At 36.7% G+C, this 111,396-nt stretch overlaps 6 protein-coding genes across 7 annotated transcripts in view; 2 read left to right on the top strand and 4 right to left on the bottom strand.

Moving 5' to 3' along the window:
* The window catches only part of LOC137388906 (elongation factor-like GTPase 1), a 57,803-nt gene extending 25,268 nt beyond the window's left edge, over positions 1-32,535 (bottom strand). Inside the window, exons 1-10 of the mRNA XM_068075391.1 lie at positions 32,454-32,535; positions 11,596-11,701; positions 10,136-10,203; positions 9,799-9,883; positions 8,942-9,075; positions 7,912-8,115; positions 7,274-7,428; positions 6,986-7,109; positions 6,083-6,165; positions 1,211-1,347 (exon numbers count right to left, since the gene is read on the bottom strand). Of these exons, the coding sequence (XP_067931492.1) occupies positions 1,211-1,347; positions 6,083-6,165; positions 6,986-7,109; positions 7,274-7,428; positions 7,912-8,115; positions 8,942-9,075; positions 9,799-9,883; positions 10,136-10,203; positions 11,596-11,686 (1,081 nt within the window). The 5' untranslated portion in view covers positions 11,687-11,701; positions 32,454-32,535. The remainder of the gene's footprint in view (positions 1-1,210; positions 1,348-6,082; positions 6,166-6,985; positions 7,110-7,273; positions 7,429-7,911; positions 8,116-8,941; positions 9,076-9,798; positions 9,884-10,135; positions 10,204-11,595; positions 11,702-32,453) is intronic.
* A 1,952-nt stretch (positions 32,536-34,487) lies between these two features.
* On the bottom strand, positions 34,488-44,456 carry LOC137387192 (corrinoid adenosyltransferase MMAB-like). The gene is made up of 6 exons (XM_068073518.1): positions 44,216-44,456; positions 39,542-39,697; positions 39,180-39,310; positions 38,699-38,796; positions 38,284-38,408; positions 34,488-35,562 (listed from the first exon to the last, which is right to left on the bottom strand). The coding sequence occupies exons 1-6, from the start codon at positions 44,344-44,346 to the stop codon at positions 35,481-35,483; spliced, it is 723 nt and encodes a 240-aa protein (XP_067929619.1). The 5' UTR covers positions 44,347-44,456; the 3' UTR covers positions 34,488-35,480.
* A 13,924-nt stretch (positions 44,457-58,380) lies between these two features.
* On the bottom strand, positions 58,381-59,348 carry LOC137388191 (general transcription factor II-I repeat domain-containing protein 2A-like). The gene is made up of 3 exons (XM_068074696.1): positions 59,311-59,348; positions 58,677-59,051; positions 58,381-58,534 (listed from the first exon to the last, which is right to left on the bottom strand). Exons 1-3 carry the CDS (start codon positions 59,346-59,348, stop codon positions 58,381-58,383), a joined length of 567 nt encoding a protein of 188 aa, XP_067930797.1.
* Positions 59,349-72,494: 13,146 nt separating this feature from the next.
* On the top strand, positions 72,495-83,135 carry LOC137386898 (U6 snRNA-associated Sm-like protein LSm3). Its single transcript, XM_068073102.1, has 5 exons — positions 72,495-72,563; positions 77,726-77,818; positions 78,106-78,213; positions 81,498-81,593; positions 82,983-83,135. The coding sequence occupies exons 2-5, from the start codon at positions 77,798-77,800 to the stop codon at positions 83,067-83,069; spliced, it is 312 nt and encodes a 103-aa protein (XP_067929203.1). The 5' UTR covers positions 72,495-72,563; positions 77,726-77,797; the 3' UTR covers positions 83,070-83,135.
* A 150-nt stretch (positions 83,136-83,285) lies between these two features.
* Positions 83,286-92,206, bottom strand: LOC137386897 (uncharacterized). The gene is made up of 7 exons (XM_068073101.1): positions 92,045-92,206; positions 90,223-90,418; positions 89,553-89,759; positions 87,510-87,609; positions 84,839-85,030; positions 84,438-84,568; positions 83,286-83,877 (listed from the first exon to the last, which is right to left on the bottom strand). Exons 1-7 carry the CDS (start codon positions 92,121-92,123, stop codon positions 83,589-83,591), a joined length of 1,194 nt encoding a protein of 397 aa, XP_067929202.1. The 5' UTR covers positions 92,124-92,206; the 3' UTR covers positions 83,286-83,588.
* A 10,311-nt stretch (positions 92,207-102,517) lies between these two features.
* On the top strand, positions 102,518-110,999 carry LOC137387811 (synaptotagmin-7-like). Of its 2 annotated transcripts, none has more exons than XM_068074321.1 (7): positions 102,518-102,657; positions 103,715-103,989; positions 104,229-104,460; positions 107,408-107,583; positions 108,694-109,170; positions 109,380-109,482; positions 110,597-110,999. In XM_068074321.1, exons 1-7 carry the CDS (start codon positions 102,615-102,617, stop codon positions 110,911-110,913), a joined length of 1,623 nt encoding a protein of 540 aa, XP_067930422.1. In that variant the 5' UTR covers positions 102,518-102,614; the 3' UTR covers positions 110,914-110,999. The 2 variants fall into 2 exon arrangements, with proteins under 2 accessions (XP_067930422.1, XP_067930423.1); XM_068074322.1 differs by lacking the exon at positions 102,518-102,657 and adding an exon at positions 103,451-103,545.
* Positions 111,000-111,396: the final 397 nt, after the last annotated feature.

Below are 111,396 nucleotides of genomic sequence, written 5' to 3' on the forward strand. Positions count from 1 at the left end.
ATTGTTTGATTCATGACATATAGCCTCAGTATTTGATTCATGACATATAGCCTCACAGTATTTGATTCATGACATATAGCCTCAGTATTTGATTCATGACATATAGCCTCAGTATTTGATTCATGACATATAGCCTCAGTATTTGATTCATGACATATAGCCTCAGTATTTGATTCATGACATATAGCCTCAGTATTTGATTCATGACACATAGCCTCAGTATTTGATTCATGACATATAGCCTCAGTATTTGATTCATGACATATAGCCTCAGTATTTGATTCATGACATATAGCCACAGTATTTTTGTACTTGGCTGTTTCAGTGTAAAGGTAGAGTCGTTGAGTAATGAAAGCGGCACAAATGCTATTCGTATCACAAATTAGTAATAATAAATATATTGACTGCACTTCCAAAACATAAGTGAAAAATCCAGCAAAGACATCATGGCCTTCACACGATTGAGACCAATTCTCATTGGTTTATCTATATGTCATCCATATACGTGATACATCACTTAGTAGTGTCGGTTTATCTATATGTCATGGTGATACATCACTTAGTAGTGTCGGTTTATCTATATGTCATGGTGATACATCACTTAGTAGTGTCGGTTTATCTATGTCTATCTATACGTTACGCATCGGTTAAGCATTTCGTCGGTCTGTGTGGCCAGGCCTTAAAACTAATAGCAATCCTGGTTGTTCTGGAAATAGACAAATTTGACTCGCTGTTATTGACACAGTTGCTTCATCTCCTTCAGAAAGAGTGTTGAAGACAATCACTATATATATATATATCCGTGATGCGACTAATCCGAAGTTTGTGTCATCAATAATATTGAAACGGCAAAAACCCTCAAGTCCAGCCTGTCTTGTTACTGAGGAATGCTTATCAAGTGTTGCATGCTTGCCAAAGATGGAAACAGCACTCGCAAATGATGTGCAAGAAAATGCCTTGCAAGCTATTCCATTTTAAACATTATTCCACATTTCAGTAGTTCTTATTTTTTGATTTGAGCAGTTTCAAAATTGCTGCTATGACCTCAAATGGAGAAATTCTGGTCTTTGTTAACAAAGCGCCCACGTTAATTTACAACATCTGCATGTACATTGAAACACTTAACGCGCAGTAACTCAATGTGTGCACAACTCCAACTCTGCATCATCTGCATCGTCCACATAATGGAAACAGTGTTTGAAAGGCTTACCCAACGTAGCTTTGCTTACTGGCAGCCACTGAGACATAATGGCTTTAACAACATGCTTGCTGTCAGAGCTCTGCAAGTCTCTCCGTGAGACCTTAATGCTAAGAGCAGCTGTCACTTTCTCTAATTGAGCCAGGTCCCTGCAACAGAGATCCTTACCGGTGCCAAGAGAGGACAACTACACAAACTTTAATTGGCGAGAGTTGTTGGTTATGACATGACAGAGCTAAATCCGATGCATTAAAAATCTAACAAAATAAAAGATTGTTATAACGCAAGACCATAGATGTATATGATGAATCAATTTACATGGACTCCAAAGTGAGCAGTTGAAAAAGCTGTTTTTATAAACCAAAACAAGGAGTTCATTTAATATAATTAACTCTATGCATGTACCCTGGTAGTTGAGTGCACCATTATAATTAACTCTATGTATGTACCCTGGTAGTTAAGTGCACCATTATAATTAACTCTATGTATGTACCTTAGTAGTTGAGTGCACCATTATAATTAACTCTATGTATGTACTCTGGTAGTTGAGTGCACCATCATAATTAACTCTATGTATGTACTCTGGTAGTTGAGTGCACCATTATAATTAACTCTATATATGTACCATGGTAGTTGAGTGCACCATTATAATTAACTCTATGTATGTGCCCTGGTAGTTGAGTGCACCATTATAATTAACTCTATGTATGTACCCTGGTAGTTGAGTGCACCATTATAATTAACTCTATGTATGTACCCTGGTAGTTGAGTGCACCATTATAATTAACTCTATGTATGTACCTTAGTAGTTGAGTGCACCATTATAATTAACTCTATGTATGTACCCTGGTAGTTGAGTGTACCTTTATAATTAACTGAGTGCACCATTTTTATGTACCAAAAAAATAGGTGACTAGCTAGTGAGCTATGTGTACTCCTGTGCCTCATTGTTTACAAACACACAGATGAGTTGGTCACATGCCTGCCTTATGTTTACTGATAATACACAGATGAGTTGGTCACACACCTACCTTATGTTTACTGATAACACACAGATGAGTTGGTCACACACCTACCTTATGTTTACTAATAATACATAGATGAGTTGGTCACATACCTACCTTATTTTTACTGATAATACACAGATGAGTTGGTCACATACCTGCCTTATGTTTACTGATAATACACAGATGAGTTGATCACATACCTGCCTTATGTTTACTGATAATACACAGATGAGTTGGTCACATACCTACCTTATGTTTACTGATAATACACAGATGAGTTGGTCACACACCTGCCTCATGTTTACTGATAATACACATTTGAGTTGGTCACATGCCTGCCTTATGTTTACTGTTAACACACAGATGAGTTGGTCACACACCTACCTTATGTTTACTGATAATACACAGATGAGTTGGTCACATACCTGCCTCATGTTTACTGATAATACACATATGAGTTGGTCACATGCCTGCCTTATGTTTACTGTTAACACACAGATGAGTTGGTCACACACCTACCTTATGTTTACTGATAATACACAGATGAGTTGGTCACATACCTGCCTCATGTTTACTGATAATACACATATGAGTTGGTCACATGCCTGCCTTATGTTTACTGTTAACACACAGATGAGTTGGTCACACACCTACCTTATGTTTACTGATAATACATAGATGAGTTGGTCACACACCTACCTTATGTTTACTAACCACACACAGATGAGTTGGTCACATATCTGCCTTATGTTTACTGATAACACACAGATGAGTTGGTCACATACCTGCCTTATGTTTACTGATAACACACAGATGAGTTGGTCGCATGCCTGCCTTATGTTTACTGATAATACACAGATGAGTTGGTCACACACCTACCTTATGTTTAGTGATAATACACAGATGAGTTGGTCACACACCTACCTTATGTTTACGACATTCATATAAAACTGATGGCTGAATTGCTCAGCTATTCAATAAAGCTAGAGTGTATCAGGTGAAGGAGTCTGTGTGTGAGTTTAGGTAGTAGGGAGATTGGATGTTGGCACTTCTAGCGCACTTTGAATTATCAGCCTCTTTAGATGGGGTCAATGTCAAGGTAGAAAACAAAAAAGATCCCGAAAATTTGATGTCAATCAGAGTCCAAAAGAATAACTGAACATACAAGTAATAAATCTACCTGAATATATGTGTGATAAATCTATCTGAATATATGTGTGATAAATCTATCTGAATATATGTGTGATAAATCTATCTGAATATATGTGTGATAAATCTATCTGAATAAATGTGTGCTAAATCTATCTGAATATATGTGTGATATATCTATCTGAATATATGTGTGATAAATCTATCTGAATATATGTGTGATAAATCTATCTGAATATATGTGTGAAAGATCTATCTGAATATATGTGTGTTAAATCTATCTGAATATATGTGTGATAAATCTATCTGAATATATGTGTGATAAATCTATCTGAATATATGTGTGAGCATCCCTTGAAAATCTAGTGTGATGCCTGCTTAGCTTACTGCAAGCAGAGGTTGTGCATGTCTTTAAAGACATTGTTGTACGAACAATGGCCTTGTGATCTTGGCTGGACATATCTGAGTCCAGTGGCAAGAAAGCCTCGACAACAGGAGATATACCCAGTTGTAGAAAGCAATTGAAGGTTGAACGTCACTTCTGTTACCACCAGTTGCCTTTTCTGGAAATGGAAGCACGACCTGTTGTTTGTAGGTCAAGCATTCCAAACCACTAGGCCATGGCTGCTCTGAATATATATCTGAGCAAGTTAAGTGATGTCAGTGAGTTGGCAGACAACTCTTAAGAGAGTGAAAAATAAACCTTTATGGTAGCAAAAGACTTGGTTCACTCGAGAGAGAAAGAGAGGACAGACTGGCGATACCTGTGTGAGATGCAGATTTTACAATCATCGACATAGTGAACTTGATCATATACCAGGTGAATTGAGGTTGCGTTATCGAGAAGCAGGCAAACACTAAACTGAATTCACTCGATTCAGCCAACCTCTTTAGTTAGCTCTACTATCCAGCTTACGGATGAAAACATTGGTCATGTCTCTCGCTTGTTTCGCTATATCATTGCACGCAGTTGTTATTGACTGCTACAAGGCAATAATTAGTCCATAAATAGATTGTGATTAGTTAAAGGCAGGATCACACTGTAACGCCATTTGTTCATATGTCGGCATTCTCCTCTCAGCGATTATTTGTCAACTAAGTGCACCGTAAATCAATGGCATCGCTGAGGCAATACAGATATGCCGGGAATGATTACAGCACGTAAATCAATATTCCTTGCCACTATCGTAGCAAGATTTAGATTCCTGTTTATTAAAAAGAAATAAACTTCTTTTTATTTTAGTTGGCATGAACTCCAACAAATAAAGTTGGCATGGCTATGTTAGTCATAAGTGAAGCAGTTCATTCCTGAGAAATACTCTTAAAGAATAGAGAAAGCATAATATCATTATGCTTTATTAGTTATCTTGAGGTGTTGACTGATGTTCTAAAAAAAGAATCAAGGAGATTGACCCACTAGAAGCTGAGTTATAGCCAGCCAAACACAGGTCTACCTAATAAAGAATCAAAGGAAAACCCTTCGAAAATCCCGAGAACTGTGACGTATGAAATCGACTTAATGGTCATGTGCTGGAGTTGCGCACCCTTACCGCCGTTACGTATAATGATTGTTTTGGCTGCGAGATGTGAAACGCTTCTCGCGATAGTAATTAATTTACAGACTAGCTCTGGTTTCTCAGAAAAATGAACCAAGCATTGTGTGATAAAGGCATTTGCCCACAACCCCTCACCATGATTTTTCGAAGCAGAAGAGCAGATTTTGACTATTGTGCTTCAAATTTTAACTCGATCTCCACGGATATGCTCCAAGGATCATCTGTTCAACGAACGGCGCGTGTATAGTCTATATGCGACATGTGCGAGTTGCAGTTTGTTTAGAATAAGAAATGGGAATGTGACTTTTTGTTCATTCATCATTTTTCTACTGTGTATCTACTGCAGCATTCAGTTGATTTTCATGATTATTGTCACTATTAACAGACTGTAAGTTCACTACAGCCATAATCTTAATAAGACTAACTTGACCGTGCTGCTCTTGCTGTAAGAAAAGAAAACGATAACTTTTGATTTGATTTTTTTATTGATCTATTATCTTATCTATGATTATTTTTTTATGATTAATATAATAATCATAATGCATATTATACAAAATAATAATATAACTGCGTATAGAATAAATGATGTAACTAATATAATTTGTAGAAAATTCCAATTGATAACCGAGATTGATGATTGATTTAATTGATTCCATTTATTAGCTATAGTTAAAAAAATCTGAACAACGCTAAAGACGAGTCTGAATAGGGAAGCTAAGTAGGAGAACAACAAAACTGAGCTGAACTAGCAAGATAGCGAAATGTTGCAAAATAATAGATGCGTGTAATTATTTTATGCTAAAACTAATCTACACGTCAGAGGGACTGGTTCGGAATTCTCAGAGCAATGATTGTTAGGCCCAATTTGATTGTTCTATACTTCTAGAGATTACACAAATTAAAACGCCGTGATTGTTATAGGAAAGCGTATTAGTTGGCTTAATTGACCAATGGCACACAAGTCGATTTCATACGTCATATATTGATGATTACCAAAACACTTATGTTTTTTGGTAGACCTGTGTTTGGCTGGCTGTATCTCAGCTTCTGGTTGGTCAATCTCCTTGATTCTTTTTTTAGAACATCAGTCAACACCTCAAGATAAATAATAAAGCATAATAAAATTATGCTTTCTCTATTCTTTAACCACACTATTTCTTCAGCCAACAAACCTGGGAGTCTGCGTTGCCGCTTCGTACATCTTCCAAATGTTGTCTAAGACCATCTGTACAAACAATGGCTTCTTGCCGGCATTCTGAAAGAGCAGAAGTACGGCACTAAGTGTACGCAAGCGTAATGAACAATTCTGGAAGCTTCTCTACATTCTCTAAGTCTACTCGCTACATTCTCCAAGTTTACTCGCTACATTCTCCAAGTTTATCGTTACATTCTCCAAGTTTACTCGCTACATTCTCCAAGTTTACCCGCTACACTCTCCAAGTTTACCAGCTACATTCTCCAAGTTTACCCGCTACATTCTCCAAGTTTACCCGCTACATTCTCCAAGTTTACCAGCTACATTCTCCAAGTTTACCCGCTACATTCTCCAAGTTTACTCGCTACATTCTCCAAGTTTACCCGCTACATTCTCCAAGTTTACTCGCTACATTCTCCAAGTTTACCCGCTACATTCTCCAAGTTTACCCGCTACATTCTTCAAGTTTACTCGCTACATTCTCCAAGTTTACTCGCTACATTCTCCAAGTTTACCCGCTACATTCTTCAAGTTTACTCGCTACATTCTCCAAGTTTGTCCGCTACATTCTCCAAGTTTACCCGCTACACTCTCCAAGTTTACCAGCTACATTCTCCAAGTTTACCCGCTACATTCTCCAAGTTTACCCGCTACACTCTCCAAGTTTACCAGCTACATTCTCCAAGTTTACCCGCTACATTCTCCAAGTTTACCCGCAACATTCTCCAAGTTTACTCGCTACATTCTCCAAGTTTACTCGCTACATTCTCCAAGTTTGTCCGCTACATTCTCTAAGTTTAACCGGTACATTCTCCAAGTTTACCCGCTACACTCTCCAAGTTTAACTGGTACACTCTCGAGTCCTCAAGGTAATGCTTACTTGAGCTCCAATTAAAACTTTTTTGTTTTTGTTGCTAAAGTAATAATCTCCCCATAATGTCTTCGCAAGAACCTTCTTGTTGAGTCCAAGCTTCTGTGAATAAATCTTGGCAAAATCTTTTATTCTAAAATAATAAATGTGCTGAAATTATCTATCAAAACTTGAACCTGTGAAAGCTAACCTAAAACTCTTGCGAGAGACACAGCTGTGTCTTCGACTGTTTGAAACGAGCAGTAGTTATATCCGTGTAGTACAACTCTATAGACAGTAAGTATAAGCTATACATACCCAAAACCCCAGCCATCGATGGCACTACCAAAGACAACATTGCCCATCACAGGGGAGAAATACAGGTGAGAATCATCATTTTCATCTGCATGTAAGCCTGAGTCCCAATCGTATATATCTTCCACAGCTTCCCCTTTTCCTTCCTCCACATCCTTCTATGAGGAATTAAACTAATGCTGCAGTTTGACTGAACAGCAGTTTACAAAAACAAATTACAATTGGCAATGAAACACAGAACTCCGATGGTTGAATATTACACTGTTTACATACTGTCTACATACCGTTTACATACCGTTTACATATAGTTTACATACCGTTTACATACCATTTACATGCCGTTTACATACCGCTTACATACCGTTTACATATTGTCTATATAACATTTGCATACAGCATACACGTCATTTACATACCGAGTACCTACTGTTTTCATGACATTTACATATCGTTTACATACCACGCACATGCCATTTACATACTGTTTACGTCTTATTTGCGTACCCTGTTCGATGCACAAGATGGACAGAGAAGCTGCCATTACATGTCAGCAATAACCAAAACAACATGAGGCCGAGTGGATATTAGAGACCATAGAGCTAATGTAAGGCCGAGTGAATAGGAGAGACCATAGAGCTAACCTGAGTACGCCTCGCAGACTTCTTGAGGATGTCGCTGGATATGAGCTGAGCCATAATAGCATTGACTTGTTCGAGCAGCTGTTGCAAGTGGAGATAACATTCCTTTGAGGTCAGTTGCAGCTCAGTAATCAGTCTGTCCATCTTGTTAAAGAAGAGCACAGGCTGGAGGTTCTCTATCCATGCCTGCCTCAGCACAGCATGAGTCTGCCAATATATAAAAGGTATTTCTCACAGTAGAGATGGTATATAAACAGTTGGTTCGTATCACATTTGTAGAGCTATTTTTCAACAGATTCGTGGCATAAGAATTTTATAAACTACAAACATAATCAACTTTTTTAGAGGCTGATTTAAGAGCAAACTTAATAGCGAATTGACTCATGTTATGATCCTGCCTATGCAGCAGAACATAGAACAAATTGGACTGACTTCAACTATTTTTAGTGAAGCTAAAAACAAGAGATGGTGGAAGCTCTTTTACACTAGATAAGCCTACGAATAACCGAAATACTAAGTGGATCAGCATCAAAATATATGGATTTCCAAATTAATCCAACAGCACTGTAACATAGATCAAATAATCAGTGATACAAGATCCGACGCCAATGAGGAATTCCTAGCATAGAGACACTCTTAATCAAGAACAAATCGAGATGGACAGGTCACGTTATCTGGATGCAAGAACAGACTGAGATGGACAGGTCACGTGATCTGGATGAAAGACCATGGACTTTAGTATAGAGAAACAGAAAGGCCAGAAAACATTTCAAAGATAGCTTGATCCATACTATGAAACGATGTTCTTTGACCCCCAACAAATGGGAGTATCTTGCATAAGATATAGTTAGATGAGAACTCAAGTCCATCAGGATATGGGAAGGTTTGAAAATAAAATGCTGCGGCTTTTCGAAGAGCTGAGAACTGTTCAAAAATGGCAGCAGACTTGAAATACAGATGAAAGTCACAACAATAAGTGGTAATATGAGACAGGAATCATTAAAATATGAGAGAAAATGCAGAATATAGTGACCTGTGGTGAGATGCCTTCAACAGCATCTACTACAATGATAGCAGCATCACAGAGGCGTACAGCTGTGGAGACCTCACTCGCGAAGTCAATGTGTCCAGGTGAGTCAATCAGGTTGATCAAGTAATGCTCATTATCTGCAAGCAGTCCAAGGTGAGAATTGGATAAACGCTGATACATTATCAAAATACTGCAGAACAATTTGCTAAGCCTATCCTTTATAATAACGTGATACCCACCTGGTGATATAGAACGCATAAGCTAAAGTTTAAGGGTTGTTTGCTCGCACTATTCACAAGAAATATGCAATACAATCTGTACAAATCGTGGGTATAATATTATATTATTATTAATATTATATTCCTCACTTATATTTGATCCGTAACAAATTAAATATGACACATAAAGCTTGTTCAGTTGCTACGATATTACAATATGATAAAACTTGGTGTCTAGTTTACTAGAAAGGAACTTCCAAGCAGATTCATTTTAATCTTCAATACCTGGTGAAAATTTCAGGCATTGTTATGGTACTAAAACTAGTGGGGGGTTTAAAGGAAATACATCACCATGAGTTTCTGATTATTACAGTTTGTTCGCAAAAAATAAAAAAGACAAAATCAAAACTACGTGAATAATAATAGAAAGGAATGAAAACTGTGAAACGTTTGTCTATCAAACACTTGCGCATCAATGGTCCTTTTTGTCATGGACAACAAGCTTGAAAATGGGCAAATTTTAAGTTTAGCTGAGCAAACAGTCAAGAATAGATGCAGAGATTGCCTTAAGATCTAAACTTAAAGTTTGAACAAAAAAGTAGAAACTAAATAATTTTATAGTTGATCAATTATGTTACTAACCATCGGCAAAGCAGAGGGAAATCGCGCTCGATTTCATTGTAATACCACGCAACTGTTCCTCTTCGGAATCGTCCATATATCGCAGCTAAAATGAAACCGACAAGCATGATAGAATAAATATATTGAGAGAGCCAACTTGCCAAACAAAATTAATTTTAAGAAGATTATGGCAGAAAGGATGTTTTTAATTACCAAGCCAGACATTGAACTTCACTAACACCCGACACTAACACTGACGCTAACAAGCATCATACACTAACATATTATAGATAAATATCATACACTATTACTAACTAACTTGATACGCTACTCAGAAACATGCGCGGAATACCCTCACCTTTCCCGCCATTTTGTGAGAGATAATCCCGTTGCTAGCAACCAGATTATCAGCAAGAGTTGTTTTACCTGAAAAGACATAAGAGAAGATTATAAGTTAACTTAACAACTCTATGTTTCGTTAACTCAAGTTAAGATACGAGTTAACTTGACTTAACAACTCTGTTTCGTTAAGTCAAGTTAAGTTATGAGTTAACTTGACTTAACGAAACAGAATGGATGCATCTGAGTGTGCACATTTTAAGCTATAAACATACAATTGTACCTATTTCCTACCTACTAGCTGTTCAAGTGTAACAAAATTGGTGGCAAGAAGCTCTCTCTAAGCATTTCAAAACTTAGATGAAGAATATAATCACCAGACAGGAATGCACAACGGATGCACAATGTAATATGTCAACATGCGTTGAGATATGGCCATGTTGCTGAGCATAAAACACATTTTGCCTATAGTCACACCTCCACATACAAGTGTTCCAACATATGAGAAATTTGAAATACGAAGAAAACCACAAGCAAACTTTTGCCTTTACATACGAGACAATTTTGAGATGCGAGCATGAGACGGGTAGCGATGCGGTCGTATGGTGGCAGAACGGTGGCAGTGTACGAGAGAGGTCGTTTATGAAAACAGCATCATTCGGTCTTTTATGTCGAATGTGAAGGTGAAGTGAAAGTGAGTCAAAAAGGAAAAAAGGAAAAAGATAATAACAAAATTAAAATGAAAACGAAATTAAAATTAAGTTTAGTGTAAGACTAAAACTTATTTCTAAGTGTGTGAATAGTAAGTTAAATTCACGTAAGTTAAATTTAAAGTTTGTTGTGTCAAACGCATGCTACAAGCTGTTTGTAGCGCACCAAACGCAATGCTACAAGTCTCTCACATCGCTGTTAACCACTACCATCTGTCTCCCAGGTAAGAACTCCATACAGAATAATGTCACATTTTATTGCAGATCATAACGACCGTATATGTAGCTTTTAATTTGTAAGCGTAGGTAGTAGGTAGGTAAAAAGTAGCGTAAGTAGGAAAAACCCATTTTTTCATCATAAAACCCTGTTATAGGTGGTTTTTCAGAGGTTAAGAATGAATTAATTTGTATTTAGGTATTTTGTATAGAAAAAATGATTTGAGATACGAGAGAATTGACATATAAGCTCCATGACAGACTGCATTAAGCTCGTATGACGAGATCTGGCCGTACAAGAACACCCATTCTAAAAAGAATTTACGATTACTTCTGAAGAGCTTCAAAAAGCAGACAGAATGGTAAAATGAAACGTTCATAACTAAAGACTAACACCATCACCAACATAGCTGAGTCAATGAGATGTGAGGGGCTGCGTAGTACAGAACAGAATAGACATCTTTGGCATACAAAATACGGAATGCAAACACTACTACTTCCATAGGTTAGATTGGTCAGAAGGAATATTAAGTTGGGACTGCATAAATGATACCATGATCCACGTGGGCCAGGATACATATGTTCCTTATGTGTTGCCCTCTCTTCTGCAACTTGGTAAGCAAATCTGCTGGCACTGCCTTCATTCTTGTGAAAATGCTCTAAAATATATGACAGAAGATATGTTTAATATCAGTAATTCAGTTGAATATGATCTATGTAAATTGTCTTGCTGCCTGTGAACAGCCTTAAAATCAAAAAAATAGTGACAGATCATATTTATAAATAAAAAATAATTTGATTTCATTTTACGCACTGCACTTGACTGGCCATAATCAATGGATGCTAAAATAAAAATGTGTGAATGGGTTAGAAACTGTTACAAATGATATTATGTTAGACACAAACATCACTAATACTGATTTTCTGATCATGATTTTATGAAAGTTTGTGTAGTTAAGCGATGTTAATTATATTTGTAACTAGGTAAATGCCCGGTGTTGCACAAATAAAAAAAGGTTTTTGCACAGAAAATTTATTTTTAATCAACATATACAACTTTGAAATGAAGGTGTTAGTTTATTTCTGTGTGTGCTATAAGTTTAATTAAGTTTATGCTATATATACATGTACATAGTTATATTTATAGCATTTTGGGGAAGTCAGGCCATGAATTTTTCTCTTAGTAAAATTTTTGTTCTAGTAAATTAGGTTAGTTAGCTGAAGCATGAATGTTTTAACCAATCGCTAGTAAAGATTGGCAGGTGTAATAAGTATGTTGTATACAATTATTCCATTGTATAGCAATGTATGGCCTATGGGATAGCGCGCCTTTCTGCAGATGTGGAGGTTCCGAGTTCAAATCCAGTGCGAAGCAAGTTTTTTGATTCTATAACTTTATCTCTATAACCGGACATACGGTTGGCAAATGACAAACACTGAGGTTTATATATATATATGGAAAATAAGTTAGGTCAATGGTTGTGCATTATGGTTCGCAATGCTATCTTTACAACAACTAAAATTAAATGTATGTAATTATAAAGCAGTCTAGAGGAGGAGTTTGAAGAAGGCTACTGCAGGATGCTTGGTTTAAACTGCACGAAGAGCACCTCTTTCATGCAAGAGGTTTCTACCGACCAAATTTTAGCCTAATAGAGCTGTGCAAGTTTTCCTTTCACACTAATGCACATAAAAGTAACGGGGCACTGTGAGTCAGCCAAACACATGAGCAAATACAAAAGCGGTGCATACGACCACTACTATTAAATGAAGGATGTCAGCAATGGTTCTGGACAATATGGATTTACATGGACAAAGGTTCCTATCATGGTACAAAGGTTGCAGAGTAAATCATAAATTCTCTTCAGACACTTTAGTTTAGGCAGACCAGAGTTTATCCTAGTTAGTAGCAAATGTTGGCATAAAACTGCTCTACAATTTAAATCTTCTTTATTATTCATGTTACAGATTTGAGTCTTCAGCCCCTAGCGAGATGGGTTCACCAAAACCCTTTTTAATAAACAGCTTCGGCTTGTGTAAAGAGTCTTTTAGCTGAAATTGCGATAAACAGTTTCTAATACTATTGTGTACCTTTGCGAACAATGTTTCTATGCGTAAAAAGTCGTATACATAGGAAGCTTTCAAGACTTTTCATAAGCAAACTCTTTTCTTGTTACCATGAGCTGCGTAGTGAGGCTCGACAAAGCATTTGTGTATGGGCAAGAGCCGCATGGTGCAGCTTTAATAGGCTGCATAAAACATTTTTCTTGCTAGAGAGTAGTTAATTGATTGGCCTATCGTGTCTGTACATAAATGAAAGGAAACAAATGTCTGCATGCTTTGAGCAAATAGAAATTATGTTTACATCCCATCCTGAGCTTAGTTTCACTTTGTGAAAACTTTTATTTTTTATTACTGTTTCTTCTTAGCAATGGTCAGTCGTATCAGATGCATTACAGCTACAAAGGTTTCTCCAACTTTAGATCTATGGACTTTGGATGATTTGTATTGAACAATAGAACTAGAGAAAGTGATTATTTTTAGCAGTAGTAATAATTCTGTAGGCGCTAGTAATATTGATAAATCATCTGACTAGAACAGGCTCACAACTGTAGCAAAAATGGTCAAAAGTGTCCGAGCTCATTCTGCAAAACACCTGTGGCATTTTTATGGCATCAGCTGATGTAAAAGTTTACACTGATTAATTTGGTATCAAAACATTTTTTTATAGACCATGTAATCAAAAAGTTATGACAACTTATTTGTGCCCTAATCAGATATTATGTTTTGACGAATATGTAATTATGTCCCGGTAAAGAAATGAATTTGGTAGCAAAAGAGTTAGGGTTGTTCAGCGATAGTACCAATGATGCCGGTAATGATCATATGCTACAACATTAAGTCATGGAGACACAGCACATAAAAGGTGAATTTACATCATTGAAGTTATGCAAATGAAAAAATACAAAGCTAAGATACCAAGCTTCAAATTGATGTAATTTTTGTCTTTGTAGACCTACCCAGTCTAGAGATAAAATGATTTTAATGAGATCCTTTCTTGGATCACTCAGATTCAAGCAAATGTGCTATTATGACATTTATAGTTGCGCTTTGGCAGAGGCTGACAGAATAGAGACGCGTAATGCTGCAGCGTGAACAAGCAATAGCCAATCTTTATTATATTAAGCGCAGTGTTTGTTTGAAGCCACTGTAAGAGCGTTAAGAAAAAAATATTTCCTGACTTTGCAATCGAACCTGAGGCATCAGATTCATAAGCAAGCATGCTACCACAACACCACTCAGTCACCTTAACGCTTCATGCATTAACTCTTTACCTTTACGAGCCGCATAGCCTAAACAAAGCGTTTCTGTATGGTCACGAGCCATGATGCGGCTCTTGGCCATACAGAAACGCTTGTTATGCAAGCGTTAACAAGAGCCATATGATGCGGCTTTAACAGGCTTCGTACAAATCGTTTCTGATTAGTGAGTAGTTAATAAATTACTCTGTTGTATCTGTACTTAAACGGAAGGAAACAATTATTCGCATGCGTTTAGCCGATAGAAAATAGGTTTACAACTCATCAGCAGAGTAGTTTCACTTTGCAAAAACCTTTTATTTTTTATCGCAATTTATTGTTAGCAATGACCAGTCATGCTAGATGCATTACAGCTACGAACTTTTACCAATTTTAGATTGATGCACTTGGGTGATTTTTATTGAACAATAGTACTACTGAGAGTGATTATTTCTATTTTATCAGTAATAATAATGCCGTAAGCTACTAACTGTAAAAATATTGATAAATCGTCCGACTCAGACATGCTCACAGTATTTTAGAAAATGACCGAAAGAGTGTTCGTCCTCATTCTACAACGCATTTGTGGTATTTTTCATGGCATCAGCTGATGTAAAACTTCATCATTAAATTGGTACAAAATTATTTTTTATAGGTCGTGTAGTTCAAAAGTTATGATGATATATACGCGCCTCTGTAAAATATTAGGTTTTACCAAATACGTAATTATGTCCTGGTAAAGAATTGAATAGCGAAAAAAGTAATTTGGTAACAAAAAAGTTAATCACGCACATACTGATTACTCATGACAATCTCTCATGGTGCACGGGACTGCTGATTGTACTAGTTGCAATAACGATGGAGACAGGCAGCCGCGCAACTAGTGACATCATTTTGCAGGTGTTTCTATTTATTTCGAGTGTTTTAATCAGGATAAAGTTTTGTCGATTTTGATCTTGAAACATCCTAGCAGTCAGATCACCTCAAAGGCTCAAACATCCTAGCAGTCAGATCACCTCAAAGGCTCAAACATCCTGGCAGTCAGATCACCTCAAAGGCTCAAACCTCCTAGCAGTCAGATCAACTCAAAGGCTCAAACATCCTAGCAGTCAGATCACCTCTAAGGCTCAAACATCCTGGCAGTCAGATCACCTCAAAGGCTCAAACATCCTAGCAGTCAGATCACCTCAAAGGCTCAAACATCCTAGCAGTCAGATCACCTCAAAGGTTCAAACATCCTAGCAGTCAGATCACCTCAAAGGCTCAAACATCAAAAACAATCTCAAACGATAGTAAAATACTAAAACCTTGTTTAGCCACCTCAGCATACATTTCTTTGGTGCTGCAGCATAGTCAATTCTAAAGATAATCATCGTTCATTTTGGAGAATTGACCGATGTATCCTTCTATTGCTTCACTATACAAATATGTTCTTTCAGGGTGAAGTGCCCAATCTTGGTTTGATATGCTTAGATTACATTATTATGCTTTGGCTGTGCCATATTGAAGGGCACTTTAAAAGCTCATATAATGTTACATGTTAACTCTATAATTATATAAAGTTCAATCAGTTAATATATGATAGGCTTAAAATTTTCCAGTTGAGCTGCATTATTAATCTCAGGAATAAAGCTCAGCTTGCGGCTACTTGAAATAAATACAGTATTTTCAAGCAAGTGCAATTTTCTGTGCGTTCAATTTTGGTGGAAGTGATGGATGCTTTCTACTTAGCATTGCCTTTTTAGTTTCAAAGACTGATATAATGATAGCGGAGTTTGCAGATTTTTGACAAAATGAATTCCTAGCATCATTACTGAACCACATGAACTATTTCACTTCTGTGTATCAGAATCAGTATTTTCATTGCAAACCAACTTAACGAAAACCATGACATTTCCAGTCATGATTCTTACAAAAAAAAAAACTTCTATTTGAATGCAGCATAATTCAGTTAACGATCACCATCCTCACACTTCTACAAATCTAAAGAGATATGAATGCCATAAAAATAGACAATGTCCTGAACACTATCCTTAGAACATCACACTCAGAGATAAATTTAGAGTGATGGTACTTTAGCAATGACAAAGGAGACTGCAGACTTGACACCATTAGCGGCCCAACAGCGATCCCGAGTGGCAACAATTGAAGAATATTTATCATCACAAATTAAGAATTTTGAAAACCAGGCCTTAGTTATCTGCCAGAGCCAACCAACTATAATTATAGCAATAGAACAGCAGGAGGCCTACACAGAAGTGAACATACTAGAGGAAATGTCTATAAAAAATGTTATTTTTTCTTCTGATTTTTAATCATCCATAAAATTCAAAGCCCTGAAGACGTGCTGAACTTGAATGCTCTAATGCACAATTGGAGTAATTTTTATAGAAACAAGTCGATCTACAAGAGACCGTCAACTATATTTATTGTCAGTTTACTTACATTATTTTACTAACTTGTGGTACTGCTCAGCCAGAGTGCTTGACTTCATTTGCTTATACAGTAGTTTGAATAAAAGAAAGGCTGGCGCTGTTATATGGGATTAGGGAGAAGATATGTTTTACACAATTATTCCGCATCCATACATACTGTACATCAGTGTTGAATTTTCTTTGTCCTCTTGTTCTATTTTGACTGTTTAATTTGTGCGCTTTTGCTTAGGTTGTGGGGAGTAATTTGATTATTATTTGTTCAGACACTAGTGAAGGTGTCAAGCTTTATAAGCAATACCACTATTTACCAAAACAAGATACTGCTTTATTCTATAAGTTCAACAATAAAAATTCTAAAACAATAATACTAAGGACAAGGTAAAAATTGCCTTTGAACGTCACACCCTTACGCGTATGGTTGTCCATGTTCTCTCACTCAGAACTGTATGTCTACAAGTATCGACAGTCATGCAAGAGCCATGATAGTCCATATATATATATATATATATATATATATATATATATATATATATATATATATATATATATATATATATATATATATATATATATATAGAACTATATTTCCCAACTAGGAGGCTTCTATCAATATATAATCCATGTTAGGAGGCTCTGAAAAATTAGGAGGCGTCCAGGGAGCCTCCTAATTCTAGCAGTGTTTATAGTGCTTAACAACCCTATAGAAGTATTTTAAACATGATTCCCATAATCGCCTTATATATCTATATTCATATATATGGAAAAGAGGAGACAACTCCAACAAAAATGTGTAATTTTTTATCAATAAATTATAAACCCTAGGAGGCTCTGATATATGGAACTAGGAGGCATATATCAATTTTAAAACATTCTTACTTTTAACTGTTTTTGTATCGTTTCAGTTAATAGCACAATCTATTTAAAAACATATTGCAATAAGTTTATGACTAAGCATCAGCAAATACAAAGAATTAGCAGCTATGTCGGATACAGTCAGTTTTGCTAATATTCATGATAGCTTTATTAGATTTGAGAAATAAAGTTGTATATTAACAAACTACAATACATTACAATTTATTTGCTGACCCTCTTTATAGTTTTCAAGACTGCCATTTAAGCATTCCCTTTTTTTGCAAGGTTTCTCATTGATCTGCTCTTTTTTGTGAGAATTCACAATAATTGCACATTATGGTTTCAACTGATGTTTAAGCATGGCTGTAGTAAAAGTTTAAATAAGTCTATAATCAGTACAATTCATACTTTCGATGCCGTTGCATCCAGCCACAAAATAAATCTTTTTTTGAAACTTTGCATCCAAACGCAATACCTGAGAGATGGTTTTTTAGTCGAAGAATTGATTTTTTAAATTTATTGAAGTAAAGTGGCAAAAGTATAACCACAGTATAAAACAGCTAGAGAGATGTGGCTGTTATAATGTTGCTGTGGCTGTTAGGACTATTAGTTCTTCACCCATGTAGTCTACTAGAGCTTGGTAGCAGCAGAATAACTACATGTAAGGGAGCACGTCACATTTGGTAAGTTGTTCATGTTATTTTAGTCAATTTACAGTTTATTTACTTGAAACATACAGTTGTAGAAAAGCAGTATAAATTTTATTTAATATTGAAAAAGGACTAGCGTGAAAATAGTATGTTTCAATTATTATAATTTTTAAGGAATGTAGCACAGAACACGTTTGATATTTTTTTTACATCCGTTTATGTCATCCAACTGCTGATATTGTTCTGCATAGAAAAGTCAAGAAAGGTCAGCGTTATAATACCATAAAGGAAAAAATCAAAACTTTTTGTAAAGTCCTAATTTTTGACTTTATTATTGTTACACGAATGTTCAGTTTTGTAACATCAACACAGACACGCCAGCAGACAATTAATAGTTATTTTAGTGAATCAGTTAATTCTCCAACTTTAATCTATTTTCAGTTATTATTATTATAATTTTTGATGTTTTTTATAATGATAAGTAACGTTATTAATGTGGTTCTACCAACAGTCAAAACTGTTATTAGAATAACATGATCATAAAGTAATTGTATTATTGTTATCATGAATAGTGAGAGTTTGCGTATTTCAGTTATGATTTTGTAAGTAATAGTAGTACATGCATAGGCATAAGCAAGTAAGTGGGTATATGCAGCCTTTCAATTTTGAAACTTTTAGTATTTAGTTTGAATCTTGTGTAGTAATTGTGTAGTAATTAAGAGCTTAGCTGTTTTATAGAGCTTCAGTAGTAGGAGGCAGACATTCAAGTTTGCCAAAAAAAACCTAACCAGTGAACTAAAATGTGTATTTTGCATTTATTTTAGTTTGTATATCTGTTTATGCTACTTGAATTATCTTTTCATTTTTGTAGAAACTTGGTAAGCATTATTGCCAAGATGGCATATTTATCAGATGGCAGAGAGTATTAGACAAAGTTGGATGTTCTTTTCTAGAAAAGGTATGTTGCTAATTACACGTTGGTTTGCATAAAAAATATGTCAAAATAATCAAGGTTTCATCTACCGAAATTTATAATATTTTTTAACATATACATAATTATAGATTACAAACTATAAAACATTATATCAGTAAGGTTGTATTTTGAAATGTAGTAAAGTTTGACGTTTTGGCAAAGTCACTATGATAAGCAAAACTTTAAATTCACCAACACAAAATATACTGTACAAAGTTTTACTGTAACTAGCAAATGTATAACTGACATAAGAATGTAACAGCATGCCCAAAAGTAGTTTTTCTTTGTATAGTTGCAAATAATCAATGACGCTTTAGTTATAGATAACTGCTGGATGAGAAGCATTGATGGCCCACACCAAAGACTGATTTGCAGACATCAAATTAAAGGTATGCGATATTGCAATAAGTTGCTGTAAAATAGCACATTATACATGCGAGCCAAAAATTAGTGTAATAATTTGATATAGCCATAGCTTCAGTAAGAAAAGTTGTTAATTTTTACAGGCATTGTATTATTTAAACGCTTACATAAACCATTATGCCACTTTTGTGTTCTATTCATCTATTATTGGCAGATTACATAATATAAATAGCGCAAACCAATCAAAGGAATGTAGCATAGCAAAGAGATTTAGTATTGCTCTTCTTAGTCTTTATGAGTCATGGTTGCAATTGCTGAGCAATTGCATAATTATATAAAATGAATAGTTTTCCATGGTTACTCATTACCACTTTTAGTTACTCAGTCAACACTGAGAGTAATTATCAGATTTGAGATATCATGTTTAGAGGCAGGAGATTGACAAATATTTTGTTGGTTTTTACTCTTACCCTACCATATGCGAATTTATGCTAAATCTATCAGCAACTGCCGTATGCACATTTTTGCGAATTTTCCAACAATTGCGTGGTCACCTAATTTTATTATCCATTAAAAACATAACGGATAATTTTAAAACTTTGATGGTATTGTCAGTGTGGTTCGAATATTTCTCTAATAGATTAGTCTAAGATAACCAAGCAGTTTCAAATTTTTTTTTGAGAATTTCCAAAATAAAAATGGACATTTTTTGTGTAAGTTTTGTTAAGTATCGCGCAAGTCAGAAAACATATAATTACTTACATGTATGTTGATGACACTATAGTCAATTCAAATTCAGATTTTTGTGATTACACAGATAATTAAATTAGCAGCAGTGACTCTGATGATAGTGAAAATAATAGTTTTTTAAGTGTAAGGGACATTGTAGAGCATCGTTTTAGCTTCGTAGCGATTGTAGCTTCACATAGCTTTAGCAATGCACAAAGTGAAGGTACATTGATTTTTGCATAGCACTATATGTTAACATTTTAGCAAAATAAAATATATTACAAAAAGTTTATAGATAAACTTTGAAGTTGAAACAAAATTGTATACATGCTTCATGTACATATCATAAAGCTAAATTGGCAATTTTCGGTGAAATGGCTGGCGGTAGGCCGGTAGCTTAATTTGTACATGGGTGGCAGTAAAAGGGTAAAGCTATAAAAGAATTAGAGATACAAGTGTATGTATTTCCTTTTGAATGATTTAGTGAACTTTGATGATTCAAGACAATGAGTTTGGCGAATGATATATATATAAGATGCTGCTGAAGTTGCGCAATTCAACTCATGGCTTTTAATTATTACCTCAAAATGTTGAAAACACGCGATAGGAAGGGCCAGAACACTACTAAAACTCATAGTTACTCAAACCTGAAATACAGTAGGTTTCATACAAATTGCTATACAATAACAAAACTGCAAAACTATTGGTTAAAATATAAATAGCAATATATATTATTATTTTTGGCCTTTGGTATCGGGCAGCATGTATGCAGTTTGTTTGCTGATTTTAACAAAAGTTTTACTAATAAGCTACATAATTTGCTCAATTATTTGTGTCAACTTTAAAATTTAAAACAAATGTAGTGTTAGCACTTTTAGAATATACTACAAACAATGCAGAGGAACTTTTTGTGGCATATGACTTGAATTTAAAAGTTCTCTGAAAATGCAACTTGTATTTGCCCATTTTAATACTTTAAAATGTCAAAGGGAGCTCATAATGAAAGCAACTTTAATATAATTTCAAGATGCTCAAAGCGGTACGGATGTTATGTTGACAAACATTAAAAGGTCACTCTGTACTATGGCTAGTAAGTATTTACATGTATTTAGATTTTGCATTGATGCTTTCAATTAGGTAGTGTAGGAAATCTATTTACATTAGCTAAACTACCAGCATGTGCAATACCCAGCTTTGTTTCCTATCCATCCCAAACATTTTGCCAATGCTTATAATAATTCATTGCTCTTTTCAAATCTCATTTCTGAACCAAAGGTAGTTTTAGCAGTATAAGAACATATACTTCTCTTCCTATGGGTCTACTCACTTTTCTGTAGCAGCAAAGGCCATTGTTTTTAAAAGGTCTGTAAGAATTGTATTACTTATTTTGACATCCATTGGTGCTCGTAGCAAATATAATTTCAGTACAATTTGCATCAATAAAGTTATTATTACTTGTTTGTAAAGTATTTGGAGCAAAACAATATTTTATGTGCGCAGCAAACATTTTTGCTGCAAGCTTACCAAAACAAAATAAAACGTTTATTTTTATGTTACATTTTAATTAAACATCATGTTCTATGCAGTTATTGCTGTCAGTACTATGCAGTTATTGCTGTCAATGTTCTTTGTGCATTCTTGGCACACTTTTATGTTAAACTTCCAATGCATTAAACACTTTAGAAATAAAGTGTCCAAACAAGGATGCATAACATGAGATTTGTCACTGGCTTGTTTTGACCTATATCTAGCACTCTTTAGCCAAAGGTGTCTAGCTTTACTAAAATTTTTGGTAGTGAAATTTTACATAAATTCATTGCCTGCATACACATCAATCATGATGCCTATGCTCTTATTATGTGTGTTCTACTATTGCCTGCTTAGCTAATTCACTTTCTACTTCTCAATAGCCTCAGCCTCCGAATGAAAGCTATTGTTGTTATTCCTATTCTTTGTAACTTTATAATGAAGGAGGTTGTGGTCGGGCAGCTCATTTGCTTTTCACTCTATTAGAAGTATTGCAGCACAAGTATAACTGCAGTAATAAAATTTGCACAGAATTGCATAATGTGGTCTTATTCTCCAAGGTCTTCTCACTAGCAGAAATGACCTATGTACTTATGCAATTGTGGTTTGTGCTTAAAGTGACTCATTCTCCTAATGTGGCATGGCTTGCTATCTTCTTGCATGCTAGTCAATTGATTAACTAGATTGTAAGAAACAAGCCAACCTCTCATTCCTACACAACCTAAAGACTTATCACATAAGTTCAACCTTCTAGCGAGATTGTAGCCGCTAAACCTTTTGCTTTTTTCACGCGTCTAGCCATTTAGGGTTTTACAGCAGCAGAAGAACAGACTAATCATGTCACAATTGGTATATTTGTTTGTCACAATTGTTTTATATTACTTTTGCCAATTTTGTCATTGAATTAATTGTACCATATTATGGTGAAAAGGCATCATGAAAAAGTATTTTACTTCGCCTCAATACCAATGCAAAAGGTTAGACCGGTAGTGGCCATTTTTGACCTTTAGGGCGAGCCACTTTAAATACTATATCTAAGCAACTTACTCATGTCATCAAATTGCGACGGCAAACAACAATGCATAGGTTTTCGCAGCTAATTTGGATTTGGATTTTACTGCCTTAATTGCAAGATCGTAATATTGTCAAGTTAAAAAGGTCAAGAAACCCCAACTTTATAATGCTAAAAGAATGAAATTATTACTAATTTTCATAAAATGATAACTTTGTAATTATACACAAGGGTAGCTTTGTGAGATTAACCGACACGCATTAAAATAGTTATGGTAACATATAGCACAGTAGCCAGCAATTGATGAATATCTGTGACTCTGTCGATGCTCCTAACTTTTGTAACTTTTTAAAAAGCATTAAAATAATTATGGATGCTTTTTATTCTGATTAGTAGTGTTAGCTGATTGATAGCACCAAACAGGCAGAATTATTAGTAGCCTATACTATACTGCCCTGAGCAAGCAAAACGCTGTATCTTGATATTTGTAAATTGTTCAGCACAAGCACAAACGCGTTTTGGTCAAGCCTGGCATCAGTATTAGCAGTATTTTAATTGTTTTTTTTTATTTATTATGGTGAGATATCCAACAATCTTTACTGAATTTTTTTTTCGTGAAACTTTAAAATCAAAGGAGTTATTTCACTTAGGGCATTTTGTTTGCTTAAATTGACAATTTACTAAGCTGGCACTAGGCAATCAAAACGCCCTATCACTGCAGATAGGGCCTTTTGATTGCTTAATTGGACTGGTTTCTCATTGTTAGTTTGCCACAAGACCATTTGCCATGACTGGATTATCAAAGGATTACAAGTTTAAATTCTGATATTAACCCGCAATTAGTCAACAAAATGATATAATATGTTGCAATTCCTATTACTCATCCAGTCAACACATGGATTAAAACCCTGTAATAGCCATATTTAGCTCAAAAGTTAAGAGATGATCAAAGATCTAGGTATCCTTCAAACCAGATGTCATGAAATGAAAGGAATAAGTAAAATAGTAGTTTAAAAAAGATCAAACGCTTTTATTAAAAATAATTTAAAGCAAACAACTGAGTGCAATAATGTCAGTATTTTAAAAAAGCAAAACCTTCCAATGAACATGTAATTAAAACAAATTTTTCATCAAATCTCTGAGTCGGATCTTTAAATCGAGACTTCTGTCACTTAGATATCGTCTTGTCATAATAAATATATTATGATAAAAAATATAGCAATAAGATTGAGCACTTAGAAGTGCACTAGCTTGTATGAGCTGCCTTGAAACAACCAAATATATATGCTTCAGTTTCGCTTCCCTTTGTTTATATACTCTTTGATTACATAATGCTGCTCATAATGTCCAACTTTCTGTATGTTCAGGCCAATCAAAACGCTGTATCTGCAGATAGAGCGCTTTGATTGCCACTTTATGTGTGGTAAATGTGGATAGGGCGTTTTGCACATTGTGAAAAGTGCTATTTCTGGTGGTCTCAGATATATGAAATTTCGAGACATGTTAGATCTCAACCTAAATTACATATAAGCACAAAAAAGTGAATTTTGAAAAACTTTTCAGATAGGGCGTTTTGCTTGCTTAGGGCAGTATAAAGTTATGATAATGTATTATTTTCATTGTAATTAACAAGTTGATGCATTTTAGTCGTAATTTGATACGGATTTAAACTAGAGGCTGAGTCATAAGTAAGTGACTGGAGTAAATGAAATCCTTTAAATTGTTGAAGCTTTAAAATCTATGTTTCAATTTTGTAGAAGAATATCGCATGAGATAAAATATTACTGCTTCATAGAATTTTAGTAATGGGAGGTAGGGACACGGGTTTGCTGAAAAACCTAAAAACATCAGGCATCTTTTGCATCAATTTTTAATCTGCATAACATCTGTTTGGGCTATTAAAATTGTTTTGCTTATTTTGGTAGAAACCTGGTCACCGCATCCAAGCACTATATCCACCAGATGGAAAATGGTACGAAGCACAGCTGGACGCTTTCTTGAAGGGGGTATGTTGCTGATTAACGGTTAGTTTCCACAAGAGCGTGCCACATTAATAAAAGTTTTATTTCAAAAAATTTATAAGAAATAATATTACTATAAAATCTATGTTTGAATGCCATGGCACTGCATTTTTTAACCCTTCCAATTATAGTGGCAAAAATTGTTGATTGTGCTTCATAATATATGTTCAATCTTTATTAGCTTCAACTCTATCTAAAACCTTTTTGTCATAGATTTTATTTTTCCAACACGTTAAAAAATAGTACTATTCAAAAAACTTAATGCATTCCTACTTCGTGCATTGCTAATGCTATGTGAAGCTACGATCCCTTCGAATCTCAAAAAACAATGCTCTACCATGTTCCTTACTCTTACAAAAACTATTACTTTGACCACCATTGGAGTCACTATTGGAGCTGCTACTTTAATTATATGTGTAATCACTAAAATCTTAATCCTTCAGTCATCAACAATCATCAATAATGTAATCAACATAAGTAATTATCTGTTTTCAATTCTGGATGTACTTGCGAAAGCTATAATAGCACTAAATATTTCGAAAATCAGAAAGAACAAATGTTTCTTTTTATGTTGAAAAGTCCTAAACAAAAATTTTAAATTGCTTCGTGAGTTTAGGGTAATTTTACAGGGAAACTTTTGGACAACACTGTCAATACCATAAAAAGTCTTAAAGACTGTTAGTTATGTTGTCAACGAATAATAAAATTAAGTTACTACGCAATTGCCAGGAAATTCACAACATGCACATATGCCGGTCGTCCATTGATTTCGCCTAAATGCGCATGCAGCGGTGAAAGGGTTAATAAAATATTATGTAATCTCTAATTGAATCCCCATTCATTTAAACGCCCCTCTACTAGACCTGTACTATAATAGATGACGGTTAAAGATAGAACGCCGCCGTTCAAGTGAACGTTACTTCTTTTGAAAAAAAACACATAAAAAACTATATAACACACAAACTAAGCTGTGATTCAGTGATAACATATACACTGGGCGCTGAGCTTGCAAAATGCCATTGTTAACTGCTTATTCTAATGCTGTAGCATGTGCAAGAAATTTTAGCCTCAAATAGTAGTACAGATTTCATCATATTTGCTAAACCGTTTTTTCATATATGTCAAACTATCAAGGCCGCTTAAACAATAAAATTATTATCAGCCTGATAGAGTTATTAATTATTTCCACGGTGCTGCTTTCAAAGCTTTAACGAAAACACTGTAAAGCTTAGAAGTTAGAAAACTCGCTTCAATATGCATTGACAAAAGTATTAATTGCTATTGTTGTAACTGAGTCATTGTTAGTAAAAATTTGTCAACATTTTTCTATCCATCCTGTCCAAAATCGGATCCAAAGATCAAAGAATGTTGAAGTCGCAGTCAGCTGGATGTGGTTGTCAATTAAAGGGTGACACTCTAGTTTTCAACACTTCTAGAATAGCACTCGAATGAACATGGCCTTCAAATTAAGATTCTACCTTATGTCAATTTAGCTGTATTTCAGAATGTTATAATATTGGAGTTTTGGGTCAAGGTTAAAATAGCAAGCATAACTGCAAATATTGACGCAACAAGATTTTAGTTTTAAATAAGGCTCTGCTTTCATATATTTGCAAATCACTAATGCATGAATTTAAAAAAAGAACCCAAGGGTATATTTCTCTTTGTGTAGTAGCATCTAATCAAAAATGCATTGATTTTAAATAAGTGCAGAGTGACATACATGGATTATCAACACCGAAGAGAGATTTTCAGACATCAGATTAAATGTGGGTGTTGCTATGATAAGTGGCTTTAAACTAACACAATGTACTAGGGAACCAAGCGTGATTATTTTGCTGTAGCTCAAATGCAGTAGAAAAAATAAAGGTGTCTAACTTTTCAAGTATTTCAGTCAAATTCGTTGCCTACATAAATGCTGACACTAGTCTTTGTGTTCTGCTGCTGTCAGGTTACAAAACAGAGCTCTCCTAGTCAGAGGCATTTAGGTATCTAGAGCAATCTAGGCATTAGTGGTTTCAATGAACACCTGAACAATGGTGTTTAACCACATTGCTTGACCCCATAGGTCAAGTATTAGCCTAATTAATGACTCAATAAATAGCTACCCAGTCAGGTCACACTAAGCTTAGCAGCAATCGTTCTGAACACTGGCCATTGAGACTGCTCAATGAATGTTAATCCTGATCATTTCTCTAATAATTTGAAGCAAATAGAAATCCAAACTGCTCTATCGCATGCATGCAAGTGGCACACCACTTAGTTTCATAATTAGCTACTAAAGTAGTATATAGAAGTGGTCATCAAAGTACCTTCTACAGTATATGTGTGTCTTGAATAACAATACATTGGTTAAGTATTATCTTACTAAATGAGAAATGACACTAACGAGCATTAATGTCCTTATTGTTCACTTGTATCTTAGAAACCATCAATTCTGTTTTGACTTGCAGCACGTAAACCAGCTTATTTAACTTTTGAATGGAGCTGAGCAATGATATGTGATTCATCAAAGCCATAGCTTATCAGATTTTTATAAATGATAAGTCACATTATTTACTATTTCAGTCAGCAGAAAACGGTAAAGTGCAGAGGAAATAGCAGAATTTGACAAGTACTGGACTGAAAAATCAGGCAAACTGCCAACAAGATCAGTGTTGGATGCTATACACTCAACGCTGCCTAACAGAAGTGTTATAGTGATTCGGGCTCGAGCCAACAACTTGCTAAAGAAGGCTGCGAGAAAAAATGCCAGCTGAATTTTTTATGTTGTTGAACCTTCTTATTATCATTGCGTTGTATTTGTCAATAAATGTGCTCTTTTTGAAGACTAAAAGAGACCAACTCCGCAGTAATGCACTTGTATAGTTATTTTGTATCAAGCAGTCTTAGCTATTATTTTATGTACAGAAAATGTGCATAAAACAATGACTATGATAGATAATACAATACCGACAATAGATATTATCTGTTGTACTGCACTGTACACTATGATGTATTATTCAAGAAACAAGCTCTAAGATAAATTATAATAATTCTTTTAAAGAAAAACTAAATATAAGGAAATATGCCACAGCAGCCAGTTTACTGACAACTTACTGTCAAACCGACAAGCCCAAAAAATTACTTAGAACGCTGTGCTTGACTAAAAACAATCAGAAATTCACTACACAATGAGAAATATATCTTTTTGGGTCATTTTCCAAATTTAAGTGAATGTGTCTGAGTAGAATGTTCTATCAATTTCTTGACAGTTCAGGGCATTATTATTACTGGTAAAACGTGAATAATAGCACTCAGTATTACTATTGATCAATAAAACCACCCAAAGTCAAGAGATCTAAAGTTAGAAAAAATTTGGTACTGTGCTGGGTCCAGCCCGACTGATCATTGCTAACAATAAATTGCAGTAAGAAAGAAGTTTTGAAAAGCGAAAATGCCCTCAAGATAGAATGTTATTGTATTTTTATTGGCTCTCTACGTGACATTAAGTTTTTCCCTGGGTTCTACATAGGCACAATGGGCTTGTTTGGAATCTACCAAATTTATGGTGGTGTGGTATTGCGCAGGTTTTGCAACCTGACACTCCATTCCCGAGTGGGGAAATGTTTTTACTTAACGTTCTAAGAGTGGCTTAAGATGAATAGAAAGACATTCCTGTTATTGTATGTTAGATTGAGTAACTAAGTATGTTGTGCAAGTAATTCATATTATTACTGTAGATAATATGCACAGCAAGCAAAAATGTGTGTGTTTCATTTTAGCAATCACAGTAACTGAGTTGCGTCCATGCATTGTTACCAACTAATTTTTTTTAAGTTTTTGTATGCAGTGCAGCAGCGATATGTGACTGAATAAGAAACTATAACATAGACCATATTTACAAATATTGAGTTACATTATTCGTTTATATTAGTGAGCAGAAAGTTATGCAGCCTAAAAGAAAATTGAGAGTTCAAAAAGCCATGATCGGAAGATTGAGGCAAACTACCAAAAATGCCAGAGCTGTATACTGTTAAAAGAAATTGGTGTTTGAAAATTATAATGATGACTTATGCCCGAGCCCACAACTTACTCAAGAAGCTGCAAAATTAAACTGGCAGCAGGGTCTTCTTGTTGTTGAGGCTTTTGTAATATCGCATTAAACTTGACGTCTGAATAAATTTACTCCGTTTGGTGACTAAGCAACGACCATTCTATGGTACTTGACTAGTTGAATTTTTTAGTATCAAGCATGGTGGCTGTTGTTGTTTTAAATACAAATTTATTGATTCCTACGTTAAAGTTTAACATACTATACAATATGTAGGTTCTAACAACAATTATTGTTGTTTTATACAGATTGTTGTTTTATTGTACAGATTATAGCAGACTCTTAGTTGATCTATAAGTGATAGCAACATCCCAAATTATGTGTAAGCCATGGCACCTCTGCATTGATATGTAATTTATAGCAACCTCCTAAATGATATATAAATAACAGCAGCTTCCTAATTACTATATAATTCATTGCAGCCTCCTAACTCATATATAAATAGTAGCTACCAACTATATGAAATTCAAATTATAGTAAACTCTTTTGTGATCTATAAGTCATAGCAGCATCCTAAATTATATGTAACTCATAGCCGCCTCTGCAGTGATATGTAAGTTATAGCAACCTCCTAAATGATATATAAATATCAGCAGCCTCCTAATTAATATATAATCCATAGCAGCCTCCTAACTGATATATAAATAATAGCTATCAACTATGGAAAATTCAAATTATAGCAAGGTCTTAGGTGATCTATAAGTGATAGCAACATCCTAAATTATATGTAACTCATAGCAGCCTCTGCAATGATATGTAAGTTATAGCAACCTCCTAAATGATATATAAATATCAGCTGCCTCCTAATTAATATATAATCCATAGCAGCCTCCTAACTGATATATAGATAATTGCTACCAACTATGTGAAATTCAAATTATATCAATTTCTCAAACGATCTATAAGTTATAGCAACATACTTTATTATATGTAAATCAGAGCAGCTTCTAAAAGAAACAAGTTATAGCAAACTCCTAAATGATATAAGTTACGGCATCTTACTAAAGGGTATGTAAGCTATGCCATGCTATGTAATGTTTCCATTGTAACTATTACATAAGTTACAATGGTAACATTCTAATATGTGTAATTTGTAGCAATCTGCTAACTGGTAATCATTATTTTTGCTTACTCATTGAGGTATGAATTATTTTACCTTCAAATTGATATGTAATTTACAACAACCATCTAGACATTCTCCAAGTTTTGACAGTTTTTCTAGTATGCATATATACAAAGTATGATAAGGCGATGACTATATATTGTATGATACCATATTCTCCTAAAATTTCCATAAAAATATATAATAATTAGGAGGTGAATAAATATATATATATCTACAATGTAGATAAATTAGACCATATAGGAGGCTTACCCATATATATTTGCGTTAACTCCTAATCCCTTATATTCCGCAACCTCCTAACTGGTATATATTTATTCAACTCCTAACTCGGAAATATGGGTATATATATATATATATATATATAAAGGCTCAACAGTTGAAATAGAGAGAGCCTCAGCAGTTAAAAGAGCCTCAGCAGACGGAAGAGAAAGTAGCTCAACAGATAAAGGATAAGGAGTTAGAGTCATTGACGCTGTTCTCTTTTATAGGTGTCGCGGTTAGCCTGTGACAAGGTGTTTGGGTGCTCAGGTTCTGTTCTTTACATTGTAGAGGGTTGGTATTTGAGTAGACCTATCTTGAGTACGGCAGTGGAATGTACTGACTGGAAATGATGACTAACTCCAGTTATTTTGGTCATTTCTGATAGAAGTTAGAAGTACTGTGTGCATGTCATCGCCTCAAATTTCTTTTGGCTGTTTTCTGACAGGCCTATCAATGCATTTTCTCTGATGGATTCATTCCACTTGGAAGTTTTCAATTTTCTTCTTAATCTTTTTACCATTGTTATTTTTTCTATGGTTTTTTGATGCATCAGGTGTTTTGTTCGTTGCTGTATTGCGTATTATATCTTTTGTAGTTTAGTCGTTGCTCCCTTCTGGTATCTGCTTTTGCTAATAGGTATCTTCATAAAATAGCGCAATCAACTTGCTGCTTCTGTTGTATGGAAATATCAGCAAAACAAGATATCAAGAAGCAAACCTCAACAATTAGTACAATTGGTTTAATCATCAAAACATCTATGATATATAAATAAGATTCAACCAGAAGACGCACATTACTCAGAAAATTAGAGAGCCACAAATCAGAGAACCGCAAATCAGAGAACCACAAATCAGAAAACCACAAATCAGAAAGCCACCTCTAATGTCATTACATTAGAGACGATTATACGTATACAGATCTGCTACCCTAACATGCTAAACATGACCTAGATACCAGGAGGTAGTCACGAGTTCCACCATTCATGTTTTCATTACTTAAATCAGATAGAGATTTTCGCAAACAAAATATCTTCACACATCTCAGTACACTCTAATGACATACTTAAAACAAGCACATCTATATACTAACCCTCTGCAACATATAGAACAGAACCTGAGCACCTAAACACCTGCTCACAGGCTAACAGAGAGATTTATAGAAAAGAACAGGTCCAATGACTCAGCCTCTTTCCCCTTTGCCTGCTGAAGCTCTTTACCCTGCCTGTAGAGCCTCTTTCTCCATCATCAGCTGATCTCCATCACTATCTCAACTGCTGAACCTCTCTATCTGTAGACTGTCATGGCTTTCATTTGCCTGTTGAAACTTGCAGCAAAGGTATAACTTTTATTGGTTAATTTAACCTTTTTTGTCATTGATATTAATGTTTTAGAACTTTTGTTAGCTATGCATTGTAATTGTTTGATTTATAGATTAATTAAGTATATTTTACTGGTAAATCTCAATATTGCTTATAATAGCTTGAACCAGTAAAAACCAAATTAGTTCAAACAAGCTAAGCCAAAGCGCACAAACTAAGCATGGTCAGAATAAAATAAGATGACAAAGCACATTCAACACTGATGTATGTGTGGATTCGGATTAATTATGGATAACATAATTCCTCCCTAAACATAGGCTACACAACAACACCGTCGATGCGAACTGTTGCGTAATCAAAACTTAGAAAAATGTGCGCAGCATTGCAACAAACAGGAAGGGACATCTAAAAGTCTACATGGCGCAGTTTAGAGAGTTAATGTGTGTTGTACTCATCAACTATCATTATTGACCTTCTCTATGAATGGTGATTTTTTTAAACTTGGCTCTGCTTCAAATTTTTTTGCGTAGCGACGATAATTGTAAACATAATTATTGGTTATATATTCATGTCTATTTGTCATGTATTGCGAAGACATTGGCTCTTGTGTTATTCTTTGAGAAGTATTCTTTTTACTGCCTTACGATGTATGAAAACCTGCCTCAGCTTTCTCCAGGTTAGTTGACATAAACGTGATACTTGAAAATGGGAAAACTGTTTAATGACATGCTGGTCCAGCAAAGGCTACGTACCGTAATTTATATAATCCTCAGAAACCTTTCTTTCCCATCGTCATTAATGTTAATGTGGCACATGCATGGACTTTTTTGTTTTGTCGCAACGGAACACTACCTACGTAAATAGCGTCTACGTCCCGAACGCCCTATGTTCCCCAGAAAGGATTTGTTTACAACACGCGCATATTTTTTGTCGATGCACTACTGACGAAAAAGCTAGTGATGATTCGCCAATGCGCATTGAGCATTCTGATGCTACAAACATAGATGAAGACCCATGTTTTTCATTTGATGATATAAATGTACTCATGCTAACCTAGGTGTCTCATGATTTGAAAATAAAATTATGAAGGCCTAGGTTTTACTCAAAAATATAATTCATGCTTTCTATCATAATAATCACGCAGTGACGCAGCCCTATTATCTTGATTTTATGAGATTATAAATATGGCCATGCAGGCCTGTGTTTTTCACTGCATGTATACAATGATATACAGCTCCCCATGCGGGGGCTGTATATCATCGATGTATCATACAATGTATATGTAAATATGTATTACTATTTCGTGATTATCTTATTGAGTGATTATCATGGACCAGCATGACTCTATTCGTAATTAATGTTTATAATGTAATATTAGATGTTTACATCTCATGGACACCAGTGAATAAGCTCACATAAAACAAGGAAACCATCTTTGAGAATGAAGTTTTTCAAAAACCAATATAAGTAATATGTTTTGCATCTGAGCATGGATTTATCAGTTTTAAATGTGTTCACATTGTAGTTGCCAGTCATCCAATGCAGAAGAACTACAATAGCTATCATCATTGACGCCTTGTCAAAAATGTAGCCTGAAGTGCTGAACAATGTTTAATATTTATAAATTGAGCTAACTTAAGGAAAGTGTCTTATGAAATTACTTTTAGGCCTTTGATGAGTAATTATTGCGGAGAATGTGCAACAGCCAGCTAATCACAGTTTTGTGATATGTTTATTGCTTGGAAATCGATTGCCAAAGATAATCAGAAATTATAGCAAGTGTCATATGGTAACTCCCTTATGCATTTTCTGTTATAAATGCATGCTACCTAAATTGGAGCTTCTGACATGGAACATCGCTGTCCAAAATACTTTTATGTTCCAATTCAGGCTTATTGAAGTATATAATAATTACTTACATGTAAAAGTAAGTTATAAAATGCTGACCATGAATTTTTAAACATCATTAAGACGCATTCCTCTATTTGCCACTACTAGCATGTATAGACGTCGAATGTATAGTCTTTGTGACTACACTATAGACCAGGGTTTCCCGATTAGAAGTGCACACCCTGAGTGGTGTGCACTGTTGTTTACTGTGGGAAACAACAGTGCACACCCTGAGTGGTGTGCACTGTTGTTTACTGTGGGAAACAAAAAAATTGTAAATATGTTCAAACAAATATGTTCTGCTAATAATGTTTTGCAGAACATATTGAATCTTCAATGTTACTATTTTATTATATTGTTTTACAAGCCATGAAATTTTCATCTCAGCAAAATGTTTTCATTAAAAATATCTATCCAAGTTGTGGCCACTAACATAGTTCCAGCTCGTATAATAGGGCATCATATATCATATCTGAATATTTCTCTTCATATTTAGTCCTAAGATATGTAGCTCTCACTATGCTGTATACACAGGTTGGTAGTGATCACAAGCATTGTTAAAATTGTGTCGTTCGCAATAAAACGAGTTGTCGTATCATGTGCGATCTAATAATTCAGTAAATTTGCTAACGACGAGAATCTTTGAAATCACGGACAATGCGTTTTACTAGCGATAAAATTTATTACGACCTATATAAAAATCTCGTGCTGATGATTGGCTTGAGAAGAGATAGCATATTTATCACTCATCGACTCATTCATACACACTCACTATACGCATCACGAATAAACCATCCGCTTGAATCTGAGCATTTCAAAAAAATAACTTATTCAAACGCGTATATGTCTAGACAGGGCGTCTACAAAGACAAAAATGACATCAAATTGTAGCTGATGTTTTAGCCTTATATTGCTTCAAGTGAAATAAACTTGATAAATTGTTTTGTTTTCCTGTTCACAGTGCATGCTAACCACTTTGGCAAGTTATAATTTGTATTTAGGTGATTTATGCTCAAGAAACACCTCATATATAAAGCTTTTTGTACATAATATCACTTGTACACAAGTAGCTGATACATAAAATTACTGGTGGCTAGAGCCTTTCATACCCTAGAGTCAGTTGGTCAAAGATTCACCAAGTCAAAGAGTCACTCAGTCATGGAGTCACTCTTATGTATAGTCATTGTTCAATAGAGGTGCTGGTATGCATAGTCACTTAGACATGGAATTACATGTATATAGAGACAGTTTTATGAAGAGAGAAACTCGTATGTCGAGTTATTGGCATATAAAGTAACTCATACAAAAGGTACATACACATATAGAGACACGCTCATACTGTATATCGAGTCACTCCTATGTTGTGTTATTCATATGTAGAGTCACTCGTATGTCGTGTCATCCATATGTCAAGTCACTCCTATGTTGTTCATCCATATGTCAAGTCACTCCTATGTTGCGTTATTCATATGTCAAGTCACTCCTATGTTGTGTCATCCATATGTCAAGTCACTCCTATGCTGTGTCATCCATATGTCAAGTCACTTCTATATTCTGTCATCCATATGTCAAGTCACTCCTATGTTGTGTCATATATAAAGAGATTTGTACATACATGTAGAGTAACTCCTGTGTAACGATATGGCGCCATTCCATACTATAAGTGTGTGAACAGCCTGGAAAAGACAACATCATCACTCTGCCTAATCAGAGTTTGAGGACAAAGCCTTTGCACTTAAATATTAGTCTGATAGCATAAGCCGAGTAAAATGTGAAAAATAAGAAACAAGTGTTCCTAAAGAAACCAAAAACGGCAAAACCAAAATGTACGTAGACATGCGTTGTTAGAATGATTTTTAAGTTGGTGACGAAGCTTGTAAATTTAACCATCAATGTGGTCTGTATATATGCTCCTCACGCCCTTCTTGCATAGCCGAGTATCGAGCGAGCATGAAGAGGTAATCACTCAGCCTGCAAAAAGAACTCAGCAGGTAAAGCGCATGTTCCTCACATCCCGTAACGTCACTTAAAAATCATATCAAAATTCATACTAAAATTAAAAGACATATTAGCTAATAATATCAACGCCATAAAGCATTGTGGCCATATCTCGTATTTCGCAATGAAGCTTGCGCATATGGCAATTAGAGATATGCTAGAAGATGTTGACAGTACAGAAAATTTCCATACGACTGATAATGCTACTTTGTTATAAATTTATGCTAGTCTAAGAAATGTGTTCCTTAACCCATGATTGACCTTGAGAATGTTGGAAAATACTTCAAAATTTCAACTCATTAGAAACAATTAAAACAATTCAGTTGGACATATTTATAGTCACTCAGGGAGCATACAAAGATAGTAGTTGCTCATAGTCACTCAGGGAGCATACAAAGATAGGTGTTTATAGTCACTCAAGGAGCATACAAAGATAGGTGTTTATAGTCACTCAAGGAGCATACAAAGACAGTAGGTGTTTATAGTCACTCAAGGAGCATACAAAGATGCCCCTCGGTAGGTGTTTATAGAATAGACTAGCGTTAAATTTCTACATGTTTATCGCACTATTCAACACATTTTTATTTAAAAACGATTACTTGGGCATGTGCATTGAATAGCATGGAAAACCTGAGATCATCCACATTTGCTAGATAAAAAGAACATGGATCATTTCATATTAGACAAAGATTGAAAATAAAAAAACATTGTAAGACTAAATCTCTTTTAAACTTGATAGACTTTCATGACTAGTTAGTATGATACTGCTCATTGATTGGTCAATGTAAAACTGAAAAAAAACAAGAAAACAAAAATACACAGACTGAAAGAACATGAGATGCTAGTTTTTGTTTGCAGTCCTGGCATAAAGCAAGGGGCAGATAACTAGCAAGTCATGGCATAAGGCAAGGGGCAGATGACTAGCAAGTCATGGCATAAGACAAGGGGCAGATAACTAGCAAGTCATGGCATAAGGCAAGGGGCAGATAACTAGCAAGTCATGGCATAAGGCAAGGAGCAGATAACTAGCAAGTCATGGCATAAGGCAAGGGGCAGACAACTAGCAAGTCATGGCATAAGGCAAGGGACAGATAACTAGCAAGTCATGGCATAAGGCAAGGGGCAGATAACTAGCAAGTCATGGCATAAGACAAGGGGCAGATAACTAGCAAGTCATGGCATAAGGCAAGGGGCAGATAACTAGCAAGTCATGGCATAAGGCAAGGGGCAGACAACTAGCAAGTCATGGCATAAGGCAAGGGGCAGATAACTAGCAAGTCATGGCATAAGGCAAGAGGCAGATAACTGGCAAGTCATGGCATAAGGCAAGAGGCAGATAACTGGCAAGTCATGGCATAAGACAAGGGGCAGATAACTAGCAAGTCATGGCATAAGGCAAGAGGCAGATAACTAGCAAGTCATGGCATAAGACAAGAGGCAGATAACTGGCAAGTCATGGCATAAGACAAGGGGCAGATAACTAGCAAGTCATGGCATAAGGCAAGAGGCAGATAACTAGCAAGTCATGGCATAAGACAAGAGGCAGATAACTGGCAAGTCATGGCATAAGACAAGAGGCAGATAACTGGCAAGTCATGGCATAAGGCAAGGGGCAGATGACTGGCAAGTCATGGCATAAGGCAAGGGGCAGATAACTAGCAAGTCATGGCATAAGGCAAGAGGCAGATAACTGGCAAGTCATGGCATAAGGCAAGGGGCAGATGGCTGGCAAGTCATGGCATAAGAGAAGAGGCAGATAACTGGCAAGTCATGGCATAAGGCAAGGGGCAGATGACTGGCAAGTCATGGCATAAGGCAAGAGGCAGATGACTAGCAAGTCATGGCATGAGGCAAGGGGCAGATAACTAGCAAGTCGTGGCATAAGACAAGGGGCAGATAACTGGCAAGTCATGGCACAAGACAACAAGAGGCAGATAACTGGCAAGTCATGGCATAAGGCAAGGGGCAGATGACTAGCAAGTCATGGCATAAGGCAGATAACTAGCAAGTCATGGCATAAGACAAGGGGCAGATAACTTGGCAAGTCATGGCACAAGACAAGAGGCAGATAACTAGCAAGTCATGGCATAAGGCAAGGGGCAGATGACTAGCAAGTCATGGCATAAGACAAGAGGCAGATAACTAGCAAGTCGTGGCATAAGACAAGGGGCAGATAACTAGCAAGTCGTGGCATAAGGCAAGAGGCAGATAACTAGCAAGTCATGGCATAAGGCAAGAGGCAGATAACTAGCAAGTCATGGCATAAGGCAAGAGGCAGATAACTAGCAAGTCATGGCATAAGGCAAGAGGCAGATAACTAGCAAGGAAACCTTCAACCTGTTTGTTAGTTTAAAGACGTGTCATCATAATTTGTACTGGATTTTATTTTTACGTGAACGACCCGTACATGACAATCTTCTTCTGCGTGACAGAAAGTAAAACTGTGACCGTAATTGGAAAATCTCACAAATGAAACTGCCAACTTCAGTTTTCTGAGGAAGCTACATGAATCACAGCCATGGATAGGCTGAATCTTATCCTAAATCTTGAATATTCATTCTCAAGTTTCATGAAGTAAAGTATCTAGCAACAGCTGTCACTGCACTTCAAGAATCATCTAATGCTATCATTTAGTTACATGACACGCGGAGGGACAATAAGTAACAGAATAAATACAAAGTACATAAGCTCGACCTGTTGATGTAGCGAAATACATCTTCATTGAGCTCTTCTTCAAGCAACAGATCAGCGAGGTGACGCTCAGCTCGGCGGCACACAGCACGAGCTAAATGCAGAGATGAGCTAGTCTTTCCACCTGACTAAATGAAACGTATATAAAGAAACATTTGCACCTTGTAGCCATGAGCAATGTGTGATGTCATATCCTCACTATATATAGCTGCATTCTAATGGTTATGAGTATTTCGCATGATTTTTTATTCTCAGCATAAATAGCTGCTTTCTAACTGTATGAGCATTTTGTATGAAGACATCACAACTATAAATATCTTCCATTTTAATTGGCATTTCATCAGATTAAAAACACTAGGATTAGTTCGAGGTCGCACTTGGCACTTATCAATGCAGACAGGTTTTATTGGTCACTCACTGGTAAGATGAAGTTGGTAAGGGCTGGCAGCTGGGATGACATATAATCTATAGCCTTTTCTAACTCCTCAACTTCTTTAGGATTAAAATGTAGCTTACCTGTAGGGAATTCGCATACAAAAGTTTCAGAGAAGGGCATGCTTGCTCTTATCAAAATTATATTAGTTTTCTAACTCTCCAGCTGAAAAATAGGCTGTACAGATTTGTTAGTTCTTTAACTTTTGATTAATAACTCATTCTAAGACCGAATAGACCTAAATTCTTAAGTATAGTATAGCTACCGCTTCAACATAGAAATACTACTAGTATAAAGCAAGCCGCGCGTAAAACTTACAGCTTTACACACAACAAACACCTCTGCATAGTTCTGCTGTAAATAAATGTCTAATATTATCATCAGTAACGTGTCTTGAAATACATGTAGATCTGATTTTCCAAACAATGGTTAAAACAGAAATTATTTAAAAAGATGCGGTGCTTACTCGTATGCGCTTCACGAGCTGAAGAGAGAGGTGTAGCGACAAAGCTTCCAATATCTTGAAGAATGCATTGTATCTTCACCAAACTATCAGTGATTGAGTGCTTGGACTCTTCAGCGAATGCAATAGACATGCTAAAAGTTTTGAATGGGTTGAAGACAATAAGTAAACGGCTATTGCAAAATTAGCGCAATGGTAAGCAACTTGGAATATCTTGTGGAGATCACAAGGTGGAGAACACTAATGTTAAGCAATTCATGATTGTGGTATTGCCAGAACTCACTATAACTAAAGTTGCTGAATATACATAATGGCAAAAGATGATTAGATGATTTCACCGATAATGTTTGGCAATGATATCTTACCCGAGAGATGAAGAAAGCTCGTCAATTGTACCAAGAGCTTGGAATCTCATGTCTGATTTTTTTCGGCGCTCACCCGAAAACAACATCGATCCTCCTTTATCTCCCGTTTTTGTATAAATACTGACATGACGACGAGTAATCTTTTCATTATTTGATCTATAAAAACACAAATACATGCATCTGACATGATCATCTGACATGATCACCTGACATGATCACATCAGTCAAGCCTACAGACAGCAGTTTTTTACCTCATACACACATAATATACACATATAAAATGACTAGCAAAAAAACTGTCTTATCTTCTAGGATTTTAAGAAATGTGGAATTTTATTCTTTCTAATTTTTTTATGACCTAATGACAGTTGACACGATAGAATTATTTAATGCAGATAAGAAGTCTGAAATGCACTGGTTCATTTTTTAATTTAGCATTTTAAGCTTCCAAAAACTTTTTCGATTACTATTAACATAACATAGGCCTTTTAAAAAGTGGCTTAAAAATCACCAGAATACTTTTTATGAGAACCATTTGTGTACATGCAAGTTGATTTGTTTCATAAGCACTCAATAGACTCAATAGGAAAAAGTTGAATAGACCAAGTCAGCTGGATTGCTCATCACTTGCAATTTCCAACAATCTTGGAATATTCCTTAACACTGAAAAGGATGGAAATGGTAGTTTTACATTTTTACAATGACTGCGCATTTATGATCCAAAACAGAACTCATGTTGGTAACTTTGAAATGCCGGGCACTTTAGTAACCTTAAATGGATATGATAGAAATTTATGCTTAGATGATGGTTGAGGGAAGCAGTGACAAAATTGCAACAAGTAACTAGCTCAACTGATAGATAGCCATGCTATAGATGTAATCTTTGGCCGTTATGCTACGAGAGAGAGTTGTTATCTTTCACAATTTGAAGTTGTGAATAGATCTCCCAATAATTGGTCTAGGTGGTCTTAAAATTGTTCAAACACCACTCAGACCTGGAGACAGTCGCAAGAGGCAGACAACTCTAGAGCTGTGGTGATCTCCTGAGTGAATTCATGAAAGTAGCTGTAGTCAATTTCATAGAATCTTAGCTAGTTGCTCTTTAGGTAGCGAGTTTAAATCCAGTACAAGGTGTCATTTGCAACTGGCCTCTCATAACTCATGCTATTATCGATCATTTTTCACTAGCATAACTGTTAAGAAATTTGAGCGTTACAAAACGTTAAAAAACTAGCAAACTTGACAGATCTGTAAATTCTGCATCTTGCTTAATCATTAAAGAAGCCCAACTAACACATTATTATGATATGATTGTTTTTTTATGGGTGTAGCCATTTCCCAGAATTACTAATGTTGAAAAATTTATTGTCATTTTGCATCAAGTATTTTTTGATCAAATACTAATCTCAATGAGAAATCTCGATTTAATAATGGCATTGAATAGTAATACTTGTAATCCTAAGCAGTTCTAAGCCTGGTTTGAAACAAACCAGCTGATCTAATCTAATGTTTCATTTTATAAAACTACCACAACTGTCCAATGAGATTCAAATATAATCTATGAAATGAAAATCACACCAAGAAATCCAGAATTTCTACGAAAAAGTGCTATGAGCCAAAACAGCAAAATTGATTTGTAAAGAAGAATAATAGAAATTGTTTAGATACTTCAAAAGACCATCTGTTACTGCCAGTAAAAGACCATCTGTTACTGCCAGTAAAAGACCATCTGTTACTGCCAGTAAAAGACCATCTGTTACTGCCAGTAAAAGGCCATCTGTTACTGCCATTAAATAGCCATCTGTTTCTGCCAGTAAAACACCATCTGTTACTGCCAGTAAAAGGCCATATGTTACTGCCATTAAATGGCCATCTGTTTCTGCCAGTAAAACACTATCTGTTACTGCCAGTAAAAGACCATCTGATACTGCCAGTAAAAGACCATCTGTTACTGCCAGTAAAACACCATCTGTTACTGCCAGTAAAACACCATCTGTTACTGCCAGTAAAAGACCATCTGATACTGCCAGTAAAAGACCATCTGTTACTGCCAGTAAAAGACCATCTGTTACTGCCAGTAAAAAACCATCTGTTACTGCCAGTAAAAGATCATCTGTTACTGCCAGTAAAAGGCCATCTGTTACTGCCAGTAAAAGACTAACATATAACATCAATGAGTTTTAACAGTCTGAGTGTTATAAGGTATCTATTTTTTTCCTCTTTTAGATTTGTCAGGTGTTAGGCTTGTAAAATTGTCCTCTAGCAAAAAATAAGTACAATTATAAGGGTTTTTAGAGCTACTAAGCAGTATCTGGCTGTTGGCATTTTCTTAATGAATATTTGTTATAGCTTTGACAATTAGGGTTGAATCCTACTGACGTGTTCAATAGATTACCAGAGCAAAAATTATTTACCATAGTTGATTAGATAGTCGTCTAGTAACCCTTATAGCTAATATCTAATTTGTCTGCTAACACAAGGTCTGCTACTTTAAGAACATAGGAAAAACGAGAGCTTTAGTTGGAAATCCCATAAAGTAAATATTTGACATGCGGAGGTCTATCACTTCTCACATAATTTCAAATTTAGTCAGCAGTGGGCAATGATAGTTAGATTAAAAACTACATCGGAAAAAAATAAATTGTTTTCTATTTCATTAGTAACGCTTTTGTTTTCAATGTCGCACTGTCAAGGGAGAAATTTTAAATTTAAATATATTAATTATTAGTATTTATATAAGAATTGTTTTGTTTTTGTTATAATAATTATTTGATACTTCAATAATAATATAAAATGTATTGTTTTTTTGTGTGTTTCTTTTGAGTAAATACTACAATGGTTCTATGGTTCTATGTGTAATGGTTAGCCTCTGAACCTTGAGTTCAATTTCTCCCCAAGACAAATTGTGACCGCAGACAAAGTGGCACTTTTGCTCCTCAAAATCAGACAGTATCTATAAAGCAAAATTCAGCCAATAATTCAATCAATAAATCAATCAATAAATCAATCAATGGCGATGGGCAGTACTATAATTTTCCTCGAAATTATTTTGACAGTATCACACTGTAGCCAATAATGAGCCCGAGTATCAATGCTCACAACAACTAGTGTTAAGATTGTGAGGTCTGCAACTGTCTGCAGGTAATTATCTTATAATCGACAATAACACGCCAGTGGATTGTTTCCAAGTGTCTGTGAACTCTATTTTCTTCCAAAGGTCATAATAACAATTATTCTGTCAAGATTCACTAGCTCATGCAAAAATAACAATATGCTTGTATACTTAGCCCTAATTGTTATGGCCTTACTAGGTTCAATGAGTATGTATCTATTAGGTGTGCAGTGGTAGCTCTTTCTGTTGGCAGGGGCGCTGAATAAACCCTCTCCTCAGGGCTTTATGACTTCCTGGCTTGCCACTCTTTGGGTGCTGTGTATTTCTTCGGCAAGCTATTTGCTGCTGGCTCCTTGGCTATCTTGGGCTTCTGTTAGTCTTCTCCTGCCTTGGCTCCTTTCTTGTGCTTTCCCTCTGCTGTTTGGCTTGCTGCCGGTTCCTCTCCTCCGTTGTCTGGCTCGCTGCCAGCTTCTCGCTGCTTTCTCATCGATTTTGCCCCCTTTTTATACTTGTCCTTGAATCATTGCCAATAATTATTGGTTGGTTGTGTTTTGTTTGGGGTCTTGCATAATTTTTACTTCAGATTCTCTGCGGTAAGCTAAAATTCCTTACTGATCTTGGAATCCCATGACGAAAAGCGAAAAATATTTCAAGCCTGGCAACAAATTGTACAAAACTGGCCATAACTCAAAAACTAATATTAGTAGCATTGTGAAATTAATTTTGCAGTAATCCTCATTCTAAGACGCTACTAGCTAGTTAATTTATATGAGGCTAGAAAAATATTATCATTTTAGGCCATTTTTTTCACAGCTATTTCATCAATCTTTTTGCATAAAATACAATATCTTAGTTAATGAAACATTATGCTATATTTTTCTACTGCTATACAATACAACATTTTCTAGATTAAAATTATGTTATAAGCTATATCTAAATATACTAAATAAAGTGTTGTAAATAATTGTCTCGCTGATGACTGGTGGCCACTGGTTGAAGATCTGGTGCATGCTGACTGCTACTTCCCTCCAAAAAGTCATAAATCTAGCTGGCTCCTGTAATATTGGTGAAATAACTCCTCTTGTGCCTGACACTCTGTAGAGTTGTTTGCATCACTGAATATTCATTAGTAATTGTTGTAGCCAGTTAGTCTCTTTCATATTAAGTGGTGTTGGTCAATAATAACCATGATTTAGTAGCAATGTTGCGCTATTTTCTATTTAAACCTTTTCATTATAATGATCAGACAATTTCCAATCCAAATGATGTCCCATATAAGTACATATTGTACGTATTCACATTGCATCAGTTGTAATGGTTGGACAACTCCCATGCTTGATTGATTAGCAGTTTTGGTATTACGTGACGCCACAATTCATCATTTATTTTTGACTTATTGGTCATCTGTCGTTTCAAACCCTGACACCACTTCTCGTTATTATACTAGTCCACGACGTACTGGATATGTGAACTTCAACTCAAAAAAACTAATAACGCGTATACAGTTAGACTACTAGAGAAGCTATACCACACTGAAACAAGATTATATAGCGCAGTCATACCTACAAACGAAACCACTAGCCAGCCTGTGTCGGCCAGACGAGAAAATCGTAAATAGTCGTGGCCTTTTTGTTATCGAAGTAATGAATACGAAACTTGTATTACAGCAACTTTTGAAGATTGAAGAAAACATAGCTAGCTATTCCAGCTATCGATTAAGCAGGATATTTAGATGTTGAGGAAAAACTTTGCTACAAGTTAACAAGTTTTTTGTGAGACGATTAGTAAACAGTTCAGGCACGAAAATGTGCTAGTACGAAAATGGATACGTTGTTACGCAGACGGTTTGTAAGCTAAAATAATGGCGAATTTATGGAGCCTTTATGGCGGATTAGAATGCCAATTTGAAGTTCGTACAAACTTGTGTTTGTAAAAAAATAAGGTGCAAACCGTGCAATATACTGGTATTACGGTAGCATAACCGTAAATCTGGTTATAATAGCAATGGTACACCAACAGACACCCGTTTATTAATTAAAACTAAATTATGTTTGTACTGTAAAACTAGAATATATGGCAAATTAGAATGTCCCGAGTTTGTTATTGGAGTTGATAAACCCGAGTTATATTTACAATCTCTAGTTTGTAAAAATAAGGTGCAATATAGTGGCATTATGGTAACATAACCATAGATCTGGTTATATTAACGATGGTACACATTGAACTTAAAACCCCTGGAATGGCAATCACGTGACTTTTACGTTGTTGTGATATGTAACGTATGCGCCATATTGAAGAGCTAATCGAATGCTAGTTCCGTTTGTAAACAAACAGTGAAAAACGAGAGAAACATACAAGTTGAATAGTTATTTTCCAGCTGGATGTTAATGAAAACTCCTCCTACACAACGTTTAGAATGCCCTGATAGAAGAAAACCTATTTATGACATATGGAGTAGGCTATATCAAATGATAAGTAGATGTAAAATTGATTTTTGTGGACCATATTAGTCATACAAACTGTTATATTACAGATGCATAAACCCAGCAAATGATATATTCAGGCAAATAACAGCTGTTCCATTATATTAAAAATTATATTACATATGCATAAACCATAATGGAAAAACTTAGCACATAAAGTATTTCGATAAAAACAACACATATGCTGTCAAAACAGAAACCATTTTCAAGATTTAAGTGATAATAGCTTATGAATGGATGATATGTATAATACAGTATCTGTAAAAGATGGAATAAACTACTGCAACAACTAAACGGAAATTAAAAACAGTTGTAATAGAGGATTATCAAAATAATGCAAACAAGGAAATGCAGGCATTAGTGTAATCAATGATATACAGCCCCAATCTATATAAAGCCCAAATATATTTGGGCTGTATATCATTGGTGTAATCAGATGATTAAACTTATACATACAGAAAATGTGCACAAGGAGATTTGTATAGCACTGGATAATGAGCCAAGGTGTATCAGAGTTTCTTAGAACTAAATCAGATTAGGAATAACAGCAAAAGAGCAGCTGCAGATGAATATTACAGTGATTACATTGTTACTGGCCTTTAAAAAGTACTACTTTAGTATTGTAGGCCACAAAGATGCACCTTGCAGTTTGAGTGTAGGATTTTAGCATAATGATGCTGTCGGAGATCATAAAACGACTGAATAAGGTTTTTCATCAATGATGCAGTAGTTGGATATGCCATCTGCCGTATCCGTAAGGTGTTTCCCAGGGCATAACACATCACTAGATCTTACACTACTGATAAAATACACCACACAGTGGAGTGGATCTGGCTTTGTATTAATACGAAAGTATTGATCTGCAACTAGCAGGATCCTGATGACATCGTCTGATGGACGCACCAATCCTCCATTGTTTTGTAGCTTGAGTAGAGTATAGAGATGTCGGTACTGGATACTTGACTTAGTGGTAACCAGCGACTGATGGCCAATGTCACGACAGCACTTTAGTTAGTTTTTGCACAATGTAGCCAGCTATATAGACTATACTGTCACCTATAACAGAAATTTGACATCTGAAATCATTGAGTTCCACAAACTGATCAACTTCTGGAGTAGCCTGTATGATGAGAATCTCGTTTTGAGCAGTAACATTACCTGTCTTACTAGCATCTGATTTTGCACCACATTTGCTGATAAGTTTGCGAAAGGTAGCCTTAAACTGAGTAACAGTAGGATTATTATTCCAATCACCTAAACAAAAGCATCAATTATAACAATTGCATAAAATCAACAAAAATGAATGTCTTGTTCACATAAACATAGTACCCTTAATATACGACAATACAACTAACGAAATAAGCAAAAATAAAACAGCTCAAAATGCTACCATATCGCTATGTAAAATGAAAATGTGGCAATTTTCACTGGAAGTCATTCACACCCATCTTAGGCATAAAGCTTAAAGGTTGACTTGCAACAAAATTCACATTACAGTTATTTGGTATCAAAAGATTCACAATGTCTTACTCTGTTGTGTTGTAGGCAGGGTTGTTAAAAATCGATGATTTTTTTAAAATCAAAAAATTCGATTTCTATTGATTTATTTTTATTTAAATCGATTTTTTTTGTTTCAAAAAGATGTTTTGTGTTCTAAAATGCAAGTTATTGCTATCAATTAGGAATTTATGATTTGCAGGAGTATTATGTGGTTTTATTACAACAATTAGGAAATGAAAAAACATTTACACAGTTAGCACACGACAAAAAGGACAGCATAATTTATGCATTGGACATTAAATCCCAGAAACGAAGATGAAGAATCACAGAGAACAGATCACACAACTGCTAAGCTGCAGACATGTTCATAAACACTTGATGTGGCAGCTGTCACTGTTTTGCGTGCTGTTTAAGGTTTCTAAATCTTTTTTAGATATATCTACTTTAAGTTGAACAACCTTGCAGCACTGTGCTTGACAATATGGTTTTACATTCAATCATTGAAAAGCATCATTCAACATTAAAAAATATTACCTTTAAATGACTTCAGTCGAACGTTTTAACCTGTTGTCAAAACGTGGATCATTGAAATGTTCGTTGCAGATAAGTGCCCAAGGATCAGGCTTATTCACTCTTCTGCGGTTGCGGTACCATTGTAAATAACGGGAGTTCTCAATTGCTTTGTTTGGAAATCTAAAAATCAAAATGAAACTGTAATAGTTAGTTAGCAGCAGTAGTAATAACAATAGTATTATTACTCTGATCTCCTTACTGCTAGCTATATCCAGGTACAACAATAAATAATATAGGCACGACAAACATTTTTTTCAGATATAAATATTTAGAAATAACCTAATGGTTTGTAGTTCCAAAACATTAATATAAAAAAATTTCCAAATTTAAATAATAAAAAACCTTCGTTCTGAAGGAAGAAAATTTCACTCACTAGCTTATAAATTTATCTAATCACCGACAAAATACAGTCAAACTCATACACTCAGTAGTGACACTGATCCACTCTCACTCACCCAGTGACTGGTGTAGTAGAATTAACTAGTGGCAGTACTAACTAGTAGTAGCACAACTAGTAGTAGTCGTAGACTTTAGCAATAGTAATAGAACTAGTAGTAGAAGTGACTCACTTGTGAAATATCATGCCCTTTCTATAGGAATACTCGGGATATATACCTGTTAGTCAAGCGTTGACGTCCTTCTAGTAAGCCTTCAGATTGACGAATGACCCCGTAGCCCGATCCCTATGTTCTCATGCGCATCCAATTAGTCTGACCAATCAGACACCTCTTACACCTCCCCTCCAAGTTCCTTCCGACGTGGAGTTGTCTTCTGTCAGAAGTGTACCCACACCTTAACTAAAATACATTCACACGCGAACAGCAGTATTATTTGCATGCTTTTTGTGTTGCGATGGTTAGATAAAGTTAATGGTGGAGCATGTTAGTCATATATACAGTTTTATGAAAAGTGAGTAAGATATTTGAATTTTTTTGTTGTTAGCTATAACATATCATTAACGACAATTCACCCTTAAATGATTTGTAGGGTTGACCCGCTTTATCTCTTTAATCCAATCCTTCGATATTTGTCTCCTAGGATGAAGCCCATCCCTCAAAAAATAGTTTCTAAATGCATGAGTGATGTCTCCTAGTAAAAATTATCTTATGTAGGTATGGCGTAGCCCAATTATTTTGCATGTTAAAGTTAAGTAATAAATGGTTTTCAATAACAACTAGGCTTCTGAGGAGTTCGGTATTATTTTTGTGCTTGATAGCAGAACTCCTGTTGTACCTATTGAGGCACGCCGGGTAGATTGTACAGAGCACTATGTTAATATTATTAGCCCTGAGTGCCCCTAACCATGAACGTAGTATAGATTTAGGTGCACCATACGGCCGGTCAATCAGTATACATTTCCTTTCATGTGGCATCCTAGTGAATCTCACTGGACCTATGTGCAAGTATGTGATCGAATCCCTGAAAGTATTTACATTATTAAATATGTGTTCAAGCAGATTTATCCAATCGGCTCCTGGTATGGAAATGGTTCTCCAAGAGGAGTCATTCAACTCCGTCACAATGGAGTTGCCCAGCACCAGCGTTTTCATTCCTGTGATAAATAACATCTAGAGTCAACTTTGTGGATATAATGAATTTACAACTAAAGGTTTAATTTAGTGGACCTTTTTAACTGCCTACCATAGCGGCTCCTCTTAACAGGAGATTTAGGTGAGAGATTCTCAGGAGATTTCGATGGTCTAGTCTCACTGATCAGGTGCTTTATGGGTCTATGTAATCTTTGTTCAACTGGAGTCCTAGACAAGGAACTGGGGGTTTGGATCCCGCCAGGGGGCCCATCACCAAAAGTTTCAGGAAAACAAGGTTCTTGGCCCAGATGTGGGTTAACAGGCAAATCTTTAGAAAAGACATCTCCTGTGTCCTCATGTCTAACAGTACTTTGTGAGTCATTGGAACTTGGGAGAGTGTTGCCGGAAATCTTCCCAGGTGACCTCGATACTAATGCCCTGTTTCTGCAAAGCAAATTTTCTGATGCTCCAAGAGCTACAACCTCCCGACCTTTAGTCTCGATCATCATAGCCTGTTTCGGGGCTGTCCCTGGGTCTCGAATTATTACCGGCTGCTGTATCGCAGGAGGGCTTCAATCTCTTGCTGCATGTCTGCTATTATACCACATAGTTTGTTTTTGTCTCTGATTTCTTTCAACTTTTTTGAGTCTGTTGACATCTATCTTATGGTCTGATAGACTACCCATAGAGTTCATAGACCTGCTGTTTAACAATTGTGAAGGTAAGCAGCCATTAGCCAGCGGAGTATCTCTATACATGCACAGGGCCGCCTTCCAGTCTAGATTCTTCTTCATTAGACCCTTCACTGTACGAACAGCTCTCTCGACCTCCCCATTGCTTCGGGGATTTTTTAGAGAACTGGTTATATGCGGCACATCCCATTTCCTGAGCAGCTCTTGAAACTTTTCCGACATAAACTGAGGACCGTTGTCCGTCACTACTGTGTTTGGCACCCCTAGTATACAAAACAAGTCTTTCACCTTACCGCAAACTACGTGAGCTTCAGTTGAGTCATCCAACTCATCTACTGCAATGAAGCGACTGTAATAGTCAATTGTGATAAGGTAAGACTTTTGCTGCATTTCAAAAAGGTCTATCGCCAATCTCCACCAAGGTCGCTCAGGAAAAGGGGTAGAGATAAGTGGTTCCCTTGCTTTTTGACGGACTTTTTCGCATAACTCACACTTAGCCACCATTTCCCTGATCTCTCGGGTCATTCCAGGCCACCATACTATGTCCGATGCTCTCCTGATGCACTTAGATTCTCCTTGATGGCCCTTATGTACATCTCTTAGTATATCGTTTCTTTCCAATTCAGGAATGAAAACTCGGTTCATAAAAAATATGATGCCATCAACTTGTGTCAAGTAGTCTCTAAATGTGTACACGTTCTTTACCACATCGGGTATCTGCTTACTGTTTGGCCAACCCTCATTGGTGAATTTTAACAAAAATCATCCCGCGTCATCTGCTATCAGAGCCGCTTTGATCCTAGCCAGCCTGCCTAAAGCTATTGGTAGTTCGGCCAAACTCTCGTTAGCCCATGACTCTCCAGTCTCTATCATGGAATTTACCTCTAGCGACATTGATCTAGATAATGCGTTGGCCAAGACGAGCTTACTCCTGGGCAAGTAAAAAACTATATGAATACGTCATTATCCTCAAGCGAAATCTTTGGACTCTAATTGGCAACTTCGCCAATTCTTTAGTACCTAAAATAGCTACGAGTGGCTTGTGATCTGTTTCTATCAGAATATCTTTTCTCAAGATATAGTAAGAAAATTTATCCCAGGCCCAACAAATTGTCAGCGCCTCCTTCTCAATCTGAGCATATTTTCTTTCGGTAGAAGTCAAAGAACGAGAAGCGTATGCCGCTGGTCGCCAGTCACCTTCAACTTTTTGCATTAGTGCTGCGCCCAAGCCAAAAGAAGATGAGTCTGCACTAATCAGTGTGTCGGCTGTCACTGAGTAGAGTGTGAGAATGGGAGTCTTTACCAGCAGTTCTTTCAAGTGTATGAACCGTTCAATCTGCTCAGGACCCCATATCCATTCACAGTCATTCCCGAGAAGCCTACGTAGATGTCCTGTTGACTCTGCTAGTCGAGGGGAGAAATTTCCTAGATAGTTGACTATCCCAAAGAAACGTCGTAGCTCCTTCTTAGTGGAAGGAGTTGGGAATTCTAAAATAGCTCTAGTCTTTTCTGGATCTGCTCGAATCCCCCTACTGTCTATCACATGACCTAAGAACTTAGTCTACCGCATGCCAAACTCGCACTTATCTCTATTTAGTGTGATTCCAGCTGTTCTTAACTGAGCCAAAACATGATGGAGACGTTCTTCGTGTTGCTTCTTGGTAGCTCCGTGCACGAGTATGTCATCCATGTGACACACTACGCCCTTCAAGTCAACCAACACTTTCTGCATTTCCTTTTGAAATATTTTCGGTGCGCTGCTAATGCTTAAGGGCAATCGTTTACAGAAGTATCTCCCAAAGGGAGTAATGAAGGTGGTAAGTTCTTGGGAAGCAGGCTGAAGCCTCAACTGCCAATACTCTGAATTAGCATCTAACTTACTAAACAGCTTAGAAACTCCCAATTCACTTAACGTTTCTTCTGCTGTTGGCAAGGGGTGATGCTCTCTTTTTATAGACTTATTAAGATTTGTAAAGTCTATATACACCCGTAATTTCCCATTTTTCTTGGGAACTATTATGCACGGTGCACACCATTGAATAGGTTTCTCAATACGCTCGATTACTCCTAGCTGTTCCATTCTATTGAATTCGTTTTGCAGCATATCCTTTCTCGCAGCCGCTACTCTCCTAGGAACAGTTTGAACAAATGGTGTACAGTTATTTTTCAGGGTTATTTTCACCTGAGCATCCATTGTTCCCAGACCTTTAAACGATTCCAGGTAGCTTGCAAGCCAATGTATATCTGTTTCTACACTATCAGTAAAATTAATAAGACCTAATTTAGAAATAGCTGGCTTTCCCAACAGCGACGTCACCAAATTCTTAACAAAATAAACTGTTTCGCGAACTTCCACTTCCGAAGAGGACAATGTTACCTTCATTTGGCCTGTAACAACCAATCTATGGTTTCCAGCGCCTCTGAGGATTTTGTTAGAGTGATTGACGTTTTCTACTAAATTAACCATAGACGTCGGCACATCTGTAACTGCGGCTCCCATGTCTAGTTTAAATTTCACCTGATGTGAATTCGGTTTGATGTTCGCGATCCATGCTTTTGGAGTTTCGGTAACATTTTCAATCGTGAGCCCATCTAGTCATTCCGAGTCAGAGCCAAAGTACAAACTCTCCAGTCCCTCGGACTCCTGCGTGAGCTTGCTAGTTATATTTATCTGCGATCCTTTTTTTGTTTTACATGCCTTAGCTCTAGCCTAGTGCCCTTTCTCTTTACAGATATAACAAGTCGCGTTGCGTGCAGGGCATCTCTCTCTCGGCTGCGAGTCTCTGTTACAAAAGAAACACTTTTGTTTGACCTGTTTACCATAAGTTCACTTTTTGAATTTGTCGCTAATTGCAGTATACTTTTTTACCGCATCTAAGTTATCATCATGGGTTTCCCCTAATAACTTTGCGGCTTGAGCATGGTGGGATATGAACTGTTTAGCTTTTCGAATTCAAGTCGCTAAGTCTAACTCTTCGACATCGATAAGTTGTTCTCTCAATTTGTTATCCGTCACTCCTACCACTATCCTATCTCTTATCAACTGGTCACACATGTTGCCGTAGTCACAGTTGTCTGCATGAGTATGAGCTTCAGTGATAAATTGGTGAATTGACATAGTTCCTTGTTTAAGACGGTTGAATTTTACTCGTTCATAAATTATATTTCCAACGGGTTCAAAATGATTGTCAAACATGGCGATTACATTCACCAATGTTCTTGTTCTACCTTCTTCTGTCGCATGAAAATTAAATTGGTCATAAATAGGAACATTGTCCGATCCCATTAGCATTAGTAGGTTTGCAATTTTCTTTTTTTCCTCCATATCACCATACTTTTTGGCTATTCTGAGGATATTAAATTGCCTTTTGAATTTTTTCCATGATACTGAAAGGTTTTCATCTTTGAAATTTAATTTCTTTACAAAGCGATCATCTTTACTTCCTTCCGCCATTATTTATTTAGATAACTGGTTTCTAACAACTATTTACTTAAGTTATTTAGTTCTTAGGATTCATCCAAATCCTCAACTAAACTCAAGAGTACCGAACAACGCAAATTATAGTTAGTATTCCTGGCAAGATTCAGCAAAACCTTCACTACTAGGCTTAGAAGTAATTAACAACGCTAGCGTGGGTGCGCTTATTCTGACACCATATAGGAATACTCGGGATATATACCTGTTAGTCGAGCGTTGACGTCCTTCTAGTAAGCCTCCAGGTTGATGAATGACCCCGTAGCCTGATCCCCGTCCTCTCATGCGCATCCGATTAGTCTGACCAATCAGACACCTCTTACACTTTCCTTTGAAAGTCCATTCTTGCGGTTTTTGCAGTTCATGGAATAGCAATAGCACTGTGCACCTACACCCTTCTCTCTCTTACATAAATTATTAGAAGTAATCTTAGTAGTCTGTTCCTTTGATTTAGCGGTGTATTCGTGATCTTCCATAGCTGTTAAATCTGAAATTAGATTTCTTTCTCACATCGAACTCAATGAAATTAACTCAAACGGTACTTGAAAATGGCGTCAGCCGGATTTCCGTACACGCCAATGACCTCTGCCATTCCAGGGGTTTTGAGTTCAATGATGGTGCACCCACTGAATTATACTACTCCTAAAAAGGCCAAGATCATTTATTTGCATAACAATTTAAGCGCCATCTTGGTGCATGCTACATGGTCACGCTCTCCTCTATAGTAACCTAGCAACATTGTACATCATTTAATCTCAATGAGCTTGTGGGTGCTTTTATTCATTCCCAATCATAATTAAAGTCAAGCTAGCTAAAGATCTACAGATTCTAGGCTACAAGTTTTTGTTGTAGATGGCTATTGGCATGGTTAAAATTGACTAAAATCTAAAATCTTGCAACCTACGTTGCTTTGTTCGAAAAGTGGTTGGATTGGCCTCGAGCCTAGATTAGTTTTAGCTATTGCACCAGTAGGTTCCAACACTCAATATATCTTGATTTGTGTTATATTTATATGTGTTATTCGTTGATATAGACCAAAAGCAAACTATAAATCTTAACTACAGTATGCTTGACCAGAAAATTTATTTGTGATTTAGAAAATAAATGATCTATGCATAAAAAACTAATGAGCCAGATGCTCTGGTGATTCTAATATAACGTCTAATAGCATTATAGAATATATAAATTATATAATAAATTGAACTACTACATGCCTGCAAACTGTACAATTTGTATGCATATATATAGAAAAGTCTTAAAAATAAATACTAACTTACACCGGCTATAGACAATTCATGTTACAGCGACATAACAGTTCACTGCCCGCTAAATAATATGTTTTTTGTAGCATTATGTCTGATGTTCACTTTATGTAACTCCAGGTTTCTTAAGTTGGCAAAGTGGTGCTGTCTTAAATCAAAGTATGTTTCAATTCCTACAGAAGTGTCAGTACAATGTTGCTTTAATTCAAATATATCATAGCGTGCAATCTCTTCTTTTACACACTTCAGAATTTTGAGATATTTCAAACATTGATTTGATGTTGTAGCCGCCTTCAGATACTTTTCGGTGCAAAGAACGGTTGTTACAACACCATCAGAAGGAGAAATCAAGCCACCGTTGTTCTTAACTCTTAACAGAACATGAATATCATCATATTTGCTAACTTCCTTAGACTAAATTAGGGAGAGTCTACATGGCTCACAACGCAACTTTTTAAGCAGTTTTCTGACAAGTCAACCAGATAAATATACAGCAATGTTACCAAGAACAGGATGTGATGTAATGTTTAGCGTTCCTTTGGGAAGCATAGTTTGTCTGTCAATAATATTTTCAGCATAATCTTCACTACCAACATTTGGTGGCACATAGGTAGTAGAAGCTTGTAACAATGCAGTGTCATCCATAGATCTGACATTACCAGTAGCTCCCGGTGTAACACCACATCTTATAACCAAGCGCCTAAAGATATGCTGGAACGGTTCTACTGATGATTGTTGTTCCAGCCTCCTGAAATAATAACAGTTATCCTTTGTTACAATTGGACATAAAATGGGAATGGTGCTAAAATATGGACTGAATAATAATGATTTTTAAAAGAAAATTGTTAGGCAGTTAATATATCAGCCAAAATGTCCCCATTACAATCAAACATACCAAGAAACTAGATTCATAGTTGAGCAACATCATGGTGTCTAGCAATATATGAATTGATTATACATGTATTTAGATTTTGGCACCCATTATCTTGAAGCTTAGTGATATCATTTTTGTATCATCCTTGATTTGGCTCACTTGATCTATTTTGCTTGAAAGCAGTGTGTGGTCTGAAAAGCTATATCCAGCATAAACCACATACTGCAAAGCATAATATGGGCGTTTTGAGCTATACTTGTATGAGATGAATTAACAAGCACTGTACTACATACCACACCTCCGCACAGCATTAAAGAGCAACTCTAGATTTGACCGTATTTGACCAGTTTTATCGATCATAGACTCATTGAAGTGTGCACCACATAGAGTTGCATTTTTGCTGGGGATCTCCTGCCGCCTGGAAACAGTCCACCAAGTATGCCATCTTTCTGGCTCTTTCTCTTTACTCGGAAACCTGATGATAAAAAAAACTAGGTAATCAAATTATTAAAAAAAACATACAGATTAGGATTTGTGATCTTATAGTCAATTATAATTAGGGGAAACGTTTATTGACAAAGAAAAAACTGAAAGATTGACTTTCAACCTTTTAGAAAAATGTACCTTTGATGCTCAGGATGTTTTTTGTGTTTTAAAACATTCTTATCAACTACCAGAAGTTTACTTTATTGAAAAGAACTTGCTCTAGTGATAATGATAAGGATTGCGTTTACTAACTAAGTTTGTTCCATGTAACTGGCACTCCTGATCTATGAGAACAGTGACTGTTGTTATTTGAATTTAGCAGCACCAGTACTGACCTACTTTGTCTCCAACACCAGCCAAGATGAATCAACCGGCAGTACAAATTAATTCTAGTAAAAACAGTCTATGATAGTGATGCGTAAAATAATAAAATCAGGTAAAGGTTCACTAAAGGCTGGCTGTGAGCAGTAACAGAAGCAAGCTAGTGACCAGCTATTAGCGAGTTACTACTAATCAGTTGCTAGCAAGCTACTACTAACCAGCTACGAGCAAGCTTCTAACCAGCTACTAGCAAAGCTTCTAACCATCTGCTAGCAAGCTACTAACCAGCTGCTAACAAGCTACTAAACAGCTATTACTAGCAAGCTACTACTAACCAGCTACTAGCAAGCTTCTTCTAAACAGCTACTGCTGTACTAGTGCTACTAATGCAGGAATAAAACGCTAAACTTACCTGTGAAATGATATATCATTAACCCTCCGTGTTTCAGGGTTGTCGTAGTAGTAGCAATTAATGGCAAAAAAATAATTTCCAGCAGATAAATGAGTTTTTTTCTTGGGATAACTATGCTCCGCCATTTCACTAATTACAGCTGGAAGCCCATGTAGCAGTAATCAAGATGGCGCTCTAATCGTCGCACGGAAGTTCATTGGTTTAGATAGGCCAATACCATTCCAGGGGTAGTATAATTCAACACCTACCACCGTCTCACACAATGCTGTCATGTTGTTGACTCTCACACAATGCTGTCATGTTGTTGACTCTCACCATCTCACACAATTCTGTCATGTTGTTGACTGTCACTATCTCACACAATTCTGTCATGTTGTTGACTGTCACCGCCTCACACAATGCTGTCATGCTGTTGATTGCCACTATCTCACAAAATGCTGTCATGCTGTTGATTGCCACTATCTCACACAATGCTGTCATGCTGTTGATTGCCACTATCTCACACAATGCTGTCATGCTGTTGATTGCCACTATCTCACACAATGCTGTCATGCTGTTGATTGCCACTATCTCACACAATGCTGTCATGCTGTTGACTCTCATCATCTCACACAATGCTGTCATGTTGTTGACTATCACTATCTCACACAATTCTTTCATGCTGTTGGCTCTCACCATCTCACACAATGCTGTTGGATAATTTCATTCTCATATTATTCACACAAATATTTTATTTCTCTTTAGCAACAACTAATTTCATCCGAATGTGGGAAAAAATTGAAGTCTTGTTTACTACCATTATTATCATCAATAATTTATTCATCACTAAGTCAGCCAACTAATAAAAGATGCGTGTGGACCATGTGGGTAGAATAGAGAGACAACAAAAATGTGTAACAGAGTGGAGATCGCGTATTAATTATTATAGTTTACAAATATAGTTATAGCAACAATATTATTAGTTGGGGTCTTATTAACGAGAGTCGAAGAACTGGCAATGAATAACAAAATAAATACATGTACATAATATAGTAGTTATTTTATAATAATAGTTATTTTTATTATTGAATAGTAATTCAAGCAACAACTAGTAAAACTACCGTGTAGTAATAAAATAGCAGTAGTGGGTGTGGTTGAGAGGAGGAAGTCATACAAGTCAGCAGTGGTAACAGTGAGTGAGTGGGTAATAATTTGTACTAATGATAATGAAGTGGCAGCAATACCACTCAAACCACATGAAAATAGTGAATAGAAGGCAGATGGAAATGTAGATTTTTGCAATGACAATTTGACAGGTTAGGCATCATGACAGGCAGCATCTAGGTCAGGGATAGGCAAAGTTTCTTCTCAAAGAGCCAAATTTTAAAGTTGCAAGATTTTTGGGAGCCGCATAATATATAGCATATCATACTAATAATACAAGTCTGGTAGTTGTGTTGTAATTAAATTTATTTATTACAATATTTTTACAATACTTTTACAATAGCATTGAATAATGATGAAGTAAGCCTAAAGAACTTTTTATAATTTAAAATCTAGTGAGATACATGGAATTGTTTATGGCTGCTCAATATCCCTTGGTAACCTGGCTCTCTACTGCAGCATGTTATCCTTAGGAGCTGAGACAAGTGATCTTGAGTCAAAGTGGATCTCAACTTGCTCTTGATATTATTCATGTATGGAAATGCTGATTCACTTATATATTTGGCAACAAACACAGTGTGCAACTATCTTTTTAGTTGAGCAAGCTGTGGATATTCAGCCTTTGTTGAAGCTTTTAAGTAGCACCCCTCCTCAATTTCATCTATATCTGTACATTTGAGGTAACACAACTCCAGTTGCAGAGATGAGACATTAACAGTCTCAAATGGCAACTGAGTAACCCACTCTCCATTAGGCTTTGCTTTCTGAGGTGCTTTTATGAGTTGTATGATGTTTCAAAGTTTGAAACTGACCAAATGGATTGTTAAACTCTTGTTGCAGCTTTTCTATAAAGTGAGTGTAATCAGCTGTACAAGAGGCCATTTCTTCATCCTCATCTAAAAATGCTTTTGGAGTAGGAAAGTGAAGCTATCGCCTTGAACATGCACCAGAAACAACCCCAACTTATGGGAGAAGGCTTAAACAGCTGATAGTGTATTATCGATAGTCTTGTTCTTCCCTTGAAGCTTGAGGTTCAGATCATTCAAATGGCCACAGATGTCAACAAGGAAGGCAAGGTCACTCATATCTTTAGAAAAGCTCATCATCTCTTGAAACTGTCTTGCATTTAGGCTTGTGCATGTATTCAAAAATGAGGTTAGCTCCAGACAAATGCTCCACAACCTCGACAGAGCATTTCCCTTACCAAGCCTTCTAATGTTATTGTTTGTTAGTAAATCTTCACAAGTGGCATAGCTTTCTTTGAGAAACTTACTTAAGTTTCTCAAAGTTCCTTAAAGTTTTGGGTTTGAGAGCTGATGGACTTCTGAGGAAGTTGACCTTCTTCATAGCCATGCACATTAGTTGTTGAAAGTGATCATTTAGTTTTCCGCATAAAACAGTTTGGTGGATGATGCAATGGAATGCTAGCATTGATGGCATATCCTTTTTCAATCTAGCTATGACACCTTGCTCTCTTCCAACCATGGCTGGTGTGCCATCTGTTGTTACAGATATGTATTTGTGAAAAGGTATCTCCATAGTATCAAGTCTTTTAACGAGGGCATCATAGATAGCCTGGCCAGTGGTTTCTCCTTCTAATCTAACCAAAGTAAGAAGCTCCTCCTTCATTTCTTCACTATCAAGGAATCTGCAATACAGGGCTTAGGACTAAAGCATAATACTATGCTTTATAAAAAAACATGCTGATGCTTTATAAAGAAGCATGTAGTATAAATGTGTAGGTAGTCATTTTGAAACAAATATCATAAAATAGGTGCATCCTTTTCTACTTAGAGTTGTGTTCTCTCTTTACTGTCTCTTAAAATGCACTTGTATGACTTCAGCTTGCAGCTGCATGTTAACAATGACATTACCGGCTTTTAGTGTACACACAGTAGACTACATACCTTAGAAAGACTGCTAAATGAGCTACATGTACATCCATTATATCAGTAAATTCATTAATTCATCTATAGCGATTGAAAAGTAATCTGCCTGGTCTATATGGGTTAGCAAAGTTATACTGAGATAATAATTAATGCTTTCAATTTTACCAGTAGCAGTTTTCTTAGAAAGTGGTATTGCTTTGACTTTCCCAATCACATCACGCTTATCTGGAAAAAGTTTTTCCATAGCCTCAACCATGCATTCTTTACAATCTCAGCATGAGAATAGGGAAGCATTGCTTTTGCTAGAATCTTTGACACTCATAGAGGAGCTTCTGTAGCACATTTATCAGCAGCTATGAAAGAAGCTAGCATGCTTTCTTTGAAGCATATATTTGCTAGCATATTTTCTGAAGAAGCTAAGTGATTTTTGAAGTTTATCTAGCTTTTGATGTCTAACTACAGATCCCAGTGGAAATGTAGCAGTAAACTCTCTGTGCTTCGTTACATGATGTCGTTCGATGTTCGTATTGTTGTTAGTGGAGAATGCTTCAATAAATGGCACAATAGATGTGCGGTTTGCCATGCCTAAAGATGAACGCATATTTCAAAGTTTCTATTTCGTTTAGGGGAGACTATGGTAAATTGTGTCCAATGGGGCAGGTTGGACTATGTCAATTTTGGAAAATATATGTATGCTTGGAGTTTTCTTTCTATACGAAATATAGGACAATGTGATTACATCACTTCTTGTCAATGGCTGAATCTCACATGTGCAATGGTGAGTGAGAAAATGTCAAATCTATCATTTTTGCTCAAAAAGTAATTTTATGAAATATCACTTGTGATCAGTATATTTTTGATTGTGTTGGTTTTACTTCTGTCATACTCTTAGTGAGAGATGTCTAGCATCTATTCAACCAAATTTAGATTAGGTTGGGAAACCAGCAATAATAAAATTTTTGATGGTTGAAATTATGTTCACCAACTTCAGATGGGGTAGGTCGGCCTTTTGAAAAAGGAGTAGGTTGGCCTATTCAATTTAGACAATGTTTAATCATGGGTATTTATACAGGCCCATGTTTCTAACTTTACTAAACCATCAACCTATTCATGTAAGGCCGACTGGCTACTGTAACTATTTTGTTTTTGAATTGCTGTTCTATTGTTTTAGGACTCAAATATCACCTCAAAATATATACAATTTTGACGAAACTGGAGTCACCACCGTGCAAAATCTTGGAGGGTTGGTTAGCGTACTGGGGAAAAAAGCAAGTAAGAGTGACTGCTTCTAAAGAGCGTGGGGAACCGGTGACAATGTGTTGTGCCATAAATGCAATCGGCAATTCTCTGCCGCCATTTTACTTATTTTCTAGAGTAAATTTTAAACAGCACTTTCTCAATAGGGCTGCTGCTGGCTCAAAGGGAGTAGCGTGCATATATGAATAGCAGGTATATGAATAGCGATATTTTCACAAATGATTACTTACTGTTTTTTGTCAGCTATACAAAGCCGACCAGAAGTGAACCGATTCTTTTAATTCTCGACAATCATAGTTCTCATATACTGTATCTATCTAGTCAATTGAATTTTGCTAAGAAAACAATGTAATTTTGTTAACTCTCACACCTCTCATAAGCTCCAACCCCTGAATTGCAGTGTATATGGACCTTTGAAACGCTACTTGAATGCAGCAATGGACGATTGGCTGTGATGTCATCTGAGTCACTATGTTTCCATTTATGAAATGGCAGATCTATCAGGCATAGTGTTACTAAGAGCGTCACAGATGCTAACATTACAACTGGATTTCGTTCTACCGGTATATACCCCTATAACTCATATATATTCGGCGACAGTGATTTTCTTCCAGCGGATGTAACTGACCAACCGGACCCCAAGGCATGTCCAGATCCTGCGCAACAACAAAATGCTGAGCGTCAACCTGATCCTGAGTCACAATCTGATGGCAACCGACAACTTTCTACATCTACCCAACAGAGTGTTCCATCAACTAGTAACTGCAGCAATCCAAAGCAACCTGCAGCAACACCAGTGACTAAAAGACAACTGCCAGTTCAACATAACCCCAGAACAACTCATGCCTTTGCCGAAAGCTTGCAGTCACCAAAAAAAGTTGAACAGGAGCAAAGTCTCATCAGCAATTCTCACCGACACAACCGAGAAAAATCGAATAGCAGAGAATACAAAAGCTAGAAAACTAAAACCTCTTGACAAAAAGTGAAAAAATCACAGATGCCTGAACCCAATGAAGAAGATGTTGTATCAAATGATTTAACTGATTCAGAATCTGGAGACGATCTTCTAAAATTGGAATACCATGACCAAGACGTTGGGGACATTACCCAAGGAGCCTATGTGTTGGTAAAATACCCTGCAGGTAGAAAGACAGGCTTTTATGCCGTGTGTGTTCTTGAAGTTATGAATGATGACAAGTTCGAAGCGCAAAGTCACCAACAGCAAGAATTGTGTGTTTCAATATTCTGGCAAGGAAGACCGCGACTGGGTCGGCAAGGAGGACATTCTTACGAAATTAAGAGATCCGGTTTCAGCCGAGGAATAATGAGAGCAACTAAAAAGCTCACATTTGACGTCAATTTGAGAGATTTCTATGACAATCTTCACTAACCACCTTCAGTACAGTATTAACTCTGAATCATTACACTTTTTTTTTCTTTTTTCTTGGTTTACTTGCTAGTATTAGATGATGTGGCAAAATTTTTATTCAGCTGTACTTTTAATAACAGCTTGTATTACAGCGAACAAATAAATTAATAAATAGTCTTTCTTTTCTGTGGTCAAACAGACTTTCTTAACACATGTGCTGGTACATAATATAAGCTAAATAATGAATAGTCCAACCTGCCTCATCGAGAGGTCCAAGCTACAGTGATGTGCAAAAGAAAGGGCCCACCCTAAATTGTTGTGTATTTCGGACAGTAAACCTGTGCTGAAGCAAAGGTGTTCGCTCCAAGTATAATGTATATATTTTTGGAATCAGCAGCTTCTGAAGAATCAGAACCTGATGTCATTTTTGATCTATCCTGCAAAATGTAATGTCTGGGATGGAATTTCCATTGCAACTTCCGAAAATGCCTAATATGGCATAATTTAATTTCATCAGTATTACACAAAGTATCATTGGGAAACTCTTTTTGTCGAACAATTCACTCTCTCGGAAGTGTTGGTGGCCCTGAAAAGGGCCGTTGGGGTTGATTTTGGAAGGTCATTAGTACTTTGAGAAATTAGTCATTAGTACTTAGTGCAATGAGAATCAGAGGTGGGCCCTTTCTTTTGCACATGATTGTACCAACCCCATGGGTGGGGTAGGTTGGACTTCTAATGATATATTTAAAAAGGCTGAATAACTCTTGAAATAACTTTCTCAGAGCTTTTTAAAGTAACATAATGTAATTAAAAGATAAAAATGTTGTCATATGAAAAATCATCAGCATCTGAATCAGGCTTTCTCAATAAGTTGAACATTTACTTTTTGATGTTTGAGCTGTTGAAGCATGAACTGAAGGTGGTTTTTTACATTTCTTGACTGTAATAGAACTGAAGGTGATGGTAATTTACCCTCCAGCAGTGTAAATCTAAGGGAAGTTAAGACATCAAACAATGTTTAACCTAACTCATGGTCTTTTTTTAGGCCGCTCTTATTAGTTTGATTCATCCTTTCATCGAGTCCATTAGAATGAGAATAATACGGACTAGATGTGATGTGCTGTATCTCAGGCTCCTTTAAAAACTTCAAATTCAAATGATGTAAAATACGAAGCATTATCAGAAACTAGTATCTCAGGTCTACCAAAGTCAAGGAACTGCCTATGCAGTATCTCGACAATGTTACTTGACTTCGAACTCTTCAACTCGCAGCTCGTAGGCCATTTGGAATATCACTTTACAGTGCCTAAATACTCCTTGCCATCTAAGTAAATAATATTTATGCTTACTGATTGCATTGGATACTGTTGTACATCAAATGATTCGTAAGTGCATCGCACATTCATCCTAACATTCTTCTGACATGTACCACAATTCAGCACCACATCCTGTATCTGCCCCTGATAACTTGGCAAGTACACAGAATTTTTGGCTCTATCTGTGCACTTACCAACCACTAGATATCTTGTGTGAATAATATCCATTTCCTGTTTGCAATATATTAGACACTGTTGTAAGATGACTATTTGACTGTTTGTAGGTATATATTAAATCTTTCTGTGTCGTTAAGTCATATCTCGCTGCTCAAAATGGTTTCAGTGACTTAATGCACATGCTCCTCTTAGCTAGCCAGCCATTTTGTATGTCACTGCTAAGGCTTTGCAGAGTTTTACCTGCTTGTACCGCGCTAAGGTGCCAATCTTCGAACGTTGGGTTTCTAAGGACACCGCCTGTGACTGAATGGATTTGTTTTTTAGAGAGCTTAGAGTTTTTGTATCTTCACACACATCTGCCAAAAAAGCAAACAATAATATGTCTGCAAGAACTAGAGCTTTACCTGGTTTATGCAAAAGTGTGTAATCACAGAATGGATTACGTGGTCTAGTGGCATTCTCAATAACTTAGAACTGACACGGGGCTCTTATTCATGATTATGAGTGGAAAACGATCCGTTTCCACAGCTAAATGTTGACCATATATATATATATATATTGATGGAATCGCCGTAAGCCAAACTGAACTGCTAAATATTATTTTTCGATTTAAGCATGCTTTTTCTGAGTGTCTGTCAGTGTGCAGCTAGCAAACTCAATCGACTGCCCATTATGTATGATCACTGCACCCATGCCAAACTGACTGGAGTCCACAGATAATACAGAAGGCAAATCTAGATAAAACATTCGCAATGTTGGAGTGAATGTTATCACAGCTTTCAGTTGTGCCCAGGACTTGCCATGTGCGTCTGACCATGACCAAGTTACATTTTTTTCTGTTAGTTCTCGTCGCAGTAGGCTGTCTGACAAATTAGGGCAAAACTTTGAAAGGTAAGTTGCCATTCCAAGCAATCTACAAGATCTTCAACATTTTGTGGTTGGGGCCAGCGACTGTTTTGATCTTAGCTGGATCAGGCTTGATGACCCCATCCCCAAATATGTGACCTAGATATTTTATGTACTTTTGTCTGAATGTACACTTTGATTCGTTTAACCTGAGGTTTCTTTCTCGGCACCTCTCAAGCACTGCTTTAAAGATGTGGCTGCACCATTGGAGTGATTCAAATGAAATTAAGACCGATATAAGGCTAAGGCATCAGCTACAATTTGATGTCATTTTTCTCTTTGTAGACAAGCCATGTACAGGAATATAAGTTTGAATGAAATCATTTTAGAAAGCGCAGATTTAAGCGGGTAGTTTTATTGTTAAATATATAGTCAGCATATATGAAAAGTCCCGGAGCGATAAATATACGATCTTTTCTTGGGATTTTACAATAAGTGAATAATCTATTTACAACGAATCGTTTATTTTTTTTAGACAGCAAGGTCTATTCTGCAAAGAAAAACTGATAATAAATACTTTACACGTCTACAATCATATAAGGCAAAAACATATTTTTATCATAATAAAAGCGGTGTCTACCTGTCCATCGTCTATCTTTAAGGGGTCAATGTTAAGATAAAAAAAGAAGCTTTCAATGATACTCCAACTCGTGACCTTCAGATTGGTAAATCGACGCTGTAACAATTGAACCAATCAATCGCCTTTTAGTATTTCTGAACAATTACGCAGCTACTTATCATCTTTATTTTTTCACACTTCTGACGATCTATCGTGGCAAAGTGGACTGTCACTAAACTTGTATATATAATAGAGATACATGTAACGCTATGTACGTGCCGGTTTGATGAAAGATAACTGTGAATTTTTAAGAGTAAAATTAACTGTTCTCATTATTCAAATTGAATTTGAAAGCACCAATTAATTTCAATTCAATTTAAATTCAATTTCAATGAATGAACCAATTAAATACTTTATGTTACAGGCAATTTTTTACGTAGTAGGAAGCAAAAAGTTTACATAAACTCTATACGTTAATTAGAATGTAGGTTATAGGATGTTTACCTTATAGGAACACCTACTGTACTCTTGTTCTAATTAATTGTATAAAAATAAATACAAACGTACAAGATTTTCTCTATGAATTTTAATGAACATGTATGATCTTTTGCTTTTTGGTATATTTATACAAATATGTAAACCTGATCTTTATCATATAAAACTTGAAAATTATATCGATACTTTGCGCCATTAACTTTTTTGTTTTTCTTTGAGAATTACTTGATTCTGATTGATATGTAGATAAACTAATCTAACGATGGAACATCTTAATCCTTATCTAAAATAACTAGACCAAGTTCAAGGTTATAAATTGGCAACTGAATATTATTTTTTATTAATTCCGAAACTTGCATGTAAAGATCATTTGAATTATAGCAGTAATGTATACACAGTCACACGCAGGTATCGAAATGCACTTCCAGTCATACACAAAAATAATAGCAACACATTCTCTGTTTTATAAAGCAGTATTAAAGTTCAAGCCAAAGGCTGCATATGTCCTATTTTCCATTCTTTTATGAAAAGTCTATTCTTTGTTCAAATATTCAAGACAAGAGAATATAAAAGATTTATAGTTCATATTAAAATGAAGAAAATAGTCTATGATTCTATAATAGTCTATGATTCTATAATAGTCTATGATTCTATAATAGTCTATGATTCTATAATAGTCTATGATTCTATAATAGTCTATGATTCTATAATAGTCTATGATTCTATAATAGTCTATGATTCTATAATAGTCTATGATTCTATAATAGTCTATGATTCTATAATAGTCTATGATTCTATAATAGTCTATGATTCTATAATAGTCTATGATTCTATAATAGTCTATGATTCTATCAACAAGATATTTTAGACACCCTTAGATAGTCCCCTTGTTTCCCACTACCTGTTGCGTTTGCCATTGGTATCTGTTACAAGAGTATTTGGTTAAATATCTGACTTTATGGGTAGAATGGGATCAAGAAAGGTTGATTTCTGTCATTTTAGAATGTTCATTTCTCTATAAGCTGCCTGCGACGCTGTTTAGTCTACTTGCGGCAAGCTGCAGAAGTTGGAGTAAAATATGGAGATGTGGTAGACCCACCGTAGACACCTACGTCAGAAAAAGCCTTCATTCTTCATACTCGAATAAAATCTCAATAATCATGAAAGAGTATGAATTGTAATGTAGTCTATTGAGTCTGAGTTATAATGATATTGGATTTATATTATAATGGTAAAGAAACAAAGGTAGTAAATGCATCCTTGCTTTAAGTCGATGATAAATCACAGTTATTGAGAATTGTTTTATCATCTTGTGCAAGGATCAAAATTATATTTTTTGCAGGCTATTTAAATTTTGGTATACAAAATCATAAAACTATTTCTTCCTGAGCAGAAATACCTCTGAAATTTCAACAATCTGAGACAAGGTTGTAAGCAATTCTGCCGAAAATGTAGCTTATCGAGCTGTACTGAATATGTTGATACTGAAACAAGTGTGATTATTGTGAATGAGCTAGATGCGCTTTCAAAGTTAGTCCTAACACTTGGTTAAATATCTGGGTTAGCGCGATCAAAGAAATCCCACTGTTAGCCTTTAAAAATCGTTATAAATTTATAAAACTTATATTTATAATCGATATGAACCTATCACTATTCATATCGATTATAAGTGTTTGAAAAATATATGTAAGTGTTAAATACGACAAACAAAATCAAATAGCTTCTCAGTACGCACATTGTTATAGTGGAAAATCATGTTTTTGAAATAGCTGTATATTAGCGATGTTCCCACACACGTAAATGTCAAGAGATTAGTTGATAGGTAGGAAACTTAGCAGTTACAATACATTCCTACAGCATATATTATCTCCCACTAACGGAAACAGGTATGCATCTTAACAACCATTGCTTACGTGCTGCATACGTGTACAATATTCCTATCGTTTGACTTTGGAGTTGGGATTTATCTACTCAATCCATAGCAACACTATAGTAGGAACACAACTCCTATTCAGTCCATCCATTTATTCAAGTTACCGGTATATTCATTCTACCGTATGTCTTGCAACTAAGAAAGCAACATCAGTTAATTGTATACTAATAGTTGATCGGTCAACATGTATATTGTTTCGTAATATCTTACGTCTAGACTGCTATTCTAACCCCAACCCAGACTCTAGAGCAATGGTTCCCAACTGGTGATTCATGGACCCCTAGGGGTCCACAGGAGGTTTTGAGGGGTCCACAGGCTGATGCCAGTATTATTTTTTTTAGCTAGTTATTTACAGATATTTCTGTCTTATAGTGGTTGTATCAATGATGTAAAATCCTAAAAGAATAGGCGACGGCTATCATAAGAGCGGGGTTTAATAATCGAGCTCTGTTGGGATTGTGCTAGCCTGGGTTTTGGGGCTAATGCATTTCCCGCAGGGTGGTTGCGTTGTCTTGTTAGGTTTTTGGGTCTAGACTTTTATCACCTATTTGCATTAATTGCTGGATAGTACCTGACTTCCGGTTAGTAGTACAAAACAACAAAACTTGTAACCAGCAAAAACATAATTCTCTCTCTCCCTCTTTAATTTCAGCGATATACTAAGATCCATGGAAAATAAAACATTTCAATTTACAATGCATTGTTATAAACACCATATATTACGAGGTTTATAAAGGGGGCTGTGACTTTTAGATAAGGAGCTCGGGGAGTCCATGGCTCTAAAGTTGTTGGAAACCTCAACTCTAGAGGGTTGGTTGGAGGCGTACGTATAGTAGCGCACAGACCTGCCAACCTTGGAGTGGGGAAAGGAGTGAGAGTCTAATTTAGAGGCAATGAAAACGCGAGGATTTGATAAGTGGAGTAAATTTTCATAGCGAATAAAAACACCACAACAAAAGATAATATAACTTCATATGGAAATCACATGTCATGGAGGTGAAAGTTATAGATAGATGAGAATGCCACTAATATGTTTATACATAGTTGTTTATTAGTAGTAAGCATATGATTACTACTTGAAGATTGGGGCAAAAAAACGGTTTGCTTGGGTAAAAGAGGCAATTGCGTGACACGGGCATGGAATGCGTGAGGCATGTGGCAATTGCGTGAGTCTCACGCCCAATGCGTGAGAGTTGGCAGGTATGGTAGCGTATATATATAAGGCACCGTTACATGAACTCCCCATGAACTATAGCGTTGGATTAGCTAGTCTTGTAGAACCGTAACCTGACCATCACTAGACTACCTTCCACCTATCGGCATCGACACTCACATAGACAGTGAATAACACTGTAGCACCAGCTAACCAGAATCCTCTGCACCTAACGACAAACACAACTGAAGTGAAGACTATCCATACATAAGGAGATTTGGACTCATACTAATGGTAGATGTTGTATATGCAGATGCCTCTTGTGCATCTGACTATGTTACAGGAACTTGGGCTAAGAAAGCCTCTCACACAGGCTTGCAGGATTATGTAGCTTACTCAGACTATTGATAAAGCTAAGGAATAGCTGACTAGACAGGGAGAAGGCTGTATAAAGGGGCATTCTTTTTCCTACTACAGGAGAGTGAAGTCGTGGTGAGTGAATTCACAACATGGCGTCGTAGGCAAACTTGGTTTGCGGAGGACAGTGGTAGTGTTGCCAGTGTTTAGTGCTCAAATTGTCGTGTGAACATTTGAGAGTGGTGTAAGGAGAAGGATACAGTGGTAAGTGTTCAGTGCTCGAATCGTCACGTGGACATTCGATAGTGGTGTAAGGAGAAGTGATAGTGTTCAGTGATTTTGCTACAGGATTAATTACCTATTCGCTTCAGAAAGAGCGAGTAAGTGTGTTGATAACTTTCGTGCAGTAATCGAGATAACCGCCTTCGTTATTTTTAACGATGGCTGCATTCAGGTTTAATTTAAACGACTTTTCCAGGTTAGTTATTAACTCTAGTGATGCAGCTAATTCTTACAAGTCTTGGCTGTCAGAATTTAATTTATGTGTAGAAGTTACCACTCTACAAATGAGTAAGGCTGAAGGAGGTCAGGTTAACTTTAGCGGTTGCATTAAACTGCTTGCACTGTTACAGGCTATAGGTAAAGATGGCCGTGGGGCTTTACAGTCTGTAGGATTTAGTTTAGAGTCTCATGATTCTACTTATGAACAGGCCATTGATCACCTAAATAAAATATATGGTGGAAATGAAACAATATATATGTTAAGGTTATGAAATTCGTTACTTGTTCTCAAACATGTGACGAAAATGAAAGGGATTATATGTTAAAGGTTGAGAAACTCAGCAGGAATTTAAACTTTGATGTTGATGATAACAGGAAAGATTTTGCTCTTGCGATAGCTGTTAATGGACTCAGAGTCAACGCTACGTAGGCAATTGATGCAGGAAAAGGATTTAAATTGACAGGTTATGTGACATTCTCAGACCTTGGCAACTTGCTCGTGATTCAGAAGCAGTATTGAAAGATGCTAAGGCTAAAACTAGGGGTACAGAGATTTCAGAAGTAGCGGCCATTGTTTCTAGGCAATCTACATCTAATACTAGAAGCACTAGTCGTTACTATAGTGAAGGTGCAGAAGTTCATAGAACTTCTCGAAAGGAGTGTGAGGACTATTATGATAATAGGTCTAAGAACAGGTACCCCAAGGCTGGGTGTGGAACTTCAGGTTATGAGTCTATTAGGCATGAATGTAGAAGCTGACATAGCAACTCTATTCGATCTTCTAGGTATTCTAGTGCTGATAGACATAATCGACGCACTAGGTCTAAGGGTGAACTTTCACCTAAAAGTGATAGATGTTACACCTGTGGTAGTCGGCAGCACCGGCTTTGCAGTTGTCCTGATGCTAAGTGCTTTACTTGCAATAGGAAAGGCCATACTAGTATTGATTGTGCTAGGAATAGTTTTGAAGACTCTCAGAAACAGGATCTTAACAGGTATCGCTATGATAGGAGTAGCAGTAGCGAAAGTGACAGGAATATGGACAGAGATTCAGGTAGAAGAGACAGGGACTACACATGTTCCCATCATCTTAGTAGGAGTGTGGGATTTTCTTCCTCTAGTCCTAAATGGCTAGATAATAAGATAGTCAGAACTTTAAAGGTAAATGATATGGAGGTTGATTTTGTGCTTGATACAGGGGCTGAGGTTTCAACAGTAACCAAAAAACCAGCCAACAGGTTTGGCTTAAAGTTAAAACTGTTTTGACTGCAGTAGATGGTTCTGAGTTAAAGGTAGTAGGCAAAGCGGAGGTTCAGTTGAAAAGTAGACACAGATCTATGGTCACTCAGGTTCATGTTATAAAACGATTGAACAAAAACTTTTTGGGCATAAATGAGTTGAGGCAGCTGAAATTATTAGCTTAAATTATCTTATTTTATTATCGTATTAATTAAATTATCGTAATTTATTATCGTATTATTAAATTATCTTATCTTAAATTAGCTTATTACTATTTTAAATGCATTGTGTACGAAAGGTTTTAAGCCAGTTACACAGTTGCCTCCTAGACCTGTTACTGCTGGTGCACGTTGGCATCTTTCAGATGATGGCAAGTTGCAAAACTTGACAAATATGTCTGATAGAAAAGATAAAGGTCCCAGAGACGGGAAGGACAGGAAGCAAGGTCAACCAGGAAAATTATCAATGAGGGATGGTACCGGCTCAGAAAAAGCTGTTCCACAAACAAAGGTGCATGGTCGTAGCACCAGCTACGCAGAGGCAGCTCAGGGTAAGCTGCACCTTTTCCTGAATCAGGTGAGCAGCTTTCTTTATGAGGTTCAGTCTGGTTTCATGTCACATGAGGTTATCCTACAGGAATAGAAGAGTACAGGAAGGCTATCGCGGCCGTAGAGGTTGACGAGCGCCAGCTCCAGCCAGAAATCGAGAATGAGCAGGAATTCAAGGCTGCCTTGACAAACTTGGCTACTCTGAAAGACAAGGTTCTGAAGGACGCTAGACTGCCTGCTCTCCAGGCTCAGTCAAAACCACCTACAGGCAACCAGCTGTCCGTTGGCGGGGAGGCCCACTTGGCTCCCCACACCTCGAAACAGGGAGGTGTAAAGGTTCCTGTCTCGACAGTAACCTGTACTAGCCAAGAGGCTAGCCATGCCAAAACAGGCGGCATGGTAACCCAGGGAAAGTCTTCTGGGGTTAAAGCGGTCGATGAGGCAGAGGCCTTAAAGGAGGGTATGTCAGGCACTGAGGAAGAGTTTGGGATATACCCTATATTTGATTCAGAGACCCGATGATGTCAGTTAAAGAAGGTGACCCCGATACCTAGTCATGACACGGGAGCAGGAGAAAACAAGAACAGGTATGTGCTCAGGACTTGCAGATTAGAGCTGAAGGTGATAGGTTAGACTTGCGAGAGCCACTATGGCTCGGGGAGTAAGTATGGTAGAGGATGACTCCATTCATACAGGTAAGGTCACTTTTGATTTAGTATTGGTTAACATCTGGTTCACAGGCCACTCTCATACTCATGTACAATTGCTAAGCTTCCCTTTAACCCATTGGCGGGCTCATGATGATGCAGGCTCTTTTAGAGTACCAGAGGATAGTATACATGCATGTCAGACATGAAGCTTGTTGCCTCCCAACATGATTGGTAGTTAAACCTATGTTTGAACCCCAACAGTTACAGTGACTATGGTCAGGCTTCAAAGAAAAGAAGGGCATGTTGTATATGCAGATGCCTCTTGTGCGTCTGACTATGTTACAGAAACTTGGACTAAGAAAGCCAGATAGGCTTTGAGAGGCAGAGCCTCTCACACAGGCTTGCAGGATTATGTAGCTTTCTCAGCTTATTAATAAAGCTAAGGATTAGCTGACTAGATAGGGAGAAGGGAGTATAAGGGGGGCATCCATCTTCCTGCTACAGGAGAGTGAAGTCGTGGTGAGTGAATACACAACAGTAGATAGCTCATTTAGAACAAAATAAGCTACGACAACAATCACAACATGTCCTTACCTTCAACAAAATAGTAACCGTTTTGTCGCCTTTTATGCTGAAATTGTTGCGTCTCTGTCTGCCGTGTGGCTCTTTCGTCTGAAGTTGTTTCCTCTCGAACCAGAAGCGTCGCCTCAGCACCTGTCGCCATTATCTACTGTCGGCCAACTGTCCAATCACCGTATTTATATGATTGTTCGCGGAAAAGAAGAAAATCAAACGAAATTTCATCTTTGTGGTAGGTTTGAAAACAATAACAGTTATTGCTTAATTATGTTATTGCTACATACTATACCTATTTTATGACACCAATGAATTGTCAAAAACATTGAAGGGCTTTACATTGTCATTATGTACCGAAATCTCATACTTAATATGACATTGTCGTTTAATTTTGTATCAGTTTATGTATTTTATATCGGTGGTATTTTGAAAATATATGATGCTTTGCATGTGGCAAAAATTGCTAATTCGATGTGATGATCTACTATAGATTGTGAAAAATGAGCAGATTATATTTGCGAAGGTATGACACGTCAGTCTCAGACCGTAGGCATTTGTTAATGTCATATCAAGGCTATATAAAACCTATATCTGCAATGCATTATACAACTTTTTTTACAGAGCTGGTGCACCATTTAATCTCTAAAAAAAGTAGCTTACGAATATATTAGATGTGGGTAGCCAAAACATACAAATATGGACATCATCATTTGTAAGGTTTTTTCTGCACTGGCTGTCGTTACAAAAGTTTGCAATATTCATAACATGATCTTCCAATGGCATCATTCGTTTATTGTCACGCACCGTAGTCCTCTAAACGCTTTGTCAATCGTCTTTGACTTTTGCGGTCTACATCTACATGTACTTACCAGGCCCAAACAATAATTGCCAGGCCTGTGGGCTGTAGTTTGGTTATCTCTTCCTCTGTAACACTCAATTTGAAACTATAACTCGTACTTAAGCTGGCCTATAAGTGATATTGCAGCACCATGCCTTCAGCGTTGTTAGAGTCAGGCCAGGACATGAGCGGCCTTGCTATCAAAGTTTCACACCAGTGTTAGCCTGCAATACACACAAACAAATGTGATGCTACTTTATCCAGTGCATGGCACATGATGCATGGCCTTGTGATCTTGTACGCAGGGTACGTCATTAGGTATTTGATCAGGAAACTCTGGTCCTGTACTGCAGTTGATTGTGGTTGGCCCTGATTATAAAGTTTCTTGTTCTCTCACATTCAGCTATATATTGTTGAAAATCGAGTTGGCAAACAATTTGGCTTTGGTCATGGGTAGAGTTGTATGTAGCTGTCATCTACCAATTAGGTCAGAAGGTGTTTACTCAATAGCAGATGTATGAGACACAATTAGGCAGAAATTTAGGTCTGTTGACTTCTATTGCTCTTTTATTACATGGTCTATTTAGCAGCATCAATTGGTTTTGAGTAGCGGTGCAAACTGATTACATGGGTAAACCCATACTCTGTCAAAAACTATAAATTCTCTAAATATGAAATGATAAACATTGTCGAAAACAATAGTTTGGCAAATACCATCAACTGAGAGTATTTATTTTATTATTTGAATCATGTTCAATGATAAAAATAATAAATATGAATTTAGTCTCTAGATCTTGACTTATTTAAATAAGCAACAAAAATTAGCTACGCTTTTTACACTTACGCTTGACCACAGGTGCACAAGTCAAGCTATAAAACTTTTATTCATAATTGTAAATCTACAACACCTGATGGCTAAGCTATTGCTCACCTATTGTCACAAATGCTAACTGGCAAGTATAGATTTAAGAAGTAAATTGTAATTTAATAGTAAATTAATAGTTCAATTTTCAGGATTAATAGTAACAGTGTTCTAATTGATTTCTTCCAGTAGCTAAGTTAATTCCAAAAAATTGCCAATCCATGTGGAATGGCAGCTTTTTTGGAATTAAGTTTTGGAATGGAAGTTTCCAAGTTTTTTTTATTTGGTCTACTTGGTTTAACTTGGGTAAAAGAGTGGCCTTTGCTGTCACTTTAAGCATAGACTTGACAATTAAGCCAAATGGCAAATTCCTTACTCTGCTTTTCTGTATGACTCCGATGACCTTAGTGCTAATATTTCTTCATGGTCTGTGTTAAGGATTTGCATGCTGGCCATGTCCTGTAGTGAATCACTCATCAAATCATATTCAAATAAAATCCAATCGCTATTTTTTGTCTTCAGCTCAAGGAAACTAATTTCAATTACACATAAACTTGTCATGTCAGACAAGTTGCGCAGAACTTCATGGTTAATGTTATTTTATTTTGGTCTTTTTCAAGGTATGTCAGATATATTATTCGCTCTGTAGCCAATATTTCACTGTAAATGAGTATTTAATGATTCTCCACTTATCATCTTAGAATAGATCTTTTGCTGGCATCAAATTAGAACTAGCTCCTTAAGGCTTTGGTCAGTTTTAATTATGACATTAGGGTGACCCCGAATGTCTGTCTCAATTTTCATGCAAGCACATTCTTTGCCAAATTTTTTTTTTCAATTAAAAGCTGTTTCTTTTTGTCCCTAAAATATTTTGAATTTTGCTAATCATTTCTTTTTATCTGAAGCCTTATCCAAGCCTTCAACGGATGTTTAAAAAATCGTACAGTGCTCTGAACTATACTTGTCCAAATGTAGTGCTAATTTCACTTTTATCTGAGAGGACTAATAAGTCGACCTATTCCAGGAGAGATTTTGACAATTGTGTAGATAGGTCAAAGATGAGGTTATAGTTGTGTTTTTAGTTGAGCTGGTTGATGGAAGCATGCCCTTTATGCTGTTCGAATTGGTTCTATCCCATTTAGCTCACAAAACTGCAACGTTTGACTGAACTTTTTACTTGTTTGCCTAATCTGAGTTGTTCTCATACGTTCACACCATACTCTATCGCTTGTATGCCTGCGTACCACCAGGTCATCTATGCCCTAAACTGAACACTTGGTCCTGCTCAAAATGTCACCCATGCGCATTTGAACTATGCCACCTACGTGAACCAGTCTTAGTGGCACACCGTCCCAGCAGTATCTGATGGATGTTGAGAGTTGTCATTAGTTTTTGATGGTCTGCAGTTTTTGCATCTCAATTAGGTAAAAATCTCGTGCCTTAGACTAGCTATAGATTCGTTTAATAAACTGATGAGTGTTAGCCCTTCTGTTTGCTATTGTATAAAGATTTCCTAGGTATGCACAAATAGAAACCTGGTCTCTGTTTATTCTTCAGCATTCCTATCAGACTTGATCAACGGTCATTCAATTTTGTTAGTTTACGTACATCGTACCAAATTGCTCTATATTGTCTCTCTGTAGTTGCCTCTGGGCCATGGGTGATCTCAGAAATGTCATTAGGTTTAGCATATGCAGTGTAGTGTGTTTAATGGTAGTCCTGAAAATTGATTATACTATGGCGCAGTTTACCTAGTCATGAGAACACAAGTATATGCTTCACCTACAAAATTACTTACAGAAGTTTCCTTATACAGCACTCCCAACTTCCTCCCAACTATTTTATCTTAGAATACTTTTAAGGACAAACATGTAGAGTCACTCAGTAGATTGTTCGTTTGAGTTGTGGCAACGTTGATGTTATCACCAACACTCACCTTTCTCGTTGCTTCGCTAGCAACAGATACCGTAAAACCTTTAATTGAATGTCATGACGCTCTATTTTTCAACCTCTCTTCTATGGTGGCGGTCTATTGAAGGCGGCATTCAAATAGAGGCTGGCAGTCTATTTTTCAAATGGCTCGTCAGAATTTTCGAAAGATAAATTTAGCCCTATTACGGGCAAATCGGATGCCGCCTATATTTTGCCCTCTTTCTGGTGGACCGATATTAAAAATTTTGAATGCAATAAATATGCTAACTTACCTCTAACTTGTCAAACATCTCTTAATAAATGTGCATAAAAAACTGAGAAATATATCTACCAGTTAATAACTATTGCTTGCAATTGACCTGCGATGGTATTATAGCCTGTGTCCTACTTTGCAATTTGTTGGCTTTTGCAATTTTTATTTCATTCTAAAGTTGAAGACATTTTTATTTTATATCTATATTTAGCAATCTTGCATAAAAGCTCATTGCACACACTGGTATGTTTGCTACAGTTTGCAACCAAAACTAACTTTTTATGTGCAATAGAAGTGGAGTTACGAGCATCGATCCATTGTAAGCAGTGTTAAGATAGCCGCAAAATTTTATTAAATAACATACTATAAACCTGCATATTTAGAAGTTATACAACAATAATCTATCAAATGATACAAATATATATTCATGAACAAATGACATAAACGAACCATACTTATATTACATGCAAAAACAAAAATTTACATTTTTAAAACAAGTTTTTCCATCGTTTGTTCGAATAACTGCGTTTTGATTGTTGCCTTCGATGGAACGAACATCTTTTCGTTGTCCAATACATTCCACAATATCTTCCGGCCTCAACTGTTCTTCTGCACTGCTGAAATAGTCGATATTAGCGTCCAAACAATTTTTTTGGCAGAGAAAAACATGCACGCGCTGCATGTAGCACAGATGCAACGCGTGAAAGTTTGCTTGCTAATAGTTTGCTTGCGTAACCTTTGGTCCAAAACTTGTGAACCGGTTTTTATATGCATGTCCTTTGAAGTATTAGGATCGCATTAAACAAGGAACTACTATTAGCCTGAGACAGTTGCTAGTTATTTCTATGGCATTGCTTTCAAAGTTCCATCTACCATCATAAATTTAAGCAGCTATTTTTTATAAATTTAGGCTACTTCGAAGTAGAAAGACCGTGTTAAACAGAGAGCTACTGCTAGTCTGAGACCCTTATTGATTATTGCTACGGGTGTTGCTTTCAAATTTTTAATGAAAAAAACGGAAAGCTTTGGAATTGGACAACGAGATAATTACCTGATATTGAAATAAACAATTCATTATTAATGGCGATTTTGTAGACACTTCTACTGATCAGTTGATATTATGGGCTCGAAAAGATCAAATAATGTCAAAGTGGCGTTCAATTGGAGAGTGGCGGTTTATTTTTCAACCCTTCTCTCAGGTTGGCGCTCAAATAGAGGTGGCGTTCAGTTAGAGGTTGTACAGTGAGTGCACTGTTCCCAGGGCTTAAGCACTGGTCTGTCTTTGTCAGCTCACCCCTAATACTTACATGAACCACTAAAACAAAATTGAAGACCTCAGCAATGACTTTAAGACTAGGCTCCACACCTGATCAAATTTTATAGTTATAACATTTCTTAGTATTGTTCCAAGGTGGTTATGAAGACAGGCTTGAAGTGTAGAGTAGGAGTGGCTTTCCCTGATTTTACAACAGTCAACATGCCAATTCTATATCTTGCCATATTTCATTTTAGACATACAGACGACTGTTTCTTTGTCTAACTGTCATTGTTCCAGCATCTCTTCATACTGTATTTTCTGCATTCATGGCTGAAGAAGGAGAACAGGTTGGTTGCCATAATTTCTTAACTCGGTTTATCAAATTTTTGATTAAATGGTATGGCCATATTGTACTTAGCACTCATAATTTGTGACTATCACTATTGGTGATAATCTTTTAAAGTGAGTTCAGATGGAATGACTTTGTTAACGTGAGCCTACTCATCTCATCAATATTTATTTCTATACAACAAATAACATTAAGTGATCATCGTATGAGTGAGTGTTCGTGCGGGATATACCGAGTAGAGATGATCGTATAAACATGTGTAAATGGTGTATCGCTCCGTTTTAGACAAATGTGACGACTGTAGAGGAGCCCTTCGACCTCATAAGACTGAGTCTCGATGAGAAGGTTTTGGTGAAAATGAGGAATGACAGGGAGCTGAGAGGACGACTACATGTAAGTAGGATTTATGTCTCTTTAGGAATTATCTACACACGCAGACTGTTGTAACGGAGAAGTCAAAATCCACTGTTTGGATAATATAAACCTGAACTGTACAATCTGGAAGATATGCTAGCCGCTAGGCCATATACATAGACTATAGACGATAGAGCTGTTAGACCCGTCTCCTAAATTTCACCTTCACCTTAAACCTCTATGATAGCTCGGATATAGAATGTAGTAGCCATGATATGAAAACAGATGGTAGGTGTGGCCCTTGCATGAAATGAAAAGTTTGTAATCATATGACGATGCTGTGCACTGTGATGGGTCAGCCTGTTAAATTAAAGAACGTGTTATGAGAAATAAGTATTCTCATGTATTTTTAATGTAATTACATGTACTTTTTTAGTAATCACATGTATTTTCATGGTAATCATGTTTACTTTCGCAGTAACCACATGTGCTTTCATGATAATCCATGATTACTAATCATAGATATTCCTAAATTTCTTTGGCGAAATTGTTTGAAAATTGTATGGAAAATAAATACACATGTGCTGACAACTTGTAAACAAATGTAAGCACATACCCTATACAGTCAAATCTGACCTACAAATTAATCCATTTCAAGATTTTTCAATGTAAAAACCATCATACGTTTGGGCAAGTATTCTTCAAGAATCAGCTGCGTGTTGTTAAATTTGTTCTAGAGCCCAAAGACGTAACAATAGATATTTCAGGTGCACGTAGTTACATGTATTAAAAAGTATGCGCTATATAACAATGTGAAACAATATATAAGAAACGGATATAATAAAGCAATAATCAATAAGGGGTTTCTATTACCACACTGCGGTTAAGTTGAAAGCGAAGATGAGTAGAGGTATAACTGTAGTGATACAGGAGATGGAGAGTGTGCGGGTAGAAGTGGTAATAGTGATACCCTAGGACACTTATATTTCGCTAGTATTTAGTTTCGTGAGTAGCATACAGAGTAAAATTTCGCTGCAACTTAATTTCGCGGATCTGATGAGTGCAAAAATATAGTGATGTGAAAATAGATGCAGTAGAACAAACATAATTAGATTCCTCAGGTCCAGTTCACTAGTAAAAAAATTTTTTCAATTTGGCACTAGGTTGTATTTGCGAACCGCGGGTAGAAATGTGTGGGCGAAATCGACAATGCAACTTGATCGCTTGCTGCTATTTGTTTTTTGGACTATCAATGATGTCTAGGTCCTTGCCCTTGCTGCTGTGACTGATGTGGCACCAATATTAGATCTCAAGTATTTATAGCCCGCGGTGGCCATGGCTCAAGGTTGGTATTGTTTTTGGTTGGTAATAAGATTCATCGCAACAATAATTATTATTCAATTTTATGACTTTCCCTACCAGACTTTCATCCTCATCAGTTACAAATTCTGTGACTAAACTAATATCATCATCTTCCTCATTTGTCTTGGCTTTTCCACAGGCTCGTATTCCCTGGCCTGGGGCGGCTGGCCGGCTGAGCCGCCCCAACCTTTGAGGAATTTCTGGCGGCTAAGTATAGTCAAACTCGGAGAACTCGCCCTCGGATAAAATGTATGGTAAAATTTTATCATGAACACTTGGTTAACGCGAACGGATTTGTTTGGTCCGTTCCCACGCAATGATAAACTGCTTTAGATAACTCGACCTCAACATCATTAACTCGAACAGTTATTTGCTCAACGGCTACGGGAACGGTTTTTATCGCTGTAGAATATCACTTTATTCCAAGCCATAGAGATAAACGTTAACTTTTAATAGTTCTTGGGCGTCATTATTATCATGATTGGTAAAATATTTTTGTTAACGACTTTTATAAAGGTTTGCAAAAGGTCAAGTTTTACCAAACATCCATTTGGCAATGGCCCAACGAAAGCGTAAAAACCTTCGGATCAACTTAAAATAAAATTGGCAAAATTGATCTTTGTTGAAACGCTCAAAAGAAAAAAAGATGTCTTTTTTAGCGTTTCAACCGCGGTCAGGTTTAGCCTATTTTAATCTGAAAACGTCCTGGCAGTCACGTCACCTAAAACAAACAAATCTCAAATCATAGAAAAAATGTTTATACTTTCCGATAAAATCTTTTAAAACCTTACGTGATATGCCCTGTTGAGGCCCTACATGAAAGAAACCTGTTGAGGGGGCTGATACCGCCCCTCCAAACCCCCAGATGCTCATAACTAGTCACCTAACATTAGCCGCCCCAATTTGCAACCAGGGAATACGGGCCTGCTTTTCCAAAAGAACTTGTTATCTCAATTTGCTTTGCCAAGGTGTATTAGCTATAATGAGTTTAGCAGAAATTTCCCAATGAGCTCAACCACACACAAAGGTTACCTGCATTTCTAATATGACGATTTTATTGTGGATATCAATGAACAAAGCTATATAATTTCGCGTTCGCTCGTTCGTTATGATAGTTTAGTTTCGCTCATGAAATTTTCGCGCGAGGATGACTCCGCGAAAATGCGAAAGTTAGTAGACGCGAATACATAAGTGTCCTAGGGTATGAAACTGGTCTAGTTTAGACTAGCTCAACTATAAATCAACATAACTCATAATTCCTCCAAAGATATTTCTGATTTTTTTCTATATTTTGCATTATTTGAAGGAAAGCAGTGCTTTCTCACTGTTTCCAACCATAGACTATACCATAGACCTAATAGCTTTACTAATAATTATTAGTATAGTTAGTAGTTCTGTTTCCAACCGCTACTAGCCCTAGTCTTCTTGGATACGTGATTGTTAAACTAATCTAGGAAATCATGAAACACTTCATCATTGTTCAAACACTGGATAACCACACCATGTGAAAAAAAACTGCATGGATATCTACTGCTTATTGGTACTGTACTGGATATCGACATGGTATCTACTGAGATCATGTCTAGTGTATAGTGCAATGTTTGCTCAAAAAAATATGTCACCCGTTGATAAGCATAAAAAGTGATCATAAGTTGAGAGTTGACGACACCTACTCTATTGACGACACCTACTCTATTGACGACACCTACCAATAAGTACAAAGGTGCATATTATACGTGTCTGTGTCAACATGGATACAATTATATGGACTATGCTCCTGAAGACCTTTCAAACCATGCATATACCAACATGCGGTACATGTGCTTGGCGCATATAAACACTGTAATATGTATTTGTACATGCATGCTTTATGCTCGAAATATTCATATACGCAAAACGTGTAAATATACTTATCCAAATATATACTGTTTCATTTCGTCAAACTGTTATTTCTCATCCAGGCATTTGATCAGCACCTAAACTTGATAATGGGTGACGTCGAGGAGACAGTTACTACAGTGGAAATAGACGATGAGACATACGAAGAGATATATAAGGTAGAGCTACAGATAATTGGAAGTTTGGTAGCGCGTTATAAGTACACTAGCGGAATGCCCGGCGTTGCACGGGTATTATATATCAGCTTAAAAAACAGTGACAGGTAATGTAGTTGCTTGTCATTGGCCTGGCACATTGCCAATTTGAGTAAGCTAGTAACCTATTGCTAAAGTTACTAATAAAGAGCCATGAGAGCAAGCATGAAATGGCGTTGCACCGTACGCAGAGCAGTATGCGTATTTTTACCGACATATATCGCCCAATTAGTCCATCAATTTCGCGTGGCTCAATTAGTAAGATATTTTGCCTGGTGAGTGGGAGGTTCTGAGTAGAGATGCTCCAATTCTAAATTCACCAGCCGATTCAGATACCGATATACCGATTGTTATTGAAAAATAATCCGATTCAGATACTAACTTACAACTTACAGCCAATTTGTGGTATGAAGATAATTCCTGTTATTTTGCTTGAATAAAACGGGCTTTTACGATGAACAGTAGTGCAATATAACGGAAAAATAATTGAATTGAGATATGCTTTTGTGCCAGATGCCCGGAGATGTTATGACATTTATGGAAGTAGTCAATTAATATTAAACCTGAAGTTATCTCCTCAATATACAATTTTTACCGCATGATGCATAAATGTTAGTACTTAGTTTATTCTACTAAAATAAGTTAGACGATACCAAAATAATTTTTAACATTCAGATGATTTTCGTTGATACATGACGGCTTGGTAAATCGCTTCACATTCATGCAATTCTCTTTCACATAGTTTGGTTTTACGTGTTCACGTAGTATGAAATAGTGCCTAGTACTTTCCATTGTTTATTTTTCAATCATGACTACAGTGTCTTTATCAACACCTCTGCCTGTGTCTCTATCACCACCTCTACCTGTGTACAGTATTTCTATCAATATCTGCCTCTGTGTACAGTATTCCTATCACCACCTCTACCTGTGTACAGTATTCCTATCACCACCTCTACCTGTGTACAGTGTCTCTATCACCACCTCTACCTTTGTACAGTTTCCTTATCACCACCGCTACCTGTGTACAGTTTCCTTATTACCACCGCTACCTGTGTACAGTTTCCTTATCACCACCGCTACCTGTGTACAGTTTCCTTATCACCACCGCTACCTGTGTAGTTTCCTTATCACCACCGCTACCTGTGTACAGTTTCCTTATCCCCACAGCTACCTGTGTACAGTGTCTCTATCATCTGCTCTACCTGTGTACAGTGTCTCTATCATCTGCTCTACTTAAGTACCTATTATATTTTTTATGGAACTTTGCTTTAACATGCAATGATTTTGACATGAAATACTATGGAACAAGTTAACTTCATATGTCAAGGTTATGGCTACCGGTTTATATTTTAGTCAACCAAAAGGATGATTCCAATGTTGTTCATAAGAGGAGATGGAGTGATACTGTTGGCTCCCCCAAGCAGGTCAACTGCTGCCTGAGACATTACACAGAATGACAGATGTACATTTATTGCACAATTGTATAAATACAATATATACACAGTATATACATGCATAACTAAGATTCAAATTGATCGTGTTCAATCAATGACAGATCTTCAGGTATGTAGCATCACTAGGATGTGATGTGTGAGAAAAAGTTTACCAGATGAATTATAAGGGCATGCGGTATGATGTGTAAGGGCAGCTGTTATACGATGGGGTAAAGTATGTGATGTGTTGAGACAGGCAATTAAAATTTTGAAAAACTCAAAATCATTTGTTTTATGATATTTGAATTAGCAATACGGATTGCAAGAAAATCATAGCCGTGGTTAGAAGAGAGAACATAGACCTTGTAGGTAGAGAAAACAAACTGCAAATATTAAACTGATCGACATGCTGTTTTCATCCATCGGAAAACAACTTAATCTTTCGCTTTGCTAATACAACAGTTAGTTTTCCTAGAAGTCAACCCAGATGCTCATCCTTCCATGAAAAGTTATAGTACACATCCATTTACCAGACTTCATCAAACTCCTTGACTTCCTGTTTGATCGGATCAATACTGCTTTCGGCAAAGCCCTGATACATAATGGGACGATCGTGCACAAAATGCGCCATGCCTGGCGACAGCGCCCAATGATACTGCTGCCATCTTACAAACTTAACACTCTCCTCATTGATCTCTTTCCATATAGATTGGAAACCAAGCTTCTTGGTTCGCTTTATGAACCCATGCAGCTTTTGGAGTGCTGTAGGAAAGGGAGTCACTCCAAGATCAATCTTGTATTTACGCATCAATGCACTGTAAAAGAAGTATAAGAGTAAAGCGACGCACAGAAGCTTCTTGCTGTTAGAGAGTTTGCAGTACTAGAGTGACAGGAAGAGTAAATAAGTAATTCTATGGGAAAAAAATACACTTGTGTAAAGTGAACCCTTCACAAAGTTAGTTCGTTTCAGGATCTGCTTCATGTTTTGCTTCTGCACCTGTTTTGTTCGAGGGTTAGCATGTTGAAACAATAACGATTGATATTTTTCCTGCACCCAGATGGTAACTAGTGTGCACATGATGCTAGGTGGTGCCCAGTGCACATGTGACCATCTTCGAACTTGTAGCCAGCTAACTTGTGAATTGGAGCTGCGTGCCAAGGGTGGATGACTCCCATTAAAAAGACTGGCTGCTTACCATGAAATATAACTAGAGATGTAATTGCTGTTCTCTATCAATCAGTGATCTTTTTTCTCCATTTTTAAGGTTTTATGCTGTGTTTACCTCTGTGCAATCTGTACTAGCAGATATTAGTTATAAAATGAACCAGTCATCGCAGAATCACCCGACATGTTAATGATTGGATAAATACTTACGGTAGGATGGCTTTCAGCTGTACTGCACCTGGTATGTAACCTGCAAACATCTGATAATAATGTGGCCAGTCAAGGCCATCCAGGTGTGTTGGGTTCTGTCTAGTTGCGTGTTTCACAAACCTCCTGATCAACTGCAAAGAGATATTGGTGAATTCTTGGTGAATCGTTCAAAGAATTTAGCCAATACAAAGAATTGACTTATTAGAGTGAAAATAATAATCCAACAATCTTAGTCCACCTTATTTTTATATAATCCATTTATGTTTCATCACTTCACCTGTACAACTATTTGAGCAAAAGCATCAATGTTCTCTTACTGGCCTGAAATGTTACTAAACCATTAGATAGTCAGACATGTACTCAGTTACAAGGTGGATATGTGAAACATGAAGGATGGCTACCTTTGGAGGGGGCCTGATAGGACTTATCAGTCGCAGTTTCCCTTCACTGTCAAAGTGTTTCAGCTGGCTTTCCCAATACATGTGCAAATATTTGCCATGCAAATAGCCAATCTTATTAGCTATTTCATTCCATGGCACGTTATTTACCAGCTCTCGGCTGAAATCCGTATCAGGATATCGAGTTTGCATTTCCTGTAAGAGTTGAGCTCTCATTATGCAGCTTTGATACATACCACTCATTACATAACCTTGTATCTACCACTCATTACATAACCTTGTATCTACCACTCATTACATAACCTTGTATCTACCACTCATTACATAACCTTGTATCTACCACTCATTACATAACCTTGTATCTACCACTCATTACATAACCTTGTATCTACCACTCATTACATAACCTTGTATCTACCACTCATTACATAACCTTGTATCTACCACTCATTACATAACCTTGTATCTACCACTCATTGCATAACCTTGTATCTACCACTCATTGCATAACCTAGTATCTTCCACTCATTACATAACATAAATAGCAGTTTTCTACATTGTTCATATAGCGCATACCCTAGGACACTTATGTATTCGCGGCATCTAACTTTCGCGTTTTCGCGGTGTAATCCTCTCGCGAAAATTTAATGAGCGAAACTAAACTATCATAACGAACGAGCGAAAACGCGAAGTTAAATAGCTTTGTTCGTTGATATCCACAATAAAATCGTAATATTAGAAATGCAGGCAACTTTCGTCTGTGGTTAGGATAAATGGGAAATTTCTGGTAAACTCATTATAGCTAATACACCAACTGAGCAGCATGGCAAAGCAATATCAGTTTGGTCACCGAATTTGTAACTGATGAGGATGAAAGTCTGGTAGGTGAAGTCGTAAAATTGAAGAATAATTATTGCAGTGATGAATTTTATTACTATCCAAAAACAATATCAACCCTCATCAGGTCCAAAAACATTTATCTCTTTCACTGCCAATCATGTACAAATTCGTTACCGGCCTAGTGCCAGCCATTTTACCGAAATTGCCGATATTGCTTCATTATATGTATACAGTATTTTTCAAGTTCTACTTTAATTATCTGTATAATCACGAAAATCTAAATTGTCTGTTATGTCATCAACAACTAATTACCTGTTTTATGACTCGCGCGGGGTAGTTAATGAACTCACAGAAAAATGTTCGTTTTTAGATTAGAAATTCTCAAACAAAAGTTTAAAATTGCTTCGTTGTTTTAGGCTGATTTTATAGAGAAATCTTCGGACAACACAGTCAATTTTATAAAACACTTAAAGACCGTGGGTTATGTGGTCAACAAATAATAAAATCAGGTTACTAGACAATTGCTGAGAAAGTCAGAAAATGCGTTTATGTCAGTGGCCCCTAGAAAACGCATAAATGCGTTTATGGCAGCGTAAGGGTTATACAGTTTTGGTTGTGAAGTTGGTTGTTACCTATCTATTTTCTTCTTCTTGGGATTCGAGTGTGAAAGTCACAGCGGGAGGGACCTAGACGTCATTGATAGTCTAAGAAACAAATGGCAGCAAGTGATCAAATTGAATTGTCGATCTCACCCACACATTTCAACCTGTGGTTTACAAATACGAACTATTCCCAAATTGAATTTTTTTCTTATTAGTGAACCGGACCTGAGGAATTTAATGTTTTTTCCACTGCATTTATTTTCACACCACTATATTTTCGCACTCATCAGAGCCGCGAAATTAAGTTGCAGCGAAATTTTACTCTGTGTGCTACTCACGAAACTAAATACTAGCGAAATATAAGTGTCCTAGGGTATGATTATGCTATCAATTGCAGAGTTATTTACAATTCTCTGGTTGGTGAATGAATTACAGAGTACACCTATTGAAATATATCTCTAACAAATAACAGTCTTAACGTGAGCAGAGATCTTACAACAAAATAACTTCACTTGAAAAGGTTTGACTTTACAAAATTCTCTTTTTGACAAAAGATGTTTTCAGTCTAAAAATAAAAAGGGGGTCTAACACCTGTTTTATCGTTATACAGCAGACCCACACTAGACGACGTTAAGTCACCTTGGTGTTGGATCGTAAGGTGAACCATTGGATAGAGAGATATAGAAACCCATAGTAATTATCTAATGCAAACACCCCTGGTAAAAAATGTCAAAGTATTATATATTAAAAATTAGTAATAAATTGAGTTTCACATCGTAAGGAGAAAAAACCATAAAACAGGAACATCGTAACCCGGGGGTGCACTGCACCTACTTAATATTTCTACACTCCTATATTCATGTGATTGCATTCCGAAGCACTAGATGAACAACATGGAGATATACTATAACGTAAAGGATACTTGCAGGTAGATTATCACCATATAGTGTGAGGCAAACAACCACATACTGCATATCCAGGCGTGTTGCAACCAACTACAGTCAAACCACAATATATGATCACCTCTATCAAATTTTCGACATTCATTGTAAAGGTTCAGCGAATGTTTGCTGTAACACAAAAGGTAAATTTCAACATACAGGACTTTTCAGTAATGTGTAGGCTACACCATGACTAGACGCACAGCATAGTCACACCGTCTAAACTCAAATGCTAAGAATGTAGGCGAGACAATGGGTAGGCACAGATGGTGATCACACGGAGCTTATCACCTTGGCAAGCTTCTTGCTCTGTTTTCTGGTCGGTGGATTTCTGGTATAACCCTCATGTAGGAAGAAGTTTCTGTGGGCAGATTGGACAGAGACAACAGACCTGTAATGTTAGGATCATCCAGAGCCTATTTATATGGAAAGTTGGTCAGTGGTCAAAGTGGGTAGTTGATAAAGCCTTCACATGCTAAGAAGGTTAAAACTCTCTGTGTATAGACATGTTTGTATAGACAGATAAATGAGAATAGAAACCACAACAAAATCGCTTGGATATAAATATTTACAACGGAACTGTTTAAAGACACTTGATAAAAAGTTTAATAAAGTACATTGCAAACATAATTTGTAGAACAACTGAACTGGCAGTAAATGTTTAAGAATATATATAATAAGAAAATATGAATATACTTGATATTAAACCAGGGATAACAACAAGTAAACATATGGATATACTTGATATTAAACCAGGAATAACAACAAGTAAACATATGAATATACTTGATACTAAACCAGGTATAACAACAAGTAAACATATGAATATACTTGATATTAAACCAGGGATAACAACAAGTAAACATATGGATATACTTGATATTAAACCAGGTATAACAACAAGTAAACATATGGATATACAGTCAAACATGGATAACTCGTCCACGGATAGCTCGAACACATGGTTAATTCGAACATTTTCTTTGGTCCGTTACCACGCAATGATAAATTGCTATAGATAACTCGAACTCAACACTGTTAATTCGAACTGTTTTTTTGCCCAACGGCTACCGAAACGGTTGTTATCGCTTTAGAAAATCACTTTATTCAAAGCCATAGAGGTAAACTTCATCTTTTCGTAATTCATAAGCGTCGTTATTACCTCCATCGGCAAAATATTTTTGTCAACGACTTTTCTAAATTTTTGGTGAAATTTGATTTATACTGCTATAAGATGAATAGCACGGGCTAGCCGGGTCACGGGCGCAAGGATTTTCGCCACGCACATACAAAACAAAAATCGCATGTTGTTTTTGTATGTGCGTGGCGAAAATCCTTGAGTGCGTGACCCGGCTAGCCCGTGATGAATAGTTTTCCGACGTTGATTCCGCGTTGAATCAACGTCGGAATGTTGAATGTTTAAAACGTCTTAAAAATTGTTGTAATTAAACGTATACGTTGTCTGAGCTACAAAAAACTATTCATCGTTTGACCTAACCACAGAATACGTGTGTACATTCAATAAGTATCTATTAAAAAAGCGTGAGTGATATAGAATATACCGTAAAACCTCGTAAAACTTCTAATTGAACTGCCTCGGAGTGGTGCTCTTAACGAATCCCAGGTAAAGTAAGGTAATCTTTGCATAAACTTCAAGAAAAACCGCAAAATTGACCGTGGGTAAAACCCCAAAAGAAAAAAATGTTTTTTCTTTTGAGCATTTCAACGACGATCAAGTTTTGCCAATGTCAATCTAAAAAACGTCCTGGCAATAACATCACCTCAAACAACAAACCAATCTCAAGTGATAGAAAACTCTCTATACTTTTTGATAAAAACGTTTTAAACTTTACATTAGAAGCATTTAATTTGAAACAAGCCATTTGTGCTTTTGATTTATATTATAGTTTGTATATGTACATGTATCTACTAATAAATAGGTAAATATATGGACTTGTGACAGTGCTCTGATAACTTGAACGCTCTGATAATTCGAACACTTTTGCTCGGTCCCGTGAGGTTCGAGTTATCCATGTTTGACTGTACTTTATATTAAACCAGGTATAACAACAAGTAAACATATAAATATACTTGATATTAAACCAGGTATAACAACGAGTAAACATATGAATATACTTGATATTAAACCAGGTATAGCAACAAGTGAACATATGGATATACTTGATACTAAACCAGGGATAAATAAGTAAACATATGGATATACTTACCACTAAAGAAACTCTTCAATAAAGTTAACTGGCATATCAAGCTGATAATTTAAGTATGAATTTTCATAACGAATGGCAATTAATTAGCAGAGGGAAAACGTGATACCTGCCCATCTCTTGGGATATGATTTTCCAGCGCCTTCCATGGCGGTCTACAAGTGACTTGAGCAAATGCAGGTCTTCCACAGAATACTCTTGGCCATTTGACACGGCCAATGGGTCAAGAGTGCTGAATATGTGTGTCGATATAGCTTTTGCTTCACGAAATAAACCGGTAGACAAAACCCGTAGAAAGCTAAGCTCCTTTTTCAACCTAAACAGGCAATCATATCATTAGCTAAACACTAAACCAGGTGAGTACTCTTTCTGTTATATTCCCAGACAATCTTATAATTTTCTACTAATATGCCTCTTGATACATCTTTTAGCAACTGTCTGCAAATTTAAAGTTAAACAATCTTCTGTGAAACAGCTCGACACCTCAAATTCATTTACAATATTCAGTATGTTTGGGTAATGCAATTGGAAGACTCACCAACTGCTAATAACATGATATACATGTATGTATAGCTAACTGCAAAGGCTATAAATTTAAATGAATTAAATTGTACGAAAAGAAAAAACTTATGGGAAGAGAGGAGGGGTGATTTTATGTTAGAATAGTAAAAAAAAAATATGTTCTTGCTAATAATTCTGTTTACTAAATGTTATATCATGAATTGCTTTGGTAAGTAAAGTTGCTACATTTCAATTCATTACTTTATGTAAAGATTTACCTGTTGACTTCGTAGGCACGACCTTTGTCATCAGATGGCACAATAAAATCCACTGGGTCTCCAATCACACCTACATTCTCTTCAACAAACCTTTCAAAATTTTCATTTAGTAATCTCTTTTCTTGAATAGTCCATCTGCCGTAGCGAATCTGAAGTCCACGACTAATAAATGTCTGTGCGATCAAATCAGCAGACTCTGCAATAAGTGTGCAAGGCAGGTGTTGGTGTCATTACATGCATTAAATTTTTTGTTGCTAGAAGTATAACTAACATGATAAAATAAGTATAAATACTTCAGAAATAAAAAAATGCTTAAACTAAACTGCAGCATGGACACTACAAACCTTTGTGTAAATACAGAGCATTATCTGACTACAATGTCAGCAATTATTACACTCAGAAATATAACTTACTTCTTCCCCAATTTTCACATCAACGACTGACGAAAATCGTTGATTTCAAGTATTTAAGCCTGTTGTGATTTAAAACCAAAATTTTAATTACTTCGTCCACTCTGTCCACTCTGTCATCTCGGTTAAATCGCAAATTAAAAACTATTCACGCAATGACTTTGAAATACTTGTAAATCAAAGCCCAAAACTTGCCTAGCTACAAATTTTATGAAAGATACTTCTAGCTTAAATATTTGATATGGTCTGCAAATAGTTGATATGTTATGTCTCTTCTGGATAGCAGGACTATAGCAAATTTAAAGGCCCCTACACAAAACTTGTCACTTTAAATCGCAAAAAAGTATTTTGACGTTTTTTACGACTGCAAGCCAATCTGTATGATGACCGGACAATTAATGTCTAGTATCTATGCAACGTAAAGTCAACACAAGGATTGTGCAACAATGAAAACATATGAGCTCTATAAGAAAATCAGTTGTTTAACGAGCTGTTTAATACAAACTTGTTAAGTCGCTAGTCCAAACGCACGAAAAGACTTGATGAATAATGACTTGTGATTCTTTAAAAATATGTTATCATTGAAATTTTCTGTTAAAGAAATTTTCTGTCATATTTGAACTAAAATAAAAAATAAAACCGTGACTACCGATCACAGCCTAAAACCATATATATATATACAAAAATCTCTGTGTTTGTCATTTTGTTGGTTCTTTCATCAGTTATACCTGTCTAGTTATAGCGATTGAAATCTAGCAATGAAAAATCTGCTTACAGAGGATTTGATGATTTAACCCACTACACTACAATCGTTCAACTAAAAATGGATAAATATCAGTGACTTATCAGTGGATGAATATGATTACACGTACACTAATCACATTACATATTAATTATATTGGTTAAAATACTCAGACTTTACACATTTGGGGTTATTAACTAGCATGGTTGATAGTTACACGTAACGATTATTAGGTTAGCTTAAAATACTGCCATGTTGTAGTAAAGATTTAGACTACTAGCTTACTAATAACTCAAACTCATTAGGAAGTTATTTTATTACTCGTGCAACGCCGGGCACTCAGCTAATAATTTCATAGGCAATTGGATGCAGTGAAACGTTTTTGTTACAAGATGGCTAATCTAATCTAAAAGATGACTAAATCATTATGTGCTTTGTTTGCCACAAAAAGAAATAAGCAGAAAAACTTGAGCCATACAAAATGAAGATGATTGTTAACTCCACTATCATTTCCTTACAAACCATCAAAAGATTATATACTATAAAACGTGATTACCAAAAAAATAAAACAAGCCAGCTTACAGCTTACAATAATAACAGTACAGAAGCATAAAATATAGAAATATGGTATGATTTGCTAAAGATATATTACTATACATTAAGCACATACTGCCGTTAATGCGTTGGTCGTGAGCCAAAGCCGCTATGGCGTCGTGATAGGTCTCTAACAGATGTTCTTGTTTCGACATAGATATGTGTAATTGAAAATTATTTGTCTGAAAGGTTGATTCACCAGTGGCGACACATGAAATAGCATGCGTTCCGATGCTGCTGTTGTTCTACAGAAAGAGTAGGTTGGCCGGAAGTCACAGCAAACCGAGCAACATGATTAAATGGGCTCGGCTAAGGCTGTAAGACAATACACTACAAGCTCTGGAACTTTTGGCAAATGCTTGTTGTCTGAGTAATTGTCCCGACAAAAAGGAGTAGAAAACTCCAAATTAGTTGATTGTTTTGTGTAAACTTCTCATCTTAGAATTTTCAATTTTAGAATTTTCAATTAGATCAAAATTGCAATATAGTTCTGAGGATTTCTTTGACTGCATGTGCATTACGAAATATTTATATACACATATATATATATACATGTGTATAAATACCGGTATATCTGTATACGGTATCTGTATATACATGTATATCTGTATATACATGTAATATATGTGTACAGTACTAGTACCCTGGCAGTCCAGTATGCCATAGAAAGTAGTCATACCTAATAACTATGTGCACAAGTATTCCGAAATGCAGAGAGGTGGTTGAGTGGTACAGATGGTAGTGTGCCAGGCTGCTAAGCTGAATGTGCTAGTTTGAATTTTGTGCAAGGTAATTTTTTCTCGATATTCAACCATGGTTTTAAACAGAGTGACATGACTCTTATTACAGTATCAGTGAATAAAGATTATGTTGAAGCCCTTGATTGGCCGATCTGCTATTGATGAGATAATTACAGTAGCGACTGAGAGCTAGCCTGAAATAGCATAGAGATTTATTATTAGCTCTGAAAAGAGGATACGCAGTCATAGCTAAATATATTCATATTCACAATATTGACACATCTTAGGTTATTCGCATGATCGAATTGAGTAGCTGATATCAGTGCCTAAAAGAGGCAAGACAACTACTAAATTGAGAGCTAAGTATCTATTCCTAAACGGATAAATCTTGTTAAATTTTTAGACTTCTATATTAATAAATCATACACACATTTGCTGGATTAAAGTAGATAAGTGATTACTGAATGAAAGTGTTCTTTTGCGTGATAAAGGGAACTACCTTACCAGTTCCTAACCTATTTTATTTGTGATGTGAAACGATTGGTCAGAAGAGTAACCATTATAATGAACTTTAGAGCCGAAATAAAACATTTTTCGCACTTTATTTTATATAATTTTTTTATACTCAAAATTGTATTATATTAAATATTAATATTATATTTTATTATTGTATGTTAGTTTTTCACGTGAAAAAGTGAGTTTGCCATATGAAAAACATTAAAGTTACATGTACTTGCCGAATTTCACCTGATTGCTGTAACAATGGAACCACATACTGATGACGAGGAACCTGACTAGCGCATCAAACCGCTCAATGATGTCCACCACCAACAAGTATCTGAGATTAGTCATCCTACCAGACATACGTATGGTGGTGCAAAGGTGACCTAACAGGCAATACGGAATCACTAATCTCGCTAGTGCAGAGCAAGTGCTCCCAACTAGGCAAATCCATACCCAAATCTATCACACTTGGTCAGATCTATCGCAACTGTATTTCATTCGTAGTCAGAAACGATATGTGCATGTTTGATTTATATCATTACTACTGAATGCCCGGCTTTGCACGAATAATAAAAAATGTTTTTACACAGAAAATTTATTTTTAAGCAACATATACAACATCTTACCATTCTTATGTTTAAATGAAGGCGTTTGTTTGATTGATGTGTGCATATAACCATACACATTTATAGTATACACAATTCCAATATTTGAGAGCTCGAGGCATAACTAAAACAAGTTGTTAAAAACATTTCTTACTTCTTACGCTACGTGTTTGCTCAAGATTGATTCGCTTATAAACCGTGACAAGTAATGTAACTGTCGTCGGCTAAGTTTCTTTACTCAATGAATTTGAGTAACTTAAGCTAGTAACTTGACTCTAGTGACTTAAGCTAGTAACTTGAGCTAGTCTAAACCTTAACTATAGTAAGAGTCGTATCCGTCTGTTTGACGCCAGCGTTAGAAAAAAAGATTGCGCCTCACAGAAATTAAACCTGTACATGTGAGAAATTCAAGGATGCAAAGCCAAGCGCACTACCACTAAGCTACCGTCTAACAGGTACAACAATTCTAGTGGGACTATAAGACAAGGTGTGACTATGAGGTCTGGAGCCAACATGAACTTATCCAGTTTGCTATTATTAGTTGAGTCAATTACCTGGGTACTCATCTTGGCTTGTAGGTAAAGATACAATTTAAAATTAAATTACAATTTGTCTATAAGTTTTATGCCAGTTTGAAGGCTACTAGAGGAGTGATAGTCTGTTTACAAATTGTCCAAGTTTACTGTTGCAGAATAGCCAGTAGGCCTTAGGAGCACCAGCGCATGGCAGCTTGTCAAACAACGTGCGCTTTGGTGTGCTCATGTAGAATGCATATGTCAATATTATTCTTTATTATAGCTGCTCTATGTGCAATGCATTGGCATCAGTTTAAAATATATGATCAAGTTTTCATACAGCTAAATCGTATTGAACATTATTTTTCCAAAGGGCACTTTAGTAGAGTGATGTCAGTACAACTCCTTGTGCCATTTTCAGCTTCAAGTAAAACAGATGGATTAAAGCCTTTCAGCAACGAAGAATTCTGCATATGAAGCAACAGGAAAACAAGACCTATCCGCGAGCACAAGCGCAATGTCATTGATCGCCAAGGCCATTTCTATGACACGGGCATAAAGAGCGTGCATCACAAAGGGGAGTCGCTTCCAAACAGCAACACTGAATCATGATAGAATGAGAGCAATATGGTCCACTCTATGAGGCTTTGCAGTGCCATATGGGGGTGAGTATGGTGCCATATGGGGGTGAGTCGCTACGCTATCACAGTATGGAAACTTAGTGCATGTGGTAAATATTTTGATAGACTTAGTCAGCGAAATGAGCTGCCTTCCCTAAAGCCTGGTTCTCAAATCGAATGCGAGACCCCGGCAGTAATCTCGCGCAGCAAAACACTTGCCGGGCTAGGCTCGACGGCTAATTTTCACATAAAGCCGCGTCGCTGGTGATCGCATAAAAATGGCCGCTAGCCATGTCGTCCTGAAAGTGCTGATCTTCACCTGTACAGTGCATTTTGGAGAGATTTTGCCTGCGGCTCTGCGTGAAAGTTGAACAGTACTGAGCTCTTGCGTTGACCGCCGGCAACTACCAGCTGTACTCAGCGCATAGGTTCACATTTAATCGCTGATAGCCCTGCGGTACTGTCCGTCGGTGCTTGCGGCATATATGGGAACCAAGCTTTAGCCACAGCTAAATCAACTACCTGGGTTTCTCAGGGTCGCGAGAATGCAAATGTGAAGCTGCTTTTACAAAGCCTAGCTCTCTCAGCAGAAGAACGTGGGTGGTCTTAGAAGCAGAAGCTTATAAAGTTGTATTAGTGTATCTCGCTCTGGTTGTAAACACCCACTTCTTTAATGCTGCAAATAGAACCCATTTATCTATCTATTTTTTAATCTAGCTGTAAATAGATCTCCAGGAGCCCCTGATGAAGTGATATCATTCCTGGAGCAGATATCTGAAACTTGACCCAAGGTAAAAATATTCAGGCCTCCCCTCAGCTCCTCGCAGTGTCACTTAAACAACGCAATCAAAGAAGGCAAAGCAATCATTTCCTTCTACAAACGAAAGAAGAAACATTAAATGCTACGGTTTTTGTGAGACCAGGCAGTAACAGGCTTAGAGTTGCTGTTGGTGAAACCAGGCAGTAACAGGCTTAAAGTTGCTGTTGGTGAAACAAGGCAGTAACAGGCTTAGAGTTGCTGTTGGTGAAACAAGGCAGTAACAGGCTTAGAGTTACTGTTGGTGAAACCAGGCAGTAACAGGCTTAGAGTTGCTGTTGGTGAAACAAGGCAGTAACAGAACTAGAGTTGCTGTTGGTGAGACAATGCGGTGACAGACTTAGAGTTACTGTTGGTGAGACAGTGCAGTAACAGGCTTAGAGTTGCTGTTGGTGAGACCAGGCAGTAACAGGCTTAGAGTTGCTGTTGGTGAAACCAGGCAGTAACAGGCTTAGAGTTGCTGTTGGTGAAACAAGGCAGTAACAGAACTAGAGTTGCTGTTGGTGAGACAATGCGGTGACAGACTTAGAGTTACTGTTGGTGAGACAATGCAGTAACAGGCTTAGAGTTGCTGTTGGTGAAACAAGGCAGTAACAGGCTTAGAGTTGCTGTTGGTGAAACAAGGCAGTAACAGAACTAGAGTTGCTGTTGGTGAGACAATGCGGTGACAGACTTAGAGTTATTGTTGGTGAGACAATGCAGTAACAGGCTTAGAGTTGCTGTTGGTGAAACAAGGCAGTAACAGGCTTAGAGTTGCTGTTGGTGAAACAAGGCAGTAACAGAACTAGAGTTGCTGTTGGTGAAACAAGGCAGTAACAGAACTAGAGTTGCTGTTGGTGAGACAATGCGGTGACAGACTTAGAGTTACTGTTAGTGAGACAATGTAGTAACAGACTTAGAGTTGCTGTTGGTGAAACAAGGCAGTAACATACTTAAAGAGTTGTAGATTTTTCTACATTGCAACTGTCTGGCTCCTATGGCTAATTATGATTGAATACAAACAGTGTGTGCCAGCTTTAGAGGCTGTTGAAATGGCCAGGTGTACTTAGTGACTGCTGATAACCCCTCATACGTCATGAGATCAAATATCACAGGCTGCATGAGGTTAAATAACACAGTCTGCGCTGATACCAGAAACAGAGTTTCGTTGTTGTTAGTTTGCTGAAAAAAGTCCTGTCTGCAGATCTATTCTTTCTGAGTAATAATATTTTCAAGTCAAGTCAGGATATATTTGAACGAGTTCTAATAGACTGAACACAACGTAAAGCACAGAGGTTAGCACAACACCGGGGCACTAGCGTAATAGTTATCATTGTCTTACAACGTTTAAAACTTTTGTTGGATCTTTTTTAAATTGTTTTTTAGTGTCATGTGATCTCCTTCTAACAATGGTTTACAGAAGCTTAGAAAATGATAGCATAGGTTTTATAATGTTGAATGTACGGTTAGAGCAAGCGTTTTAGCACACCTCTGGCTGACAGCAGAGATTAATGGTTCTATGAATGAGTTCTGTATTACACTCAACTTCAGCAGTCTACATACATGTAGTCGCATGTTTATAGCTACACTATGAACAAAAAAATTGACAGAATTAATTACTTGTTTCTAAGCAATTGATGGTAACCTAAGCTAATTCCAATCAGAGTGGGATTGTTAGTTGCCGTAGTCAGAAAACTCTCTCATCGCAAATACGCCCCAACAGAAAAGATGGCCGAAATGCGGAGTGTTTCCGCTGATATGGTTGATACATTTTACCTCTTGTACTGTTTGTAGGATATTTTCAATACAAATCTATTAGGATATGTTGTCTTGCTGAACATGACAATGGCTTCAGCCCGCTAGTATTTGCAATATTTTTAAATTCGCAGTCAAGTCTCTTTACTTAGTTTAGTGGCTAGCAATCTATTCATATTGGAATTCATAGTACAAACAGTAGAAGAACCTCTATTGTTAAAATTACGAAGTAATTTACTTAATATTTAAACTAAAATGTTTCTACCATCCAAGCTGAAAACTGCGTTGGCCATAGTTACCAAGTTTTCTCGTACCCTTCATCGATTGTTGATATTTCTAGAGAGCTAAAGACAACGAGCTTTAAATTGTGTTTTTAAAAATTTATAAACTTTAATTTTGCTAACAAGTTATGAAAATATAAAAGTGAAATCTTTTAATTTGCTCAACGCAATGAACAAATCATGCAAACTTTCTCAGTTTTCCTGCAGAAGTGTTACAACATTTTTTAACAATATTAGCAGATAAATCCAGCATTTACGGAGTCACTTCCATAAAATGAAATTCACAGTTGGTTTGCTTTTGAACTTTATTCATAAATCACATCAGATTTAAAATGTGAATCGCAAACAGTTCCACACGGACACATGGACACACGGACACTATTCTGTTTCTCTTTTATTTGCCTTCAAAATCCCTTTCAGTTTCAACTAATATAAATACTAATCACTGGATATAGTTGACCCTGTTTGATGGAACAAGATAGAGGGGGAAGAGCCGTCTTCCCTTTCTATACTGTAGTGTACAGTGTACAGTGTACAGTGTACAAAAGGTAAGTAAGATCTTCCCCTTTTGTACAGTCTAAGAAACTTCTAGAAGTATCTTGAAGAATCTCAAATAGATAATTTACTAACGGTAGATGGCACTGAGGTTTGAAGAGGTAGCTGATTTGCATTTGGTTAGAGCATTAGTGTAATAAGCTGAGCAGCATGGGTTCAAACTCCATATCAGGTAATATTTTTATTATTTCATTACAAAATCACATTTAGCGTCATTTTCGTAAAAAACCGGTATTTTTAGTTTTGACGGTCGTTAGGGGCGGTGATCCTGAAATTATTTTGTGCCTGAAACCGGGAGAGTATTCAAAAAACCACACGGGAATTTTTAAACAGATTGTTTTCCTAGAAATTAGTTTCTATAGAGGACAAACAAACAGACAAACGAAAAAAAATTATATATAAAATATCATAATGCTGAATATCGTTTGACACTGAGGCCCCTGTGAGACAGTCCTTACTAGGCTATAATCAAACATCACTGTTCACGTGTTCATAAGTTCGTGTCACGTTGAGAGTATGTAGCTAAATATAGCAGTACAGCTATCAAGTGTATCTGGGACCTACATGTAGTTCCAACATCCATCAATTACTCAACTAGTGGCGGTCTCGTGTGCCGTGAGAGACCATCATGTGTATTAAGTATCTCCACAACTTGCTGGGCAGTGCAGCAAGTTGTGGAGTGGTGCAGTTGGTGGTGTGCCTGTTACCAAGCTGAATATCCTGGTTCAATTCCTGTGTGATGCTGTCGTTTTTCTATCGTTATTGGAGTGACTTGGGACAGATGGACAGACATGGCTTTTATAGTAGAGATTATCGTATACACAAAGAGATTGACTAGCCAGACATTGACTTGTAACATTGCTCTAGAAGCAAAGTACAGATCGAGTCGTTTTCTTAAGTAGGGAGAAAATTGTTTCTACCTGCTCCATATTCAACTGTTTGTTCTGTAGTCTCATTCCTTACTACATATAATATGTACTAATATGTAATAACATATAATAACTAACAAATATTATCAATGACTAGTACACTGGCAATCCCGTGCGTCGTGAGAGATTGTCATGTGTAATAACTATGGGCACAGTTATTCCAAAATGCAGGGAGGTGGTTGAGTGGTACAGATGGTAGCACACTTGGCTTGGGATTCAAATAGCTGGGTTTAATTTCTGTGTGATGGAACCGTTTTCTTAACACTTTTGGTGAGGCTTCGAACAGGCAGACAAACAGACAGACTGACCGACACGGCTTTTATTATAGTAAAAATTACAAAAGTTTTGAACAATTTGTCTCTCTGTTAGCGTGCAAGTAAGAGAGAGAAAGTTCCAAGGGCGTACTGTGTCTATATCTACGTTCTAAAAAACTAACCTTTGAAGAACTCGACTCAGTTATTTGATCAGATAAGTTAGTCAAATATTACTCAAGAGCAATGAAGCACTGAGGCTCCTATCAGGGTAATAAACTCATCGCCCTGCAATTCCTGTAAGTTTGATACTGGAAACTAACGATATATTGTGACAAGACCACTCTGGTCCTCTCTAAATTTAATAATGATTCAGGGCTGGTATGGATGCGCTGACTTAAACCTGCTGACACAAAGTAGGATTTTATAAAACTGACTTGTGTGTAATATAGGATTTCAACAAGAAGCTATTGTAGCCAATCCATAGCAAGGTAAGTGTGATACGGTTATGTGATATGAACACAAACGTAAACACTAACAAGCTTGTACTTTAAAAATATAGGAATCTTTACTAATTTAACATTCAAAGCGAGTCTAACTAACGCACTCCTGTATTCACTAGATTACGGACTGTAATAGTGAGTAGGATTTTATCGATACTAGTACTCAGGTAGTCCGGTGTGAGACCGTGCGAGTCTGCAAGAGATTGTCAGGAGTGTCAATAAATTACAGAGAACCAGTACGTGCACAATAATTCTAGAGCATGGTTGGTGAATGATTAGTACAGAAATTATCATGTCGGCCTACCAAGCCGATAGTCATGGGTTCACATCTCGTATAGTGCAATTTATTTTTCGCAACATGCAACTGCGCTTTGGGCAGGTGAACATGGTTATTGCTACAGTAAAGATTTGCTAGATAACTTTAAGATAATGAAGAAAAAGCAATAGTAATTACAGGTAATGTCTGGTCATGTGACAGGAGGAAAGTTATCATAATTCATAGTCGTGTGACAGCACATTTAATTAAAACATTTCCTGCAGACAATTAAACCCTCGGTTTGACTTCCAACTTTCAGCAAAATGGCTAAGAGCTTATTTGTCTCTGTATTTGTCTTTTGACTTGTATTGGATCTCTGGTACATGTACAACAAAAAGTACACTTTAGTATAGTTCTGTTCTGTTTCACACACTTTCCCAGCAGTGGTTTTGATGCTGAAAGATAGGTAACTATTGTTTGCTATCTGTCAATGTTCAATGAAACACTTAGCTATGTGTCAATGTCCAATAGCATGCCTAGCTATCTGTCAATATCTACAGCTAAACTTGGCTATCTGTCAATATTTACTGCTATACTTGGCTATCTGTCAGTATCTACTACTACGCTTGACTATTTACACTTGACTGTATACATGTCTATGATAATGGTGTGATAGAGATATGCATGTCTATGAAAATGATGTGATAGAGATATACATGTCTATGATAATGAAGTGATAGAGATGTCCATGTCTATGATAATGAAGTGATAGAGATATCCATGTCTATGATAATGATGTGATAGAGATATCTATATACGGTATATGATAATGGTGGGATAGAGATATACATGTCTATGATAATGCTGTGATAGGGGTATACATGTCTATGATAATGGTGTGATAGAGATATACATGTCTATGAGAATGATGTGATAGAGATATACATGTCTATGATAATGATGTGATAGAGATATACATGTCTATGATAATGCTGTGATAGAGATATACATGTCTATGATAATGATGTGATAGAGATATACATGTCTATGATAATGATGTGATAGAGATATACATGTCTATGATAATGCTGTGATAGAGATATACATGTACATGTCTGCGATAAGGATGTGATAGAGATATACATGTCTATGATAATGATGTGATAGAGATATCAACATACTTGTGTGAGAAACATAGGCTAAAGATATCAGAGAGATTTGTAGAAAGATATAGAGAGAATAAAGTGTGTGTTTCCTGTATTGATTAGACGCCTAATGCATATGTACTCCTTACAAAATTTCTATTTTTTTGCTTGTTTACGATCCAACTGTGTCATACAAAACATACTACTTATGCTCTCTTTGTTCATGATATGCCTTTAGTAGCTGATTTGAGATTGCAAAATTTTAGACAAACCACCATCAAAAAGTCTGCAAAAATGTTTTTAAAAAAATAAAAAATACTATCAGAATGATAAATTAATGTTATTGATGTACATGTACTAATGAATGTTAAAGAGCTTCTTCAAATGTCTTCAAACACCCTCGATCAAAGCTATGTCATCAGTCACTCATCACACCAAGTGGATCAAAGCTTCAACTCCTATGTCATCAGTCAATCATCACACCAAGTGGATCAAAGCTTCAACTCCTATGTCATCAGTCACTCATCACACCAAGTGGATCAAAGCTTCAACTCCTATGTCATCAGTCACTCATCACACCAAGTGGATCAAAGCTTCAACTCCTATGTCATCAGTCACTCATCACACCAAGTGGATCAAAGCTTCAACTCCTATGTCATCAGTCACTCATCACACCAAGTGGATCAAAGCTTCAACTCCTATGTCATCAGTCACTCATCACACCAAGTGGATCAAAGCTATGTCATCAGTCACTCATCACACCAAGTGGATCAAAGCTATGTCATCAGTCACTCATCACACCAAGTGGATCAAAGCTTCAACTCCTATGTCATCAGTCACTCATCACACCAAGTGGATCAAAGCTTCAACTCCTATGTCATCAGTCACTCATCACACCAAGTGGAATGTGCACGCATCAAGCTTCCTATCAAAATAACCTCGTACTTGTAAAGGGGTCCAATATTTGTAGTTATATAAGCAAGTCCTTAGGCTGTCTGCCATTTCAGCCCAGTCTCATGCAGTGTCTTTTAAATGCTGTGATATTTGAAATTGTACAAGCGCGACCATTTAGTGACAGTTGCACGTTTGGAACAGGTGAAACGTGACGGAAATGGCCTGAGTATATAAAGCTCATGCAGAGAAACGCTGCGTGTTACTTAATGTTTAAATGCTGGTCTAGCAGGAGCAAATATGAACAGCATAAAGCAACGAATAGAAAGTTCGTGTGGCTATGGTGAGTAATAGATATTGCTGAGGTTTTGGGGCTAAATATTTGAACTATTAGCTCGATCTGGACTGTTTTTATTTCGTTGTTATGATTTCGCGCTGGTTAACATGTACTGGTTTACATGTGTTGGTTTACATGTACTGGTTTACATGTGCTGGTTTACATGTACTGGCTTACATGTACTGGTTTACATGTACTGGTTTACATGTACTGGTTTACATGTGCTGGTTTACATGTACTGGCTTACATGTACTGGTTTACATGTACTGGTTTACATGCGCTTGTTTACATGTACTGGTTTACATGTACTGGTTTACATGTACTGGTTTACATGTACTGGTTTACATGTACTGGTTTACATGCGCTTGTTTACATGTACTGGTTTACATGTACTGGTTTACATGTACTGATTTACATGCGCTGGTTTACATGCGCTGGTTTACATGTACTGGTTTTACTCCTACATGCCAAGGGGCAATTCAAGCGTAGGTAAACTATTACAAAGGGCCAGCAAGCGAATCCTTACTGTTTACCATACAAAATATTTTTACTTGCTGCAAACTTAACAGCAACTAGAGTTCTTCAAGGCTCTACCTAGAGCCCAGTTTCATACACCTGTTTTCTACTTTCACACCTTCTCAAGCTAAATGTTTCCCCTGACGTGCTTACTGACATATATCAGTGTTTATTATGCTGGCAGCGTACAACCGGCCAATCGCTGACCACATCTGAGTGACAGGTCTGCGGACGCTCGTTAACTTCTGCTCGCCTTTAGTAGTATACTTGTCTTTGAGTTGAACTGGAGATAAGTTTGGCTAGTTTACAAATAACAACAAATCTCGACATAACAACATACGTCTAACAGACATAATTATTCAACCATCGTTTGTCAAGGTTTGTTTGTTCCAAACTTGCTCAGTTTTATTTGCCAACCAAATATTTATTCTTTGAATGCGCCAATAAGGTTGGACATGGTGATTGTTTTAAATAGAAACTGACAAGTTTTATATGTTTGCAATTTTCCTATTTAGCAGTTGAAACGAATGCACTTTTTCTGAAGCAGGTATGAAGCACATAGCCCAATGGATACAAAGTGTACAGAGCCGGACTCGTCCAGAACCATCTCCAACTATCGCGAGCCCAAAAGTCACTACGGCTATCACTCCAGAAACTGTACCACCATTTGTGATTCCTGCGCGTCAGAGAAAACTGGGATGTTGCAGGAATAGCTTTGACACGGGTCAGCAGCAAGTCTCTGGCGCAAACATAAGCAATGATAGTGATATGAGTTCAAGCAAGAATGAACTCTGCAAGATACCAAGCGAAAACTATCAGAGGGTAAGTCAGTATGAATGTATGTCTCAAAGTAAGTAAGTATAACTTTCTTGAAAACAAATACTAATTTTGATGTAGATATTATATTACAGTATGTAGGCCTACTTTATTCAATATACATGTGGTTATTATGTTATAGTAGAATTTTATTTTATGAGAATCTCAGAGGTATAACGTAAACATGGATGTTATTAGTCAGACAATATATTTTCTGTCACATAACAATGCTGTACCTCCTGCAGACTATGTACAGAAAGGTGGCTAGTCTCCCTAGCCAGATGTGCCAGCTCGCTGAAGACGGAGACACAGGGAGTGAACTGGAATTTCCTCATTTGCGAACAGATACCTCATCCTATGGCTACACCTTTGTTAGTGAAACACCAAACACCCACAGAAAGGAATCTCTGTTAATGGGAGGCGATTACTTAGAAATGCTCCACCAATTTCAGGGAAGGCTTCATAGTTGTAGCCTCGGTAAGTTTGCTTTGATGTCGAGACAAAAGCCCTGAAGGGGTATGTGTTTAAAGGTCGAGACATTATCAGGTTTCATTCTGACCAACATCGAGAAGGCAGCAAATGTCTTTAGCTAAATTGTGTAGGTCGAATTCTATTTCTAGCCTCACAGACTCAGCAACAAGTTCCAATTTTAAGGGTTGAGCGACACTGAATCTATATACAATTCAAGGGTTGAGCGACTCTGAATCTATATACAATTCAAGGGTTGAGCGACACTGTATCTATATACAATTCAAGGGTTGAGCGACACTGTATCTATATACAATTCAAGGGTTGAGCGACTCTGAATCTATATACAATTCAAGGGTTGAGCGACACTGTATCTATATACAATTCAAGGGTTGAGCGACTCTGAATCTATATACAATTCAAGGGTTGAGCGACACTGAATCTATATACAATTCAAGGGTTGAGCGACTCTGAATCTATATACAATTCAAGGGTTGAGCGACACTGAATCTATATACAATTCAAGGGTTGAGCGACTCTGAATCTATATACAATTCAAGGGTTGAGCGACTCTGAATCTATATACAATTCAAGGGTTGAGCGACTCTGAATCTATATACAATTCAAGGGTTGAGCGACACTGAATCTATATACAATTCAAGGGTTGAGCGACACTGAATCTATATACAATTCAAGGGTTGAGCGACTCTGAATCTATATACAATTCAAGGGTTGAGCGACTCTGAATCTATATACAATTCAAGGGTTGAGCGACACTGAATCTATATACAATTCAAGGGTTGAGCGACTCTGAATCTATATACAATTCAAGGGTTGAGCGACACTGTATCTATATACAATTCAAGGGTTGAGCGACTCTGAATCTATATACAATTCAAGGGTTGAGCGACTCTGAATCTATATACAATTCAAGGGTTGAGCGACACTGTATCTATATACAATTCAAGGGTTGAGCGACTCTGAATCTATATACAATTCAAGGGTTGAGCGACTCTGAATCTATATACAATTCAAGGGTTGAGCGACACTGAATCTATATACAATTCAAGGGTTGAGCGACACTGAATCTATATACAATTCAAGGGTTGAGCGACTCTGAATCTATATACAATTCAAGGGTTGAGCGACTCTGAATCTATATACAATTCAAAGGTTGAGCGACTCTGAATCTATATACAATTCAAGGGTTGAGCGACACTGAATCTATATACAATTCAAGGGTTGAGCGACACTGTATCTATATACAATATATAATAATAATATATAATAATAATATATACAATTCAAGGTTTGTCGTCGTTGGGCTCGATTAAAACCTAGCAATGGAAAATCTGTATCCCAGAAGATTTGAACTCGGAACCTCCCATTCACAAGGCGACAAGTTAATGAGTCTATTAGCTATTAGCTCGACTAATGCTTATCACAGAAGATCATTGAGTTGGGCCACACGTAGAGCCGAGCACCAAACACACGAGTTTTCATATGGCAAGCTGAAAATTTCACAACTGGTTACATTGAGATTTTATAGTGTAATTTCAATTTACATCAAGAGGAATGGTTACGTACGCCATGTAGTAATTTGCGTACATAGCAATTTCTTTTCTCATTATAATTCAATCATAAAGCCTTCTTGCTTAACACTAAAGCAATCCCTGTATGAATGGTTGTCAAAGTATCAACAATTGCAGGCCATTGCTATACAAGTCACCATGGAAACGACGCGAAGACTATGATATCATCAGCATCATATGAACGCTAAGAATGTAGCGCAATACATATGAGCTTTGTTAGCGATGAAAAAAGCGGTCACTGACATCACACGCGGATGATATTTCACTCTTATAGCTAACAGAGAGAAATAGATCAGTCATATGTACTTCATATGCCTACTGTGATGCTGCCCACACTAACAAGGCATGATTCATGGCGTGCTTGCTTGGTTTTCCAAGAAAAGTTTATTTTCAGAAAATCTACAACATAACTTTGTGGTCAAAAACTGTAACGCCAGAGCTGTAGCCATACAAAAAGGTGCGAGAAATGTGTCTAATTAAAATCAGAAGGTAATCTTGAACAGTCAATAAACCTTTACTATAATGAGACCCGTATCCGTCTGTCTGTCCGAAGCCACAGCTCAAGAAAAAAAATTGCATCATATGGGATTCGAATTCACAACCTGCAAGATAGCAGCCGAGCACACTACCTTCTGATCCAATAGGCTACTCATTCACATTGCTGGAAAATTCTACTTATAGTTAATACACGTAACGATCTCTTATGGTTCACCAGACTCTCAGGGTACTTGGTACTTATAAATAAGCAAATGATTACTAGTATATGTTTATTTAATCAAATAACTCAAATAAAATCTAAATAACTTTAATATATTAACTCAAAGAATAGCAGCAGCTGCTAGAATTTCGGTATTTCGGTGGCGTGTCGCATGTTTATTATTTCAATTAACAATAAAAATACCAACCTAATGAAGTGTCACTGTAAGTTATGTTTCCATAGCACCTTCAACCATTGTCACAAGCTTGAGAAATTCTGCTGTTGTCATAGTCATAGGATCTAGTTGGTGATTGTGATTCATGATCTACTGAGGTAGTCAGCGAGCTGCTGCTATCTGCTGAATAAAAAGCCAAATAAAAATAAAAATATAAATATTGATTTATAAAGCCTCAAAAAGTTTACATTCTACTGGTTTTGACATTTTTTGCTCTGGACTTATTCTGGTATATGGAAGGCTCAGGAATGAGAAAATGGTAAATCTATTTAGCAGCTTTTCGTCTCACAACGTGAATGATGAACTAATATCATTGCACGCTGAAACCTGATCTTATCAGCAGTAAAATGATACCAGCTATTCAGATACAAAATGCCATTTTTGTTCTATCTTTACGATCATAAGAATTGATGGAATTCCTTTGTAATGTAGATTCTTCACTGTGCAAGGATGATGGAGAACTGCTGAGGCAGCCAAGGACAACTCCAATAGAAATTTGTCAAAGACAAAGGATTGGAAGAGAGTCTGCATCAAGTTCTCTTCCGAATAAGATAAGGTTTCCAAATGACTCGCCAAGTCAGTCCAATCACCTCAAATCAGAAACAGACGTGAGTTAGCATTGATACTTAGTTATACAATAAAGAATGAACCCGTTTACACTGTTATTACTGTTTTTAGATTGAGTCATTGTTGTTACTGTTTTTAGATTGAGTCGTTGTTGTTACTGTTTTTAGATTGAGTCGTTGTTGTTACTGTTTTTAGATTGAGTCGTTGTTGTTACTGTTTTTAGATTGAGTCGTTGTTGTTACTGTTTCTAACCAAAAATCAATTATAACTGAAAATATTCAAAATGTCTACGTTTGTTTCAAATAAAGTTTTATTTATTACACGAATTCTGATGTAATTTTTTTCTCCGAAGGCAAAATGAGAATTTTAAGCGCAAACTGGTTATTGTGTCAAAAAACTCAACATTTTCAACAGATCTGCTTTTGAACACGCGTAACACATTTATAACTTTTAATAGAAGATAACTGCGGCAACAAATTGCAAACACCATTTGATTGGCTATTAGCTGTAGCATTGATCTTGTCTTGAAGAAAAAATTCAAACGTAACAATAAAATGAACTTACACCTAAAGTTATTGTAGATTTTATCAGAAAGTGTCGGTATTTTTCTACCATTTGCAATTGATTTTGAAGCTGGAGGTGGTCTGATTGTCAGGATGTTTCAAGATTAAAATCGATAAAACTTGATTTCGGTTAAAACTCTCATGTGTGAAATTATTTTACCAACTAGTTGCTATCGTTCCGATAGTTGATACCGGCTATTGTGTTACACCTCTCTATCTTGTTGATCCCCTTACAACTATAGACATCATAATCGCACTTTCACTTGATCTGAACATTTTAACCATGATCAAGTTTTATCGATTTTAATCTTGACACACCCTGACAACCAGACCACCTCAAACATGAAAATAATCGCAAATGATAAAAAAATACTAATGCTTTCTGATAAAATTTACTAAAGATTTTTTGCAAGTTCATCTTTACCTGCGGCCTCTAACTCAAGCCAGAACTGTAGCTATGTAAGGCCTAAGGCTAAATGTTGGGTAAGGCTTGTGTTCACAAGATATTACATCCTTTACTCGAAAACTTTCAGCTTTTGTGTAACGCTGCCTTTTTCCGAGCAACATTTCAAAGTTTGTTGTTTGCAGAGTCTTACGAGTGAGACTTCAGATCTGAGTTCTTCTCCTGGAGGTCTGCAAATAAATGTGGCGACACACAAGAGCAGACTGAACGTCTCTCTCCTCTACCAGGAGCACCGGCAACAACTCCAGCTGAAAATCATTCAAGCCCAAAATTTGATGAGTTGTGTAGAGGGCATCGAGTGCAACTCCTATGTCAAGGTTTCCCTAGAGCCGGGCAAAGCTTTAAAGCACCAGACGAAAATAGTCCGAAGTCGTCAAAACCCTGTCTTTGACCAGAGTTTCACCTTTAGCGATGTTAGTAAATCAGATTTGATGACGAAGACCCTTAAATTCAGAGTCTGTAACAAACTCGGCTCAGGTGTGCCGCTCTATTCAAAAAGAGCTGTCATCGGAGAGGCTCTTATCTCACTCAACCAGCTAGAGCTGCAAAAGTCACAAGAGCATGTGTCTTGGCTAGAGCTAGAAGATATTTCAGATGCGCAGGTAATCTAACCAGCTTTTGATTAGCATGCGGTCAAGTTACCTGTATAAAAGTTTCTAACTTATACTAATTATGTTTTTAGGCCATATTATTAGACCTAAAAGTAAGCAAGCTGTCAGAGAAAGTCACACATTGGGTAGATTGGCATCTTGCTAAAAATAAACTCCCCCGTATTTGATGCAAAGAGTTTACGTTGCGTTACTAATTGCAGTGTGCGGCGCGACTACGAACAATTGTAGAGCTAAACAAGGAAGAAGGTCAGCTATATGTTACAGTGGGAGAAGTCACTAATCTACGGCCAACAAACACTGCTGGTGAGATTCCAAAATGAATTATGATCAAATTGTATGAGATTTAGAAATCATCGAGATTCGGTGGGTTGTTTGCATGAAGGATGCAAATAATGAATAAAATGAATAAGGCTAGTGAGCAAAAGCTCAGACTATGCCAGAAATGTACAAAAAGGAACTTTTAAAAATATGAATGACGCTTAGTACCTTTATAGATTAAATATACCTCTATAGACTATCGCCTATGCTTGAATGAAACAAGAAAAATAGATGATGATCTGTTATGGCGAGAGCCACGATCTGTTGTGGGCAGGGCTGCAATGTGTAATACCAGTGCTGCAGCCTGTAATACCAGGGCTGAAATCTGTTGTGAGCGAGGCTGCCGTCGGTGATACTAGTGCTGCAGCCTGTGATGCCAGGGCTGCAATCTGTTGTGGGCAGAGCTGAGGTCTGTGGTTGTCAGGGCTGCAGCATGTGATACCAGTGCTGCAATCTGTGGTGGGCAGTGCTGCAGTGTGTGATACCAGTACTGCAATCTGTGGTGGGCAGTGCTGCAGTGTGTGATACCAGTACTGCAATCTGTGGTGGGCAGTGCTGCGGTGTGTGATACCAGTACTGCAATCTGTGATGGGCAGTGCTGAGGTCTGTGGTCTGAGGCGTGTGATACCAGTGCTGCAATATGTGATGGGCAGTGCTGCAGTGTGTGATACCAGTACTGCAATCTGTGGTGGGCAGTGCTGCAGTGTGTAATACTAGTACTGAAATCTGTGATGGGCAGGACTAAGGTCATTTAGCCCACAATTATGTTAGTTCATGCATCTATTTATTGATCTGCTGCCTACAGCATGAGGGTCTGTCAGCATTAAACAAGTGTGTTAGTGATGGCGGATTGGAAGACAAGAGAGTTTTAGGCTTTTTCATATAGCTCGAGATCATAAAACCAGTTTGAGTTAAAAGGAAAACTTATAATTTTGTGTAAATGTTAAAGCATATGAAAATGTATTGCTAGTGTTTTAAACAGCAATACAGGATTGAAGTTAAATACGTATTCATTGTTTCAGCTAAAAATTCATCATGTGACTATTTGAAGCAATTCATGTTTGTGATGTCCTTACCGAGTTTACCTCTCCATTTGCAGATTCCTACGTCACGATAGCCGTGTCTCAAAATGGAAGAAGTGTGGTGAAAAAACAAACACAAGTGAAGAGAAAAAACTTCTCACCTATATTTAATGATATATTTGCATTTTCTATATCAACCAGTGAAGAGCAACTCTCCTCCACATCCATCACTCTCAAGGTTATGTCAAAAAGTCGACTAAGGAGTGATACAACCATCGGAGAGGTCATACTCACGGGATCAACCTCTTCCGAGAAACTCATATTTTGGAGTAATCTACTCAACGTTGCAAGCTGTATGAGAAGCCAGTGGTCTGAACTGTCTTTATCATCATAAATTTAGTTTTTACTAAACTGTATATCTTCTATTATTATTTATTAATTATATTGTTTTTCAAAACCGATGTCCATTGTAAAAAGCATTGCTCCCTTCTATACATTGCTACCTTTCCATTATAAGAATACACCAGATACTTACTAAACAGGTTTGGAAGACGCCATAAAATTATAAACAATCATTGTTTATAAAATTTGTGACTATATGATAATATATGTTACAAATCAAAACACTGGAAATCCAAAGTTACTGTAAGTATATAACCTTAAAACTGTTCCCAGGGAAAAATAGCGATGTCCACATGTAATAGTTGACTTAACCTAACTTTCTCTTTTATTCTGCTCTGCAGTAGAAACTTACTTCCTTTGCAACTAGACAGAGAGTACAGTTCCGCAATATGAACTAATCTCCCTGGCAAAACCTTCTGAGGTTCCTGAGGCTTTCGCATAGAAAAACTAAAAGTAAATAGTAAGCTATGTGTCT

This window comes from Watersipora subatra, chromosome 2 (genome assembly GCF_963576615.1).
Source record: "Watersipora subatra chromosome 2, tzWatSuba1.1, whole genome shotgun sequence".
NCBI classification, from domain to species: Eukaryota; Metazoa; Bryozoa; class Gymnolaemata; order Cheilostomatida; family Watersiporidae; genus Watersipora; species Watersipora subatra.

Excerpts from the sequence above, each read along its gene's own strand:
- LOC137387192 (XM_068073518.1), bottom strand. The coding sequence starts at position 44,346 with ATGTTTTCTTCAATCTTCAAAAGTTGCTGTAATACAAGTTTCGTATTC. Across the intron at positions 39,311-39,541 it reads GAGCTTTCTTCATCTCTCGG|CATGTCTATTGCATTCGCTG; the intron begins GTAAGATATCAT and ends CAAAACTTTTAG. Across the intron at positions 38,409-38,698 it reads TTACCAACTTCATCTTACCA|TCAGGTGGAAAGACTAGCTC; the intron begins GTGAGTGACCAA and ends CGTTTCATTTAG.
- LOC137388191 (XM_068074696.1), bottom strand. The coding sequence starts at position 59,348 with ATGGATGTACATGTAGCTCATTTAGCAGTCTTTCTAAG. Across the intron at positions 59,052-59,310 it reads CATTTAGCAGTCTTTCTAAG|ATTCCTTGATAGTGAAGAAA; the intron begins GTATGTAGTCTA and ends CCTGTATTGCAG. Across the intron at positions 58,535-58,676 it reads AGGAACTTTGAGAAACTTAA|CCTAAATGCAAGACAGTTTC; the intron begins GTAAGTTTCTCA and ends TACATGCACAAG.
- LOC137386898 (XM_068073102.1), top strand. The coding sequence starts at position 77,798 with ATGGCTGAAGAAGGAGAACAG. Across the intron at positions 77,819-78,105 it reads TGGCTGAAGAAGGAGAACAG|ACAAATGTGACGACTGTAGA; the intron begins GTTGGTTGCCAT and ends GCTCCGTTTTAG. Across the intron at positions 78,214-81,497 it reads AGCTGAGAGGACGACTACAT|GCATTTGATCAGCACCTAAA; the intron begins GTAAGTAGGATT and ends TTTCTCATCCAG.
- LOC137386897 (XM_068073101.1), bottom strand. The coding sequence starts at position 92,123 with ATGTCGAAACAAGAACATCTGTTAGAGACCTATCACGACGCCATAGCG. Across the intron at positions 89,760-90,222 it reads CGTGCCTACGAAGTCAACAG|GTTGAAAAAGGAGCTTAGCT; the intron begins GTAAATCTTTAC and ends TTGCCTGTTTAG. Across the intron at positions 85,031-87,509 it reads AGAGCAAGAAGCTTGCCAAG|GAAATGCAAACTCGATATCC; the intron begins GTGATAAGCTCC and ends CAACTCTTACAG.
- LOC137387811 (XM_068074321.1), top strand. The coding sequence starts at position 102,615 with ATGAACAGCATAAAGCAACGAATAGAAAGTTCGTGTGGCTATG. Across the intron at positions 102,658-103,714 it reads AGAAAGTTCGTGTGGCTATG|GTATGAAGCACATAGCCCAA; the intron begins GTGAGTAATAGA and ends TTTCTGAAGCAG. Across the intron at positions 109,171-109,379 it reads AAGATATTTCAGATGCGCAG|TGTGCGGCGCGACTACGAAC; the intron begins GTAATCTAACCA and ends TACTAATTGCAG.